Source organism: Bufo gargarizans, chromosome 4, assembly GCF_014858855.1.
Source record: "Bufo gargarizans isolate SCDJY-AF-19 chromosome 4, ASM1485885v1, whole genome shotgun sequence".
NCBI lineage: Eukaryota > Metazoa > Chordata > Amphibia > Anura > Bufonidae > Bufo > Bufo gargarizans.
In genome coordinates this window covers 66,776,783-66,920,961 of record NC_058083.1, presented here as the reverse complement: position 1 = coordinate 66,920,961, position 144,179 = coordinate 66,776,783, and the positions used below count along the sequence as shown (strand labels likewise).

Below are 144,179 nucleotides of genomic sequence, written 5' to 3'. Positions count from 1 at the left end.
ACCTGACCGATCCTGTGCTGCCATGACATTTCTTTCATTGCCGCCGATTCATTTCTCCTGGCTGGGTTCTACTTACCCAGCTGCAGTCGTAATAGCACATCGACAACACATGACTCCTGCAGCCAGTCACTGGCCTCAGCGGTGCACACAAAGAGGCCACTGATTGGCCGCATTTGTGAGATGGGGAAACAGCACTCATTGTCTAAACATTGTGTTTGTTTAAATGAAGTTAAATGTTCTGGACTGACGTTCTACTGTTTGGCCACAAGATGCTGCTGTTTCCTAGGCACAGCTGACTGACTGTATACATATTTCCATATTTATAAGAGGTGTGGCTTTGCAGAACATGGAGAAGGAGCAGCCATCTTAGGAGCTGTGTGTGAGCAGAAAAGCTAATGGATCCAGGACTTAGAGGACCTCCTCTGTGACCACAGCTGCAGGACCTCGTGTTTGCTGGAGAGACTGGTTGTTCGGTTCAGAGACATCAGTGGATAAAGAGCAGACCCGGGTCGGTAAGATCGTGGTAGGCCATAGACCAGGTCTGTAGTTAGATAGTTAGGGTCTCTGCTTTGTGTCAGGCCTAAAGTGTTGCTACTGTACTACAAGGACTCCATTACTAAAAGGGACATTGCACATTTGAGAGCTAATAAATACCCCCACAAACTCTATTCAGTTCAGCGTTTTGCTCAGGAAAAATAATCAGGCACATGCTACCGGACTAGTTATGGGAGGGGGAATAATAAAGAGCACGGTAAGATTGTGAACTGATGTGTTGCACTGCAGGCTAACCCATACTAAGCACCCAACCAATTGTTCGGGTTTGTTTCTGGGTAATAATACATACAGCGGGGCAGTTTTAGTTGTGCCCGCCAGTATGTAAATTACAGCGAGATTTCCACTGGCATCCATCAGGGGGCGCCGTGCTGTGCAACACAGGGGTCTCAGCCTTCGGGCTGGGTGTATGTAAACTTATTTTATGTTCTCAGCATTCGTGGTTGTGTTTATTATCACGTGTTAGTAAAATTCCGTTTTTGCAAAAGCTGGTGACAGAGTTGCTTTCCTCGTTCGTGACTTCAATGCATCCTGGGGAGCCCACCCCGGTACACGGCTTACACATTGGTCACATGTTTTTGACATGACGTCACCGTTGCAGTCCGGTGAATAAACTGAACCGATGACACCAGATCTGTCAGGCCAGGTAAGTACTTACCACTTCTTTATTGCAGGTGGATCCTGAGGGTCGTCTGGTTTCCTCCTGAAACTGGACAGCCCCTCTAAGGGACACTACAGTGCCTCCTGAGACTAGAATGGCTGATAAAAGGAAGACCAGAAGGTATTCAGTACGGCGAGAACAAGCTTTAGGTTTAGTGTCCTCTAAGGTGAAGTCCATGTGAATTGATGGGTTGCGATGCAGCGATTGCCACGGCCGAGCACTGGATAAGTCACAGGATCAAATGACTGACATAATACGATGGTCATTTGCCGACCGTCCAGGGATCGGTGCCAAGAATTGAAGATGTTTTCCTAGGACGGATTGTTTTGCAGAGGGCTATATTTTAGCTCTATGTGATCATCTTTGTTTTTTGTGCTCGTAGCTGAGGGATAATGAATGACAACGTTCTGTGCACTTGTTTTACTGCTGTCATTTCAGAGTAAGGCGACCTGCACAGGTTGCAGATTGCGCTGATTCTTGTGAGGAGAAATGCAGGGTAAGGCCTCATTCACATGTCCATGAATCAGCGACAGGATGGTTAGTGGGTCATCCATGAAGATGTTTGCGAAGGATCCGTGTTTTGTCTGTATGCTGTTTTTGGCCCTCCGTGTGTCGTTCCTATTCCACGGACAAGGGAATCTCCTAGCAACGATCCATGAAACATGGATGTGTCATTGTTTTTTCATGGACCCATGCACTATAATGGGCGTGAGGGGCAAAAGTAGGGCATGCTTCCAGGAAGTAACCACGGATCATAAAAATTCATGGATGTGTGTTGCCTGTGATTCACTGGCGTGAGAATAAGGCCTAAGGGCTCATGCACACGACCTTATGTATTTTGCGGTCTGCAAAATACGGATTATGCCCGTGTGCATTCCGTATTTTGCGGAACGGAACAGCTGGCCTCTAATAGAACAGTCCTGTCCTTGTCCGTAATGCGGGCAATAATAGGACATGTTCTATTTTTTTGCAGAAAGGACATACAGAAATTAAATGCACACGCATTAACTTCAGTTTTTTTTGCGGACCCATTGAAATGAATGGTTCCGCATGTGGTCTGCAAAAAAAATAGAACGGACACGGAAAGAAAATACGTTTGCGTGCATGAGCACTAAATAGTGCAAGCAAAGTAAATGAGAGTAGATAAATCTCATGTAAACTTTGCATTTTTTTTTCTCATGTGGAACTTAACCACCTCCCGACCGCTGTACGCACCGATGCGTCCGGGAGGTGGTTGATTAGTTCCTCCTGGACGCATCGGCGCGTCCTCTCGCGAGACGCGAGATTACGTCACAGCCGGCCCGCGCATGCGCATCGCGGGCCGGCATTTCACTGCAGAGTATTTCGTCAGCAGCCTGCCGGCCACGATCATTGGCTGGCAGGTTGCTGATTTTCAAAAAATCCAATCAGCAGCCATTTAACCCCACATATTAGTAAATATAATGGGGTTATATGGCTGCTGTGCTCCTCTGCTCCTTCTTTTGGTCGGTTGGTTCCAGCAGAGGAGCAGAGGAGCACATCATTACTGTGAGTACCCACTACACCACACTTAGCCCCCAGATCACCCCAATTAACCCTTTGATCACCCCTTTTATCCCCCCCTGTCAATCACTAGTGAAAGGAAAAAAGTGATCAGTGCAAACTGTCACTTTTTTTTTCCACTGGTATTGACCGTTAGGTTTCAGGTATAGTTTAGGCCCCTTGGTTAGGTAGTTTAGGGATCGGTTAGCGCCCAGCCCACCGCACCGCAGTCCTGTTATTCGCTGATTAGCGTATCGCTAATCAGCATTTGTACTTTTATAGTATCTGGAAGTGATCAAAACTGATCACGGTCAGATCTATAATTGTACTAGTGTCACTTTAGTTCGCCCTCCACCCAAAACGCAGTGTTTGCCCGATCAGGCCTGATCGGTCGCCCACACGTGCGTACACCCACGCCCGCCCCACCGCAGTGACAAAAATTTTTTATTTTTTTTGATCGCTGCACATTCACTTTACACGCACTGCGGCGATAAAAAAATCAGTTTTGATATTTTTTATCAACCGCAGCAGCCTCCGGTACTTCGCTAGCCTCCCATTTGTAAGACAGGCTTGCTTTTTTTTTCTTGGGTAGTCTCAGGGAATACCCCGAAATTTAGTTGCCCACATGTCTAACAGGGGGTATTCCTCTGAAGAGGCCTACAGGCTTCTGACCCAGTCGGATGAGGAGTGGGAACCCTCATCTGATGAATCCAGCGGGTCAGAATACGAACCTGTAGAAAGCAGTGGCTCTCTGACCCAAAGTTCGGACGAGGAGGCTGAGGTCCCTGATAGCACCAGGCGTACCCGGCCCCGTGTCGCTAGACCGCAGGTTGCGCAGGATCCGCTTCAAGAGCAGCAGAGTGGGGCTGGTGCTGTCGGATTACGTGGTGAGGCATACACCAGCAGCCCAGCCCTTCCTGGACCTAGTACCAGCACTGCCGTACAACCTGGTGAAGTAGCGAGCACCAGAAGGGCAGTTGAAGCTGGTACGGTGGCACGTGCAGTAGTGACCCCGTCGCAGCCACCGCAAAGACGTGCCCGTAGAGCCCCTAGAATCCCAGAGGTGCTGGCAAACCCTGATTGGCAGTCCCCAACTTCAGCCGCACCCGTAGTTTTCCCTTTCACCGCCCAGTCTGGAGTTCGGGTTGAGACAGCTCAGATCGATTCGGCCCTGGGATTTTTTGAGCTGTTCTTGACTGCGGAGCTTTTAGACTTAGTCGTGGCAGAGACAAACAGGTATGCCACACAATTTATCACCGCTAACCCGGAAAGCTTTTATGCCCAGCCTTTCCGGTGGAAACCAGTCCAAGTTTCCGAATTTAAAACTTTTCTGGGCCTCCTCCTCAACATGGGCCTGACAAAAAAGCATGAATTGCGGTCATATTGGTCCACGAACCCGATTCATCACATGCCCATGTTCTCTGCTGCTATGTCCAGGACACGATTTGAGGTCATCCTGCGTTTCCTGCACTTTAGCGACAACACCGCCTCCCGTCCCAGGGGCCACCCTGCTTTTGACCGGCTCCACAAAATTCGGCCCCTCATAGACCATTTCAACCAGAAATTTGCAGATTTGTATACCCCTGAGCAAAACATCTGCATAGACGAGTCCCTGATACATTTTACCGGGCGCCTTGGCTTCAAACAATACATCCCAAGCAAGCGCGCCCGGTATGGGGTCAAATTGTATAAGCTCTGTGAAAGGGCCACAGGCTATACCCACAAATTTCGGGTCTATGAGGGAAAAGATCAGACCCTGGAGCCGGTCGGTTGCCCTGACTACCTGGGGAGCAGTGGGAAGACAGTTTGGGACTTGGTGTCACCCTTATTCGGCAAGGGGTACCATCTTTATGTGGACAATTTCTACACAAGTGTGGCCCTCTTTAGGCATTTGTTTCTAGAACGGATTGGCGCCTGTGGTACCGCGCGAACTAGTCGCGCGGGCTTCCCCCAACGGCTCGTTAGCACCCGTCTTGCAAGGGGGCAGAGGGCCGCACTGTGTAACGAAGAACTGCTCGCGGTGAAATGGAGAGACAAGCGTGACGTTTACATGCTCTCCTCCATTCACGCAGACACGACAATACAAATTGAGCGAGCAACCCGTGTCATTGAAAAGCCCCTCTCAGTCCACGACTATAACCTCCACATGGGAGGGATCGACTTCAATGACCAGATGTTGGCTCCATATTTAGTTTCCCGACGCACCAGACGCTGGTATAAGAAGGTGTCTGTATATTTAATTCAATTGGCTCTGTACAATAGTTTTGTTCTCTACAGTAAGGCTGGGAGAACTGGATCCTTCCTCAAATTTCAGGATGAGATCATCGCGAACCTCCTGTATCCAGGAGGTTCCGTGGCCCCATCCACCAGTGTAGTTAGCCGTCTACACGAGCGACACTTCCCCAGTGTCGTTGCTGGTACCTCAAACCGACCGCCACCCCGAAAAAAATGTCGTGTCTGTAGCAGGAGTGGAATAAGGCGTGACACCCGCTATTTCTGTCCTGACTGTCCCGACCACCCTGCCCTATGCTTAGGGGAGTGTTTCCGAAAGTACCACACACAGGTACACCTAGCATAGGGATCACATCTCACCAGGATAGGCACACAGGGCTATTAGGGCCCATTCACTCACAGCTGCTGCAAACGTCTCCTTTCACATGGGACAAAGTGCATAACGCACTTCGCCACATCTTTGGGCGATTTGCGCTTTGCACATTGACCCATGGGGAAGGAGAGGTTTGTTCTATAAAGGTAAAAAAACAAAAAAAAAAAAACAGGTAAGCAAACAGGTTAATGTTTAGTTCCAAAAGTTAAAGTTACATGTTCTGTTCCAAAGTTAATAAAATTATTGCGTTGTGGCCTGGTTTTTTCTTTTTTTTTTTGTCTTTTTACCTTCCAGGTGGACCAACCGATCTACTAGCTGCAGCACCGATGTGCATTCTGACAGAAGCATTGCGCTGCTGTCAGATTACACGCAAGTCGGTGTATGCGGCGCTGCAAGACGGGATTTTCTCCTCTGCAGTGACAGATACGTTTGCCGAGGCATACGAGCTGAGGAGGAGGCGGCGTTCCTATGCTTTGGCAAGCACTTTGTATGTATATATATATATATATAAAAAAAAAATCCCGGCAATGATTTATTCATCCACATCGATTGATATGAATGGAGAAATCTGGTTTGCCAGGGCATACGAGCTAAGTGGGTATGGATGTAGGGCGGAGCTCCTATGTCCTGGCAGACGCCTTTCCCCTCCATTTTTTTTTTTGGCAGAGATTTTTTCATCCACATTGATCGATGCGAATGAAGAAATCTGTGCCGTTCATTTTTTTCTTTCAGCCCAGAGGCTGAACGGAAAAAAAAATCTCATTACCTGTATGCTCAATATAAGGAGAATAGCAGAAACTCCTAATGCTGGCCATACATGTAATGATTGCGGAGACCCTCAAATGCCAGGGCAGTACAAACACCCCACAACTGACCCCATTTTGGAAAGAAGACACCCCAAGGTATTTGCTGAGGGGCATATTGAGTCCATGAAAGATTGAAATTTTTGTCCTAAGTTAGCGGAAAGTGAGACTTTGTGAGAAAAAACAAAAAAAAAATCAATTTCCGCTAACTTATGCGAAAAAAAAAAAAATTCTATGAACTTGCCAGGCCCCTCATTGGATACCTTGGGGTGTCTTCTTTCCAAAGTGGGGTCACATGTGGGGTATTTATACTGCCCTGGCTTTTTAGGGGCCCTAAAGCGTGAGAAGAAGTCTGGGATCCAAATGTCTAAAAATGCCCTCCTAAAAGGAATTTGGGCACCTTTGCGCATCTAGGCTGCAAAAAAGTGTGACACATCTGGTATCGCCGTACTCAGAAGAAGTTGGGGAATGTGTTTTGGGGTGTTATTTTACATATACCCATGCTGGGTGAGATAAATATCTTGGTCAAATGCCAACTTTGTATAAAAAAATGGGAAAAGTTGTCTTTTGCCAACATATTTCTCTCACCCAGCATGGGTATATGTAAAATGGCACCCCAAAACACATTCCCCAACTTCTCCTGAGTACGGCGATACCAGATGTGTGACACTTTTTTGTTGCCAAGGTGGGCAAAGGGGCATATATTCCAAAGTGCACCTTTCGGATTTTGCAGGCCATTTTTTACACATTTTGATTGCAAAGTACTTCTCACACATATGGGCCCCTAAATTGCCAGGGCAGTATAACTACGCCACAAGTGACCCCATTTTGGAAAGAAGACACCCCAAGGTATTCCGTGAGGGGCATGGCGAGTTCCTAGAATTTATTATTTTTTGTCGCAAGTTAGTGGAATATGAACTTTGTAAGGAAAAAAGAGAAAAAAAAAAAATCATCATTTTCCGCTAACTTGTGACAAAAAATAAAAAATTCTAGGAACTCGCAGTGCCCCTCACGGAATACCTTGGGATGTCTTCTTTCCAAAATGGGGTCACTTGTGGCGTAGTTATACTGCCCTGGCAATTTAGGGGCCCATATGTGTGAGAAGTACTTTGCAATCAAAATCTGTAAAAAATGACCGGTGAAATCCGAAAGGTGCACTTTGGAATATGCGCCCCTTTGCCCACCTTGGCATCAAAAAAGTGTCACACATCTGGTATCGCCGTACTCAGGAGAAGTTGGGGAATGTGTTTTGGGGTGTCATTTTACATATACCCATGCTGGGTGAGAGAAATATCTTGGCAAACGACAACTTTTCCCATTTTTTTATACAAAGTTGGCATTTGACCAAGATATTTTTCTCACCCAGCATGGGTATATGTAAAATGACACCCCAAAACACATTCCCCAACTTCTCCTGAGTACGGCGATACCACATGTGTGACACTTTTTTTGCTGCCAAGGTGGGCAAAGGGGCGCATATTCCAAAGTGCACCTTTCGGATTTCACCGGTCATTTCTTACACATTTTGATTGCAAAGTTCTTCTCACACATTTGGGCCCCTAAATTGCCAGGGCAGTATAACTACCCCACAAGTGACCCCATTTTGGAAAGAAGACACCCCAAGGTATTCTGTGAGGGGCATGGTGAGTTCCTAGAATTTTTTATTTTTTGTCGCAAGTTAGTGCAATATGAGACTTTGTAAGAAAAAAAGAGAAAAAAAAAAATCATCATTTTCCGCTAACTTGTGACAAAAAATAAAAAGTTCTATGAACTCACTATGCCCATCAGCGAATACCTTAGGGTGTCTACTTTCCGAAATGGGGTCATTTGTGGGGTAGTTATACTGTTTGGGCATTGTAGAACCTCAGGAAACATGACAGGTGCTCAGAAAATCAGAGCCGTTTCAAAAAGCGGAAATTCACATTTTTGTACCATAGTTTGTAAATGCTATAACTTTTACCCAAACCATTTATTTTTTGCCCAAACATTTTTTTTTTATCAAAGACATGTAGAACTATAAATTTAGCGAAAAATGTATATATGGATGTCGTTTTTTTTGCAAAATTTCACAGCTGAAAGTGAAAAATGTCATTTTTTTGCAAAAAAATCGTTACATTTTGATTAATAACAAAAAAAGTAAAAATGTCAGCAGCAATAAAATACCACCAAATGAAAGCTCCATTAGTGAGAAGAAAAGGAGGTAAAATTCATTTGGGTGGTAAGTTGCATGACCGAGCGATAAACGGTGAAAGGAGTGTAGTGCCGAAGTGTAAAAAGTGGCCTGGTCATGAAGGGGGTTTCACCTAGCGGGGCTGAAGTGGTTAACCTGCGGTGCTGATTTGAAAACCGCAGCATGCCAATTCTCTGTGCGATTTTTTTTGTGTGCAGATATCACCTTTTTCAATACAAGGGTAAGAACTGCGGCAAAACTGCATCAAATCCGCAAGTAACACATGGTTTACGGTGCAGAAACGCACAAAATTCCACAATAAAAACCGCATGGATCTTCTGTTTTCAAACCCGCACCTATGTGCAGGTACTCTTAAGATTTACACACACAGGAGAACTTCATGCATAGAGGTTGTCCAGCTCCCTAGTATTGAGATGTATGAACTGATTTTCAGTCGCGGAATTTTCTGCAACAAAACCTGCCGCGTGTGAAGGCATCCTTAGACCTATTTGACGCAGCAACAAAACTAAAGCCACATTCAGACATGGCAGATTTGTGGTAGATTTTTGAAAATGAGTTTTTATTGATATTTTAAGTTAAATAATATTGACAAACATAAACCAAGAATGTGTTTCAGCTATAGCATCGCAATAAAGAAATACAGTAACATAATCAGCACTTGAAAGGTAAAACAACTTAAAGGGATTAACCCATGATTAATGTAAAATCTGACACCCTAGAGTACATGACAACCTCTTTCTAACAACACTAGAACCAGCCCTGTACCTCACATGGATCCAGAGATCTCCTCATTCATTGCTCTGCTACATTTATATCAAGCTGACAGCTCAAGGGGAGTGTATTTTCTGCTGCTTCTCAGGGGGCGTGTCTTTTCTGCTGCTTCTCAGGGGGCGTGTCCATGCTCTCCCTATCACAGCTCAGGGGGTGTGTCCTTTCTGCTGCATCTATCTCCCTGTCACAGCTCAGGAAGCAGTTGAAGGATGGAACTGAGCATGTGCGTAAACCTCAAGGAGGTGAACAGAAAAATAAGAAAAAGAACAAACAGCAGGTGGCGCTATACAGACACACTTTATTGAATAACTCAATAGTTATACTAAATGTTTAATTACATGTAATTACAAAAGTATTCAGATCCAGATGCTGGTTTGAAAACTGCTAAATATTTTTCATGGGACAACTCCTTTAATAATATGGCACGCTAGAAAAGACACCCCTTTCTGTCCAGTGAGATCCATGAGGCGCCCACAAATCCCGCACCCACGTAAGTATCACACCTAACAGAAGCCTAAGGTTTATTCACCATCTCAACCGCCCCCTAAATGGAATATCTCCGTCTTTTCCTCTTATTATAAACCATATACTATACATTTACTATGCATGGAATTCTCTGTATTTTTATGCATTTGGAGATTACGAGCCAGGCTTTCTGGTCCAACATCAGTGTCTGACGTGACAAGTGCTCTTCTGGATGAATGGCGAACAATTCTTAGAGACACACTCCAAAATCTTATAAAAAGCCTTCCTAGAAGAGTGCAAAGTAGGGACCTGTAGGTGTAATGTGTAGATGTCCCAGTACTGTTGTCCATCAGTGATGGTCAGTTCGCAGTGTTCGCCAGCGAACACATGCGGGCTGCCATCTTTAGTAAGGTAGACTCACCCGTCCGGCGATGCACAGGTAAGCCCTTACCTGTGCCGGGAGCCATTTTGAAATCAAATGCGGTCACCAGGAGCAGGCAGTTCCGAGAACAGCCCGATGAAGACCCCCGGCGGCTGTTCTCGAAACTGCCTGCTCCCAATGACCGCATTTGATTTTAGACCAGCTCCCGGCACAGGTAAGGGCTTACCTGTGCATCGCCGGATGGATCAGTCTACCTTAATAAAGATGGCAGCCCGCATGTGTTCGCTGGCGAACACTGCAAACGGACGATCACTGTTGTCCATATTGTGTATGTACTGCATCCTCTTCTTAGATGTAGCTGTTAGGATATGGCTATGCGGTGACATGTCACGTGACATTTAATTCGGAGGATACTATATCTCCTTATGGAGAGCACCTAAACCTTGTGAGGAGTCTTAAAGGGCAGGCAACGTTCCTCTGGGAAGAGGGTGTGCAAATGAGCTCTTAGCAAGTTCTGCCTCTAATGCCACCTGATGTAAGGCAGCTATCCTATAAGTTAGTGTTCAACCTTTTAAGCAGGCCTTGAAACATGACTTGTTTAATAATTAAGCCAGCACCTCATCTGCAGACAGCTATTTCGAGAGATATCCCTCGAATCCTGATCTAGGCCTCTCAACAGTTAGGCTAGTACTATCTGCTCTGCACGGATGAGGGGCAATCACCCCAAAACAGCGGTCTGCAGATGAGGTGCTGGCTTAATTAATATCTAAGTTATGTCTCAAGGTCTGTTTAAACAGTTGAACATTGACTTATAGGATAGCTACCTTACATCTGGTGGCATTAGAAGCAGAGCTTGTTAAGAGGTAATTTGCCTCCCTTTCTTCTCAAAATTCCAGAGGAGCATGTATGGCCTTTAAGTCTCCTCACGCCGATTAAGGCGCTCTCTCCCCAAGGAGAGATAGTACCCCCAAATCCTGACCTATGCCTCTCACCCAGTTAAGCCAGTACTCTCAGCTCTGCACTGATGAGGTGCTGTCTGCAGATGAGATGCTGGCTTAGTTAATATCCGAGTCATGTCTCAAGGCCTGTTTAAACGGTTCAACATTGACTTATATGATAGCTACCTTACACCTGGTGGCATCAGAGGCACAGCTTGCTAAGAGCCTCATTTGCATACCCTCTTCTGTGACATGTCATGTAATGTATTTCAATGGTGTTTTTTTGCAACTGTCGCATCGCAGTCGCATTTCGACACCATTGAAATACAGTCATGAGTAAGGACCTTCATTTTTGGGTCCGAAATGCGTGGATCGTGTAACATTGTGCTGTGTATGGAAATTTTACCGCTGGAATAAAGTATTAGTTTTAGAAGCTGAACCTTTCGCCTATCTTCATTTTGCATTGAAATAGATCATATGAAATATCACGTGACAAATGTCGCCATGTACCCTTATCTAAAGTGTTTTTCATATTCATTACAGGTCTTGCCAGTTATTTTTTCCCTTCTACCTTTAGACAGAAGAAGGGGTTAGCTTTGAATGTGCCAGAAGTGTCACGAGCAGAAACAATGACCAATAATGGAAGACATGAAGTTCCTGTCTCTGACTACTTTGTGGCTTTGAGGGGCCAGAGATATATTCTGCTTTTCATCAACTGTTTGAGATTATATTACCATGCGGAGATGTAGACATCGGATACCTAAACTATGAAATATAATTGGTCTTATTGCTACCAGAGTGTCAGATGAGGATATGAGCAATGTTTAAAGACAAAAAACAGTGTAAGCGTATTACCGGGACAGAACACACACAGATTTAATCTTCTAAACATACAGAATATATTCTATGACTTCAATTACAGGAAATTCCGCACTTTATATATTCTCCTTGCCAAATTTACCCGGTGTTTGGAGATCATTGTTTAGGAGCCATTTTAAGAAAATGGAATCCTATCAGCAGAGGTGCACCACCAATGAGGCGAGGTGAGGCCATTGCCTCAGGCAGCACCAGGTAGGGGCAAGACGGGGGCAGCCGAAGGGGGATTATCTGTTTCTACAGTATAGTATTGGGAAGCACAATGGGCCCAGTATGTGGCGGAGCATTACCCTGTATGTTTTATAGCTCTGGAGGGAAGGGATTAGGTTAAGAAATTGGCATTGGGGGGATGGGCCGCTGTTTTAGTTTTCGCCTCAGGCAGCATTAAAGGCTGGGTGCACCCCATGCCTATCACTATGAAAATGTAGCACAATGCAGGCAGCAGGTTATAGAGCAGGAGGAGCTGAGCAGATTGATACATAGTTTTATGGGTAAAGATTTGGTAAAACTTGTCATTTATTCATTTTAAACTCTGCTCTGCTTAGGAGTCATGTGGGAGGTCCTACTTTCAGTCACTGATAGGACCGCCCTCTTGACTCCTAAGCATAGAAAGAACAGAGGTATAAATGACAAGTCTTGCTGAATCTTTTCCCATAGAACTATATATTAATCTGCTCAGTTCCTCCTGCTCTATAATATGCTACTTGTAGAATGCACTGCCTTTTTATAGTTACAGGTCCCCTTTAAAGAGTACCTATAATCACCCACTCCCTCCCATCTGACTTCGGAGACAGAGAGATGCATTTAGCATGTGCAGTACTCCAGACCTGGGGGTATCTGTAATTGTTCTATAGTTATGTATTGTCATTTTATGTTATTTGGCCAAATCTACCAGTAAAGGAAATGGTTGGCAGTACCAGGGCTAATCAGCCTGTTCCTCCTCTCTTGGTAGGAGTGGAGATGTTCTGCTTCCCGCCAGGAGGGGTAGTTCTAGAGCAGCCTTGGATTGGAGAAGAAGGACACTGCAGTGCTCCTGCTCCTGTTACAACTAAAATCATCCTCAAGAAAATACTTGAGAGACCAGACATGAGTGAACAGCTGAAAACTGCATAATAGACACTGCTGTAAGGTGAGGGACTACAGCTCAGACACCCATCACCCAGACTACTACTAGGCCAGTTAAAGCTAAAGTCAAGACCTGACAGTGGACATCTACATCCACAAGTGCTAAGTGACAGCCATCCATTCTGCCTCCATACTTCTTTACTGGTGCCAGAAATTGCACCAGTAAGGAATCCCCTGCTATTGAATGTACCAGAAGTTATATTTTGCACTTAGTGAAGGGAGAGACTGTTATACATTTACTTCTGGCCTCATTCTTCAAACTACATTTTCACTGCACTGAACACCAGAGAGTGACAGCCTGAGGGAGTACACAGTACCTCATCTGGGTCACTACCACTCCCATCCTTTGCACCAGCTCCTTAGGGGCTAGCTGCACATTCTGGTCAGTCTCCAAAGAATCTTGTGGAAGAGTCCTATTAATTGATATAGGAACCATAGGGTGTTGTTATATGGTGGTCTCAGCTACTGTACCACAGGCTTCATGTATCTCTTCACATAGAATATTGGGCAGGAGAACAAAATTATAGTGACACTATCGGAGGGCAAAATAAAGAATCATGTTGTTCAAAGCAACTAATTAAATTTCCAGTTAGGCACTGGTCCTTTTAAGTGGTTGGTTCATTAAAGGGGTTGACTCATCGAAGGCAAAACTTTTAGTATCAGAATCACTGCAACGAACAACTGATTGATGTGGGTCCAGACCCCAAAATCCCAGCAAACAGCTTCTTATGCAGGAGGAAGTTCCTGCTTTACAGCAAGTATAGTATTACATCCAGCTACACCAATAAAAGGCGATCCATACCGAAAGATCGGGTCCACCAGACTGAGATATGGGCAAACCAGGTCCACCAGAATGAGAGCCACTGTTTCAGAATGGCTTTTTGTTCTGGCTCATAGAGCGAAGGTCCCGATGGAGGAGACCCCTCTATGATACTAATCATAGGTTATAGTTAGAAAGAGTCGGAAAAATCCCTTTAAGTACAAAGGATTCAGTAGTCAAGAAATACAACGTAGACTATATACAGATAGGGTAAGAACACACATCGTGGCAAGCATGCAGGCCCCGTCATGCAGGCAGGGTTTCGTCTGCATCCGGTTGCTGCAATGTGTGTTATTGCCCTAAGATCCAAAGAGCTGGGAAAGATCATGAAATGTAATGAGGTATCTACAAAGATCAGGACTGTGGGGGTTCCTTCTGCTGCACGTCATAGGTGTGAAAGCTGAATGGTTAAAAGGTAATAATAAATAAATAAAAAACATTATATAGGAACAATATATTCCTCAGCAATAAACATAAAATGTCTGGTAACGCAAACAAATGAAGAAACAATGAGACGTTGGCCGTATGAGCTTACAGTCTAAAGAAGGTGAGATGGGGGATACAATAGTTATAGCAAGGGGACCAGTCACTCGTATGTACAAGGGGTAGGAGTGGGGTAATATAAACTTGCATTAATCAAGTTCCAAGACAATATCTGTATACACACAGATATAAAATGTAGCGAGGACACCAGAGAAGAGTTAGGAAAGGTCACCACAACTTGTTGTATGTGGTTGAAGCTCTAGTAAAGTCCTCCCCGAAGCTCCAAGCCATGTGGAAATATTAGAAGCAAGGCTTATGGTGGGAGGCAAATATTAGTCACATAGGATGGGTGCAGCACCAGAGTGGGTGCAGAAGTCCTGGAGAAGATGATGAAATGAATGAGGTTCGGTCATTGGGCAATCAAAAAAGCACAAGTGGTTTTGTAAGATGGAAATGAGAACGGATGACGAATGATGGAGAGCTTTGTAGACTAGTACAAGGGTTTTGAAGAGACAGGTAACCAGTGTAAAGAGAGACGAATGGCAGAGAGTATTTGAGGAACCTGTTGGCAAGGATCCTAGAACAAATCAAGCCTAATGATGCACTTGAGGTATAAATGGCCAGGCACCATCACGTCATGAGAAGACAACACTCATCAGAAAAGACAGTTCTCTTTGGAAGAAGTGAAGGAAAAAAAGGAGAATGACAAGCAACAAGATGGCTGGAAATAAGGACTCAAATCACCTGAAGACATAAACACCTCAACACCACTGCAGCGCCACCCCAGGAGAAATTAAGCATTACACAGTGCTTCATGAAAGCAATGTATTGCATGACATGCTGTGTCCTCCAAGGTGAGATACACTCTTTGTGGCCACTCTTCATGATGTTCTCTAAACCAGGCAACCCCCTGGACTATGTCTCCTTATATCTAGTACCTTCTGTATGTCCATGACTCTTATTTTGCTTATGACGAGCCTCATCATATTGTCTGTGGCAGCAACACCGGCCTTTGTTTAATTAGTGGAGTAAACGAGTAAAAGCAATCCTAATGGATACATCCATGAAAATGAAAAATGAAATCAGAAGTGCACGGATATAAAGTACCGGTGACTGTGCTCTATTGTTAGCTGAGCCTAGCATATCTGCTGCCATTAGCTGTCAATGAATAGCACAACTGCAAGCAATCTATGATGAGCCTGATGGAAGCCTCTAATCCCAGGAGAGCCCCGTACATTAGCGCTACATACTGCAGAAGAGATAAAGGTGGCCAGATATAGAACTGATCCATGCTACAAGTATGACAGCACGGGGTATTTATGAGCTGACGGAGTCAGGTTTTGCATTTGGTCTACCGCACTCATGTTATACATGAGGGTAGTTTCTATACAGAGCCTAAACTTTCATCTGGTGACTTCAGGAACAAATGAGGCATCTACCAAGTGACTGAGTAGGAATTCTTGAGATCTTCAAACTTTCCATCCCAAAATGGCAGACTTTTCAAAAGTTTTTTTCCTCCAGATTGTTTATGTAACTATATGGCTAAGGGGTACATTAATTGTTAAAACTATTAGATCGGTGGGGACCTACCAATCATGAGGAACCCGTACCATTCAGAGCCCCCCCCCGAACTGATCTGAGGGGCAGGTCGAGCATGTGTACTGCCGCTCTATTCATCTTCAGGGGAGTTTAAGAGACAGCAAAGTACAGCGCTCACCTATTTCCAGAACTCCCATAGAGAAGCTCGACCTGCCCCTCTATTCATTTCTGGAGGATTTGAGAGTTACAGGGTACCTGTTCTTTTGGTTGGTGGGGGTGCCAGTGGTAGGGTTCCCACCAATCTAATAGTAATCCTCAATCTTGTAGATAAGGGATCATTTTTAACAAGTGGAATACCCCTTTAAAACGATTTAAACTCACCTTGGTGGGTTCTCAAGCTTCTTGCATGACGTGTGGCACGGTGATCGCAGGTGCCATGGTGGCGGCATCTTTATGTGCAGTGTCCCAAGCTCTCTGCAATGAAGGATTGCCAACTCCTCTCCTCCGAGTGATGGTTTTTGGCGTTGCATGCCATGATTTCAGACTATAGTGGTTTTTAAACTCTGGTTTTTGGAAGATACGCCATTAGCATCAGCTGACAATTATTTACTGTCTAAGGCTATCTTCTAGGGGCTCGTCCAAAGAGGAAACCCCCGTTTCCAAATCCATCAGTGATAACCTGATCAGCAGGTAGGGGCATCACCTTAGAGGGGTGCACAGATATAAGTAGTACTGGAGCTCTGGTGCCTGATGGAGTCTAATCCCCTTCTGCTACATAGGAAGACACCAGTTTAATAAATGGCATGCAGGTGCCCCGTTAGGCTACTGTCCCACCTCTGGTGTGAATCTTCGGCATGGCCGTTCCAGCAGGATTGGCCAGCCACAAACCACAGCATGCAACGGTTTGTGTCCAGCCGGTTCTCCGCTTGTCTGCCGGAATGCGTACGGATCTCTGGCGGACCCCATTATACCGGAGGACATTCTTTCGGCATGCGGAACAGCCTTCCTGAATTCAAACCGGAGGTGTGAAAGTAGCCTTACCGATTTTGCATGGGTACCGGCAGACTCTATAGTACACCTATGTGGTGAGAATGTGGGTCCCTGTAACCCCTGTAGCTGAAATCTATGAGCATTTATGTATGCCTGCACCTAGTTCTCCAAAGTGAGAGCCACTTTTGTGTTTCTTAACACGTTGGCTCATAACAGGGGCCAGAGCAAGAGCCCCCCTTTATGTTTTCCAGATTCCATGAACAATACCATAGAAGATTATGGTATCAGTTCTGGAATCGGTTTCGGGTAGGTGGTCCTGTACTATGCAGGAGGGAACCAGGCCTAAGATCTGGAAATGGAATAAAAAAATGTACATCAGTCACGTGACCACTGCAGCCAATCACTGGCCTCAGCGATCACGTGCCATACATGCAAGCTGAGTGAATGATGGACCTGATATCATCGCTGCAGGACTGTCAGAGATTATCGAAGCAGCAGTGCTGGATCGGCGGGGGATTTAATGGGCTGGTATGGGTTATTTCTTTATTTCATAACATATTTGCAATTTCTTCAGGTTAGTTAAATTCTTGGACAACCCCTTGAAGAATGTTGCTTATTCCTATACTGTTTGTCTGTATTTTACATACAAGCTATGAATCTTGACAAGATGATACAGATTATAGCAGTTTTACTTTACTTGTGACCCGCTATGAGGTAGATGGCGGTTTTATTGATCAATTCAGATGCTTAATAGAGAAGTAAACCTGATAATAAACTGCATGCACTTGACCTCTCCATAACCACACTGACTGTGCCCTGGATCAATACTATTAGAGATGATGAGTGCGTTGGGATTGCATCTCTAATGTATGTGAATGGCAGCACCTCCATTAACACAACCGCCGTTTATCCGCTCTGTGTGACGATCGGCTGGGGACACTGTGAATGGAGAGCACTTCATCTCTAAGAGTAAATGATCCTAATGTTACAGTCTCATGACTGCACGGGCGGAGGTGCATCATTCACTGACGTGATCAGCTTAGTATAAGCAATAATTATCATTGGAGGGGTTAGGCTAAGTTCACACCTGCGCTCGCGAGAGGATAAATTTGTCAATATAACTGAGCCTACGGACCCCATAGATTATAACGGGATCTGTTATGTTTCCGTTCAGGAATTTGATCCCCTGAACGGAAACCTAACGGGTCCCATTATAGTCTATGGGGTCCATAGGCTCCGTTTGGCTCAGTTATGTGACGAATCTGCTCCTATAACGGAGCTGAAGAACGGAAAGGCGAGCGCAGATGTGAACAAGCCCTTATTCTGCTATGAAGATTGGTATGTAATGTAAGTTGGAGGCCGCACAGTGGTCTCTTTATAGTAGATGGTATGAAATACGACTGCGGGTGAGTAAAATGGAACTAGGAGAGGACGAGCATGAACATTTCCCATAGGCAAATATCTATAGGATTCTGTCAGTGGACGGGGAGGGTCATAGATAAAAACCATGGTGCATAGGGCGTGTTACTCTATCACTCCAAAACTGCGATGGACTGGCCATAGACTCTGCAGGGAAATTTCCTGATGGGTCGATGATCGGGGGGTTGCCCAGGCCCTCCTTACACCACATACATAACGGTCTGATGCTCTCAGCATTATCCTCCTGAATTCAAGTCCTCAGGATTGTGATACACCTGATACAGTGGGGCGGCAGTATATTGTGCTGTACTGTGGTGTTTGGTTCTGCCAGGGCAGTATTTTATGTTGCACTAAAGTATTGCTGACGCAACCAACTTCTGTTGTCAGCCTAGAAGCATCCGTGGAATATGGATGACACATGTAGGGCAAAAAGCGGACACGCATCCTTCACGTACATAAAACACTGACCATCTTGTCACGGATGTGATTACGTGTGAATGAGGCCTAATTCCTATTTTATAGTTGAACAACTGCCAAAACCCTCTGGAGTTGCTAAATTCTGGGGGAATAATAGGATATGCCAAAAATACCGCTAAAAGGGCAGAACCTAAGGGCTCACAAATAGCGGTCAGCAATGCGCAAGCACCGGCAATGCGCACTCTGTGGTACAGATGCGAACCCATTGACTTGAATGGGTCCGCGATCCGCAAGATACAGCACAAGATAGGACATGGTCTTATCTTTTGCAGTGCGGAGGTACTGACCTATAAGCCCATGGAAGTGCTTTGTAGTGCTTCCGATCCGGGCCTCCGTTCCGCAAAAGATACGAAATAGCAAACCTGCCGTTTGCGTTCCGCAATACGGGCACGGAGCTCTTACGTTCATCTGTATGAGCCATAAGAGTCTGGCAACACCCATAAATATAAAAACACCCACAAATTGTGATGAAAATGTTTGAATCTGCTGGCATGGACACTTCCATCAGGAAAAGGTAGATTTTTTTTAACTCAATATTCATAGAAAACAGTTATTTTTTTGAATTTTTGGCCATTTTTATTTTTTTATTTTGGCAGTTTCATGCAATTGAAAATCAATTAGAAAATATTGTCCACGTGTCTCAGTCAACACAGAGAGATAAAACTCTTATATAGATAGATAATTGTCAGTTTACTGCTGCTGTGAGGAGAAGATGCTATCTACTAGTATAATAGTACGTGTAGAATTGGGATGACAGTATGACAGCTATATTGTTCTCTTGATAGGCCTAGATAAAAATGTCCAGAGAAGAGCATAGCACTTATCAGTGTAATGTGTGATGCTGTAATTGAGTCACTCACCCCTTCCCTCTATGGTGGAAGTGAATGGGCAGGCGAGGTTGTTTGCTGCGCTAAAAGTCCAAATAAAGGAGGAGGTTAAAGAGTCGGAACAGGAAGTAGAGTATATGGAGTGACTTCCAAAATTTATATCCACAAAACCAATCACCTTTCATATAAAAACACATACATTTTCCATATAGGCTATTAATATATGATACAAAATTGAATGGAAATGCTCCTTTAAGCTGGCACTATGCCCTGATGTCAGAGTGGGTTGGCAGACAAACTCCTGTGACCAAAGGGAATGGTACCAAATTGTGATTACAAGGGTTTATCTGACTCTTTGTAACTGATGACCTATCCTCTGAGCATCTTATCGGTGGGCACTGGAGACTGCTCAAACAGCTGACCGGCGGGTGATCCAGGTGTCAGTCCCCCACTGATCAAAAAATGATGACCTATTCAGTTACAAAGAGTCGGATAACCCCTTTAAGCACATTTTCTTAACACTGGGTCATCTGTCAATACTGTCAGGGTTCAAGTACTCAGCTGAGGTCTTGAGATGGTTTCATGAGAAGAAATCCATTCGGTGACACATATTCAGGCTCAGAGTTTTAGCGATCTGTTAAAGTGTAGGACTGCAGTAAGGGGGGCAGTGTGCTCCACATCATATCTAATGACGCACTACTAATGATAAGGCCGTGGTCACACTCCAGCAGATGTGATGCATCACATGTCAGATTTCCATTTTTCTTAATTGTTTTAGTACTAAATGGTGCTATTAATTGAACACTAAATGGGGTTATTTATTGAGCAGTTGATGGTGCCGTTGAGCGGAGACGTTCAAGATCGCAACAGACCGTAGCTATGGGGGTACTTGGGCCAAACTTCTTTGACTAGGAGGTACTTAGCTTAAAGGTAGAGACACAGTGCTTTAGTAGGACTGTAAGCCATACATAAGTCATATGTGGTCCGCTTCACTCTAGTTATTGGAACGATGCTGAGAGGAAACAGTAGACTTAGACAAGTGGAAATCAATTAAAGGGGTTTTCCAGGACTTAAAGGGGTTGTCCGGGTTCAGAGCTGAACCCGGACATATCCCCATTTTCACCCAGGCAGCCCCCCTGATAGGAGCATTTTGAGTTCTGATGCTCTCTTTTGGCCTGCGCTGAATTGGTAATGTATCAGGCTCTCCATGGGTAAAGCTAGGCGGAGGCTTCCGCCTAGCAGTGAGCCCGGTGATGTCACAGCCACTAATGGGCGGATTTTAGCACTGCCCTAGCCTCTAAAAGGCTGGGGCAGTGCTAAAGCCCGCCCATCAGTGCCGATGGGGTTACCGGCAACACTGCTAGGTGGAAGCCTCTCGCCTAGCAATGTAAAAAATATAAAAAAACAGCCCTTACCACAGCTAATTTAATCATGGCCACTTGCCCATCCACCTTAAAAAAAAGTGGTGAGAGAGCAAAAAATGGGCACCAAGGAAATTCCTCTTGAGTCCACAGAAACCTAGTCCGACCCTGGGCAAGGGAGAGCACAGGGCAAGGGAGAGCATCGGAGCATGAGATGCTCATATCAGGGAGGCTGCCTGGGTGAAAATGGGGATATGTCCAGGTTCAGCTCTGAACCCGGACAACCCCTTTAAATATTGATGACCTATCCTTAAGATAGGCCATCAATATGAGATTGGTGGGGGTCCAACCCAGGGTCGGACTAGGTTTCCGTGGACTCAAGAGGAATTTCCTTGGTGCCCATTTTTTGCTCTCTCACCACATTTTTTTAAGGTGGATGGGCAAGTGGCCATGATTAAATTAGCTATGTTAATTATATTGGCTCCAGGCCTATATTAGTTGCAAAAAAGTCACCATCTCAATCCATATTGGATAAACTTGGCGCAAATTATGCTAAGGCAGACTCAAGAAAAATTGGGGTCAGAAATTCCCCTCATGATAAATTACCTCCATAGAGTGAAAAAGACATTGATCTCGTATTTGTGGCCAACGCTCCAGGATGCACAGCAGGGGTCGGGACTCTAAATAAAATGTGAGGGCCTTGCATGGAGTCAAAGGCTACATATGAGGGCTCTCAAGTAGATCCTCTAAGACAAAGAGGTCAGCCACTGCGTCAGATCATCTTGGAGTGCTATAGAAGTTATGATAAGAAGGTCTGTGGTCAGATCACCCCCCATCAATCATCCAACGCTTCCACCACCGTAGCTGAGTACTCCTTCTCCCCCTGCAGAGCAGGAAATCTTCATACGCTCAATGTCTTTCTGTCAGCTCTAATTTTACCTCCAGCACTGAAAATCACCACTGCAGGCCTAATGTTAAAGGGATTCTCTACCGTGAGCAATTCCTTTTTTAAGGTTTGTTTTTAATGTGTTATAAGGTTTCCCCAGTGAGAAGCTGCCCCTAAAATCTTCTATTTTTTCACCTAGTTATCCAATTGAAGATATGACCTTAAAATTGTTTTGTACTTTTCCTAACATGTTGTTCCATAGGTTGAAACTGGGATGGGGTGCACCCGAAACCTTTACGATTAGCAAATAATTTGAGGGTGAATGTCAGGAGTTCATCCAGACAAATCATTGCGCATGACTGCAATGGGAAGGTTGCCCTGCTGGCTAGCAATGTCCCGGCTGGCCGACCTGTCAATGTGACTGGAAGCCGAGCCAATAAGGTTTCTGATTCAGTGCCTAATCCCAGATCTTGGTGAGGGATTTCAGACAGCAGATCCCTAGCTGAGTTGTCTTCATTGAATTCCTGGTTCTTCAGCAGTGTTCTTCTCTCTGACTTCATTTGAACTCCTAGTATCTGACTGAGGCCTGTTTTCTGGATTTACCTCTTGTCTGCTGTTCTTATTACTCCTGATATGGCTGTGGCCCGTTCTTTGGAATAACCACTCGACTGCTAATTTTACTCTATTCGCCTATCCTGGTTTTGATCCTGCTTGTCTACTACTTTTTGCATCCCTGAACATTGTGCTAGGGCTGTTTCTAGTTAGCTCGCATCAGTATCCCATACTACTGTACACACATAGCCCACGCGGAGGAGTCCAGGGGATGCTCTTCTACTCCGCCTCTGCCCTTTAACATGCTCCATGTAGGACCGTGGGAAAAGAACTATCGACATTCACAATGTGGCATCTATAGGGTGAATAAATACTCTATTCGCCTATCCTGGTTTTGATCCTGCTTGTCTACTACTTTTTGCATCCCTGAACATTGTGCTAGGGCTGTTTCTAGTTAGCTCGCATCAGTATCCCATACTACTGTACACACATAGCCCACGCGGAGGAGTCCAGGGGATGCTCTTCTACTCCGCCTCTGCCCTTTAACATGCTCCATGTGGGACCGTGGGAAAAGAACTATCGACATTCACAATGTGGCATCTATAGGGTGAATAACATGAAGGTGTGAGATAAGATAAAAGTAATACTAACCTCTCCTTAAAGGGGTTGTCTCATCTCAGACAATGGGATACGCCCTCATTGTCTGATAGGTGCAGGTTGGACTGCTGGGACCCGCACCTATATCGTGAATGGAGCCCCGAAAGTGGTGGAGGGCACACTGCGCAGGTGCAGCTGCTTTCCATTAATTTTCTATGGGGCAGCCAAAAATAGCCGATTGCTGGCTCGGCTATTTCCATCGGCTCCATACAAGTTGGCCGGTTATACGCAGTTCGCTCTCATTCACTTCTTTGATGAGCGCGCTTGGTAGTGACCGGACCGGAGTCTTCCATCCACCACTTTGTGGGACTCCGTTCCCGATGGTCCCAGTGAGACCCGCACCTATAAGACAATGGGGGCATATCCTAGCATATCCACTCCACTGACATCTATTACAGGCACATCAGCATCTCAGACTACTGCATCCCTCATATTACCGCTGGAGGGAAGTGGTAGAAAAGAAGGGTTCTCTCAGAAGCCAGTTTGACCCCAATGTTTCCAGTGACTTTTCCTTAATAATACAAGAAACATGTGGAGGAAAAGAAAATATAAGTATTACTTAGTATTAAGGGTTTTTCCAGCCAAGTGATATTGATGAGCTATCCTCATTATAGGTTATCGGTATCAGATTAGGGGTGTCGGACACTCAACACCCCCACCAATCAGCTGTTTTCAGCATCCATTGGCACTGCAAACAATACAGTGGATGGAGCCGGAAGCAGAAGGTTCTGTGGTGGTCGTGCTGGCGTACTGCAGCTCAACTACCATTCAAGTGGCCATGTCGGCGTACTGTAGCTCATCTCCTATTTAAGTGAAAACAGGTGTAAGAACGGCACGTCAGGTCCTGTGATCGCCGCAGTCAATCTCTGGCTTCAGCTGTCACATGTTCAAGAATGTGCCGTTCTTACACAGATGACCACAGGCCTTTGACTGCAGCTGTTGAAGTATCTCATCACTTCTGGTCCGGCAGGAACGTCAGCCAGGACACTGGAATGGAGAGACTTTCCACAGGTGAGTGGTGTTAGTTTTTTTGGGGATGAACACACTATTCTGCTGATCTTTAAAGGGTAACTGTCATGTTTTCATAAAAAAATAATCAATTTTAGCATATGTTACTGCTGCAGCAGCATTATGGATAAAGCAATCTTTAGTTTCTCTTGTAAATAAGTATAAGCAAGAAGGCGGCACTCACCGATGCTGCAATAAAAATCCTCTTTATTTCTTCTTCAGAATACAGATAAAAATGCGAGGCTGGGGCAGACCACTACACTCCACGGGACGTTAAGACGGTGACGGCTGTTTCACGCTGCCGCGCTTCCTCTTTAGTTTCTTCACATACCACTGTTTTCCTTGAGTTTTTCCCTTAGTTACGGCTGTTTAAACATTTACAATATGAGGGCCTTCTCAAGATGGCTCCTCTGCCAGTTCTCTGAGGCCACAACTGCTTTCCCTCACTTCCCATACACACATGCTGTAGCCAGCAGCTTCCTGCCAGCCAATCAGATTGGATTACTGAGAGACACGCCTCCTCACTCTGAAGCCTAATGCAGGCATGCAGTGTGAAGTACCGCCCCTCTGTCTACTGTTTATATTAAAAGGAAGACAGACAAGCCATAGCAACGGTCTTTTAAGGAAGCAGTGGAAAGGGACAGAGGACATTAATGAAAGCTGTTATTATAAAGTAATTACAGATCTTTTGACAATCATTGACAGACTAACTCAGGTATACATGCCTAATAAACTAGCAAATAAAATAAAAATAGCACAGTTACACTTTAATTTTACACATATTTTGGATAACCTTTTTTAAAAGCTGCAGCTTAGGTGGGGTACAGGCTCTTCTTAAGGAGACCAGCTTTGTATATAGAGTCTCTGGAAGTGCTCCATAGTGTGGAGACTTAGTGGCAATGCTCCATGAAAATTAAATATGCAAAAAGGTATCTACCAAAGGAAGAGAACCATCTCGCTAGTGCCTTCTTGTGAAAGTTTTCCCCTATGAGTCAAAATCCGACTTTTTAACAAGCCTTGGGACATGATATTGGAGATCCTCATTGCATATTGTTTTATCATGAAGCATTGCCACATCTCCATACCATGGAGCACTTCCAGTAAGGAGAGCCAGTACCCCACCTAAGCTGCACCAAGACATAGCACCCAGCCAAACAGAATTCCTTACTGATGAGGGGCAAGCAACCCAAAACAGCTGTCTATGGGCTAACAATACCCCTATGATAGGTAATTGCAAATGGACATAGAGTGGAGTAACCTCCCAGACAGGAGCGACCCCAGTGCCGAACTTAACCCTACATGCTCAAGCCACTACGCATTTCTTTAACCTAAACACACCTTGTCTGGTAGCTTTTCGGGGAATTTTGGATCAAAGATAGCCAAGGACGACTGCCCTGAGACCTATTGCAGTGTAATCTCATTCCTTTTAGAGTTCTTTAAGGCCTCTTTCACACTAACGATACGGATTAAGTCCAGATGCGTTCAGTGAAACTCGCACCATTTTGCAAGCAAGTTCTGTAAGTTTTGTCGGCGATTGCGTTAAGTGTTTCAATTTTTTCCACGTGGATGCAATCAGTTTTGATGTGTTTTTCATGCGCGTGAAAACCCCCCTGAAGATTTACAAACAACATCTCCTAGCAACCATGATGCAATGCGTTGTTCATTGAAGCTTTATTCACTTCTATGGGGCCAGGGCTGTGCAAAAAATGCAGAATACAGAGCATGCTGCGATTCTCGCGCTACGCAGAACTGATGCGTGAAAAACAACAAGTACACAGACCCATTGAAATAAATGGGTCAGACTGTCACCTCTATTATTCGTCCTAGCGATAGAACCCCTGTCAGCGTCGATCCGCAGGTCACAGCAAACCAAGGGATTCCAATATGGCTCTATACAAAATAAAGTCGCTCTATAGGTGGATGACACCCTGTTATTTTTGAGGGATACTAATTCCCCTCTGAACGCTGTTATGTCCCTTATTGATAAGTTTGGGGTGTTTTCTGGTCTTACCATTAATTGGCAGAAGTCAGCGCTGATGCCTATAGATGGTCAGGACTTATCGAGCATGCCGAGTACTGGTGTGGTACCATGGGTGACGAAAATTAAATATCTGGGAATATATGTTACCCCTAGAATTTTGAGGAGCTTAACCTGAATCCACTTTTGGCTAGGTTTAGGCTCAAGGTCAGGACATGGTGCCGATTATTTCTTTCTGTAGTGGGTAGAGTAAATCTACTGAAAATGGTGTTGATGCCACAATTACTGTATATATTAAACAATGCTCCAATCTGGATACCTTTGGACAGGTTCCGGAGGATCAACACTATTTTTAGGGAACTGATATGGAAGGGCGGTAAGGCACGGAGTAAGCTGGAGACGCTGCAATACCCTAAGACGGAGGGGGGACTGGCGGTGCCCAACTCATGGCTTTATTATCTTGCTGCACAGAGCCAACATTATCAGGGATGGATGGAGGGCAACCTTCAGGAGACTACGTGCCAAATATTACAACAATGGCTAGGTATAAGAGACCTTATGTGTATCCTGGAAGGAGCTTGCCATTGATAGATCTCATGAAGAAAACGTGGGCCAAAATTAAACAACTGAGAGGAATAGGAGGTGTAAGTGAACTCTCGCCAATTTGGAATAACAATATATTGCCGGAGTTCTTACACTTCTCTAATTCTAAGAACTGGGAGTCCAGAGGGGTGTGGAGAATAGGGAACCTACTTGAGGGAAATGTCTTTAAGTCATTCCAGGATATGCAGGAGGAATTTAATATCCCACGTAATTGCTTTTATCAGTATCTCCAACTTAGACACGCGTATGAGACCATCATAAGGAATGGCTGCTTAGTAGCTAAAGTGGAGGCAGTTCAAAAGCTGATTTTGATGGGAAGTAACAGGAGAGGTTTGATATCCCAAGTATATCCTCTGTTGTTGGAGACATTCCTCGCTGCTCATCCATTGTCGAGGATGAATAAATGGGAATGGGATGTAGGAGAGATTCCAGGTGGTCAATGGGCTGATATACTGGAAGCAGTGCCAAAGGTGTCTCTGAGTGAGCAGGGCAAGCTGTCACAACTCTTTATCCTACACAGAGTGTATAAAACACTGGTGTTTTTTGCGTAAGGTTGGATGTAGGGCTGATGCAAGATGTCCTAGATGTTTGGAAGAGCCTGCGGACTTACTGCATATGCTTTGGACTCGCCAAGTTATTGCACGCTACTGGGAAGAGATATTGGACTTGATACACCAGCATATGGAGTTAAGGGTACAAAGTGACCCGAAAATATGTATATTGGGATATGTCTCGGAGCTCGCAACTACTGAAAACGGGAGTTTTCTTACTTGCCTTTCTATACACATAGAATCATATATATACATGTAATAGATAAATTTCTTTGTCTTTACGTTACCATGTAATTTCACGCTGTAGTGTAAGATCTGGAAAAAGACAATGACACATGAATATTGTTTCAAAACTTTACTTTATTTATAACAATAAAAAAAGATTTGATAAAAAAAAAAATGAATGGGTCAGGATTCAGTGCGGGTGCTATGCGTTCACGTAACGCATTGCACTTGCGCAGGAAACTCAATTGTGTGCAAGGGGCCTATATGTATTTTGCGGTCCGCAAAAAATACGGATGATGTCCGTGTTGCAATGCCTATTCGTGTCTGCAAAATGGACAAGCTCTATCTTTTTTGCAGATGCACGGTGTGCTGTCCGCATTTTTTGCAGACCCATTGAAATGAAACGGACCAAAAATACAGTTGTGCGAATGGGCCCTTATAAATGTAACTTTTTTTTTTTTTTTTTATAAATATAAATTAAAAGCTATGTTTTAAATATATATCTGTATAAAATATGTATAAAAATACAGTGACCCTTCTCCTCGTGACTTCCAATGGGACTGTGACTTTGATAACCAGAACCCCTTTAATCCAGAAATGTCTGCCTTGCGGATTATGCCACCGACCATTGAGCGTAGATCGATGGTCCTGCTTGACCCTCGGTTATCCAGTAATTTACAATGCATACATGGTATAATCATTAGAGGGAACCTGTCATCAATTTTATGCTGAACTCACCGAGGACAGGCGCGCTGACTAGAACCAAAACCATGATTGACAGTTCTCTCCTATGGGGAAAAGTAAGGAGACTGCCAATCATCAGCAGATGGTCGGGGAGAGAACCATGACTCTTCTCAGGTAGATTTGACTCCTTTCAAGGCCTGGGCTGCAATGATTATGATGCTGGTTCTCGGCAACCACTTACTTTTAGCTCATGAGTGACACACCGCTTAAGTGCATGCCTCTCAATAACTTATGGGACAGGAGTATATATAGCTCGTGCTACAGAGGGTAGTGATGGTATATAAATATGCCTCCATTATCTCTTCTTGCTGTCAGCAATATGGACTAGGGAGTGGGGGGGGTGTCTTGTAATAGTTTCCTCTGCCTGCAAGCATTGCAGAGATTGTAAAGTGGCATTGCAGCCAGGGCGGACATAACTAACTATTATGCAATTCCTATTATAAGGATCAGAGCAAGCTCTGCTTTCGTGTACTATTAAAGGAACATGACACAAGTTTATTTTCTCCATTGGTTGTGCCACTGCACGCCGCCTATCTTACACTTGAGGCTGACGCAGTGTTCTTCAATGGGATTACTACATTAAAGGGGTTATCCCACGAAAAGTGATTATTACTCATCCACATAGTAGGTGATTAGTGTCAGATCACAGGGGGTTCGACCTCTGCCTAGGACTTCCAGCAATCCAATGGTCCCACAGTCCACTCTCTGAATGGAGCAGTAATGGGCATGTCAGTCCACTGATCCATTCACTTCTATGGGACTGGCATAGGCAGCATTATGTTCCCAGGATCACTGAGGGTCCCATTCTGTGGACAGGTAAATACTTTTCATGGAATAACCCCTTTAAAAAGGTTGTCCTACAAAAAAATATTTTACGTTTTTCAAACCAACACCTGGATCTGAATACTTTTGTAATTGCATGTAATTAAAATTTTTGGATAACCACTGATTTACTCAAATAAAATGTATCTCTATAGCGCCACCTGCTGTTTGTTGTTTTTCTTATTTCTCTGTCCACCTCACTGGGTTGGACACACACGCTCAGTTCCAGTCCTGTCTTCTGTTAGAAGCTGGGACAGTTACAGGGAGAGAGATGCAGTAGAAAGGACACACCCCATGAGCTGCCAGATTACATCTAGCAGAAGAATTGGAGCAATGAATGAGGAGTTCTCTGGATCCATGTGAGGCACAGGGCTGGTTCTAGCTTTGTTAGAGATCATCATGCACTATGTTATATCTGATTTTCATTTTTTATATCATAAACCCTATGATCCCTACCTTAGCACTCATCTCAAGTGCTGACATTTACTTACAGAAGGCTGAATGATATCAGAGGCTCCGTAATGACCTGCAGAGTCTACGAACCTAATGTTAAAAGAAAAATACTTTTGGTTAGAAAGGTCCCCTTATAATAAATTGAGGACAAGGACTTCAGCTGCTGGGACCCCAGTCGATCAGATTTACTAAGAGGGGTAAACTGTCGGCAAGCATTGTTTTCCTACAGCACCACCACAGGTGAAATAAAGCATTACACGGTGTCCATTGAAATCAATAAGCTGTCCGATTAACCACCTCAGCTCCCCTAGCTTAAACACCCTTAACAGGGCTCCAGATGGCGACCAAAATGGTCGCCAATGCGACTAAGAATTTACAAATGGCGACAAGACTTTTTAGTCCTGTCGCCATTTGCGACTAGACCCTCCGCGGCAGCTCTGCAGTAGAACAGCGGCGGGCACAGGAGCTGATAGTTCTCTGCCCCGCCGCCGCCGATGTTCTTCTCAGTCTCAGTCAGCTCGGTCACAGCACACAGAGCCGCTGGCAGCAGGGAGGGGGGGGGGGGCTGGGAGGAGCGTAATCTGATCCTAGAGTGGAAGCTGCTTCTGCCAGCCCCTCCCCTCCCCGCCCACCAACCAATCAGAGCTGAGGCAAGGCAAGCACTAGCAGCTCTGAGTCACTGACAAGTACAGGGAGAAAGAATCGAATGAGTCACAGGTGAAAAGAACTAAAGATCCGACTTAGTGACTCATTCGATTCTTTCTTAGACTCCCTGTACAGTGTGCCCCCCCCCAACACCCCAGTATAAGAAACATTGGTGGCACAGTGTGCCCCCCAACACCCCAGTATAAGAAACATTGGTGGCACAGTATGCCCCCCCAACACCCCAGTATAAGAAACATTGGTGGCACAGTGTGCCCCCCAACACCCCAGTATAAGAAACATTGGTGGCACAGTGTGCCCCCCCAACACCCCAGTATAAGAAACATTGGTGGCACAGTGTGCCCCCCAACACCCCAGTATAAGAAACATTGGTGGCACCAGTGTGCCCCCCCAACACCCCAGTATAAGAAACATTGGTGGCACAGTGTGCCCCCCCAACACCCCAGTATAAGAAACATTGGTGGCACAGTGTGCCCCCCAACACCCCAGTATAAGAAACATTGGTGGCACCAGTGTGCCCCCCCCCCCCCCACAGTATAAGAAACATTGGTGGCACAGTGGGAAGTGCCAATGAGTGTTAAAGAATAATTAAAAAAAATTAACTCCCCTCCTCCAGTTGATCGAGTAGCTGCAGGTCTCCTGTTCTTGCTTCAGGACCTGTGGTGATGTCACTGAGCTCATCACATGGTCCATTACCATGGTGATGAATCATGTGATGTATCATGTGATGAGCACAGTGATGTCACCACAGGTCCTTTGACAGGTCATGAAGAAAGAACAGGAGACGATCAATTGGAGGAGGTGAGTTAATTTTTATTTTATTTTTTTAACCCTCATTGGCACTGCCCACTGCGCCACCAATGTTCATTATATTGAGGGGGGGGGGGGGGCGCACTGCGCCACCAATGTTTATTATATTGAGGGGGGGCACACTGCACCACCAATGTTTATTATACTGGGGTGTTGGGGGGGTGCACACTGCGCCACCAATGTTTATTATATTGAGGTGGGCACACTGCGCCACCCAATGTTTATTATACTGGGGTGTTGGGGGGTGCGCACTGCGCCACCAATGTTTATTATATTGAAGGGGGCACACTGCGCTACCAATGTTTATTATACTGGGGTGTTGGGGGGAGGGGGGGGGTGCGCACTGCGCCACCAATGTTTATTATATTGAGGGGGGCACACTGCGCCACCAATGTTTATTATACTGGGGTGTTGGGGGTGCGCACTGCGCCACCAATGTTTCTTATATTGGGGGGGCGCACTGCGCCACCAATGTTTATCAAACTGGGGTGTGGGGGGGGCGCACTACGCCACCAATGTTTATTATATTGGGGGCGCACACTGCGCCACCAATGTTTATTATACTGGGGTGTTGGGGGAGCGGCACTGCGCCACCAATGTTTATTATATTGACCTTCTACTAAGCATTCTGTATTAAAGAATGCTATTATTTTCCCTTAGAACCATGTTGTAAGGGAAAATAATACAGTGAATAGACTTTCATCCTGGCAACCATGAGTGAAAATCGCACCGCATCCGCACTTGCTTGTGATTTTCACGCAGCCCCATTAGCTTCTATGGGGCCTGCGTTGCGTGAAAAACGCACAACATAGAACATGCTGCGATTTTCACGCAACGCACAAGTGATGTGTGAAAATCACCGCTCATGTGCACAGCCCCATAGGAGTGAATGGGTCCGGATTTAGTGCGGGTGCATTCCGGTATTTTGAATGCCAGATCCGGCACTAATACATTCCTATGGGAAAAAATGCTGGATCCGGCATTCAGGCAAATCTTCAGGTTTTTTTCGCTGGAGATAAAACCGTAGCATGCTGCAGTTTTCTCTTTTGCCTGATCAGTCAAAATGACTGAACTATAAACGTCCTGATGCATCCTGAACGGATTGCTCTCTATTCAGAATGCATGGGGATATGCCTGATCAGTTCTTTTCCGATATTGAGCCCCTAGGCCGGAAAAGAAAAACACTAGTGTGAAAGTACCCTAAAATATTAAGTTTAAATCCCCCCTTTCCCAATTTTACATATAAAATATATAAAGAATAAATAAACATATTACATAGCGCTGTCCAAACTATTAAATTATTAAAAAATATCTCCTATGCGGTGAGCATTCACCATTTTTTAGTCACCTTGTCACCCCAAAAAATAGGATAGGACTGTTCTATTATGGGCCGAACATTTCATAATATGCAAAATGCACGCTGCTTTTTTTTTTTTTTGCGCGGTATTGAGTATCGCAATACTTTATGGTGACGAAAGTGAATCATAATTTTGGTATCAAAACAACCCTATGCCGATCTGATCGGAGTAGCGTTGTCACGATACCAAAATTTTGATTCGGTTTCGATTTGGCGACTAAAAATTAGATTTGGCTCCTAAATTTTTCAGTTCAGGAGCCAATGGCTACCAGGTATTTTTTTTAGTCTGGAGCACTGCCTTAATGACCAGGCCACTTTCTACAATTCTGCACTACACTACTTTCATGGTTTATTGCTCGGTCATACAACTTACCACCCAAATGAATTTTACCTCCTTTTCTTGTCACTAATAGAGCTTTCATTTGGTGGTATTTCATTGCTGCTGACATTTTTACTTTCAGTTGTAAATTATTATTTTTTTTATTACTTTTTTATATAAATTTTTCTCTAAATTTATTATTTCACATGTCTTTGATAAAAAAAAAATGCAATAAGTGTATATTTATTGGTTTGCGCAAAAGTTATAGCGTTTACAAACTATGGTACAAAAATGTGAATTTCCGCATTTTGAAGCAGCTCTGACTTTCTGAGCATCTGCCCATGTTTCCTGAGGTTCTACAATGGCCAGACAGTAGAAAACCCCCACAAATGACCCCATTTCGGAAAGTAGACACCCTAAGGTATTCGTTGATGGGCATAGTGAGTTCATAGAACTTTTTATTTTTTGTCACAAGTTAGCGGAAAATGATGATTATTTTTTTTTCTTACAAAGTCTCAAATTCCACTAACTTGTGACAAAAAATAAAAACTTCCATGAACTCACTATGCCCATCACGAAATACCTTGGGGTGTCTTCTTTCCAAAATGGGGTCACTTGTGGGGTAGTTATACTGCCCTGGCATTTTAGGGGCCCAGATGTGTGAGAAGTAGTTTGAAATTCAAATGTGTAAAAAATGTCCTGTGAAATCCTAAAGGTGCTCTTTAGAATTTGCGCCCCTTTTTTGCACAAGTTAGCGGAAAATGATGATTTTTATTTTTTTATTACAAAGTCTCATATTCTACTAACTTGTGACAAAAAATAAAAACTTCCATGAACTAACTATGCCCATCACGAAATACCTTGGGGTGTCTTCTTTCCAAAATGGGGTCACTTGTGGGGTAGTTATACTGCCCTGGCATTTTAGGGGCCCTAATGCGTGAGCAGTAGTTTGAAATCCAAATGTGTTAAAAATGCCCTGTGAAATCCTAAAGGTGCTCTTTAGAATTTTGGCCCCTTTGCCCACCTAGGCTGCAAAAAAGTGTCACACATGTGGTATCGCCGTACTCAGGAGAAGTAGGGCTATGTGTTTTGGGGTGTCTTTTTACATATACCCATGCTGGGTGAGATAAATAGCTCTCTAAAAGTCAACTTTTCCATTTTTATTATACAAAGCTGTCATTTTAGAGAGATATTTCTCTTACCCAGCATGGGTATATGTAAAATGACACCCCAAAACACATAGCCCTACTTCTCCTGAGTACAGCGATACCACATGTGTGACACTTTTTTGCAGCCTAGGTGGGCAAAGGGCCCAAATTCCTTTTAGGAGGGCATTTTTAGACATTTGGATCCCAGACTTCTTCTCACGCTTTAGGGCCCCTAAAATGCCAGGGCAGTATAAATACCCCACATGTGACCCCATTTTCTAAAGAAGACACCCCAAGGTATTCCATGACGGGCATGGCGAGTTCATAGAAGATTTTTTTTTTTGGGCACAAGTTAGCGGAAATTGATTTTCCGCTAACTTGGGACAAAAATTTCAATCTTTCATGGACTCAATATGCCCCTCAGCAAATACCTTGGGGTGTCTTCTTTCCAAAATGGGGTCATTTGTGGGGTGTTTGTACTGCCCTGGCATTTGAGGGTCTCCACAATCATTACATGTATGGCCAGCATTAGGAGTTTCTGCTATTCTCCTTATATTGAGCATACGGGTAATGAGATTATTTTTTCCCGTTCAGCCTCTAGGCTGATAGAAAAAATGAACGGCACAGATTTCTTCATTCGCATCGAACAATGTGGATGAAAAAATCTCTGCCCAAAAAAAAAAAAGGAGGGGAAAGGCATCTGCCAGGACATAGGAGCTCCGCCCAACATCCAAACCCACTCAGCTCGTATGCCCTGGCAAACCCGATTTCTCCATTCACATCAATCGATGTGGATGAATAAATCATTGCCAGGATTTTTTTTTATATACAAAGTGTTTGCCAAAGCATATGAACACCGCCCCTCAGCTCACAAGCCTCGGCAAACGTATCTTTTTTACTGCAGAGGAGAAATCTCGTCTTGCAGCGACGCATACACCGACTTTTGTGTAATCTGACAGCAGCGCAATGCTTCTGTCAGAATGCACATCAGTGCTGCAGCTGGTTCATCAGTTGGTCCACCTAGAAGGTAAAAAAACAAAACAAACAAAAAAAAAACAGGCCACAACGCAATAAATTTATTAACATTAACTTTATATAACATTTGAACAGAACATTAACTTTTAAAAACTTTTTTGCACTTTTGAAACATTAACTTTTTTTCTTACCTGTGATATTTTTTTTTTTTATAGGACAAACCTCTCCTTCCCCATGGGACAATGTGCAAAGCGCAAATCGCCCAGAGATGTGACGAAGTACATTATGCACTTTGTCCCAGGTGAAAGGAGAGGTTTGCAGCAGCTGTGAGTGAAAGGGCCCTAAGAGCCCTGTGTGCCTGTCCTGGTGAGATGTGATCCCTATGCTAAGTGTACCTGTGTGGTACTTCCGGAAACACTCCCCTAAGCATAGGGCAGGGTGGTCAGGGCAGTCAGGACAGAAATAGCGGGTGTCACGCCTTATTCCACTCCTGCTACAGACACAACATTTTTTTCAGGGTGGCGGATGGTTTGAGGTACCAGCAACGACACTGGGGAAATGCCGCTCATGTAGACGGCTCACTACACTGGTGGTTGGGGCTACGGAACCTCCTGGATACAGGAGGTTCTCGATGATCTCTTCCTGAAATTTGAGGAAGGATCTTCTTCTCCCAGCCTTACTGTAGAGAACAAAACTATTATTTACAGCCAATTGAATTAAATATACAGACACCTTCTTATACCAGCGTCTGGTGCGGCGGGAAAGTAAATAAGGAGCCAACATCTGGTCATTGAAGTCCACCCCTCCCATGAGTGAATTATAGTCGTGGACACAGAGGGGCTTTTCAATGACACTGGTTGCTCGTTCAATTTGGATTGTCGTGTCTGCGTGAATGGAGGAGAGCATGTAAACGTCACGCTTGTCTCTCCATTTCACCGCGAGCAGTTCTTCGTTACACAAGGCAGTTGGTAACGAGCCGTTGGGGGAAGCCCCGGCGACTAAGTCAATCTGTTCTAAAAACAAATGCCTGAAGAGGGACACACTTGTGTAGAAATTGCCCACATAAAGATGGTACCCCTTGCCAAATAAGGGTGACACCAAGTCCCAGACTGTCTTTCCACTGCTCCCCAGGTAGTCAGGGCAACCGACCGGCTCCAGGGTCTGATCTTTACCCTCATAGACACGAAATATGTGCGTATAGCCTGTGGCCCTTTCACAGAGCTTATACAATTTGACCCCATACCGGGCGCGCTTGCTTGGGATGTATTGTTTGAAGCCAAGGCGCCCGGTAAAATGTATAAGGGTCTCGTCTACGCAGTTGTTTTGCTCAGGGGTATACAAATCTGCAAATTTGGTGTTAAAGTGGTCTATGAGGGGCCGAATTTTGTGGAGCCGGTCAAAAGCTGGGTGGCCTCTGGGACGAGAGGTGCTGTTGTCACTAAAGTGCAGGAAACGCAGGATGGCCTCAAATCATGTCCTGGACATAGCAGCAGAGAACATGGGCATGTGAAGAATTGGGTTCGTGGACCAATATGACCGCAATTCATGCTTTTTTGTTAGCCCCATGTTGAGGAGAAGGCCCAGAATTGTTTTTAATTCAGAAACTTGGACGGGTTTCCACCGGAAAGAATTGAACTGCAGACCAATCAATTTGAAGACCAAGTACAAAAAAAGAGACAAGGTCAAAAAAGCTAAGGAGGGCAGCAGGAGACAGGGGCTCACCAGAATGAACCGTGTGCACAGAGACCCAGGGTGGCGCCACCCTTGGTCTCTGTGCACACGGTTCATTCTGGTGAGCCCGTCTCCTGCTGCCCTCCTTAGCTTTTTTGACCTTGTCTCTTTTTTTGTACTTGGTCTTCAAATTGATTGGTCTGCAGTACAATTCTAGCGTTACTCATTTTTTGCATACCATTTATCATTTACAGGAGCGATGTGTTGACGGGTGTCTCACCTGGTATTTTATTGTCTCATTATTTGTACATGGGTTAGACTATCTATCCAGCATTTATTCCCATGTTTTATATACACATTGTACCATATTTATTTAATCCGTGTGATTCCTTCCCAGGGTGGCGTTTTTCTTTTTCTGTCCTTCGCTTATTTTATCATGTTTATGGCATCTTATTTATCAATTTGTTCTATTTATGTCATTTTAATCATGCTCTAATAAAATGTATTACTTTTTTGGTATCATGAACTCCTTTTCTTTTGCTTCTCCTTTCACAAGGTGATTGACAGGGGCGATCAAGGGGTGAATTGGAGTGATCTGGGGCTATGTGTGGTGTTGGTGTGCACTCACTGTGATGTGTGCTCTTCTGCTGGGACCAACCGATGAAAAGGACCAGCAGAGGAGCACAGAAGCCATTTAACACATTATATTTATAAATATAAGGTGTTAGATGGCTTCTGATTTGTTTTTTTGAAAATCACCAGCCTGCCAGCGATGATCATTGGCTGGCAGGCTGGTGACGAAACGCTCCTTTAACTTTTGCCGGCCAGCAATGCGCATGAGTGGGCCGGCTCTGCCCGACATCTTGCGTCTGGCGAGATGACGCCCCGGAGCGTCCAGGAGGAATAACAGGGCCGCCGCCAAGACGCAATCCTGCGTGCGGCGGTCCTGTAGTGGTTAAAGGGGTTGTCCCATCTCGGCCTTTCATGGCAGAATTAGGAATAACCACAGTCATCGCCAGCCAAGGGAGGCGGAGTTACAGAAACAGCTGAGCGGCGGGCACTGCTGTTTAAGTAACTCATAGCCGTAAATGAGCACAGCAAGCCATTCCTGCAACTTCTGAATTATGGAAACGGCGTGGCTTCCATTCACTGCTGTGGTCATTACAGACACAGCAAAGCGCTGGTCAGTCCACTGTTTATCCCACGAATTAAAAGAGAATCTGTTATCACATACCCCCTGATTAATCCAAGTGCAGTGTCAGATGTACGCAGGTCTCCTGATTCGAACGCTGCTTCCCATTTCAGTGCATTCGTTAAAAATCTGTGATTTTGTGATCTGTTAATTAGCTGCTTGGTGTATCGCTGCCCACCCCACCTCCCCAGCTTTGAGTGACAGGTCCAGGCAGGGGAGCCGTAATCTCGCTGAGCCCTGTAGTGTCACATGTAGGTTGCAACTTTGGGAATCGGCGCACATACACTACAGCCCTTATGCTTGCCAAGGCAAAAGTCGTATGTACTACACCACCCTGTCAAGCATTAGGGCTCTACTGCGCGGATTCCTGAAGTGGTGGCTCACGCACAAGAATGCAGGGCCTGGCCAGATTACATCTCTCTCGCCTGGCCATGTTGCTTAGGCTAGAGCTACACGGTGAAATTGGTTGCGTCCAGGATCGATGAGCAGCGGTGATCCCATAGTATTGGAGCAGCTAATTTATCTATCACAAAAAAACATGATTTCTCAAAAATTTGGGCACCAGTCAAGATAGGGAAAACAGCATTTGAATTAAGAGATCAGTGTACATCTGATGATGATGTATAGTCTTGTATACACGCAGTCTTACCCTTCGGGCCTCGATGCGCTTAGCTGGCTGATTCAAGAAGAAGGCATGACTTTTTGCCATGGGCCACAAAGGCCTAGAGAATAAGGCACCTATTCCAGAGACTAATTTCCTAGCACTTATCAAATGGAGAATCAAGAAAAAGGGAGGGAAGGTAGGGGGATCTCAAGGTTCAAAGGGTTCAAACGAGATATAGAGAATGTGAAGAGAACAAAATTGATAAACGTGACGAAAGGGTATCTTTAAAATAAAAAGACATTACCAACCGTGAATTTATAGACAGTAAACATTAAGATTTAAGAAACCCCCAAACTTATAAAAACCTTAGTTATATAGGAAGATCAAACGCCTGTTTGAAAAGTAAGGTTTTCAGTGCACGTCTGAATAATAGAAGACTGGGAATCATTTTCAGGGCCAGAGGTAGGTGGTTCCAAAATCTGGCCCCTTGAGCCGAAAAGGATCTACCTCCACGTTTGATCTTGTTAATCTTGTTAACTTGCGGGATGTTAAAATTCGCAGAGTTACTAGATCTCAATGTCCTCCTGGTGAATTTACGTCGCAGGTACAAGGCCCCACACCATGGAATACACTATGCATGAAACATCCAATCTTGAACATCACCCGTTGTTGGACGGGGAGCCTGTGCAAGGCATTAAAAGAGGGAGTGATATGCTCTCGACGGGCAACACCCGGTAGGAGCCTTGCTGCGGCATTCTGCACAAGTTGAAGTCTATGCAAGTTTTCTTAGGGAGTCCCATGTACAAGGCATTACAATAGTCCAACCGACTGCTGATCGCTGCTCCGACCAAGGCTTTCCTGAGCGGGGATTCGATGTATTTTAAGATCCTCCTCAGAAGTTTCAGCTGGTAGTGGCAGGTACTAACCACCTGATTTATCTGAGGAGCCAGGGTTAATCTGGAGTCCAAGACCACTCCCAAGTCCCTGACCTGGATGGCTGTCTCAGGGACAGGTCCAAAAGACCATGGCCATTGTGGCCTTGGATACCGTAGGTTTTTTTGTTTTTGCATTTTCGTTTTATTTCCCTGTTTTACCGGAGCCATAACTTTTTTATTTTTCATTTCACATAGCCGTAGGAGGGGTTGCTTTTTGTGGGACAAGTTGTACTTTTTAATGCCACTATTTATTACGGCATACAGTAATGTGAAAAGCAGGAAAAAAAAATCAAATGGGGGTGGAATTGGGAAAAAAAATGCAATTCCACAAGTTTTATGGAATTTGTCTCTACAATGTTCTCTATGTGGAAAAACTGACCTGTGCCCTTCATTCTCATATGTGTAGTTTTTTTGTTTTTGTTTGAATACTGAAAAAAATAAAAACTTAGAAAAAAATGTTTTTGCTTTTTTACATCACCATATCCCGATCCCTATAACTTTTTAGAATTATTTGTACTGAGCTGCGTGGGGGCTTATTTTTTGCAGGATGATCTGTAGTTTTTATTGATACCATTTTGGAGCGTCTGTGACATTTGATCACATTTCGTTCCATTTTTGTGGGTAAGAGAAGCAATAAAATAATGGTGAATCGGCCATTTTTATACTTTTTTCCGTTACACTATTTTGCTGTATGGGATAAATATTTTTATATTTTAATAGTACAGGCATTTTCGGATGCGGTGATGCCCATGATGCTTATATTTTTTATTGTTTAAGTATTACATTTTTTTAATCTACGGAAAAGGGGATGATTTAAATTTATATTTTAGATTTATTTCGTTTTTTTACTTTTTTTTATAGCCCCTCTAGGAGACTACAATATTGCAGTACTCAGATTTATTACAACTTATACTGTATTCTCATAGAATAACCGTACAAGCTTAATTTGCCGATATCCTATGTTGGCCTATTGGCGGGGGGAGCGATGTAAAAATTGTGAATCAGCTATTTTGATACTTTTTCCATTGCGCCCTTTGCCGCATTAGAAAAATATTTTTATATTTTAATAGTATGGGTATTTTCCAAAGTGACGTTTATGTTTATATTTATATTTTTTGGGATAATTTATATTTGTATGTTAACATTCTTACTTTTTTTTTAAAACTTTTTTGTAGCCACTCTAGTAGGGCTACATCCACTAGTTTTTTTGTTTTTTCTTAAGATTGTTACTATACTCCCATAGGAGTATAGTAAAATCTCTAATAGCTGATCTATGTTGGCCTGGCACCTGCTGGCCAACATAGCAACTGCAGCTGTAATATGCTGGGTCTCTTCAGAGAGACTGCGGAAGCCGGGCATTCATTCTAATATGCAGTCACCGCCGGGGTGGGGGGCAGTTATAAACCAGAAGCGCGTGCTTCCAGTTTTTTTTGTCATTTAGATGCTGTGGTCACACCTGACCAGGCATCTAAAGGCTTATATGACTACGGTTAGCATTATTGCTGGTCGCAGACAGTTGCGGGCCTCTGCTCTGCGGGCTATAGATCCTGCTGCACGCGCAAGCGGGCACTATGTTTAAGGAGCCTAAGGGTTATGAAAAAAAATATATCGGGATTAATTCACATTGTTATTTTAACTATATCAGTGCAGTGTACTCTTCACCCTTTTGCCTTCTTTACTCACCACTCTGTACCTCTGGTCTCTCCACTTTCTGTGGGTGGCAAAAGCTCATCCCATGTCACCATCAAGCTCGTCTGTCTCCCAGGAATTGCAGTCAGCTCTTGTTAACCCCTTCTTTATTCTTCCACCCCTGCATTAAAAAAAAATAGTCCCTCACACACAGTTCCACTAATAAATAGCTCTATAGTATGTGATGACCCCATCCACAATTTCCTTCCCCACAGCCTAGAGAAAGAGATATAACTATACTGTACTTCTATGAATTTAGAAGTAGGGATGAATGAAAGAAAGGTGTCTGGGATGTTTCTTAGACATCACTACCCAAGCACTGAGGGGAAGGGAACAGGGAAGCTACTGAACATGTTTGTCCTCCACTGAATGCAGGAGAAGGTGAACCAGAAGGAGAAACAGTAGGGGGCGCTACCAGATAGAAAAATGTAATGTACATTGGAAACCAAACAATATTTTTATTGCATGTTTATTGCAATAGCACTATATTTGACGTGTTCTATTCATTGCATAGTAATACTTTTTAGGTTATAACTAGAGATAAGTGAACTTGAAATTTGTTGTGTCAGAGTCACAGAATTTTTCAAAAATTTGCTTAGTCTCTGAACCCATTCTACACAAATCAAATATGCTCCAAATGGCCTGAAAATTGGTATATGACACTGAGGTCTCCTAGGACTCACAATTTTTTTAAATCTTCTCGTTATCTCTTTTTAAGATTTTTTATTTTTACAAATTTTTGCTCCCCCCTTAAGCTCGAGAGCAATGACACAGTGACACTGACATATATAGCTATGGGTAAACACATGGGCGACGGTGTTAACAAATAGCGTGTTTAAAAACACACTGCACCATTGTATCCGTTATGCTTTTTCATATTAGAAAGCTTCTAAATATTGTCCCTTATCGGGGCAGATGGTGTTTAAACACACAGTGATATGGGGAGAAAAAAACAAAACAGTGGCATGTTGGGACCAAGCGTCTGAAAAATGATGCCTTAAAAGGGGCCAGATCCTTGCCCTGTTTATACACACACACGTGTTATTGTCATAAGAAATAGTGGTTTGTTCTGCACAAGCTTTCAAAAATTATTCTTAAATGGGGGCAGAATGCCTACCTGTATTTAAACACACACAAGAGTTAATTGTCAGAAGAAAAAGTGTCTTGTTCTAAGTCTGGAAAATTCTCCCTTAATTGGGGGCAGCAGCATGTAGTGGAAAGGGTTCTATTATGTCCATATAATCAGAGACTCTAGTATATCACTGGTCTCGCCTTTTTCTCCCAGACTGAACACATCCCGGTCACGTAGGATACATGGGGGGACAGCAAAAACAGCCGCACCTTCTAAACCTCCAGACTCCACGTGGGATGCCGAGGCCTTGTCCGGGTAAGGCTCTAACGAGCCAAAATCGGAAGGACTGCGTAGGGGAAAACTCTGGGAGGTAAACGATTTTAGGTGCCGAAGAAAACGCGGGACGCGGCGTTAAGGTACAGCTACCCAGGACTACCTACCCCGCACGCAAGTTCTTTTACAGACTTCCTCTGATACGACTGCAACAGAAGGGTTCTCTGTGATATACCCATTACGGTTATCTATTTGTTTTTCATCTGCTTGTACCTGAAACCAACTGTATAAATTCCGACCAGCTATAATCCCAAAGATACAAGGTTGCAACCGAATATTACAATAATCGAATCTGTATCATTCGAAGGTCCATACGAAGATTATTGACTTATCTCTTTGCAGATTATTAGACACCTGATTTTGCTACCTTTTTAAATATTAGCATTGTGATCACTATTTATTATCTATCCCAACTATTGTATTATTTGCATTGATTTTTATCTATAGGTTATTACTTGTTTTACTTTGCGTGATAATAGAAATATATCTAGCTTTGATAATTTAGTTTCATCTGTCATTCACATTGTACATTATAGCTACCGTATTAATATGTGACTGAATCTAGAGAGTGCCTGCTACCATATTTCTTTCATATTTTTCTATTACTGACTGGGTGAGTCACAGCAGTTGCACCTCAAACCACTGTTATATAACGGTGGAGCCGTCCAACAACTAGACTTAACGAATACAATGATACCACATATGCATAGGTTTTATATCTTTAAATTCTAAGAAAATTTTAACTTTGAAAAAAAGTTGTTGTTTTTTACATCACGATATTCCAACCCCTATACCTTTTTTTTATAGTTATAGCTTCTGAGCTGTGTGGGGGCTAATTTTTTGCAGGATGATCTGTAGTTTTTATTGATACCATTTTGGATAGTGTGTGTCTTTTTGATCACATTTTATAATTTTTTTTATTTTTTTTGGGGGGGTGGGAGAAGCAATGAAAAAATTGTCAATCGGCCATTTGGATTCTTTTTTCCATTGCGCCTTTGGCCGCATTAGAAAAATAATTTAATATTTTGATAGTACGGGTATTTTCAGACATGGTACCATGACGCTTACCGTATTTTTCGCCCCATAAGACGCACTTTTCCCCCCCCAAAAATCGGGGGGAAATGCCCCTGCGTCTTATGGGGCGATGCGGACAATTTAACATCGCTGGATGCGATGTAGCGTACGCTGGGGCCGGGGGAGGGACTGGAGGAGGAGCTGGGGCCGGGAATAGCGGCGGGGCGTTGCAATCAATGTACTATAGCCCCGCCCCGCCGATATACTAATATTAAATGTCTTCTTCGATTAAAATGTATTAGATATGCCCCCTCACTCCTATATTGCTAATTGTACCATAAATCCTATTCCTAGCTTCTGTAATGCAGGATGGGCGGGCGGCAGCGTGACTCCCTGATGTCACGTGCCTGCGCCGCCTACTTTATGAATGAAGCAGGCGGCGCAGGCAAGTGACGTCAGCGAGTGACGCGCCGGCCGCCCGGCCTGCATTACAGAAGCTAGGAATAGGATGTAAGGTACAATTAGCAATATAGGAGTGAGGGGGCATATCTAATACATTTTAATCGAATAAGACATGTAATATTAGCACTGGGGGCGGCAGAGGCGGGGGCGGCGGCGGGTGGGTGAGCTGATCTGTGGATGGCACAGTTAAGGGGGGGGGGTGTCTGTGGATGCCACTGTTATGGGCTGGGGGGCTGTGGATGCCACTGTTTTGGGCTGGGGGGCTGTGGATGGCACATATATAACAGTGCCATCCACAGATCCCCCCCCTGTAACAGTGCCATCCACAGATCCCCCACCCCCTGTAACAGTGCCATCCACAGATCCCCCCCCCTGTAACAGTGCCATCCACAGATCCCCCCCCTGTAACAGTGCCATCCACAGATCCCCCCCCCTGTAACAGTGCCATCCACAGATCCCCCCCTATAACAGTGCCATCCACAGATCCCCCCCCTGTAACAGTGTGTCAGTCATCAACAGATCCCCCCCATAACAGTGTCCGTCATCCACAGATCCCCCCCATAACAGTGTCCGTCATCCACAGATGCCCCCATAACAGTGTCCGTCATCCACAGATCCCCCCATAACGGTGTCCTTCACAGATCCCCAGTAATAGTGCCACCTACAGACCACCATTAGTTCCAAACCCACCAAAAGCTAAAAATAATTTTTTTCTCATTTTCCTCCCCAAAAACCTAGGTGCGTCTTATGGGCCGGTGCGTCTTATAGGGCGAAAAATACGGTATATATTTTTAATATTTATGAATTTTTTTTTATTTTAGTATTTTAACTTTCTTAGTTTTTTGTACCCTCTAGTAGGGCTCCACAATTTTATTTTATTTTTTTAACTCCTTAAGGACACAGCCTTATTTCACCTTAAGGACCAGCCAATTTTTTGCAAATCTGACCAGTATAAGTGGTGATAACTTTAAAATGCTTATACTTATCCAGGCCATTCTGAAATTGTTTTTTCGTCACATATTGTACTTCATAACAATGGTAAAATGGAGTCCAAAAATTCTTTTTATTTATAAAAAAAATACCAAATTTGCCCAATTTTTTTTTACATTTGCAAATTTCCAAGTTTCAATTTCTCTACTTCTATAATACTGTCATGGTCTTACCTTCTTACTGTTCTCCTTCGTTTGACATGTGCTGGCGGCCATCTTGGTTTCTGGGTTTCTTGTAGCCTCCCACCCTGCGGCTTCTCCTTCCCACTGGGAGGAGCTGGATGCCTAGCTCATATATATAGGAGGTCTGTGGCTTCAGTTCCTTGCTTGGTCCTCCTGTGTTCACATGCTTCTAAGACTGCTGCTGCTTCTGGTTCCTGATCCTGGCCTCGTCTGACTACCCCGTTGGTTCCTGATCCTGGCTTCGTCTGACTACCCTGCTGGTTCCTGATCCAGGCTTCGTCTGACTACCCTTCTGGTTCCTGACCTCTGTCTACGCAAGACCCTGCTTCGGTTTAGCCATCTGTTTGGACTTTTGCTTACAGCTTGATTTTCAATAAAGCCTTCTTATTTCCACTTATCTCTTGTTGTACGTCTGGTTCATGGTTCCATGACATTAGGACCAAGCCATGAATTCTGACGGTACAGGGCCATCCTCGCTACCTACGCTGGTTGCCAGACTTGATCAGCAGGATCACCTATTGGGTCGGTTCGCTGTGGCGTTGCAAACCCTGCTTGAACGCACGGCTCATTTCGCTTCCGTTGCCGATGGGTCGGTTGTCGCTCCTGGGCACGCTCCTACTGCCGCTCCGGTTGTTGCGCCAGAGTCTACCCCGACACCTGTTGCTGCGCCTGCGGTGTCTCGGGGTATGACCGGTTCTGCCCCCCTTCCACAGCGCTTTGGGGGAGAGCCAACTCAGTGCCGAGGTTTCCTTAACCAGGTGGGCATTTATTTCGAGTTGCTGCCACATGCCTTTCCTACTGAGAGATCAAAGGTGGGCTTCTTGATCTCGCTGCTCTCGGACAAGGCCTTGGCCTGGGCCAGCCCTTTATGGGAGAACAACAATCCGGTGGTTGCCGAGTTTTCCGGTTTTGTTGCTTCTCTTCGGAAGGTATTCGATGTGCCGGCTCGTGCTGCCTCTGCTGCGAAGCTCCTTATGTCCATCAGACAGGGTTCACGATCCGTAGCTGAATACGCCATTGAGTTTCGTACCCTGGCAGCAGAGGTGGGCTGGAATAATGAGGCTCTGGTCGCTGCTTTCTCTCATGGTCTCTCGGATGCCTTGAAGGATGAGGTTGCAGCTAAGGACCTACCAGTGGAGCTCGAGTCTCTTATTTCTTTCCTGATTTTGATTGACACCAGACTCAGGGAGAGACCTTCCTTTAAGGAGAGCCTGCGGAGGTCTTCTAACAGATTGGCGCCTACGTTTGCTGTCCCACCCGTGCCTCCCTCTCCTCCCACGCCTCCTGGGGATGACTTGTCTGGGGGTGAACCCATGCAGCTGGGGTTTGCTCGCCTGTCCGAGGGGGAGAGGGTACTCCGGAGACGCGAGGGCCGATGCATGTACTGTGGTCTCGGTGGGCATTTTCGGTTGGCATGTCCAAACCGTCCGGGAAACGCTCGCACCTGAGATCCTGTCGGGGGCAGATCTTGGGTGGAGTCTCCTCGTCCCCGGTTTCCCGTGTTGACAAACCACTGATCACTGTTGTCCTCTCCTGGGTCGGGGGCTCGGTGACGACCCAGGCGTTGGTGGACTCTGGTGCTGGTGGTTTGTTCATTGATAGTGTGTTCGCTGCCGCCAATTCCATTCCTCTGCAGCCTCGAGGTTCCCCACTGGCTCTTGAGGCGATAGACGGCAGACCCCTTCTGCCGCCACACGTGACTCATGAGACCCTTCCAGTGGGGATAGCCATTGGTGCCGTTCACAGAGAGTCGGTCTGTCTCCAGGTGATTTCGTCTCCACACTACTCGGTGGTCTTGGGGTACCCCTGGCTCCAGAAGCATAATCCGACTTTCGATTGGAAATCGGCCGAGATCCTCTCGTGGTCACCGCAGTGTGGGGCTAGTTGCATCCATGGGCCTGTCAAGTTGCTGTGTACTTCCTCGGACTCTCTGTTGCCTCCTGAATACGAAGAGTACCGGGATGTATTCGATAAGGTGCGCGCGGTTGCCCTACCTCCGCACCGCCCATACGATTGTGCCATAGAGTTACAATCTGGTGCCGTTCCTCTTCGTGGCAAAGTCTATCCACTGTCGGTAGCGGAGAATGAGGCCATGGAGGAGTACGTGAGGGAGGCGCTTTCACGCGGACACATTCGCAAATCCTCGTCCCCGGCAGGGGCTGGATTTTTCTTTGTGAAAAAGAAGGGCGGTGAGTTGAGGCCTTGCATCGATTACAGGGGTCTCAATCGCATCACGATCAAGAACGCTTACCCGATACCCTTGATTTCCGAGCTGTTCGATCGCCTCAAAGGGGCCACGGTCTTTACCAAACTCGACCTGAGGGCGGCATATAACCTGGTAAGGATCAAGGCGGGCGATGAGTGGAAGACCGCGTTTAACACCAGGACCGGTCATTATGAATCCTTTGTTATGCCCTTTGGGTTGTGCAATGCGCCCGCAGTCTTCCAGGAATTCATCAACAATGTTTTCCGTGACCTGTTGCAGCAGTGTGTGGTGGTCTATTTGGATGACATCTTGGTATATTCTGAGTCCATGGAGGCCCACATTATGGATGTCAGACGAGTGTTGCAACGGTTACGAGAGAACAGGCTGTTCGGTAAGCTTGAGAAATGCGAATTTCACCGATCCCAGGTAACCTTCTTAGGTTACATCATTTCCGCTGAGGGGTTCTCCATGGATCCTGAGAAGGTTTCGGCTGTCTTACAGTGGCCCCAGCCCAGTGGTCTCCGTGCCCTGCAGCGCTTTTTGGGCTTCGCCAATTATTATCGGAAGTTCATCAGGGACTTTTCTATGCTAGCCAAGCCTCTCACGGATCTGACCAGGAAGGGCAGTAATTTCCAGGTCTGGCCGCTCGAGGCCATCCGAGCTTTTTAGGCTCTAAAGTCTGCCTTTGTGTCGGCTCCGATTCTGTCGCATCCCAACCCTGGGTTGCCCTTTGTCCTCGAGGTGGACGCGTCTGAGACGGGAGTAGGCGCCCTTCTGTCTCAGCGTAGAACACCAGAGGGTCCTCTGCTTCCTTGTGGGTTTTACTCCCGGAAACTGTCTTCCGCGGAGTGCAACTATCAGATTGGTGACAGGGAGTTATTGGCCATCGTGCAGGCCCTTAAAGAATGGAGGCACTTGCTCGAGGGTTCGGTGGTTCCGGTTCTCATCCTGACGGACCACAAGAATCTGACCTACCTTTCTGAGGCCAAGAGATTGACACCACGTCAGGCCAGATGGGCTCTGTTCTTGTCACGTTTTAATTACGTGGTCTCCTACCTACCCGGTTCCAAGAACATCAGAGCGGATGCCTCATCACGGCAGTACTCCGAGCTGTCCGGGGAGGAGTCGATTCCGACTTCGGTCATACCTCCGAATCAGATCCTGGCCGCCATTCGCACCAGCCTGACCTCTCCCCTGGGTGAGCAGATTTTGGCGGTTGTTGCGAACCTACCATAACTCCAAGGCCGCGGGGCATCCTGGAAAGAATCAGCTGTCCTGGGCTGTTTCACGTCTGTTCTGGTGGCCTTCTCTACGTTGCGACATCGCCGCATATGTAGCGGCATGCTCCGTTTGTGCCCAGAGTAAGTCCCCTCGGCACCTTCCGTTGGGCCTTTTGCAACCCATAGCCACCGGGGAGCGCCCATGGTCACACCTGGGGATGGATTTCATTGTGGACCTCCCTGCATCCCGAGGCCATACGGTCATTCTCATGATTGTGGATCGGTTTTCTAAAATGTGCCACTGTGTTCCTCTCAAGAAGTTACCCTCTGCACAAGAGTTGGCCACGATTTTCGCCAGGGAGGTCTTCCGGTTGCACGGTTTGCCCAAGGAGATTGTGTCGGATCGGGGGAGTCAGTTTGTGTCCAGGTTCTGGCGCGCCTTTTGCTCCCAGTTGGGGATTCATCTCTCTTTCTCCTCGGCCTACCACCCTCAGTCCAATGGGGCCGCAGAACGATCCAATCAGGCCTTGGAGCAATTCCTTCGTTGCTATGTCTCCGATCACCAAGACAATTGGGTTGACCTCCTGCCTTGGGCTGAGTTTGCCAGGAACACGGCGGTGAACTCTTCCTCTGGGACGTCTCCCTTCATGGCCAATTATGGGTTCCAACCTGCCGTGTTACCGGAGGTATTCTCTCCCCAGGATATTCCGGCTGTGGAGGATCACCTTTCCGTCCTACGTGCTTCTTGGGTACAGATCCAGAGGTCCCTTGAGGTCTCTGCGCAGCGCCAGAGACTCCAGGCTGATCGCAGACGAGCGCCCGCTCCTTCCTACCAGGTCGGAGACCGTGTATGGTTGTCCACCCGCAACCTCAACCTTCGAGTGCCCACTCTAAAGCTGGCGCCTCGCTTTGTTGGTCCCTTCCGAGTGCTTTGCAGGGTAAACCCGGTAGCCTATGCCCTTGCGCTTCCTCCTGGCATGCGGATCTCCAACGTGTTTCATGTCTCCCTGTTGAAGCCATTGGTGTGTAATCGTTTCACTTCCTCGGTTCCTCGGCCCCGTCCGGTCCAAGTGGGCAATCGTGAGGAATATGAGGTGAGCAATATCCTGGACTCACGCCTGGTCCGCGGTCGGTTGCAGTTTTTGGTCCATTGGCGTGGTTATGGTCCAGAGGAGCGTTCCTGGGTTCCCTCCGCAGATGTCCATGCTCCTGCTTTGCTCCGAGCCTTCCACGCACGCTTCCCTCAGAAACCGTTCCTTACTCCGCGGAGGAGGGGCCCTTGAGGGGGAGGTACTGTCATGGTCTTACCTTCTTACTGTTCTCCTTCGTTTGACATGTGCTGGCGGCCATCTTGGTTTCTGGGTTTCTTGTAGCCTCCCACCCTGCGGCTTCTCCTTCCCACTGGGAGGAGCTGGACGCCTAGCTCATATATAGGAGGTCTGTGGCTTCAGTTCCTTGCTTGGTCCTCCTGTGTTCACATGCTTCTAAGACTGCTGCTGCTTCTGGTTCCTGATCCTGGCCTCGTCTGACTACCCCGTTGGTTCCTGATACTGGCTTCGTCTGACTACCCTGCTGGTTCCTGATCCAGGCTTCGTCTGACTACCCTTCTGGTTCCTGACCTCTGTCTACGCAAGACCCTGCTTCGGTTTAGCCATCCGTTTGGACTTTTGCTTACAGCTTGATTTTCAATAAAGCCTTCTTATTTCCACTTATCTCTTGTTGTACGTCTGGTTCATGGTTCCATGACAAATACATAGTAATACCTACAAAAATAGTTATTACTTTACATTCCCCATATGTCTACTTCATGTTAGGATCATTTTGGGAATGACATTTTATTTTTGGGGATGTTACAAGGCTTAGAAGTTTAGAAGTAAATCTTGAAATTTCTCAGACATTTTCAAAAAACAACTTTTTGAGGACCAGTTCAGGTCTGAAGTCACTTTGTAAGGCTTACATAATAGAAACCACCCAAAAATTACCCCATTCTAGAAACTACACTCCTCAACTCCTCAACTGTTCAACAAGAGTTATTGGCAAATGGAGATGAAATTTCAGAATTTAAATTTTTGGACAAATTTTCCATTTTAATCTATTTTTTTCTAGTTACAAAGCAAGGGTTAACAGCCAAACAAAACTCAATATTTATGGCCCCGATTCTGTAGTTTACTGAAACACCCCATATGTGGTCGTAAACTGCTGTACGGGCACACGGCGGGATGCAGAAGGAAAGGAATGCCATACGGTGTTTGGAAGGCAGATTTTGCTGGACTGGTTTTTTGACACCTTGTACCATTTGAAGCCCCCCTGATGCACCCCTAGAGTAGAAACTCCCAAAAAAGTGACCTCATTTTAGAAACTACGGGATAGGGTGGAAGTTTTGTTGGTACTAGTGTAGGATACATATGATTTTTGGTTGCTCTATATTACACTTTTTGTCAGGCAAGGTAACAAGAAATAGCTGTTTTGGCACAGTTTTTTTTTGTTATTTACAACATTTATCTGACAGGTTAGATCATGTAGTATTTTTATAGAGCAGGTTGTCACGGACGCTACGATACCTAATATGTATACTTTTTTTATTTACTTAAGTTTTTTACACAATAACAACTTTTTTTAAACAAAAAAAATGATGTTTAAGTGTCTCCATATTCTGAGCCATATTATTATTTTTTGGGGGCGATTGTCTTAGGTAGGGGCTCATTTTTTGCGGGATGAGGCGACGGTTAGATTGGTACTATTTGGTGGGCATACGCCTTTTTGATCGCTTACTGTTGTACTTTTTGTGATGTAAGGTGACAAAAAAAAATGGTTTATTTAGCACAGTTTTTTTTTTTATGGTGTTCATCTGAGGAGTTAGGTCATGTGATATGTTTATAGAGCCAGCCGATACGGACGCTGCGATACCTAATATGTATACTTTTTCCCCCCTATTTTTTACCAATTGTTTTACTTTATTTTGGGAAAATGACTTTTTGAAAAAGACTTCCGGCCTATGAGGGCATTCAGTTTTGTATGCGACCGCGTTCAGTTTTTATCGCATGGGTGCAATGCGATTTAATGCGTGTGATAAAAAACTGAAGGTATACAAACATCTCTTAGCAACCATCCGTGAAAAACACATCGCATCCGCACTTGCTTGATGTGTGAAAACCAACTCTAATGTACACAGCCCCATTAAAATGAATAGGTCCGGACATGCTTAATCTCACAGCAGACGAGTCCAATGAGACTCACTGGCCCTGTCCTCCTGACCGTGACTGGCAGTTTTCTTTCCTATGTGTAAGGGCTCATTCACACGACCCTTGTTGTTTTGCAGTCTGTTTTTCACGGATCGTTATTCCGTATCTGAGTTTTTTTTCTCTCAGATTTAAGTCCTCTTCCGTTCCGTTATTCCACAAAACATATCCGTATGCGATCTGTTTTTTGGGGATCGGAAATGGAAACAGTAACTTATTATTCACTTAACACATGAGCAATATGGGCTGGTGGGCTGGCCATAGCATTTCTACAGTATGGATTTGCAAAATATGGATGTGTTCCGTATTTTTTGCGGACCCATTGACTTGAATGGGGCCTCGGACCGTGATTTGCGGACAATAATAGGACATGCACTACTTTTTTGGGGAACGGAAATGGAATGCACACAGAATACCTTGAAGTGAATGGTTCTGCAAAAAAAAAAACACACACACACACACTCTTCACACAATGATAGCAACACCGCAGGAGAAATGCTAGCACAGGCTTCCAGTATCCGTAGTTTCAGGTGCTGCACATCTCGTATCTTCACAGCATATGCAGCACCTGAAACTGCGGATACTGGAATCCTGTGCTAGCATTTCTCCTGCGGTGTTGCTACCAGTGTGTGAAGAGTGGGAGAAGAGGGTTGCATTGACAATCCAACACAATGGGCAGCACATTGAACACATTTTATAAGTGGTCAGAAACGTGTAAATAACTCATGAAATAATAAAGTTACGTTAAAACCAAGCACACCATTGTTTTTCTTGTGAAATTCACAATAAGTTTGATGTGTCACATGACCCTCTTCCTATTGGAAAAACAAAAGTTGGATTCAAAATGTCCGACTTCAAAATGGCCACCATGGTCACCACCCATCTTGAAAAGTTTCCCCCCCCTCACATATACTAATGTGCCACAAACAGGAAGTTAATCTCACCAACCATTCCCATTTTATTAAGGTGTATCCATATAAATGGCCCACCCTGTATATCCAGAACGTGAAGGTTTCTGGTCATGAAAGCAATTAGCAAGTAGAACCAGAGAGGACGGCGAGTGGCTCTTCTTATAGACAAACGTCGCTGTTTAAGGACAATGCTTTTAATAATAAATTGTTTTTTTTCACACTGCACTATGCTCCAAGTTTAAGAAGTCATTTTACTCCCTAAAAGAGCTCATCTGGGAGGGGGAGTGTGACAATTAGGCCTCCTGCACACGACCGTATGTCTTTTTCAGTGTTCTGCGGGCCGTTTCCAGGATCCATTTTTCTTTTTGTTTGTTTTTTCAGTATTGTTTCCGATTCCATTTCATTATTCCGTTCTTCCGTATGCCATATACAGTATACAGTAATTACATAGAAAAAAATTGGGCTGGGCATAACATTTTCAATAGATGGTTCCGAAAAACGAAACGTATATTGAAGACATATGGAATGCATTCTGTTTTTTTCCGGACCTATTGAGTTGAATTGGAGCCACGGAACGGGATTTGTGGGGCAATAATAGGACATGTTCTCTATTTCAAACGCAACAGAAAAACCGGAAACTCAATGCATACGGAACACATTCCTTTTTTTTTTTTTTTTTTTGTGGAACCATTGAAATGAATGGTTCCGTATACGGACCATATACAGAACGCAAAAAATGGCCCGTAAACTGAAAAAACTTTGTGTGCAAGAGGCCTTACACTTCCATCAAGCCGTATGCTGATCTCCGTGCATATGGGTCACTACACTTGCACTATACATGGACAACCCCTGTGGGTACCATAACCGTGACCATTACTGGTTGGCAAATGGTTCCCCAGAGGGGATGCTTTAGCCTTTTCTCTGGGCTGTGTCTGGACCCATGGACGACAGAGCAGCCATATTTTTTTCACACCTCCCATAGGTGCATGTATACTGAAAGGCGAGAGAGGACAGCCCCTTGGAGACTCCTCTGGTGGCAGTTTATCTTCCCTGAAAACAAAAGGATCAGGCATGTTGAAAATCAAACTGCCCAACCCTTCTCCTCCTGACAAGTGCTTTTGGGAGGGGGACAGCTAGGAGGCTCCATTGGCAGCAACAGCCACAAATAAAATAGACAGTAACCGGTTCAAAATCTCCCACAAACACAGCAGCCATGTGGAAAGACTTGGATGCTGGGAAATTAATACTAGATAAAGAGCTTACGATTCCAGTATTGTCATGATCCAACCATGAAAGATGACAGTTCTATATGACAGAGGGCGGCCAAGTGAGAACGTCAGCCAATATATGGGTTATCTCCTCTGCTAAAAGAACACATCATTCCAGAGAAGTCTACAAAATCTCTTTACATACAGTATGCACAATAGTGCAGCGTCATCTACTACACAACTTCTGTGTGCCGGGCGGAAACCTGAGGGGCTCCATATACAGGGACTACAACTGCCAGCATGCACTAGCAGCTTGGGAGTTCTAGCTTCACAAGAACTGAAGAGCCACAGGTACCGACCACTTTTGTGTGGTATAAGCAGGGGTTGGAGATAGGTGAGGCCACCACATCAATCAGTTATGGCATTGCCTGTGAATGTCTTAGATTGGGGGGAATTTTCTCATTATCATATTCATTTCTTGGTGTACCGTCACAGCCGTCAGCTTCTTCTGATAGAAGGCTTCCAATCCCTTGAATGGAATTCCATTTAAAAATACTTATTTCTGCCCAAGCCACCACTAAGGGGAGCTAATGAGCTTGCTACAATATAATTGAGTCCAATGTAAAGATGAGCGAATAATCTGTGGTTCAATGTATAACAGTAGTGGTGGCTTAAAGCCAAAATTTGTACTCTTTATGTAAATTAGGTTTTAGGTGAACGGAGGACGTGGCCGACAGAGTAAAGCTGAGCCGAGGAGGATCTAGGCCCGACCTCTTGGAGCACTGAAGCCATTATTTGCATAAAGAATAAAAGTTTTTCCCCCTCAGGAACAGCAAGTAAGTTTCAAAAAGACAGGCATACTTGTAATCAGCAGAATCAACCCTACCAGGGCTTACCTTGCTTACACGTGCTCTTCAGAAGAGGTCAGAGTGGCAAAAATGGCAAAAGTGCCAAACATGCTGAAAAAGAAAAATATATATTCTACTAAAACAATTGTAAGGCCTCTTTCACATGGGCATCATGGATTTGGTCCAGGTAAGATGCCGGTGCGTCGCGGGAAAATTTTAATGCGTTTTGTACGCGTGTGAGAAAAATTAGCATGTTTGGTACCCAAACCCGAACTTCTTCACAGAAGTTCGGGTTTGGGTTAGGCGTTGTGTAGATTATAAGGGAAAATAATAGCATTCTTAATACAGAATGCTTAGTAAAATAGGGCTGGAGGGGTTAAAAAAAAATAATAATAATTGACATCACTGCGCTCATCACATGGTCCTTCACAGCAAAGAAGAAGAAAGAAGAGATGCCAGCTGTGCGAACAAGTGGATTAAGGTGAGTTAAATTATATAATTTTTTAACCCCTCCAGCCCTATTGTACTATGCATTCTGTATTAAGAATGCTATTATTTTCCCTTATAACCATATTATAAGGGAAAATAATAATGATCAGATCCCGATCATCTCCCAGCAACCATGCATGAAAAATCGCACCGCATCCGTACTTGCTTGTGGATGCTTGCGATTTTCACGCAGCCCCATTCACTTCTATGGGGCCTGTGTTGCGTAAAAAACGCACAAAATAGAGCTTGCTGCGATTTTCACACAACGCACAAGTGATGCGTGAAAATCACTGCTCATGTGCACAGCCCCATAGAAATGAATGGGTCCGGATTCAGGGCGGGTGCAATGCGTTCACCTCACACTTTGCACCCGCGCGGAAATCTCGCCCGTGTGAAAGGGGCCTAAGTGTCCAAGCTGGACAAGAAGTGTAATGTGCGACAGACGTGTGTAATGTGGCCTCAGACGTGTGTCTGCTACACTCTGGCATGGTGTTTTTTCTTTAATTTTAAAAGAACATCAGTCTCTGCCACTTTCCTTTTCTTTCCTTCCTCTGACAACCCATTCAAATCTAAGATTAGACAGGCGATCTGGGGCTGATGTATCAGAAACTCCAGTCCAGATAAAGATATAGGTTAAATGAAACCACACAGAATTTTGAACTATATACAATAGTATTCAAGGATAGAAACCATGTTTAAAAAAAAAAAAAGTGGGAATGGCGTGAGCAGGGAAGAGTTGGCAGGCCCATCTCAATTTATCATTTTCCACGCCTGTTTTATGGTCTAAATGCAAGAGAGGAAGGAAGCCATCTTACATTTAGACTGGCGATGGATGTGCAGAAGGCCGGCACCTCTTCATAACTTTGGCGGATCCACTGCCAGATATCAGGATTATTAAAGAATAACTAAACTTTTATAATAATTTTTAATATGTTGTCCCTAATTCCCTAAATAAAGTTTTTTTTAACCCTTTCATGACCAAGGGTCATTTATGCCCCAGTGTCCAGGTCAAAATTTATAAATCTGACATGCGTCACTTTATGTGGTAATAGCTTTGGAACACTTTTATTTATCCAAGCCATTCTGAGATTGTTTTCTCGTGACACATTGTACTTCATGATGGTCATAAATTTGAGTCACTATATTTCACCCTTTTTTATGAAAAAATCCCAATTTTTTTTAAAAAAATTGAAAAATTCACAATTTTAAAAATTTCTATTTCTCTGCTTCTTAAACAGAAAGTCATAACTAATAAAATATTTATTATTTAACATTCCCCATATGTCTACTTTATGTTGGCATCATTTTGGAAATGTCATTTTATTTTTTTAGGATGTTAGAAGGCTTAGAAGTTTAGAAGCAATTCTTAAAAATTTTAAGAAACATATGTTTAGTTTACCGGTAAACTGCTTTCCAGGAGTCCGGAATGACAGCACCCATGGAGGATGTCCTTACTGGTTTCTGTTGGGACAGGAAGAGAGACAGTTTAAAGGGCCCCTCCCCACCCCCTTGCTCCAGTGTTTATAACTTACTACACCGGATAGGCTGCCACATCTTTATTTCAAGAACAAGTGTTACTTCACACTGTATACAGTAGCAGTACAAATATAGAAACCAAAAAAGTGTCCCGGAAGGAACAAAAAATGGGGGGGTAGTATTGGGTGCTGTCATTCCGGACTCCTGGAAAGCAGTTTACCGGTAAACTAAACATATGTTTCCAGGACGTCCTCCATGACAGCACCCATGGAGAACTAACAACTTAGAACGCCATATTAGGGGGGGACCACTGCTTGTAGGACCTTACGGCCAAAAGCCAAGTCCTGATTGGCCATAGAGTCCAGTCTGTAGTGTCTGACGAAGGTAGTGGAGGAGGACCAGGTTGCCGCTCTGCAGATCTGGTCGATGGAAGCTCCAGCCTTCTCCGCCCAGGTTGCGGACATGGCTCTGGTGGAATGAGCCCTCAACGTTATGGGGCAGGATGAACTCTGCAGTCTATAACATTCCCTGATGGTCTCCTTGATCCAGCGGGCTAAAGAGGTTTTAGAGGCTTTGCTTCCCTTGTTCCTACCACCGAATTGGATGAAGAGGTTCGCTGACTTTCTCCAGGATTTTGTCCGCTTGATGTAGGCGAGGACCGTTCTTCTTACATCAAGACAGTGGAACCGCTCCTCCTGTATGTTTTTGGGGGAGGTACAAAACGAAGGGAGAATTATCTCCTGTTCTCTGTGAAACGTTGAGACAACTTTGGGAAGAAAGGAATGATCCAGCCTAAGAACTATCCTATCGTCTAGGACTTTCAAAAAGGGGTCCCTAACTGACAGGGCCTGAATTTCGCCTATCCTACGAGCAGTAGTGATGGCTATTAAAAACACCGCCTTGAGGGATAGAAGTTTGATGGGAATGTCCTCGATAGGTTCGAAGGGAGCATCACATAGGCCATTTAGAACTATATTTAGATCCCACTCAGGGACTGTTTGTCTCAGGGTGGGCCGTATTCTGGAGACTGCTCTGACAAATCTCTTGACCCACCTATGTTCTGCTAATGGTACATCTAAGCAGCAACTTAAGGCTGAGATCTGTACCTTGAGGGTACCTGGTCTTAGACCTATATCGAACCCTTTCTGGAGAAAATCTAGTATAATGCCTATGGATGGATTACTGGACCCTGGATGATTCTGAACTAGCCAAGATGAGAATTTCTTCCATATTTTGAGATATATGGCTGAAGTCACCGGTTTACGGCATTGCTGCAGTGTTGATATTACCTGATTGGACCCTTCTTCCTCAGGGTTTGCCTCTCAGGATCCAAGCAGTCAGTCTCAGCTTGTTGAGATTGGGATGCTCCAGAGGTCCCTGCGTTAACAGATCTTTCCTGTCTGGAAGGGGTACGGGTCTTTGATCGACATTTCCCTCAAGATGGGATACCAAGCTCTCTTGGACCAGTCTGGTGCGACCAGGATCAGAGTGGTGGTACTGGTCCTCATCTTCTTTAGGACTGCCGGGATTAGGGGAAAAGGAGGAAAAGCGTAGGCCAGTTTCATGTCCCAATTCTGGGCTAAGGCGTCTACTGCCACTGGGTTTTCGCTGGGGTTTAGTGAGTAAAAACAGTCCAGTTGAGAATTCCCCCTGGATGCGAAGAGGTCTATTTCTGGATAACCCCATAGCTGGCAGACCTGTCTGAAGACCTGTTTGTTCAGATTCCATTCTCCCGCGTCTATCCTGTGACGGCTTAGGAAGTCGGCTCTCGAGTTCTGAGACCCCTTTAGATGGGTTGCTGAAATGGACCGAACCTCCCTTTCTGCCCATATGAAGATTTGATCTGCTAGATCCTGAAGGAGCGGGCATCTGGTACCGCCCTGTCTTTTTAGATAACATACCGTAGTAATGTTGTCGGATAGGATCCTGACGTGTTGATCCTTGAGGAGATGTTTGGCTGCTGTCAGAGTATTCAGCACTGCCTTCAGTTCCCGGTAGTTTGAGGATCTTATCCTGTCTTGAAGGACCCAGGAACCCTGGAAGAGATGCTGGTCCACGTGCCCCCCCCCCAGCCATTCAGACTCGCGTCCGTGGTGACGGTTATGGCTGGAGTCAAATTCCACGGGACTCCTTTCTCCAGATTCCCTGGTTCTGTCCACCAGGACAGGGATTTTATCATTTTCCCGATATTTTCATCCTGGAGTTCAGAGAACGGTGGTCTCTGTTCCAAGCTGTCAAAACTGCATTCTGGAGGGTCCTGGAGTGGAATTGGGCCCAGGGTACTATTGAGATGCAGGAGGTCATCAGACCCAGGATCTGCATGGCTTCCCTGATCGAGTGGGTTTTCCTCTTTTTGAACAACTCTATCTTTTATCTCAGATTGGTCTGTTTTCTCTCTGGAAGAATTGAGTGTTGTATTCTTGCATCCAGGAGAGTGCCTAGGAATTCCTTTCTTGTGTCCGGTATCAAGTCGGATTTCGGGTAGTTCACGATCCACCACAAGTCCTTGAATAGGGCTAAGGTTTGGTGGATGTCCCCCATCAATTTTTGAACCGAGTCTGCTATCAGCAAGAAGTCGTCCAGGTAGGGCACGATTGTAATTGTATTCTGGCGAAGGAAGGCCATCATTTCGGATACTACCTTTGTGAATAGGCGGGGGGCAGATGAGATACCGAACGGCAGGCACTGGAACTGGTAGTGAGAGGTCTCCTTTCCGTACCTGACCGCAAACCTTAAGTACTGATGGTGTTGGGGATGTATGGGGATGTGGTAATACGCATCCTTGAGGTCCAATGTGCAAAGGTAAGCACCTGGAGGGATCAGAGGAGTGGAGGATTTTATTGACTCCATCTTGAACCTGTAGTACGTCACCCACCTGTTCAGAAACTTTAAGTTGATGATTGTCCTCATCGACCCGTCTGGCTTCTTTACAAAGAAAAGTCTTGAGTAATGGCCTGTGAACTGCTGGGGAGGAGGAACTTGGGTGATAGCTCCCAGAGCCAGGAGGTCTTGAATATGTGACCTTAGTTGCTGTTGGAGGAGAGGAGATTCGAAATAGGTCACCTGGAACACTTGGGGAGGAGGAGTTCTGAAATCTATCCTGAAGCCGTCCCTGATGGAGTCCAGGATCCATTGATTGCAGGTAACTCTCTTCCATCTTTCCCAAAAGTGACGAAGTCTCCCTCCCACTGGTCTGGCGTCATGGTTTCCCTGTATTGGTGTTGGGGTTGAAGAGGAAACCCCTGCCTCTACCCTTGGGGTAGCTCCAGCGGCCCGATTTTCCTTTCCCTCTATAGGTCCTGGCCTGATTTTGGCCCGAGGGCCTCCGAAAGGGCTGGGTTTTTTTGGGCTTCTCCTCAGGGAACCCCTTCTTGTTATCTGCCGCATTCTGGAGAATAGAGTCCAGAACTGGGCCGAACATAAACGAGCCAGAGAACGGAATGGAGCAGAGTCTGTTCTTTGACGCTACGTCTCCAGACCAGGACTTAAGCCAGAGGGCCCGTCTAGCGGCGTTAGTCTGAGACTGGGACTTGGCTGCGAATCTAATGGTCTCCGCTGAGGCGTCCGCCAGGAAACTAGAGGCCATCTTTAGAAGCGGGAGAGACTCTAGGATTTCTTCCCTGGATGTTCTTGCCCTAAGGTGACTCTCCAGTTGATTAATCCACAAGATTAAGGCTCTGGAAACCGAAGTAGCTGCAATGTTGGTATTAATTGCGGTTGCCCCTGACTCCCAGGATTTTTTCAACAGGCCGTCTAGCTTCCTATCCATGGGGTCCCTTAGCTGTGACGAATCCTCAAAGGGTATTGAGGTTTTTTTCACGACCTTGGCCACCTGGATATCTACTTTGGGAACCTCGTCCCAGAGGTTAGTGTCCTTTGGGTCAAACCGCAGACGATTTTTAAAATCCCTGGGAATAAAGAGCTTCCTTTCGCCGTCAGCCCATTCCTCTGTGATGAGATCTTTAAGATTTTCATTTATTGGGAAGACTTTCTTTCTCCTGACTTTAAGACCCCCAAACATTTCGTCCTCTACCGAACTAGTCTGATCCTCCTCCTCAATAGCCATGGTCTGTCTAATGGCGGTGAGCAGGGAATCTAAGTCCTCAGACGAAAAGAAGTATCTCCTCTGCTCATTCTGATGGAGGGACTCCATGTCGTCATTGTCTGAGACACATAACCCTACTTCCTCCGAGTCAGAGCCTGACTGGATCCTGGCTTTTTTGGAGGAGGGGGGGGAAGGAGGAGGGGGTGTTTGGCTAGAGGTTGCCGCCTGCACCTCCTCTCTTACAATATCCCTTAGATCTGAAAGCAGGGATGTGCGTTCGTCCCTCATAATTTTGGAGATACATTCTGGGCATAGCTGCTTCTTATAGGACTCTAGCAGCTTTGTTTGGCAGGTCGGGCATTTCCTGCCCTTCTTTTTGGGATCCCATGAGGCCTGTGCCCTGGTTCCTTAGAAGTCTAAGAGAAAAGGGGGGGGGGGGATAAGGCCATTAGGGAACTGCTGAGCCAAAAGACCTATCCCTGTACAAGGTATGCATGACTACTTACAGGGGCCTGGACGGGGGAGTCTGAGCAAGTTTCAAGCTTGCTGGACGCCTGGACCTCCAGGATGCAACCTAGCAGGCTGCCATCTGGCGTCTTAAATAAGATTCAGGTGACTTACCGGTCCGCCCGTCGCCGCCTGACTCCGCCTCCACTTCTTTCCCAGGGGGACTCATTCCAGGGAAGAGTCAACCCCCAGGACATGCGAGACCACCGGATCGGCGTGTCTCCAGCATGCTGCTTGTACCGCCGCGTCGTCCCCAGACCAGCGTCATTACTTCCGGCTTCCGGTCACGTGAGTGCGGCAGGAACTGACGTCAGAGGAGGCAGGAGCCGAAGCCGAGCCCAGAGCTCCGATGGGGAGAAGCGGCAACAGCGTCCCCGATTCCGGCCGGCCAGAGAGCGAATCGGGGACTTAACCAGGGGACCGCTTCCCAGAGTGGTGCTGGTTCGGGGGCCTGCCGAGTCTGAAGAGGAGAGGTAGGAACCCCCCGACCAGACTCGCCCCCGTTCCCTACCTAACTTTCTAGGAGAGAGCTGTCTAACTCCTCCTATCCCTGTTGGGACAGGAAGAACACTGGAGCAAGGGGGTGGGGAGGGGCCCTTTAAACTGTCTCTCTTCCTGTCCCAACAGAAACCAGTAAGGACATCCTCCATGGGTGCTGTCATGGAGGACGTCCTGGAAAATTTCCCAAAACAATTTTTTAAGGACCAGTTCCGGTCTGAAGACACTTTGTGGGGCTTACATAGTGGAAACTCCCATAAATGACCCCATTGTAGAAACTACACCCCTCAAGTTACTCAAAACTGATTTTACAAACTTTGTTAACTCTTTAGGTGTTCCACAAGAATTAAAGAAAAATGGAGATGAAATTTCTAAATTTCACTTTATTGGCAGATTTTCCATTTTATTACATTTTTTTCTTTAACACATTAACCACCTCCGGACCGCCTAACGCAGATGTGCGGTCCGGAGGTGGCAGCCCTGCGCAGAGTCACGCATATATGCGTCATCTTGCGAGGGCCGGGATTTCCTGTGAACGCGCGCTCACAGGAACGGAAGGTAAGCGAGTGGATCTCCAGCCTGCCAGCGGCGATCGCTCGCTGGCAGGCTGGAGATCCGAATTTTTTAACCCCTAACAGGTATATTAGACGCTGTTTTGATAACAGCGTCTAATATACCTCCTACCTGGTCCTCTGGTGGTCCCTTTTGTTAGGATCGACCACCAGAGGACACAGGTAGGTCAGTAAAGTCGCACCAAACACTACACTACACCCCCCCCCCGTCACTTATTAACCCTTTATGAACCCATGATCACCCCATATAAACTCCCTGATCACCCCCCTGTCATTGATCACCCCCCTGTCAGGCTCCGTTCAGACGTCCGTATGATTTTTACGGATCCACGGATCGGATCCGCAAAACACATGCAGACGTCTGAATGGAGCCTTACAGGGGGGTGATCAATGACAGGCGGGTGATCACCCATATACACTCCCTGATCACCCCCTGTCATTGATCACCCCCCTGTAAGGCTCCATTCAGACGTCCGCATGATTTTTACGGATCCATGGATACATGGATTGGATCCGCAAAACACATGCGGACGTCTGAATGGAGCCTTACAGGGGGGTGATCAATGACAGGCGGGTGATCACCCATATACACTCCCTGATCACCCCCTGTCATTGATCACCCCCCTGTAAGGCTCCATTCAGACGTCCGCATGATTTTTACGGATCACCCTGATCTCATATTCCACTAACTTGCGACAAAAAATAAAAAATTCTAGGAACTCGCCGTGCCCCTCACGGAATACCTTGGGGTGTCTTCTTTCCAAAATGGGGTCACTTGTGGCGTAGTTATACTGCCCTGGCAATTTAGGGGCCCAAATGTGTAAGAAGTACCTTGCAATCAAAATGTGTAAAAAAAATGGCCTGCGAAATCCGAAAGGTGCACTTTGGAATATGTGCCCCTTTGCCCACCTTGGCTTGCAAAAAAGTGTCACACATGTGGTATCGCCGTACTCAGGAGAAGTTGGGGAATGTGTTTTGGGGTGTCATTTTACATATACCCATGCTGGGTGAGAAAAATATCTTGGTCAAATGCCAACTTTGTATAAAAAAATTGGAAAAGTTGTCTTTTGCCAAGATATTTCTCTCACCCAGCATGGGTATATGTAAAATGACACCCCAAAACACATTCCCCAACTTCTCCTGAGTACGGCAATACCAGATGTGTGACACTTTTTTGCAGCCAAGGTGGGCAAAGGGGCACATATTCCAAAGTGCACCTTTCGGATTTCACCGGTCATTTTTTACACATTTCGATTGCAAAGTTCTTCTCACACATTTGGGCCCCTAAACTGCCAGGGCAGTATAACTACCCCACAAGTGACCCTATTTTGGAAAGAAGACACCCCAAGGTATTCCGTGAGGGGCATGGTGAGTTCCTAGAATTTTTTATTTTTTGTCGCAAGTTAGTGGAATATGAGACTTTGTAAGAAAAAAATAAAAATAAAAAATCATCATCATTTTCCGCTAACTTGTGACAAAAAATAAAAAGTTCTATGAACTCACTATGCCAATCAGCGAATACCTTAGGGTGTCTACTTTCCGAAATGGGGTCATTTGTGGGGGTTTTCTACTGTCTGGGCATTGTAGAACCTCAGGAATCATGACAGGTGCTCAGAAAGTCAGAGCTGCTTCAAAAAGCGGAAATTCACATTTTTGTACCATAGTTTGTAAACGCTATAACTTTTACCCAAACCATTTTTTTTTTATCAAAGACATGTAGAACTATAAATTTAGCAAAAAATTTATATATGGATGTCGTTTTTTTTGCAAAATTTTACAGCTGAAAGTGAAAAATGTCTTTTTTTTTTGCAAAAAAATCGTTACATTTCGATTAATAACAAAAAAAGTAAAAATGTCAGCAGCAATAAAATACCACCAAATGAAAGCTCTATTAGTGAGAAGAAAAGGAGGTAAAATTCATTTGGGTGGTAAGTTGCATGACCGAGCGATAAACGGTGAAAGTAGTGTAGTGCCGAAGTGTAAAAAGTGCTCTGGTCATGAAGGGGGTTTCACCTAGCGGGGTTGAAGTGGTTAAGGGTTAACAGCCAAACAAAACTCAACATTTTTTACCCAGATTCTGCGGTTTACAGAAACACCCCACATGTGGTCGTAAACTGATGCAATGGCGCGCAGCAGGGCACAGAAGGAAAGGAACGCCGATTTTGCTAAACTGGTTTTAGATGTCATCTCCCATTTAAAGCCCCCCCCCCTGATGCACCCTTACAGTAGAAACTCCCAAAAAGTGACCCTATTTTGGAAACTAGGGGATAAGGTGCCAGTTTTATTGGTACTATTTTGGGGTACATATGATTTTTAATTGCTCTATATTACGTTTTTTGTGAGGCAAAGTAACTGAAAAATGGCTGTTTTGGCACAGTTTTTTTCTTTTTTTTTTACAAGATTCATCTGACAGGGTAGATCATGTGCTATTTTTATAGAGCAGGTTGTTATGAAAGCAATGATATCAAATATGTCTACTTTCTTTGTTTATTTCAGTTTTACATAATAAAGCAATTTTGAAAAAGAAATTATGTTTTTGTGTGTCAATTTTCTGAACGCCATATGTTTTTTATTTTTCAGCCGATCGTCTTGTGCAGGGGCTCGTTTTTTGCAGAAAGAGTTGAGGTTTTTATTGGTACCATTTTTGGGTACATAGGATTTTTTTTAACATTCATTATTACACTTTATGGGGCAAGGTGACCAAAGAATTGGCTGTTTTGAAACAGTTTTTATTTATTTATTTATTTTTACAGTTTAGGTCATGCGACCGTTTTACAGAGCAGATTGTTACGGACGTGGCAATACCCAATATGTATACTTTTTCTTATTTATTTAAGTTTTACACAATAATAGCATTTCTGAAACCCCAAAAATGATGTTTTAGTGTCTCCATAGTCTGAGAAACCATAGCTTTTTTTTATTTTTTGGGCGATTGTCTGAAATAGGGTATAATTTTTTGCGGGATGAGGTGACGGTTTGATTGGTACTATTTTGGGGGTCCTAAGCCTTTTTGATCACTTGCTGTTGCACTTTTTGTGATGTAAGGTGACAAAAATTGCTTTTTTTTTACAGTTTTTATTTAATTTTTTATGGTGTTTATTGGACGGGGTCTATCATCTGATATATTTATAGAGACGGTCGTTACGGACGCGGTGATACCCAATATGTGTATTTTTATAGGAAAAGGCAATGTATTTTATAAATTTTACATTTTTACTTTTTTTTTTTTATCAAGTCCCTCTTGGATCTTGAAGATCCAGTGGGGCTGATGGCTGTACTATACTTTGCAATGCTCTTGCATTGCAAAGTATAATACAATCAGATGCCCTGTAGGTGGCAACAGCAGACGCTTTTGCAAAGCGTCCAGTTGCCATGGCAACCATCGGGCGCTGCCATCGCAGCGCGGCAGCCCCGATGGTGGAGAGAGGGAGCCCCCTCCCCTCTATTAACCCCATGGATGCCGCGGCATCTATGGGGTTACAGCAGAGTGTTAGCATAGAGCTGACACTCTCTGCTGATGGCGGCGGCTCAGGAATGGAGCTGCCGCCATCACACACAGAAGGGGGACCAAACCGCATCGGGGGCAGCGCTGGAAGGGGGGGTTGTCACAGCCAACATTGAGGGAGGTGGGGCAGGAGGAATGTATGGGGCAGGGAGGGGGTGGACCGCATCAGGGCACTGGGCAGGCTGATTGAATGTGAAGAGAGCTTCAGGTGCAGGTGGCAGGCGGACACAAGGGGGGCTTGGAGGGGCACGAGGACACTACCCGATTTCAGGCTCTGATCTGCAGAGCGCAGATCAGAGCCTAATACCGGCATTTTAACACTGACGCGATCTGATTGGTTAGTCTGCACAGACTAACCAATCGGATCGATTGCCGGCAAGGGGCCACTCTGATTGGTCCCTTGCTGGCATTACTGAACTGTGTGCTGTCCGCGACAGCAGCAGGACAGGGGCAGAAGCTTTAATCCAAGCGATTAAAGAGCTGCCATGACGTCTATACACGTGGTAGCTGCACGGGGTATGTGCAGCTATCATGTATATATACGGATTGCGGACATGAAGGGGTTAAATATACTTAATTCATTTTCTATTTTTACTATACTTTTACATCCCTAAAGCGCACCATTCAGTGGTGTACGGAGTACTCATTTTATAAATGGGCAGCAGCACAGGGAGTACGGGCAGGAACGCACATTGCTGCTCCTGCCCGTGCTCTCTGGACAATTACTAACTTTTGGCATAGCACATCAGTACCCTGTACCCATGCACTATGCCAGGATTAGCTGAGCGGAGCGGGCATGACAGTTCTTAGCAGAGCAGGCAGAAGCCCGCTCAGCTAATCCAAGCATGGTACATGGGTACAGGGTACTGATGTGCTAATGCCAGGAGTTAGTAACTGTCCAGAGAGCACGGGCAGGAGCAGCAATGTGCGCTCATGCCCGTACTCCCTGCGCTGCTGTTGCTCATTCATAAAATGAGTACTGTCAGCAGTGTACAGAGATCTGAGTTTTAAACGCACACTGAATGGTGCGCTTTAGGGATGTAAAAGTATAGTAAAAAAAAAAAATTTATAAAGTATATAAAAAAAAAATATATATATATATATATATATATATATAAAAAAAAAAATTATAGGGAATTAGGAAGAACATATTAAAAATTATAAAAGTTTACGGACATGCAGCAGTTTATACAGATATATAAAGCAGTTTATTATAGATATAAAGAAAATGACAGATGGATAAATATATAAAAGCCCAAGTGATTAATCGCTGTGGTATATGTAACATATAATTAACCCCATCTGTCCAGTGCAATTATCCTGACATCTTAATATGTATAATTTCTTTGCAGAACGTCCATTTTTCATGGTTGTGGAGACAGGAGACCTCTTGTCATATGATCTTGCAGCAGGTATGTCTGACCCTTGTGTCAGCACAAGTGATTCCCGACTATGAAGCTCTTATCAGCCGCAATGTCTGGAGAGAGGAAAAAATAAATAAAAAAAATTCCACAAAACAGTTTTATGTCTGAGAGTAAAGAACGAGGACGTCCCGCAGCCAGTATAGCGCCCTGAAGATGTGGCGTTCCAGTCACATACCGCATAGGTCTTGATTTCCTGCAAGAAAAAGGGTTAGATCTTCTTTGATGAAACAGAAAATAAAAGTCATTTCCTGGCTCTTCCTGCAGCCATAAAAACCAAAACCCGGATGGTTTGGGCTGTGCAGATAACTGGCCAGCGAATCCAAGAATCTCTTCCAAAAAGTCTGTGTAACGTGCACTGGTAAACAGTCGCATCAGATGCCGTCATATATCAGTCTGAAAAATAAAACAAGACACTAAAATCAGTCATAATACATTAAAAAAAATAAAAACATATTACTAGATGCCTGGACATGTTATTTCTCCAGATTTATGGGCTATAAGCCTGGAATTAGTTAGCTGTGGCTTTCCCACATTTAATATTCCTGCTATCTGCTGCGAACAGATGTTCCCCAAGCCGAGGGATCATTACACAGGACATATTGCAGAGCAATGGCCATGGCTGACAATAAATCCTCATGTCTGCATCGCACTTCACTACCAGCGCGTGGGGCTCAGGAGGATAGCGCCCAGCACGGAGCCTCCTTTATACAGCGGGAGATATTAGGAACAGGTGGTGTATGTGCAGCTATTTCAGGGGCAAGGACAGTAAACTTCTGTTAGTCCAGCATCTGATAGTCTCATCAGCCACCACTTGTTTGCAGAACAGAACTGCAATGTATACTGGAATACGACAGGTCCAGAAGTGGAAAAGCGATCAGAGAGAACAGATTCCTCAGCTAGAGTAGTCGATTTAAAGTACATCAGGAATTACAGTACAGTATCTGCAGTTCCCAAATTTAGGACTTTAGATTCACCTTTACATCACCAAATGCCAGCCTACATGTTAAAAGGGACGTTTCCAACTTCTAAAGTAATGGCATATCATTAAAAATCTCTGGGGTGCCCACCAATACCGAAGATGTACTAGTCACCCAACCGTGCAGGAACATGCAGTGCAGCAGGAAGCGCTGCATATCCATCATCAGGATCGTTCAGACACCCACTGAGATCATAAAGTGATGGCACAACGTAGCAATATACCATCACTAGAAGATGGGAAAAAAACTTCAATCGTATACTGTATATTAACCCTGAATAATGAACAGACACGTTTTTGTGATTTAGTGCGCTTGGTGGTTTAACTTTCTTTTACCTGTTGGACTACCAAAATAATTGGGCTTTTTTTTTTTAGGGCAGCTCTGCGTCAAAAACCTCAAGCAGAGAATGCTGCTGCTTTGTATTAAGTGAACACCCATTGGTAAACAAAAAAAACAAAACACAACAGATTCCGCACTTCAAAATCAGTCGTGTGAACTGGCCCTAACTGGGGCATTCTATCCTGGCAGAGCTATTTAGGGTCTACTAAGACCCTGCAGCTCTCATATGCCTGAGCCGCTTCCTCTACTCACTGCATAGCACGCTGAGCACTATGCACCAGGCACAGGAGAAGGTACAATCGGTAATACATCTTACAAGCTTTTGCAATAAAGAGGGTTACCCTGGAGCACGGATGGTACTCTAGTAGTGTAGGCAAAACAGTCACCCAGCTCCACAGAGTATAACGCTTCATCCTCTTTATTGTATCATTAAAAGCAACCAAGGTATGTACATGATTGTATCCGGTGTTTGTTTTTAATATGATACAAAAAAGAGGATGAAGTTTTAATCCCTGTGGAGCCGGGTGAATGTTTTACCTGGAGAGGCGCTAATAAACCACTTCTGTCTTCTTCTCGGGGTCCGCAGGCTGTTAGCGAGATTGCAGGAATAGGAGCTTTAATCCTGCGCCATACATGTACGGCGTTCCAAATACGTGTACAGCGCTTGGCTGTAAGGGGGTTAAGAGGGTTCTCCAACAATAGAGAAACATCCCTGCTTCTTCCAAAACACGGCACTACACTTGTCCACAGGGAGAGTGCTATTGCAGTTCAGCTCCATTCACTTTAACCCCTTCAGAACCTGCCATTTTTTCACCTTAAATCCCAGGCCATTTTTTGCAAATCTGACCAGTGTCACTTGATGTGGTAATAACTTTAAAACGCTTTTACTTATCCAGACCATTCTGAGATTGTTTTCTCGTCACATATTGTACCTCATGACAGTGGTAAATTTGAGTCAAAATATTTCATTTTTATTTATAGAAAAAATATCAAATTTACCAAAAATTTTGAAAAATTCTAAATTTTCTAAATTTCAATTTCTCAGCTTTTTAAAGGGATTCTGTCACCTCGTTTTCGGTTATAGAGATGCGGACATGCACGGCTAGATCGCCGCTAGCATGTCCGCAATATACCGGTCCTATAGCGCTGTGTGCTTTTATTTTGTTAAAAAAAGGATTTTAGAGATATGTAAATGAGCCTTGTAAGGTGCCCAAGGGGCTGTACGAACCTTCCTGGAGCCCAGCCATGCCCACCTGTGAAGGAGCCCAGCACCGCCTGCGTCCTCTGAATCTCCTCCTTTTGTCACAGTTAGATTGCCGTAATCTCGCGATGCACGAGCTCGCGCATGCTCAGTGCCGGTATAGTGTTCCTTCCCTGTGCTGGCATCAACCTCAGGGAAGGAACTGCGCATGCATGAGCTCACGCATCGCGAGATTACAGCAATCTAACTGTGACAAAAGGAGGAGATTCGGAGGACATAGCGGTGCTGGGCTCCTTCACAGGACCGGTATATTGCAGACATGCTAGCGGCGTTCTGGCCGTGCATGTCCGCATCTCTATAACCGAAAACGAGGCGACAGAATCCCTTTAAGTAATACCGTATTTATCGGCGTATAACACGCACAGGCGTATAACACGCACCTTCATTTTAAGAGAGAAATTTCAGGATTTTTTTTTTTATTTCAAATAAAGAACTTTGAAGCAAAATAAGGGTAGCTCAGAACTTTTTTTTATTAATATTATTAACACTTATAAGGTAAATAATGTAAAAGGACAGTAAAACCAACTGTTTTAACAAAGAAACTTGGATATTCTGTTTTTACAAAAGTTTACTCGAAATCGCTATCTGGGAAACCAAGAAACTCTTCATCTTCACTGCTATCTTCAAAATCGCAATGAACACTGCTGCTTTCACTGCTACCATCTTCATAAATCAGCTCATCTTCTTCACCATCCAAAGCATTACTTATGCCACATTTCTTAAAAGATTTGATAACAATATCTTCTTTAACTGCGTCCCACGAAGTCTTTATCCACTGACAAACTTTTGAAATGCCAGGTCTTTTCATTCGCCCAGAATTCGTAACTTCATGTTGGTTTTCATCACACATGTATTTATTCCATTCTTCACGCATTAAGGCTTTGAAGGGCTTGTTAATGCAAACATCCAATGGCTGCAATTGTGATGTAAGTCCTCCTGGAATGACTGCTATTTCTGTTTTGCACATTTGAAATTCTCTCTTTGTTGGTTCTGTAAGATGAGATCTAAATGAGTCCAGTACTAACAAGGATGGCTTCTTTAACAAAGCACCTGGGCGCTTCTCCCACACATTTCTAATCCAAAGCTTCATGCCTTCTTCATCCATCCAACCTTTGGGATGAACATGCACCTGTATGCCACTTGGAATTTTCTCCTTAGGCATAGTTTTCCTTTTAAAAATGACCAATGGTGGCAGCTTGTTTCCATCTGCAGTGACAGCAAGGACCACAGTATAATGATTTTTTTCATGACCTGAAGTCTTAATTGTTACTGTCTTGGCACCTTTTGCTTCCACGGTTTTGTTTGAAGGAACATCGAAGGTGAGTGGTACTTCATCCATGTTGCCTATTTGACCAATTTCAAAATTTTGTCTTTTTCTTTGTTTGATAATAAAATTATGAAAATTTATTATCTTCTCTTCATAATCATCTGGCATACGCTGGGCAATCCTGGTTCTTGTTCTCATCCGAAGCTCATGCCTCTTCATAAATCTTTGGCACCATGATGCTGTTCCTTTGAAATCATGTATTTGCAACTCTTTGCTGATTTTCACTGCTTGAATAATGATCATTTTTGTTGATAAAGCAATACCAGCTTTTCTATGATTAAGTACAAATTCCTTCACCTGTTCTTCTAATTTTGGCCATTTAGCAATACCGCTACGAAAATTGCATTTTGTTTTTGATAATGTCTTCAGTTTTTCTTCCATTTTTCGCCACTCTCGTATTGTGCATTCTGTTGGTGGCTCTCCAAAATGCCTTGCTGCAGCCCTATTTCCATGTTGCTTGGCATATTCCACAACCTTCAACTTGAAAGCAGCTGTATATGCTGCACGCTTTTGTTTTAATGCCATTAGGGATACCAGTAGTAGGGAAATACGGTACGGTTATGAATGCAGTTTTTTTCAGCGTCAGAGTGTCAGGAGAGTCACACTGCAGTGGTATACTTTTTACCTAAGTTTAAAAAGAGTAAGGTAGTATCAGGGGTGTGTAAATTTACATTCTGCACAACGCCAATCATAAGTAGTGAGGCATTTCCCAAACGTCAGCTTCACATACACACGCTACCTATGATTGATGATGTGCAGCGCTGGATCCTGTGTGATCCTTTGCAGGGATGTCTCTTAGATCCCATCCCCCTGTCAAACAGTACCGTATTTCTTTGCCCGCCCCCTCCGCGAGCAGATTTATTTTGGCAATCTGGTCCCCTTAGGCTACTTTCACACTAGCGTTCGATCGGATCCGTTCTGAACGGATCCGATCGTAATAATGCAGACGGAGGCTCCAGAACGGATCCGTCTGCATTATATTAGCTAAAAAAAGCTACGGTAAGTGTGAAAATAGCCTCGTACGGATCCGTCCAGACTTTCAATGTAAAGTCAATGGGGGACGGATCCGCCTGAAGATTGAGCCATATTGTGGCATCTTCAAACGGATCCGTCCCCATTGACTTACATTGTAAGTCTGGACGGATCCGCACGCTTCCGCACGGCCAGGCGGACACCCGAACGCTGCAAGCAGCGTTAAGCGGTCCGCCTGTCCGTGCGGAGGCGAGCGGAGCGGAGGCTGAACGCCGCCAGACTGATGCAGTCTGAGCGGATCCGCTCCATTCAGACTGCATCAGGGCTGCGTTCGGGTCCGCTTGTGAGCTCCTTCAAACGGAGCTCACGAGCGGACCAGCGAACTACTGCACAGCATCTATGGTATGTGATGCACTAGCACTAGCACTTTTATATATTTTATAGAAATAACCCTCCAGTTTCCACTTCAACACTTATAGTTGTACCTGACGGGTACAAGTTCTCCTCAGACAGCAAACTCTCGCGAGTCTGCAAACTCTCGCAGTGCAGAGCGTTACCGTAGTTACGCTCCGACGGCCGCGAGAATTAGTCATGAGGAAGGCGCGGGTTTCCTGGGCTGAGCCGCTGCTACTGATCGCTGCTGTGCGGTATGTACGGTACATCGGCGGTGTATATGGTGTCCCGACGGCCGCGAGAATTAGACAGGAGGAAGGCGCGGGTTGCCTGCTACTGATCCACTCGCTGCTGTGTACATTATATCGGCGGTGTATACTGTAAAAACATGGCTTTTTAACTTTATATCGGCGTATAACACGCATACATCATTTGCCCCCTATTTTCAGGGAAAAAAAGTGCGTGTTATACGCCGATAAATACGGTAGCTCCTTAAAAAGTTATTACTTTACATTTCCCATAGGTCTACTTCATGTTTGGATCATTTTATAAATTACATTCTCTTTTTTGGCGACGTTAGAAGGCTAAGGCTACTTTCACACTTGCGGCAGAGGAAGCCGGCAAAACAAATGCCACCTGATTGCATTTTAAGACTGATCAGGAACCTGATCCGTCTTACAAATGCACTGCAAGAACGGATCAGTTTTGATTTTATTTTTTTACATTTTTACCGGTTTGCGCATGCGCAGACCGGAAGGACGGATCCGGCATTCAGGCAAGTCAGTTTTTTTGGCCGGAGATAAAACCGTAGCATGCTGCGGTTTTATCTTTTGCCTGATCAGTCAAAAAGACTGAACTGAAGACATCCTGATGCATCCTGAATGGATTGCTCTCCATTCAGAACACATAGGCATAAAACTGATCAGTTCTTTTCAGTACAGAGCCCGTGACGGAACTCAATACCGGAAAAGAAAAACGCTAGTGTGAAAGTACTCTTAGAAGTTTAGAAACAAATCTTTAAATTTTTCAGAAAGTTTCCAAAACCCACTTTTTAAGGACCAGTTTAGGTCTGAAGTCACTTTTAGGGATGGCTTTGCTCATTCGCGATTTGCCGAACATGCGAACTTATGGCGATATTCAGGCTGTTAGGGACACAAATCACTAGCTAATAGGTCCACAAAAGTCCTTTTAAGGACTGGGATAGGTGTACTATTTTTTGGTGTGCAGTACAAAGGGGTGTAATACACTTATAATATACTTTCTAACATAGAAAGCATATTATAGTGGATTTGTATTGTGCAGCATTGGGACTGGTGATCGGTTCTGCAGCGATACTACAAAGAGTGACAAACGCAATTAGAAAAAAATAATTATAGCTGGTGTGATAGACCAGTGGTCCCCAAAAACGACAGATTGAAGCGGGGTGTTATAAACCAATATACTTTCTTTATAGTGCATTTGGGTACTGCAGCATTTGTTTGCGGTTTTGCTGCGTTCCTTCTGCTACACACAATGACAAACGGTACTGGAAGAAATAATTATAACTGGTGTGATATACCAGTGGCCCCCCAAAACGACTGATTGAAGCGGGGTGTTATATAACAATATACTTTCTTTATAGTGTATTTAGGTACTGCAGAAATGTTGCCTGTTTTGCTGTGCTCCCTTTGCTACACACAATGACAAACTGTATTGGCAAAAAATTATTATAACGGGTGTGAAATACCAGTCGCCCCCCAAAACGACTGATTGAAGCAGGGTGTTATATACCCTCTTCCACAAACACTGAGCTTCTCTAGAGACAGACATTTAAAAAATGACAGGCAGAGGAAGAGGCAGGCCCTTCCGCAGGGGTGGTAGGGGTAGGGCAGGAGCACCAGGCCAGAGCCTAAGTGGGAAGTTGCGTGCGATTACGTCAAAGGACGCACCAGACTTGGTTGAGTGGCTGACTCAGCCTTCGGCACCTTCTGCTGTGTGCACCCCCAAAGACACCACCACCATATACCCTCCGCCTGAGTCAAAGGAATTATTTTCCGATCCATCACAAGACATTTCCGATGCGCAGCCATTCTTGACATCGGATGAGGAGGTAGCAAGTGCAACAGCCGCCACTCAGCAGTCTGACGACCGTACCCAGATCAGTCCAAAGAGGTTGGTCCCTGCTGTTGCTGCCTACTCAGAAATCTTTAAGGTTATTGGTGGAGAAGGTGACGTCGATGACGACGTGTCTATGGACATCACGTGGGTGCCCACAAGAGAGGAAGAGGAGGGGAGTTCAGAGGGAGAGATGGACAAGCAGATAGGGAGGAGAAGCAGGCAGAACCTACATTGCACAGGAGGCAAAAAGCAGACTGCTAATGTATCAGGAGCGAGCCATCAACCATGCACGGTCACATCTGGCGCTCCCAGGACGCAGTCAGATGGCTCCGCAGTGTGGGCTTAACGTGTCCGCTGCTGACGATAGTGTTGCCATCTGCAGCCTGTGCTGTCAACGCATAAGACACGGTAAGCCCAACACTCACCTAGGGACGACCGCCTTAAGGCACCTGGCCTCCCATCACCGAGCCCAATGGGAGCAATGCCGTCAGAACCCACAAAGCCACACTCTAGGCGCTCACAGTCCAGCCTCTTCTTCTCCTCCCAATTGTCCTCAACTCCACCTTCCATCGTGCCGTCATCACATTTATCTGGCAAAAGGCAGGCTTCCGTGGCCCAAATGTTCGAGCGTAAAAAGATGATGACGCCAGATAACCCTCTTGCCCAACGGTTGACCGCTGGCTTGTTGGAACTGCTAGCCCGCCAACTACTGCCATATAAACTGGTGGACTCGGAGGCCTTTAGAAAATTTGCGGCCATTAGAACCATCTGAGACAAGTCAACAAGAGGAGTCTGAAGAGGAGGATGGTGTTAGGGCGGATGGGGAGGAGCAAGAAGAGCATGCTTTAAACCTTTCTGGGACGAGGACGACATTATCCTGGATGGTTAGCAGGAGCCAGGGCACTCCACCACTTCCAGTTTAGTGCAAATGGGGGCCTTCATGCCCCAGTGTTTTAAGAGGGACCCCTGTAAAAGAAAAGCATAAAGGGCAAGGCCCAGTACTGGGTGGCAACGTACTTAGACCCCCGGTACAAACAAAAAATGGTGGAAATGTTACCACCATCACAGAGGGCTGTCAGAATGCAGCATTTCCAGGCCTTGCTTTGAGAAATGCTGCATTCTGCTTTTGAGAGCGCTGGCAGAGTAATTTTCACTCACAGAGAAACAGTTGTGGGTACCAATCCAACCGGGCCTGCAAGAAAAGGACGGTTTGAAGATGTGTTGGTCACTTCTGATATGAGATCATTCTTTCAGCCGACCCATCAACAGTCACCCTCCGGATCCAGCCTCAGGGAACGCCTAGACCGACAGGTGTCCGACTAAAATCGGGTTAACGGCCGATGTGGACGCTCTGAGAAGTGATGAACCCCTGGACTACTGGGTGGGCAGACTTGACCCCTGGCCAAAGCTGGCACATTTTGCCATGGAACTGTTGGCTTGCCCCTCGTTAAGTGTCCTGTCCGAAAGGACGTTCAGCGCAGCTGGGGGGGAAATCGTGACTGATAAGCACATTCGCCTAGCTCACGACCTCACATTTCTAAAAATGATTAATACTGGGGGGGCGCACTGCGCCACCAATGAAGAGAAATCTCTAATTCATTCATATACAGGAGGCGGGAGCTGTCTGCAGAATCACATAGCCGGCTCCCGACCTCTATGAGCGGTAGCTGCGATCCGCGGAACCTGAGGGGTTAACTACCGCAGATCGCAGCTACCTGTGATTCTGCGGCCAGCTCCCGCCTCCTGTATGTGAATGAATGAGAGATTTCTCATTGGTGGCGCAGTGGCCATAACCCCACTCCTTCTCTTGTCCTCCCTCCCCTCATTGGCGGCAGCACAGGGGGAGGGAGACACTGCTTCCTTCTCCCCTGTGCTGCTGAGGGAACACAGAGCGCTGTCAGCAGCGCGATCTGTGTTCCCAATAAGTTATCAGAATATCGACAAAATAGATGCCGATACCGATAACGGTCAAAATACTGAATATCAGCCGATATCGGTAAAACAGATAATCGGTCGATCCCTAGTCCCGGTCTTCGGTAAATACAGCGGCATAAAAGGCCTTTTATGTCCGTTGAATGCCTAATTTTTGGGGCCTGTATTAGTGGCCGACACTTACTTATTTATCCTGTGAACGGCTAATGTACCTCCAGCCACAGAATACAAAGTTCTTTGCCGTCAGGTGAACGCCTGTTGGCTAATTTTTGGGGCCTGTACTGGCCGACACTTACTTCTGTATCCTGTGAATACCTAATTTTGCTGACTGGAATTGAAAATCAATGGGTCTGTAAACGCTAAATTGTGGAACGGATGCGGACACATTTTTCAGACATGTGAATGGACCCCTATATGTATTTGACATGTATTTACCGGTAGCTGTCAGTTCTGGCTGATTTAGGCCGAGCTATTACACTCAAACAGAGCAATATTACAAAAACCAAAATACACGTTATAACGATTTATATAACTTAAAAAAAATAAAAAAATTTAAGTCAACTTTTCCAATAGCAGGATCATCTCCTGCACCCCCTTCAAGGCCTGGTGTTGCCTCTCCTCCATGGCCTTCATGCGCTCCTGAATAGCCCGCATATCCTGGCGGTGCTCCTTCTGCATTTTTGCCACTTTGGCCTTCAATGTCTTCAGTACTGTTGGAAAAAAAAAATATATATATATATATATATGAACATTTGCAATTCTTATTAAAACCTTTATTTTGTCGTGCATATGACTTTGATCGCTTGCCATTACACCTTTAAGGGATAAAAAAAAGTTGTAAAAAAATGCTTTTTTGGAGAGTTTTAAATTTTTGTTTTGAAAGGTGTTCACCTGAGGGGTTACTTGGTATGATATTTTTATACAGCTGGTTGATACAGATGCAGCAAAACCTAATATGTTTCCTTATTTTTAGTTATTTCTGTTTTACACAATAAAAGCATTGTTGAACCAAAAACAATTCATGTTTTACTGTCTCCATAGTTTGAGAGCCATATTATTTTCATTCAGCGATTGTCTAATGGTAGGGTCTCATTTTTGGCCGAATGAAATTACAGATTGGTACTATTTGGGGGGGCATATGCCTTTTTTGATAGCTTGGTGTTGCACTTTTAGTGATGTTAGGTATTTTTTTTTATTTTACAGTCTTTGGCCTCATGCACACGACCGTTCAACCGATGACTTTCAATGGGTCCGTGGAAAAATCGGAAAATGCACCGTTTTGCAGCCGAGGCCGTGATCCCTGTATCCTGTCCGTCAAAAAAAATATGACCTGTCCTATTTTTTTGACGGACAACGGTTCACGGACCCATTCAAGTCAATGGGTCCGTGAAAGAACACGGATGCACACAAGATTGGCATCTGTGTCCGTGATCCGTGGCCGTAGGTTGCTTTCATACAGACGGATCCGAAGATCCGTCTGCATAAAATAGATCTAAGTTTTCACTTTGGGAAAACTCATATCCGACAGTATATTCTAACACAGAGGCGTTCCCATGGTGATGGGGACGCTTCTAGTTAGAATACACTACAAACTGTGTACAAGACTGCCCCCTGCTGCCTGGCAGCACCCGATCTCTTACAGGGGGCCCGTGATCAGCACAATTAACTCCTTCAGGTGCGGCACCTGAAGGGGTTAATTGTACTATCATATCCCCCTGTAAGAGATCAGGGCTGCCAGGCAGCAGGGGGCAGACCCCCCCCCCTCCCCAGTTTGAATATATTTGGTGGCCAGTGCGGCCCCCCCCCCCTCCCTCCCTCTATTGTAATAATAGCTTGGTGGCACAGTGTGCACCCCCCATCGGGCCTCCTCCCTCTATTGTAATAAATCGTTGGTGGCACAGTGTGCACCCCCCATCGCCCCCCCCCCCCCTCTATTGTAATAAATCGTTGGTGGCACAGTGTGCGCGCCCCATCGGCCCCCCTCCCTCTATAGCAGTAACAACATTGGTGGCCAGTGTGCGGCCTCCCATCCCCCCCCCCGATCATTGGTGGCAGCGGAGTTCCGATCGGAGTCCCAGTTTAATCGCTGGGGCTCCGATCGGTAACCATGGCAACCAGGACGCTACTGCAGTCCTGGTTGCCATGGTTACTTAGCAATAGTACAATAGTAGAAGATTCATAGTTACCTGCTTGCTGCTGCGATGTTAGTGTCCGGCCGGGAGCTCCACCTACTGGTAAGTGACAGGTCTGTGCGGCGCATTGCTAAAGAACTGTCACTTACCAGTAGGAGGAGCTCCCGGCCGGTCACAGACATCGCAGCAGCAAGCAGGTAAGTATGAATCTTCTACTATTGTAATATTGCTAAATAACCATGGCAACCAGGGCTGCAGTAGCTTCCTGGTTGCCATGGTTACCGATCGGAGCCACAGCGATTAAACTGGGACTCCGATCGGAACTACGCTGCCACCAATGATCGGGGGGGGGGGGAGATGCGAGGCCGCACACTGCCACCAACGTTGTTACTGCTATAGAGGGAGGGGGGCCGATGGGGGGCGCACACTGTGCCACCAACGATTTATTACAATAGAGGGAGGGAGGGGGGGGGGGGGCGATGGGGGCGCACACTGTGCCACCAACGATTTATTACAATAGAGGGAGGGGGGGGGGGGGGGGGTCTGCCCCCTGCTGTGCTGCCTGGCAGCCCTGATCTCTTACAGGGGGATATGATAGTACAATTAACCCCTTCAGGTGCGGCACCTGAGGAGTTAATTGTGCTGATCACGGCCCCCTGTAAGAGATCGGGTGCTGCCAGGCAGCAGGGGGCAGTCTTGTACACAGTTTGTAGTATATTCTAACCTGAAGTGTCCCCATCACCATGGGAACGCCTGTGTTAGAATATACTGTCGGATCTGAGTTTCATGATCTAGCTCATATCCGACAGTATATTCTAACATAGAGGCGTTCCCATGGTGATGGGGACGCTTCAAGTTAAAATATATCATCGGATTGGAGAAAACTCCAATCCGATGGTATATAAGAACTCCAGACTTTACATTGAAAGTCAATGGAGACGGATCCGTTTTAAATGGCACCATATTGTGTCAACGTCAAACGGATCCGTCCCCATTGACTTGCATTGTAATTCAGGACGGATCCGTTTGGCTCCGCACGGCCAGGCGGACACCAAAACGACTTTTTTTTCCATGTCCGTGGATCCTCCAAAAATCAAGGAAGACCCACGGACGAAAAAACGGTCACGGATCACGGACTTACGGACCCCGTTTTTGCGGACCGTGAAAATAAACTGTCGTGTGCATGAGGCCTTTACCTGAGGGGTTAGGTCATAGGATATTTTTAAAGAGACGGTCGATATGTACACGGCAGTACAAAATATGTCTGTCTATTTTTTACCTTTTTTTTATTTAAAGTCTTTATACTGTGAGACAGTGACAGGTCTCACTCAGGTTAGAGGCAAGGAAGGGGTGGATAGTTCGGTCCACACCCCTGTTCCACCACAGGTGAGAGAAGCTGGAGGTAATCAGCCTAGCACAAAGCACCTCCCAGAGTGTCAGAAAGGGAGAAGTGTGTTACCTGTGGACAGAGGCCTGGAGGCTCTGTCTGTGTGGTCTCAGCTGGGCAATGCTGAGGGACCACAAGGCTGTGAGATAGCCTGGAGTTGGGGGACACAGCGACGCCTGGGAGGGTCGCAGGGCCATAGTCAGGCAGACTACTGAGCCCCAATCCCCCACAAGAAATACTGAACTGGAGACAGTGGGCGTACTGTGCTCTGTACAGCCAGGAGGCTGTGGGACTTTGGCTCAGAAAGCCGCACGTGTTCACAGGGTGTGAACAGGGACTTAGGTGAGTCAGGCATCTATTTGTTTAGTTAGAGCCTAGCCGGGCAAGTGTTTGTTATTTTGTATTATTGTTTATGTTTATGCGGATGTGCCGCAATAAAGCACAGTGTTTGGATCTTAAACTTGGTGTCCTGAAGATATCTGTGCGAATGACCCCCAAATAAGAGGCGATCCCTTACAATACACATTGATGATTTAAATCTCAATACATTAGTGATATTTATGATTATATAGTATTAGTTTGATATTTCAGTACAGTTTTATTTTGTTAGTGATAGTTCAAAAGAGTTTAAGTTTAATGGTTTTAATGTAGATTAAAGAGTTATTGTCCAGTGTTCTGTATTACTGTAATGTATGTTGTCCCCTCATTGTTGGCCCTTTTAACCTGTTACGGACACCCTGATGTCCTGAGGACACAGGGCGTACCTGTACGCCCTGTGTATTTCCGATCACCGCCGCGCGGCGGGCAGTGATCGGAACAAGGTGCCTGCTCAAATCATTGAGAGGTAGCAGTCACGCCAGCTCTCAGGATCGCTTCCGATTGGTCGGAGCGTCAGTTTTGAATTGCCGGAGCTCCTCTCCCTGCTCATACAGGTCCGTGGGGCAGGAGAGAGAGGAGCTCGGCTGGATTGTAAGTTTTTTTTTTGTGCCAACAGGCACACATCTGAGTAGTTTGGAGAGGTAGATTAGGCGGGGAAAGTGAGGGAGAGTTAGCATATAAAAAATTGCAGTTTAGCACCCGGATCACGTGTCTGGGGTCCACAGCACTCAGCACTGGTGTACCCCAGAGCATTTTGAGCCCGTGATTCCTGATTTTGTTGGCCAAGCAGGAATTCAGATTCCCACAGTGGGCTTTACTGAATGTGACCACTTTGTGAATCTGATGGTGGAGCAAATGAACCTGTACGCCCAACAGTTCATTGCTCAACACCTGGGCTCCTTTTTGGCTAGATGCCGGTCAGTGCAGCCGGGATGAGTACATTTTGGGGCCTCCTGCTGCACATGGGCCTAGTCAAAAAACAAACAAAAAAAGTGTCAGGCATTACTGGAGTGGGGACGTCCTCTACAAGAACCCACTTTACAACACGGCCATGACACCCTACCAGTTTGAGGCCATCTGGAAATGCCTGCATTATGCAGATAAATTCTACCTGTTAGGTGCCATGACGGCTACCATACACTTCAGGGAGTGCAGGTTACACAGCAGGCCCACTCCACAACACCACCAGCGAATTTAGCATAGGAACCCGTCTAACAGAGATCGCCTTGACGCTCGGCAGACGGGCTCAAATAATTTTGTACAAAACGATTTGCCAAGTATCTCGCACTTATAGTGTAGCACTTGTTATTATTATGCAATTTTGTACTCTATATTGCAGTTTATTGTCGCATTGCATGTTTCTGTCTTTTAATGTTGTTCCCTGCCATAGCAATGTGCTACTGCGGTTTGGTATGTGCTGACTGACCCCCTTTTTTGGCTTTTCAATTTAAAAGAAGGTCTAAGTTGTGGGCATGTTCTACAAATTACATGATGGAAATCCTAAAACAATCGATGTTAAACTCCAGGATGTGAGGCAACAAAAAAATAAATAAAAAATTAACGAAGTCAAGGGGTGAATACTATTGCTTAGCACTGTATACATTACAGAGTGGTTGGCAAAACATTCAAAAGTTATTTACGCATCTACCTGGGTATTTTTCGTCCGGGATCATTTTTATAAACCGGGGGGTGTCTCCTTTTCATGTGTGACAATTTTTTTAATGATGGCCAGACGGCATTGTTTGAGACCCATTTTGCGACAGATCTCAAAAGGCCAGCTCCCGCACAATCCGCTGCTTCTCGGCATGGGACCCGTTGCGGTCATATCCCAGCCCCAACATCCGCTGCAAGAGAAAAATGCAAGCATATAATCCCAATTTTTAACCATAATAGTATTGAAAATAATTTACTCAAGTAAACTGCAAAAAGTATTGAAGTCTTTGAAGTGGAAATATTAGTGTTTTTTCACAACTACGGACCATACAAACCCGACCTGCAGAGTGGACAATCGCACGGCGTCATTGGTTGCTATGATGACGTGCGCTTCCGGCCACCACCGCTGTACTGATACACTTGTATGATCTATACAAGTTTTTTAATGTACAGCGGTAGCGGCAAGAAGCGCACGGCGTCAAAGTGAGTTAGCAACCAAAGACGCCGTGCGCTCGTCCACTCTGCAGGACAGCAGCCCGGGTTTTTACGGTCTGTAGTTGCGAAGGGGGGGGCCGCATGCACACACGCGTGTGCATGCGGCCTTATTGTTACGGCTAGAAGATGGGATTGTTTTATGACTGTATGTGGGTGGGGTCTGAGCTATAGGATATTGTCCAGCTAAGCAGAGATGTACCCGTCTAGTGAAGTGACGTTCCGGTATGGGGTGTACAGCTGGTTCGTCTTCCTGGGATGCACCCTGGGTAACTCTAAATGAACCAGCAAATACTGGTGGTCTGACAAAGAAAGCTTCTCCCGAGTCCTGACCAACAGGATACAAACTATGATCTATAGACGGTGTATGTGCGGTATATAGTGTGTGTGTCATGACAATGGATGTGAAATATATTTCTCTGCTTTCCATACACATATGCTACTAACATACTGGGAGTGATGTCACAGGAATACTTACTGCAACAATCACTAATATCTAGCGAGACCTTATAAAATGTGAAGTTTTGTGCACTTAAGAAAAATTTGAATCGCAGAAGGTCGCACTGGTGATTTTTTTATAACTCTTAATGCATATAAAGCGATTGTTCAGACATGCAGGTGAAATGTAATCAAATACACAACTTTGATGTAAGATTACTTACAGTCACCGGGAGTTCTTCCTATTAGTCGCTGAACTTGGTTCCAACCATCACATCCATGTAATTTCTAGTCGGTGTAAACCAGTTGCTGTACGCCACGCCTTCCTAGTGCATGTGCTCTAGGGCTGCAACGATTAATCAATATAATCGATAATATTCGATAACTGGATTCGTTGCCGACGAATCCAGTTATCGAATAATCGTCCGATTCGTTGTCGGCGCCGTTTACCCGCCCCTTCATCAGACTTGCATAAATTACATACACATCATCGCCGTCCTCAGCCACCCAGGCTCAGCCTCTTCCTCCTCGCTCGCTGCAGACTCCGCCCACCGACGCTGAAGTCACGTGTCACAGAGCCTCTGAGCGCAGTGTGTGAGCGGCGCGAAAGTCTCTCTCCTCAGCTCAGGGCGCGAAACTAAGGCTCCTTAGCTCAGTCCCAGCTAAGGAGCCTTAGTTAGAATATTTCTTGTTCCCTATGGAAAGTAGAGACGACTTTAGGGAGGAACGCTGGGTCTAACTGAAGAATTATTCGATCCGGGCAGACTCTTAAGAAAGGTTCCTTCATGGATAAGGCCTGAAGTTCACCAATTCTGCGTGCTGAAGTGATGGCCACCAAGAAGGCCGTCTTCCAGGAGAGCAATTTTAACGGAATGGTGTCCAAGGGCTCAAAGGGCATCTTACAGAGGGTATCTAGAACTATAGATAAGTCCCAAGGAGGAACAGTTTGTCTCAGAGTGGGTCTTAGTCTGGATATAGCCTTTACGAACCTTTTTATCCAACGATGCTCTGCTAGAGGGTAGTCCAGGAAGGATGATAAGGCTGATATCTGCACCTTGATCGTGCTAGGGCGTAGCCCTAGGTCAAAGCCCCTCTGTAGGAAGTCAAGAATCTGCGCGATGGAAGGAGTTGATCTGGACGGATGTGTATCAGCCAACCAGGAATTAAATCTGCTCCAGATCTTCCTATATATAGCATTTGTCACTGGTTTCCTACTTTTTTGTAGTGTGGAGATCACAGCATGTGACAAGCCCTGCCTGCTCAGCATTCTCCTTTCAGGATCCAGGCTTTCAGATTCCACTTCTCCAGATCCGGGTGGAGAAGGGACCCCTGAGTGAGAAGGTCTGGCTTCAGAGGGAGTGATATTGGTTCTTCTACCTTTAGCCTGTCTAACAGGGGATACCAGCTCCTCTTCGGCCAGGCTGGGCCTATGAAAATGAACTTCCCCGAGCTCTCGCTGATCTTCCTCAAGGTGGCCGGGATAAGCGGGATTGGCGGGAAGGCATAAGCTAGATCCATGTCCCATGGTTTTGACATGGCATCTATCCCCAGAGCATCCCCGCTGGGATCTAGGGAAAAGAACTGAGACGCCTGGGCGTTTTCTTTGGAGGCTAGGAGATCCACCTGGGGGTACCCCCATTTCCTGCAGATCTGGTGAAAGACTTGCCTGTTCAGCATCCATTCTCCTGGATGGAATCTTCTTCTGCTCAGGTAGTCTGCTGTAACGTTGTCCTTCCCTCTGATATGGAGGGCTGAGATAGATAGGATATTTTCCTGTGCCCAAAGGAAGATTTTTTTCTGCAACCTCCTGAAGGCCTGGGTTCTGAGTTCCCCCTTGATGCCTTATATAGCAGACTGTAGTTATATTGTCTGACAGAACTTGAACGTGATTCCCTTTTAAGAGAAGTTCTGCTGCTTGGAGAGACCTTAGTACCGCCATTAATTCCCTTACGTTTGAGGAACGCTGACTCTCTGCCAGGGACCATGAACCCTGAAAGAGATGATCTTCTATGTGTGAACCCCAGCCGGTCATGCTGGCATCGGTCACCACCGTCAAACAAGGTCTTCTCAACCAGTGAACCCCTCTCTGTAAGTTGTCGGGAGTTATCCACCAGTTCAAGGACTCTTTTACGGACATTGGGATCCTGATCTTCCTGTCTAGAGACCTCTGGTCTTTGTCCCACTTGGTGAGAACTAGACCCTGTAGTGGCCTTGAGTGGATCTGGGCCCACTGGACCATCTGTATACAGGATGTCATCAAGCCTAGTATCCGCATAGCCTCTCTGATGGAGCAGAGGTTTCTTCTTTGGAAGGAGGATATTTCTTCTATGAAAGCGTCGCGTTTTGAATCTGGAAGGAAGGACATCTGTCTCTGGGAGTCCAGAAGGGTGCCTAGAAAGATCTTCCTTTCGCTCATGCAAAGATCTGATTTCTCTAGGTTGACTATCCAGCCTAAATCTTGTAGAACCCATAACGTCGTCTGCAGATGATTCCGCAGAAGGACCTCTGAGGATGCTGTCAGGAGGAAGTCGTCTAAGTACGGGACTATTGTTATTCCCTGTTGTCTCAGGAAGGCCATTATCTCCACTATTAGTTTCGTAAAGATGCGTGGAGCACTTGAAATCCCGAATGGAAGACATTGGAACTGGAAGTGATGAACTATCCCGTCTAACGTCACCGCGAACCTGAGGAACTGATGATGGCTTGGATGAATGGGGACACGATAGTAGGCATCTTTGAGATCGATGGTGCACATCAATGCCCCTGCTGGAATCAGTGGAACCGTTGAACGTATTGACCCCATCTTGAACCTGAAATATTGGATCCATCTGTTCAGGAACTTTAGGTTTATGATAGTTCTTAGTGAACCGTCTGTTTTTTTTTTTTACCCAGAACAGTTTGGAGTAGTGGCCTCTGCCCTGTTGGGGTCTTGGAACAGGAACTATTGCTTCCATTGCGCAAAGTTTCTCCAAGTCCTGAACCATCTGGTTCTTTAGAGACGGAGACTGGGGAGTGGTAACACAGAATCTCTGAGGGGGAGGACGACAGAACTCTATTTTGTACCCCTCTCGTACGGTCTGAAGTACCCAGGGGTTCTGAGTTACTAAAGACCATTGATGGCTGAAGAACCGAAGTCTCCCCCCCCACTGGTCTGGCGTCATTTATTCTGGTAAGAGGAGGTGTTGGGTTTGAGAAGGAACCCCCTCCCCTTCCCACCTTTGGGGTAGCTCCACCTGCCCGATTTGCCTTTCCCTCTACCTGAAAAATTCTGTGTCTGTCCCTGGCCTGAATCCCTCCGAAAAGGACTGAGTCTTCTTAGATCTCTCTTCCGGAAAGCCCTTTTTCCTGTCCGCGGCACTCTCAAGGGTTGTATCTAGGACTGGGCCAAACACATGTGAACCTGAGAAAGGGATCGAACAGAGTTTATTTTTTGACGCTACATCCCCTGACCAACTGCTTAGCCAAAGGGCCCTTCTAGCCGAATTCGCCAGGGTGCTGTTTCTAGCTGAAATCCTGATGGATTCGGCCGAAGAGTCCGCCAGATAGGCCGTAGCCATCTTAAGAAGGGGAATGGATTCAAGAATGTCCTCCCTTGGGGTTTTTAGTCTAAGGTGGTTCTCTAGCTGATTCAGCCATAACCCCATAGACCTGGCTACCGAGGTGGCAGTAATATTGGTATTAATAAGAGCAGATGAACACTCCCAGGCCTTCTTAACCACTTCCCATCTGGGCCATTTGCCCCCTTCCTGACCAGGCCTAATTTTGCAAAACTGACATATCTCCCTTTATGTGGTAATAACTTTGGAACGCCTTTATTTATCCAAGTCATTCAGAGATTGTTTTCTCGTGACACATTGTACTTCATGATCGTCATAAATTTGAGTTAAAATATTTCACCTTTATTTATGAAAACATCCCAAATTTACCCAAAAATGTGAAAAATTTGCAATTTTCTAAATTTCAATTTCTCTGCTTTTAAAACAGAAAGTGATACCTCATAAAATATTTATTATTTAACATTCCCCATATGTCTACTTTATGTTGGCATCATTTTGGAAATGTAATTTTATTTTTTTAGGACGTTAGAAGGCTTAGAAGAAATTCTTCAAATTTTTAAGAAAATTGCCAAAACCCACTTTATAAGGACCAGTTCAGGTCTGAAGTCACTTTGTGGGGCCTACATAGTGGATACTCCCATAAATGACCCCATTGTAGAAACTACACCCCTCAAGTTACTCAAAACTGATTTTACAAACTTTGTTAACCCTTTATGCGTTCCACAAGAATTAAAGGAAAATGGAGATCAAATTTTTACATTTCACTTTTTGGGCAGATTTTCCATTTTAATCCAATTTTTTCTTTAACACATCGATGGTTAACAGCCAAACAAAACTCAATATTTATTACCCAGATTCTGCGGTTTACAGAAACACCCCACATGTGGTCGTAAACTGCTGTATGGGCACACGGCAGGGCGCAGAAGAAAAGGAACTCCACATGGTTTTTAGATGCCATGTCCCATTTGAAGCCCCCTGATACAGTAGAAACTCCCAAGAAGTGACCCCATTTTGGAAATTAGGGGATAAGGTGCCAGTTTTATTAGTACTATTTTGGGTACATATGATTTTTTTGATCATTCATTATAACACTTTATGGGGCAAGGTGACCAAAAAATTGGTTGTTTTAGCACAGTTTCTATTTATTTATTTTTACAGCGTTCACCTGAGGGGTTCAGTCAAGTGACATTTTTATAGAGCAGATTGTTACGGACGTGGCGATACCTAATATGTATACTTTTTCTCATTTATTAAAGTTTTACACAATAATCGCATTTTTGAAACAAAAAAATTATGTTTTAATGTGTCCATGTTCTGATAGCTATAGTTTTTTTATTTTTTGAGAGATTTTCTTATGTAGGGGCTCATTTTTTGCGGGATGAGGTGACGGTTTTATTGGTACCATTTTATGGGACATACGCGTTTTTGATCACTTGGTGTTGCACCTTTTGTGATGCAAGGTGACAAAAATTGCTTGTTTTGACAGTTTTTATTTTTTACGGTGTTCATCTGAGGGGTTAACTCATGTGATATTTTTATAGAGCTGGTTTTTACGGACGCGGCAATACCTAATATGTATACTTTTTTTTATTTGTTTCACTTTAACACAATAATAGCATTTTTGAAACCAAAAAATGATGTTTTAGTGTCTCCATGTTCTAAGAGCTATAGTTTTTTTTTATTTTTTGAGAGATTTTCTTATGTAGGGGCTCATTTTTTGCGGGATGAGGTGACGGTTTTATTGGTACCATTTTGTGGGACATACGCGTTTTTGATCACTTGGTGTTGCACCTTTTGTGATGCAAGGTGACAAATTGCTTGTTTTGACACAGTCTTAGGGTTTCTTTTTTTACGGTGTTCACCCGAGGGGTTAGCTCATGTGATATTTTTATAGAGCTGGTTTTTACGGACGTGGCAATACCAAATATGTCTATTTTATTTTTTCTATTTTTAATTTTTTTTTTTTTATTCCTTACTTGGGGACCTTTTTTTTTCACATGTGAAACTTTTTTTTATTTTATTTTTTTCAACCCTTTATTTTTTTTTACACTTTTCGTCCCCCATAAGGTCATACAAGACCTCTGGGGGACATTTGCTTCACTTTTTCTTCTTTTTTTCACTGTTGATTTCTCCTGTAACTGGGGCTGACATAGTAGCCCCAGTTACAGAAGAAATGCACCCCTCAGAGAGGCTGTACAGCATGATTCTGCGCTGTACAGCCTCATAGCAGGGCTGATCGAGGTCTCTGAGAGACCTCACACAGCTCCTGCACGCTCCGGTCCCGGAACAGGAAGCGCATAGCGCTTCCTGCTCTGCAGACACAGCGCTCGGTGAGCGCTGTGTCTGCAGCGATCTAGAAGGCAGGGACACTTGGGCACTGTCCCTGCCTTATCTCCGGGTTGCCCTGCTGTCACTGACAGCGGGCAACCCGATCAGCAGCTGCACGATTAGCGTGCAGCTGCTATTTCTGAAAGGACGTTTTAAAACGTGCTTTCAGAAATAGAGGTCCACCCATAGGACGTTTATATCCTATGGGCGGACTTAAAGCGGTTAAGTATACCCTCCGCCTTCCTATCCATAGGGTCCTTTAAGTTTGAGGATTCCTCAAAGGGGATGGTGGTCTTCTTTGTGACCTTCGCCACCTGAATGTCTATCCTGGGAACTTCATCCCATAGTTTAGTATCCTCAGGATTAAATATCAGCCGATTTTTTTAATTCCCTAGGCATAACTAGCTTCTTTTCGGCCTCCCTCCATTCCTCCAGAATTATCTCCTTCAAATGGGAATTTACTGGGAATAGGCGAGTCTTTTTTGCCTCTAACCCCCCAAACATCTCGTCCTGAACGGATATGGGAGGGCTAGCTTCCTCTACTTGCATGGTATCTCTAACCGCATGGAGGAGGGCATCTAGGTCTTCAGTAGAAAATAAGAATCTTTTAGGGTGGACTGAAGAGCCGGAAGCAGAGATGGTGTCCTCCTCAATCTCTCCGTCCGAGACTTCCTGATTATCAGAGTCCTCCTGAGTCCTCCTTTTTGGGGGAGGGGAGTCAGGTTGAGAAGGAGGTGGCGGAGGGTTTAGAGAAGAAACTGTAGCCTGTACTTCTTCACGAACGATATTCCTAAGTTCTGTGAGAAAGGACGGCTCCTCCTCCTTCATTAACCTGGCAATGCAATCGGCACATAACTGCTTCTTGTAAGACATATGCATCTTTTCCCCGCAAGTCGCACACTTTCTCGGTTTCCTTCTGGGGTCCTGGGCCGACTGCCCAGAACTTTTTTTATCCTGGGAAAAAATCCGAGAAACCGTGCTCAATGACTGGGGAGAGTACACCAGGGTATAAGGATAAGGACACTTACATGGGCTGCAGCAGAGGGGTCAGACACAATCTCGGATTTAGCTGACGCTTGGGGCTCCATGGTGGCTAAGCAAACACACAGCAGCTCACAACTTCCCCACTGGGGCTTACCTCCACCTCTGCTGCCGCGCTGCTCCGTTCTTATAAGGGGAACTCAACCCCCCCCAGGGGGAGGGAGTCAACCCCTGAGCGCGAGGCCAGGCTTCCAGCGTTTGTGCTGGGCGCCGCCATCTTGTTTCCGGCTGACCCGGAAGTGACGTCATGCGATGCGACGACGATGCCGTCAGGAGCGCGCCGCTGAGCCCAGAGCTCCCGGAGGAGAAGCGGCATCAGCGTCCTGCCGTCCAAGGCAGGCCGGGACAAGCTAGAAAACCCCCGGAGGGGGAGCTAGCGGGGCCGTACGGGACGCCGCCCGACCTGGAATGAGAGGGGAGTACCGGACCCCCGACCTGGCCGCCAGTGCCTAGGTAAGCACCCCGATTCCTAAACGAACACCTGCTTCACTCCTATCCCTGTAGGGACAGGAAGACACTGGAGATTGGAGGGAAGGGCTTTTAATCTGTCTCACTTCCTGTCCCATCAGAGATTGGATTGGACATCCTCCCATGTGCTGTCATGGGGGACGTCCTGGAAAAATAAAAATAAATTTAACTCTCCTTAGTCCACTTGATCGCGCTGCCCGGCATCTCGTCTGTCTCCTTTGCTGAACAGGACCTGTGGTGACATCACTCCGGTCATCACATGATCTTTTACCATGGTGATGGATCATGTAATGACCAGAGTGACGTCACCACAGGTCCTGTTCCTGAAATGAATGCTCCCCACGGGTCCTGTTCAGCAAAGGAGACAGAAGAGATGCCGGGCTACGCGATCAAATGGACTAAGGAGAGTTAAATTATTTTTTTTTAACCGCGCTATTTTACTATGCATTCTGTATTCAGAATGCTATTATTTTCCCTTATAACCATAAAAGACAAAACATGCAATGTGACAACTCACTGCAATATAAAGTACAAAATTACATAATAATTACAAGTGCTAGACTATAAGTGAGAGATACTTGGCAAATCGTTTTGTACAAAATTATTTGAGCCCGTCTGCCGCACGTCAAGGCGATCTCTGTTAGATGGGTTCCCAACACTAAATTCTACGTGTTAAGTGCCATGACTGCTACCATACACTTCAGGGAGTGTAGGTTCCACATGCATGCTGGGTCTGCTTCAATAACTGTCATTTTGGGTGCCAAAATGGCCTCCACTGTATCCAATGAGTGCAGGTACCAACATCCATGCCGGCCCACTCCACAACACTCCCGGCGCCAAATGGCCACCAAAGACTGCAGTGAGAGTCCACAAACTATCTCACTCCTGGTGCCAAATCGCTTCAGTGAGTGAGGGGGAGCAGGACTGACTATATATTCACACTAATTAAAATCAGCCTATAGGGCAGACAAAGTGGTCAGGAGTGCATGACTGAGGAGGCAGCCACACCTCCAGTACAAACTGCAAAGAAAGACAAAAGGGGGTCAGTCAGCACATACCAAATCGCAGGAGTGCATTGCTAAAATTTTGTCTTTCACCCTGGGTTCACACCTAAGCGTTCCTCAAACGCGCGTTTTTGTCGCGTGTTTTTTGTAATAGTAAACGCGCGTTTGTGTCATTGACTGCAGTGTCCTATGGCCACAAACGCGCGTCAAAACGCCCCAAAGAAGCTCAAGTACTTGTTTGAGCGTCGGGCGTTTTACAGCGCGTTCGTACGCGCTGTAAAACGCCCAGGTGTGAACCCTTCCCATAGGGAAGCATTGGTTTTCATGTCTTAAGCGTTTTACAGCGCGTTTGAACGCGCTGTAAAACGCTCAGGTGTGAACCCAGGGTCAGTGTTATTCCCTGCCATAGCAATGTGCTGACTGACCCCCTTTTTTTCTTCCCTTATAACCATGTTATAAAGGGAAAATAATACAATCTACAGAACACCGATCCCAAGCCCGAACTTCTGTGAAGAAGTTCGGGTACCAAACATGCGTGATTTCTCTCACGCGAGTGCAAAACGCATTACAATGTTTTGCACTTGCGCAGAAAAATCGCGGGTGTTCCTGCAACGCACCCGCACATTTTCCTGCAACGCCCATCTGAAAGAGGCCTAAGGCCTCGTTCACACTTCAGTGTTCGGTCAGTGATTTCCATCAGTGATTTGTGAGCCAAAACCAGGTGCTGCTCTAAACACAGAACAGGAGCAGATCTTTCCCTTCTACCTCATGTCTGTGGAGGCTCCACTTCTGGTTTTGGCTCACAAATCACTGACCAAACACTGAAGTGTGAACAAGGCCTAAGAGTTACCTGCTGGCACTGGATGTAGAAGGAGAAGCTGACCCACTGGTGTGGTGGAGGCTGCAGGCCAATTTTCCCAGGGTGGCAAGCCTAGCCAAGAAATACCTTTGCATTCCTGCCACAAGTGCCCCCCCAGAAAGGGCATTCAGCACCAGTGGCAACATAGTAACATGCCACCGATCTGCACTGTGGCCAAACTTGTGTTCCTGGCTAAAAACTTTGTCTGATGTGCAAGAAGTTTAATCACTGCACGCAAGGAGCATAAACACTGGTGTTCAGTCAGGTTTGTATTTGCACTACATATTGATTTGCAAGTTTGCAATTTGTTGTATATTTAAAAGGGAACTTGTCATCAGCTTTATGCAGACCTCACTGAGGGCAGCATAAAATAGTGACAAATGCTGATGTCAGCGGTGTGTCACTCATCAGCTAAAAGTAAGTGGTTGCCGAGAACCAGCATCACAATCACTGCAGCCCAGGCCTTGAAAAGAGTCAGATCTACCTGAGAAGAGTCATGGTTATTAATCTCCTGCTCTCCACCCACCTGCTGATGATTGGCAGTTCTCTCCTAGAGAGAAAGGGAGAAAACGAGGTAGAAGACTGTCAGCCATCAGCAGGTGGGCAGGAGAGCAGGAATTCATGAATAACCAGGACTCTTCTCAGGTGGCCGGGACTCTTTTACAGGCCCAGTCTGCAATGATTGTGATGTTGGTTCTCAACAATCACTTACTTTTAACTTCTAAATGACAGACCGCTGAAATCAACTCGCCCGTCTCTACTTTATACTGCTGTTAGTATGAGCAGCATAAAGTTGATGACGGGTTCCCTTTAACAGAAAAGAAACCTGTTGAACTTGAAGGGTTTTTAGTTTAAATATGTGCAGCTTTTTATTTTTGTGCAATATAAATAAGTAATCAGGACAGGAGGAAGAAATGTAATGTTTATTTTTTTACATTTTGAACTTTGTCAACAAATGTGTGTTTTACTAACACTTAGTCTTCATCTTTACATTGTTTGGAAAAAGATCTGTTACACAATACACATTAAAAATTTCTTGAAAAGTTTTGTAATTTGTATTTTTTGGATACATACAGAAGAAAATAATATATCGCAATATGCATCGCACATGCTTCAAATTATATCGCAATATAGGGCACGGTAACAAAAAATAGCTCTTTTGGCACAGTTTTTATTTTTTCTTATTTACAATATTCAGACAGGTTAGATCAGGTGGTATTTTTATAGAGCAGGTTGTTACAGACGAGACAATACCAAATATGACTGGTTGCTTGTTTCAGTTTTACATAATAAAGCATTTTTTAAAAAGAAATTTTTTTAGCGTCTCCATATTTTGAAAGCCATAGGTTGTTTTTTTTTCCGGCGACTGTCTTATGTAGGGGCTCATTTTTTTCGGTATGAGATGACAGTTTGATTGGCACCATTTTAGGGTGCATATGACTTTGATCGCTTGGTATTACATGTGAGGGGTTAGATCATGTGATATTTTTATAGAGCAGGCCGGTATGGACGTGGCAATACCCAATATGTATACTTTTTATTTATTTAAATTTTACACAATATCATTTTTGAAAGAAAAAAATAAAATAAATATCATGTTTTAGGGTCTCCATAGTCTGAGAGCCATAGTTTATTTTTTTGGGAGATTGTCTTAGGTATTGTCATTTTTTGCATGATGAGGTGACGGTTAGAGTGGTACTATTCTGAGGGGCATATGTCTTTTTGATCTCTTGGTGTTGCACTTAGTGATGTAAGGTGACAAAAAAAAAAAATTTTAGCAGTTTTTATTTTGTACACTTATTTTCTACAATGTTTTTTTTTTTTTTTTTAACTTTATTTTGGGATATTGACACTTTTTAATATAAACTTTTTATATTTGTCCCACTGTGGGACTTCATGTTTCAATTCAATACATTATGTATTGCACCGAATTGAACTGTCAGCGTTTTACACAGTAAGACGCTGACAGTTGCCTAGAAGACCCAGCCCTCAGGCTGGATCTCCTGGATTTCCACAGGCATCGGAGCCTGCCAGGTACGGAAGGCATCAGGGCTGTCATGGCAACCATCGGCCCCTGTCAGCACAGTGCGGGGGGCTGATTAAGTCAGAGGGAGCCCCCTCCCTCTGTAAACCCTGCACGTGCCACGGTCAGCGCTGACCGCAGCATGTGAAAGGGTTAATCTAATGCCGGTGAATGCAGCAGGGGCCCGGCCCGTGCTGCGGATTGGGCTGGTACAGCTCCTGCACCCGTCCGATCCCATCACGTACATGCACGTTGGAATGCGGTAAGGCACCACATTCCCCCACGCACATGTAGGAGATAATGTGGGAAGGGGTTAATGCAGCAGAATTGCACTCCCAGGCACAATCCATAAACAGATGTGGCACTGCTTAAAAAAAAAAAGAAAAAGGCTGCTTTCTTTTATATCCCTAAAAACCTTTTTGTGACCCCCTCCATAAGGAAGTCATGCAGTCCCCTGTTGAGAAGTCGCCCTTTATGAGCCAGAGCTGCAGCACACTATGCCCAGACAAGCTACGGCTGCTGAGAAATCCTGGTGAATATATCACAGAAGATAAAATTATACAGAAAGGAATCGGTAATATCAGGAATGATGTTGCAGCGCTGTACCTCCATCTATAGGAACTGGTTCAGGCTCCATCTTAACGGCTTTTGTCAAATTCTCAAAAGAGTTCTTGTCCACATTTTCATGCTCTAATTCACATAGGAAGACATCAATCGGCCCTTTTGTACTCTTGATATGGATTTCAATGCAGTTCTACAAGAAGCGAATTTACAATTTACACACAGAAAATGTCAAATGAAATAAGCTTTAGCAACTGAAAGAGCATTGCTGAAGTGCACAGTACGTGGCCAAATCTATGTGTGTGCCACTGAGTGAGTTCGGTTGTTTTAGGCCCCTTTCAGATAAGAGAGTTGCAGCCCGAGTATGCGGCAGCTCCTGTCCCGACCTCCCAGCACTGATGGGGTCAATTAGCATTATATTGATTTATGATGCTATGTCACCCTTACAGTTCTGGAATGTATTGCATAACACTGACAACATTATATTAGTTATCAAGAACATTCCAGACCTTTAAAAGTTACATAGCATCATAAATTAATATAATGCTACATAACCCAGTCAGTGCTGGGAGGTCAGGACAGGAGCTGCCGCAGACTCAGGCTGCGAGTCCAATGCGTGCAACTCGCTTATCTGAAAGGGGCCTTAGGCTACTTTCACACTGACGTTTTGGTTTCCGTTTGAGAGATCCGTTCAGGGCTCTCACAAGCGGTCCAAAACTGATCAGTTTTGCCCATGCATTCTGAATGGAAAAGGATCCGCTCAGAATGCATGTTTGCCTCCATTCCGTCTTTATTCGGCTTTGGTGTCCGTCTGACAAAACTTATCCAAACGGATCCGTTCTGACACACAATGTAAGTCAATAGGCACGGATCTGTTTTCTATGACACAATAGAAAACGGATCCGTCCTCCATTGACTTTCAATGGTGTTCAAGAGGGATCCGTCTGGGCTATGTTAAAGATAATACAAACTGATCCGTTCTGAACGGATGCAGACAGTTGTATTATCTGAACGGATCCGTCTGTGCAGATACATGACGGATCCACAAACGCAAGTGTGAAAGTAGCCTTAGTTACACTAACAAATGCCTATAATTTAGCGTACAGCCGGGCTATCCCCATAAATAAACATCACCACCGCACCTGAGGGGTTAATAGCGGCGGATCGCAGTGCGCAGTCAGTATGGGATATGGCAGGCACCCGGAGCCTGCGTTTGTATTCAGGCATAAACTATATTCATTGGTGGCGCAGTGCACCCCAAACCCAGTATTATAACTATTATAATCGTTGGTGGCAGTCAAAATGTTGGTATCGTGACAACTCTAGGTAAGACATTTTTTTTTTATTATACTGTAATTATATGCATTTTAAATTTGGCTCCTAAATTTCTCAGGTTAGCAGCCAATGGCTCCTTGATATTTTTTTAGTCTGGAGCCCTGCCTGCACACTCTACTTACCTCATTTGGAGCCGGCACCTCCAGCCTGGTTTCTTCAGGAGCTTTCACAGCCATAACTATCTGCTCGTGGTAATCTTCCATACTGTGGAGATCTTGATACGTTACATATGCAAATGTTCTCCAGGTTAAGGAGATGGAAATGAGTAACTGTGTATACAGCACCTAATCATTGAATGAAATCAAGTAATGAAAGCATGTGATAAGATTTACAGAAATATTCAACCACAGGGTGACAGGACAGACTTCGGCGGAGATTCATGCATAATGATAGGTTACACTACTGGGGGGGGGGGGGGGGGGGGGGGGGGGAGGAACACACCTGGAAAGCAATTGACAAAGTATAAGCTGCTAGTGGTGCTCGGTCAATGATCACACATCCCTTTATTTTGAGTTCTGCAGCAGGGCATATGACGACACAAGTCCCAATAATACTGGGTGGCATCTCCCCAGGCTGCCTCTATGGCATGGTAATGGTCATGCAGATACTCGATATCCTCCTGTGATATGTCATTCCAAGCTCTTTTACCTTGAGCCTGTAGTTCAGCATGGTGGTTGCTGCTGTACATGGGAGATTGTCTGGGACAGAAGGTGGGTGACACTGTCAGCGAGTTGGTTAGGGGAGCTGCTGGATAAGCCCCTAGGTTCTGCAGTAGTCTGTGCAAGTGGAACACCGGAGAGAGAGCTACCAGAGTTTACCGTACTCAGCATAGCCGGTCACTGGCATGCACAGCCTTGAACTAGAATGACATCTGACAGGAATCCGGCCACTTTCCAGCATGAATGGCAACTGTCGTCCAGACAAAAAACGCAGCATTTCTTGCGTGGCCAAAAAGCCTGCATTTATGCCAGGAACTAGTGGGATCCAAGTCAGATCCCATTATAGTTAAAGGCGACAGCGTCTGGTTACACTAAATATGGTAAACTCCAGCAGTTTGTTCCTCTGCCTGAGCAGATTACTGGAGATCGTGCTGCATATGTGAACATATCCCAAAATGAAGAGCATGTTGTGTAATGTGGGCAGTTATGGACGGCATTATCTTGTTGGAACACATCTCCCAAGTTTAAAAAAAATAAAAAATAAATTTAAGAAGGGTTGTCAGTGCCTAGGCTAAAACAACCCCTTTAAAAAATTCATGTGGATACACAGCATAAAAGGCGACACGTTTCAGTGGAACACCTTTGTGAAAGCCTCCTGTGTGGTGCTGGGCTCCGGTGGTCTGGGATTGTCCTGCAGTGAAGCGGCCAGCCGACTTTATACAACCACCAACTATAGTTACGACTAGGCCTACACGATAATTGACGATTGCGATATGGCCGACCCAAAAATGCTGCAATTACCTAGAGTGATAAACTGAGGCTGCGATGCCGCACAGCGCAGTCGGTGGGTGTATCAGAGGGAGGAGGGGCTGGGGGCCAGCATCTGGATTAGGAATGACAGCAGGGACCGGTACAGTCCCTGTATTCTAATGCACCGGCCCCGCTCTGTTGTATAATCTTATCTAACCTGTAGGGATTGTTAAAATATAATAATCATGTGTAATCTGTAAGCTGTATTACTTACAGCTAAGTTCCATAGCAGAGAGGAGGCAGGCCGGGAGGGAGGGCAGCATGTCACTCACTAAGTCATGCACCTGCGCCGCCCACTTTATGAATGAAGCAGGCGGCGCGGGACGTAGTGAGTGACACGTTGCCCGCCCTCCCTCCTATGGAACATCGCAATCGCACAAAATTCCCATATCGTGCAGCCCTAGTTACGACCTACATATAATATAACTGGCCACTACTGGCCTAGAGATGCCCTTAAAATAAATGGAATAAAGTCGTTTTAAGATGAAGGGAATGCTAATAAACGGCCTATACCGCTACTGCTATATGCTTACATAAAAATAAAAAGGATATTTCTTGTTCACCCCATCATCTGCGAGTCGGAATAACTGGTGAGCACAATCCAGGATTAGTTCATCCAGTGCTTCCTCCATCGCTGACAGATCGCTGATATCACTGCGTATCCGCTGTTGTTGCGAGATCTCTGTGCCCGACAGATTCAGGTCTGTCCCCCTGAAACCAGAGCATGAAATGCGAGTAAAACCATTCTCCTAGCCGTTTAAACGTTTCATTATGTTTTTATGCCCATCATGCAATATGAACAGTATGTAGTTCAGGGCTCGACAAATCCCAAGCGCCAGGTCGCCATGGCGATCAGGAATTTTGTCCTGGTGCCTGGGTATTTGCCCCTGCTTGAAAATAGGCCCAGCACACCAGAAGCAGGGCGCAGCCACTGGAGCGTTAGAGGACCTTTCATCTGGCAAAACATTGTGAACTAAGTGTCATGATCTGTACAGCGTCGTCCAGGGATCTCACTGCACTTATTATCCCTAGGCGCCGCTCCGTTCTCCTGCTATGCCCTCGGGTATGTTCGGTCACTTGGTTATAGTAGGCGGAGACTGCCCTTGTTCTCCTGGGTGTCTTCTCCCAGGCTGTGAGCTCTGCGCTGCGATTGGCCAAGAGTAGACGCCCAGGAGAACAAGGGCAGACTCCGCCTACTATAACCAAGTGCCCTAAGTCTCCTCCTACTATAACCAAGTGACCGAACATACCGGAGGGCATAGCAGGCGAACGGAGCGGCGCCCAGGGATAATAGTAAGTGCAGTGAGATCCTTGGGCGCCGCTGTACAGATCATGACACTTAGTTCACAATGTTTTGCCAGAGGAAAGGTCCCAACAATGTGACAGGCGGTGCACATGATGGGTTAAGCCGAGTGACATCACTCCCTCTCCCCGATGGCTGTCAGTGTCAGCTGGCCGCGGAGTGACACACGACACGTATGTGGCAGCGCTCACCTGCCCTCTAGGCACTCAGGATTTCCGGTTTCCTGGATGAAGACTCTTCCAGCGTTTCCCAGAGAGGAGTAGTCTCATCACCGTAAAGCCTCATGCACATGTCCGAAGAACACGGACTGTGTGATACTGGCCTGGATTTCTGAGTGCAGGAGCACATGGCGTCATTGGTTTCTATGACGCCGTGCGCTTCCTGCTGCCGCAGTACAGTAAAACACAGGTATAGATCATACCAATGTATTACTGTACTGCAGTGGCAGCAAGAAGCGCACAGGGTCATAGAAACCAATGACGCCATGCGCTCCTGCACTGAGAAGAAATCCAGGCCGGTATCACACTGTCCGTGTTCCATGGACGTGTGCATGAGGCTTAACGCACTCACAGGACTCAGAGATCCCTCCGACAAAGAGGACCGCAGCTCCACCCCCTCCCCATCACAGCATGGGATGTAGATCCGGCAAGAGCTGGAACCAAATCCCGGCCGGCCTGGACTCAGTGCGCGTCCACAGCGGAGGGAGCACAAGGACGGCCCCGGAGACGCCGACAACAGCGACTCCATTATCCCCCGGACAGGACAAATAATCCGGGACAGCAGAAGGGCAGTGATGACGCAGTGACGGGGGATACAGGCGGCAACGAGGGACATTTCTCTTCGAAGCCAGCGCTGCTTCAGTTTTATCTAGTCACAAAATAAGTTTACAAGAGAAGAACTATGAGATGAACAATGAACCTGGACCAAAACATCCTGGGGAAGGGATCTCAGTTCTGTCAGCTGAAGCACAGGGATTACACACAGTGACGTCACAGCGCAGGGAATATACATACAGTGACGTCACAGTAAACTGCTAATAAACAATGCCCATGTTTGGTTCTAGACTTCTTTATAAGTTAATTTAGGAGGTGCTATTTTTGTCGGTGAAAATAAGGCTTTATAAAAGGTTAAAAAATAAAACTGCTCCTAACTTGGCTCCTAGATTCCAAGGAAATTTGACAAGCCCCGATGTAGTGAGCTCCCTCTAGTGGTGGCTGTAGGCAACTAGTGTTTTAATCATTTAAAGCAGATATCTGGTCAGCTAAAAAGCTAGTTCAAGGTTTTTGTTGACATCATAGGAAGAACTTTTGCATCAGGCCATTTTCAGTTTTAAAATGATTCCTGTGCTGCCCAATGGTCACGTGACCAGAATAGTTCACAGTTCAATGGAGTGGCAAAGAAGTTCCATCTGCCAATCATGATTCTACTCCCTGCCCGGAAAATAGGTGTGGATTCGAGAGGTGGGACCCCATCGCTTACCCCTGTGCTGCAGATTGTACTGCTCCGAGCAAGTGATCAGCATCTGCCAGGAAGGATGTCACATCGGTCAACCACATGACCGCTGCCATCATGAGTTCTATAGATGGGGGACCTAGCCGCGGACCACTTGTGTGAAGCAAGCCTTAAACATCTGATCCAGGGGAAAAAGGGGGGCTAGAACATGGCTGGTCCCTTTAAGCAAGTTCTCAAATGTAACAAGGCTTGATCTTTAGGGACACCATGCCAGACACAGAACAGCAATTGACATTGGGGACAATTTCAGATACAGTATGTGAGAAAACTACTACTGCTATATTGAGATCGGGCACAGTATCAGGTGTTGTATGCTTATAAGCATTTACATCTGGTTAAAGGAATACATCATTCATGAAATGTTATGCTACCCCCAAGTGGCGAGATGAGAAATTTACAATAGTCGGGTATCAACCCTGCAGTACAAAAAGCTGCACATCGGTCAGGATTATCGGGTAGGAGAACTGACATTCCTAGATCGACAATACTCCAGTCCCCCCGGACATCCCACCATGCAGCATCTTCTGCTTCTCACAGACTGTAATGCCTGCCAAATGCTTTATGGGCAAAAAACAAAACGGAATTAGACTTACCGGTAATTCAGTTTCCATGAAATCACCATGATGGCCACACAGGAGATTGACCCATGACCTCTGTGGGGGCAGGAAACAGAAGGTTAAATTGCCCCCTCCCACCACAACACCTCAGTGTTTCAAAGATATCCAGTGCCAGAACAAAATTATTAGTATTTCCCAGTATTACTTCATACCAGGAGAAATAAAAAGGTGAAACTTCCAACAAAAAAGGGAGGGAATATACAGGCTGTCATGGTGATTTCATGGAAACTGAATTACCGGTAAGTCCAATTCTGGTTTTCCCACATCATCACCATGACGGCCACACAGGAGAGTTATAAAATTAACTCCAAAGGAGAGGCCAGAAGTTCCAGATAAATCCAAGCGGTAATGTTTCACAAAAAGTGTGAATGCTAGACCAGGAGGCAGCCCTGCATATATCGTCCAGGGAAGCCCCTGCTCTTTCAGCAAATGTAGCGGAGACAGCTCTGGTAGAATGTGCCCAAATATTGGATGGAGGATACAGATTTTGATTCCTATAACATAGGGTAATGGTGTCTTTTATCCATCTTGCAATGGAGGATTTTGAGACCTTGGATCCCTTATTTTTCCCAGCAAACTGTCGGACTTCCTGAAATCTTTAGTGGCATCTAAGTATTTAAGGACTGTACGTCTAACATCAAGTGCATGAAATTTATTTTCCTCCTGATCCTTAGGATTGTTGAAGAAGGGTGGAAGAAAGATCTCTTGGCCCCTGTTGCGGTCTGAGGCTACCTTTGGCAGAAAACCTGAGTCTAATTTTAGCACAATTTTATCCTCAGTGATGGAAAGGTATGGTTAACGAATAGAGCTTGAATTTCTCCTAGTCTTTTAGCGGAGGTAATTGCTATAAGGAAAGCGGCTTTAAATGAAAGTAGCTTAATTGAACAGTTCTCCAACGGTTCAAACCAGGAACTCATAAGGTTATTGAGTACCAGGTTCAAGTCCCAGGTCGGGGTGTGAGATCTTAAGGTGGGTCTAAGTCCACGGGTGGCTCTTATAAACCGCTTAATCCATCTATGGTCTGCCAAGTTGGTATCAAAGAAGGCACTTAATGCGGAAATCGGAACTTTTAAAAAAGGTAGATGGAGAGAGACCTAGTTTGAGCACATTTTGTAGAAACTCTAGAATCTTTTGAATGTTAGGCCCTTCAAGGTTTGGATTCTTTTCACCCAACCATGAGCAGAACCTTTTCCAGATTTTCAAATATATCGCAGATGTCACCTTTTTTCTGGAGCATCTCAAAGTGGCTATGACTTTGTCAGATAGGCCCCAAGACTAAGATTGAGACCTCAGGATCCAGGCCGTGAGTTTCAGAAATTCCTGATGAGGATGTAGTAAAGGACCCCGGTATAAGATGTCCCCTGTGAGTGGGAGTCTCATCGGGTCGTCTATTGCCAGTCTCAGGAGCGGAGCAAACCAACATCTCTTAGGCCAGAACGGGGTGATCAATATCACTGTGGTTCTTCCTTCCAGTATCTTCTGAATGACCCTCGGGATGAGAGGCAATGGAGGGAATGCGTATGCCAGATCCCAACACCAATTCAGAGAGAAGGCATCTATTGTCCAAGGATGGTCTCCCGCATTCAGGGAGCAGATTGTTTGTAATTTCATATTCTTTTTTGTTGCAAAAAGGTCTATTGTAGGAAGACCCCATCTCTGGGTTAGCATGTTAAAGATCTCTTGATTCAGAGCCTATTCTGTGTGGCTTATCTTCTGCCTGCTTCTAGATTTAGGGACCCCTTCAGGTGCATTGACGAGATGGATCTTAGCTCTTTTTCTGCAAAGGAGAAAATTCCCTCTGTGATATTCTGGAGTCTCCTTGATAGAGTACCTCCCTGGTGTTTCAGGTAACCACGGTCGTGTTGTCCGATAGGACCTTCACATGCTGCCTTCTTGTCAGCTGTCTGTCTTGACGGTGATTTGATCCATGGAACCCCCTGCGAAAGATTCTTCTCCTTTGTCCACCAAGAGTGAGAGACCTTTACTGACCCTGGAATCCAGAGCTTGAAATCTAGAGAGCCCTGCTTCTTGTTCCATTGGGACAGTAGCCAATTCTGTATTACCCGACAGTGAGCCTGCGCCCACTCCACTGAAGGTATACAGGAGGTTAGAAGGCCGAGAAGGCTCATCGCTTCTCTCACCGAGCATTTTTTCCGGTGTTGAAAGTGTCTCACCTTTCTTACCAGAGACTGGATCTTGATCTGTGGCAGGAAAGTCGACTGTGTTAGGGAGTCTAGTAGAACACCTAGGAATTTCACCCTCGTGGATGGTACCAACATAGACTTGGGTTTGTTCACAATCCATCCTAGCTCTGACAGACGGGATAAAAATATTTCTAAGTCTGACAGCAGGAGTTCCCTTGAGTCTGCTATAATTAAGAAATCGTCCAGGTACGGCACTATATTTAACCCTTCTTGTCTGAGTGGAGCTATCATTTCTATCACAAGTTTGGGATTTCAGCTGCACCAAGGCTAATGCTATGAACTGGAAATGGAGAATCTGATTGAAAGGGTCTGAGATCGCAAACCTTAGGTAATCCTGGTGATCTGGGTGAATGGGAACGTGCAAGCAAGCGTCTTTCAGGTCGACCGAGCACAAATACTCCTAGCTTTATCAGAGGTACAATTGATTTCAGAGACTCCATTTTGAATTTTCTGTAAAGGATAAACTTGTTCACTTGTTTCAGGTTTATAATAGTAAAAAAAGAAGGAAGGAGACTTTCGAACTAAGAATAGAGTTGAATAGTACCCTGACCTCAGATGCGGGAACTGGGATTACTGCTGCCTTTCTCACCAGGTCCTGGACTCCCTGGAAAACATTCAGGTTGGAGGATCTGGAGGGCATCCTTGTTACTACAAATCTTGGAGGGGGAAGGGAGGTGAACTAGATCTTGTACCCTGACCGAATGATATCCAAGGCCCAAGGATTTTTTTTTATGCAAGTGTCCATGGACCTAGGAAATCCTTCAGTCTCCCCCCTACAATGGCGTCATTGTTTTTCTTCAGATTTTGATTGGGGCTTAAGAAGGAAACCTCTTCCTTTACCCCCCTTAGGATAAGCCCAACGGCCTGACTTGCCTTTCCCTCTACTAGCCTTATTTTGTCCCCCATATGACCGAAAGGATTGATTCCTTCTAGAAGATCTTTCTTCAGGGAATCCTCCCCCCCCCCCCATCAGCCTCTTTCTCTAGAATTTTGTCTAGAATTGGCCCAAATGCATATTCTCCTGAAAAAGGAATAGATACTAGCTTCTGTTTAGATATTCTATCACCCGAACAGGACTTCATCCATAAAGCCCGGCAGGCCGCATTGGAAAGTCCCGCCTCCTTAGCACCAAATCTAATATAGATTTGTCTGAGGCGTCCGCAAGGAATCCTGTAGCTGACTTAAGTAGAGGGATAGACTGTAGGATTTCTTCCCTAGAAGTCTTGTTTGTTTCTCAGGTGATTTTCTAGCTCTCCTAGCCATAAATACATAGACCTAGCTACCGAAGTGGCTGCAATGTTGGTCTTAATATTATACATTGAGGCTTCCCAAGACTTTCTCAGAAGGGCATCTGCTTTACGTTTCATAGCATCCCTTAATTGAGCGGCATCCTCAAACGGTAGGGCAGTTTTTTATTTTTATTTATTTACTTTTGCTACCTGCACATCGATCTTAGGGGTCTCATCGAATAGTTTGGACTGAGAAGGGTCGAACAATAACCAATTTTAAAATTCCTTGGATATTCCAAGTTTTTTCTCTGGTTCTGACCACTCTTCGAGAATCATCTTTTATATTTTCGTTTATGGTGAAGACCCTGGATTTCTTCACTCTAAGGCCACCAAACATTTCGTCCTGAATAGATAGAGAATTAGGGGCTTCTTCAATCCCCATTGTCACTCTGACCGCTTTTAATAAGTCACCCATTTCCTCCGAGGAAAAATAGAATTTTTTATTGCTTTCATAGATCTCTCCTTCAGAGAGAGAAATCATCTTCCCATTGCATGAAAGTAGAAGCCTTATCAGCGTCATCAGATTCCGGGGAGGAAATGATCTTAGAACGTGGACGTTTGCGAGAGGGTTGGCCTTGGGAATCAGATGGAGCGGCTCTAGCGGCCCCAAGTTCCTCCTGAACCACAGATCTAATACTATCCATAAGGGAGGGATGCTCCTGCCGTATCACATCAGAAATACACCCTTTACAAAGCTTCTTTCCATATTCATTAGGCAGTCTTTTAGCGCAAGAAATGCAGCAAGGAGGTTTTTTTTTAACCTTTTTCTGAGCCTCTTTAGCCTGAAAATAAATAGATATGGAATAGAGGCATCAGTAGACCCACCAAGCAGAGACTCCAGTTAAAATGGCAAGCAGACCCCCAGAGAGATACTTACAGGAGGCAGAGAGGGAGCATCAAGCTCCAAAGAAGTTTGCAGATAGGGACCTGACATGCTCTGGCAGTAGGGGACAGTATACACAGTACCGTTACTTACAGACCTCAGATCAGCGTTCTATGGCTGTCCCGCCTTTTATTCAAACGTCTCTGCCTTCTGCGCTTGTGCTTCCGGGTTGCGTCACGTGACCGGACCCGGAAGTGACGTCCCAGACATCGGCGTGTGCTCACGCCGGCCGCTGCACAGTCCATCCCACTGGGGAGGAGAAAGTTGCGGCCCGGGAGCAGGCTCCAGACCGGCCAGAGCGAGGCCTCTCGATACCCCTCAGTCTGGCATAAGCACGCGGCCGCCAGCGGACTTATGGAGCTCCGTTGAGCTTCAGGTAAACCAGGAGACCGTCCTCGAACCCTCCTGGAGAAGTATAAAAATAAAAAAAAACAGTCGTCCCAATCTTCATCTCCCTGCCTGCACGCAGGGAGACTCTTCTGACCCTGGCCACAGTGGGGACAGGAACACTGAGGTGTGGTGGTGGGGCAATTTAACCTCTTCTCTGTTTCCTGCTCCCACAGAGGTCATAGGTCAATCTCTTGTGTGGCCGTCATAGTGATGATAGGGGAAAACAAAATTGATTCTAAATTGAAAAGAAAAACTATCAGACGTGACTTACACCCACTGGACGAGGTTCTTGGATCTCTTCTGGATGAGTTGGATCCCATCTAAAACGTTGGTGATGTCGTACACTCTTCTCTTTCTCACCCCCAGCTGCTTGGCGACGTCATTTAGGTCCATGACGCCCTCTGGGGCAGATTTAATGATGTCCATAAATTTTCGTGTTAAGTGGAAGAGCGAGACGTCAAAGCGGGGACGCGGCACAGCACAAGACACTGAGACACGGTACAAGAAAATGATAAAAAGTATTAATAATACTGGGAGGACTCTCCCCTCCCCCCGGTGTAATACAGGCTAGACGCACAAGAAATATGGTCAGATAACGTGGCTGGGCACGTCCACATGGGATGTTAAAGCCATGGATTTTCCCTGGATAGTAACACTGGTAAACCCACAGCGACACAGGGATGCTGCTTTTCCAAATGTCAGTTTTCTGCACATTTTCACCTAGGATTTCACAATTTTCAATGTAGTTGAGGGTGATATACATCGAAAATCCACAGCAGAATCAGCATGTCACAGACAAAGATTCTGCTGTGGATTCTCCATGGATGGACCAGACATTGCAGTCTGCAGACAAGAAGAATCATCGAGATCCGTACACAGAGTAAAGAAAAAACATAAGCTGCTCAGCGGATCGGCCGGGCACCTTGTGGCATTACTCCTTACTCCTCACACCGTGCACTTACTTTTCTCAGACATCTTCATCTCATCACCGGAAACGTTTGCCATGCTCTAAAGGATGGGAAGAAACAAGACGTCTTCATTAAAGTCAAATGTCAGACAGAATATGGGGATATAACATAAAACCTATCACGTATACGGTGCCACAGATACCACATCAGAACGCCGGAGAAGGAGCTCGCCGTGTGCTGTGATTTATGGCACACATTAAATACAAGACGCTGCACATGACAGCCCAGGACTCCTGATAATCCCCCCGCACTTCACAGGAGTCACGACTATAGGACTAAAGATCAGAGACACTCAACACCCCGCTATAGCAAAGTAGCCACCTTACTGAGCCAGATAATAGAAACGGGGGTCTTCATCCAGACAGAGCTGTATTACACTGACCAAAGGTCGGTCAGAAGATAAATCACCAGCGAGCGTTCGTAGGAACAGTGATCTGGCAGTGTTAAAGGGGGGATTTAGATGCAGCCATCTCATTCACTGTAGGACAGCGGTTCTCAACCTTGAGGTCGCGACCCCTCTGGGGGGGGGGCGGGCGGCGTTCGATCGGCCCCTTACCGGGGGGGGGGGGGGGGGGGCCGGAGTCGTTCATGAGTTTTCACGATCTGCGCATGCGTAAACCGACAGTTTATAGAAAATCTCAGCGGAGTTCAGCTTCACACCGGGACACTGCGCATGCGCCGGCCGGAGTTAGCTGCGCTTGCGCACTGGCCCGTAATATTTCCCTACTAAGGCTCTCCTGTGCATGCGCAGTGTCCCGGTGTAAAGCTGAACTCCGCTGAGATTTTCCATAAACTGTCGGTTTGCGCATGCGCAGATCGTCAAAACTCAGGAACGCCTCGTCACGTCATTAGCAGTGCGACAGGAAGTCAGGAGGTAGGGAAATCTCACGAGGTAGGGTAGTATAACGCTACAAATAGGAGAGCGATCGTTTCACACAGGAGTAACATACTTTACACGCAAGGACAGTTATGTGCGCAGTTTAGGACACATGAGGGGACACATAGGGCCATGAGGGGGACAAGCATAAGATGCTATGCGCCCTCCCACAGATCCACCCCACCCCACCACACCGCGCCCTCCCACAGATCCACCCCACCCCACCGCGCCCTCCCACAGATCCACCCCACCGCGCCCTCCCACAGATCCACCCCACCCCGCCCTCCCACAGACCCGCCCCACCACACCGCGCCCTCCCACAGACCCGCCCCACCACACCGCGCCCTCCCACAGACCCGCCCCACCACACCGCGCCCTCCCACAGACCCGCCCCACCACACCGCGCCCTCCCACAGACCCGCCCCACCGCGCCCTCCCACAGACCCGCCCCACCACACCGCGCCCTCCCACAGACCCGCCCCACCGCGCCCTCCCACAGACCCGCCCCACCGCGCCCTCCCACAGACCCGCCCCACCGCGCCCTCCCACAGACCCGCCACACCGCGCCCTCCCACAGATCCGCCCCACCGCGCCCTCCCACAGATCCGCCCCACCCCACCGCGCCCTCCCACAGATCCGCCCCACCCCACCGCGCCCTCCCACAGATCCGCCCCACCCCACCGCGCCCTCCCACAGATCCGCCCCACCCCACCGCGCCCTCCCACAGATCCGCCCCACCCCACCGCGCCCTCCCACAGATCCGCCCCACCCCACCGCGCCCTCCCACAGATCCGCCCCACCCCACCGCGCCCTCCCACAGATCCGCCCCACCCCACCGCGCCCTCCCACAGATCCGCCCCACCCCACCGCGCCCTCCCACAGATCCGCCCCACCCCACCGCGCCCTCCCACAGATCCGCCCCACCCCACCGCGCCCTCCCACAGATCCGCCCCACCCCACCGCGCCCTCCCACAGATCCGCCCCACCCCACCGCGCCCTCCCACAGATCCGCCCCACCACACCGCGCCCTCCCACAGATCCACCCCACCACACCGCGCCCTCCCACAGATCCACCCCACCCCACCGCGCCCTCCCACAGATCCACCCCACCCCACCGCGCCCTCCCACAGATCCACCCCACCCCACCGCGCCCTCCCACAGATCCACCCCACCCCACCGCGCCCTCCCACAGATCCACCCCACCACACCGCGCCCTCCCACAGATCCACCCCACCACACCGCGCCCTCCCACAGATCCACCCCACCACACCGCGCCCTCCCACAGATCCACCCCACCACACCGCGCCCTCCCACAGATCCACCACACTGCGCCCTCCCACAGATCCACCCCACAACGCCAATTACAGAACTACCAACACCTTGTAATAGACTGGCATACATCCTGCATATCAGATATTTACAATTCATAACAGTAGCAAAATTAGTTATGACGTAGCAAGGAAGAAAATGTAGTGGTTGGGGGTCACCACAACATGAGGAACGGTATTAAGGGGTCACAGCTTTAGAAAGGTTAAGAACCACTGCTGTAGGAGGACAGGGGGGGGGGGGGGGGGGGGTCATTGCAGCGATCCCTCATCCCCATACAGAATCATGGTTTGTGGGCAGCAGATCACCCGATGACCAAGTGTCCAGCTCCTTCATCAGGTGATCGGCGCCACATTCAGACAGGTCATAGTAACAGGTCACTATCAGTTTTGATTATTAGGGGGTCTGGATACAGAGACACCTAGAGACTGCCAAAACAAAAAGGGAAGGGGGGAAAGAAAAAAAAAGCGCACCACCCGTTTGTGTTCGGCTCACAGAAAGTCTATGTAGAGCTGCTTGGGAGTTTTACCGCCTGCGCTCCCCTCCATTGATATAATATATCATTAAAGGGGTTGTGCCAGATTTAGAAGTTATCCCCTATCCTGTGGGAGTTTAAGCAATATTTAAGCAATAGAAACCATCTGAACAAGGACTGACAGCTGAGCCCGTCCTCTGCACAGAAACCAATCTAAACGCACTGACAACCACCAAATCTTTATGTACGGTTACTTGCCTAGATATTTTGGGAATGCCTAAATTAATAACCAGCACCAAACAAATCTTTTTTTTTTTAATTTCCTCACCGCGCTCTAAAACTGACACGTTACCTTTAGGGCCCATTCACACTACTGCTTTTTTACTTATGCGGATCAGATGCAGACCCGATCATTTCTATGGAAAAAAAATAAAAACCTTAAATATAAGAGACTGCTTCCTTCGTCCCTGTGCTGCTGAGAGTGTACTATTAAAATATAAAAATACTTTTCCAATACGGCGAATGGTGTAACAGAAAAAAGTTCAAAATAGCCAATTTGCCATTTTTTTTTAGTAATAAATAAGTAATAAAATTTGATCAAAATAAATAAATAAAAAGTTATGGGGATGTGAATTCCCCCCCCCCCCCTTAAAGTTTACATTCATTTTTACACTATTTAGATATAAAAAAAAAAAACAAAAAAAAAAAAAAACAACTATACATATGGGGTATTGTTGTAATCGTACTGACCCACAGAATGAAGGGCCACAAACTGAACGCCGTGGAAACAAAACCTGTAAAACTGTGGAGGAATTGCATTTTTTCCCCCCCAACTTCCCACTACATTGTGTGCCATACTAAATGGTGGCATTAGAAAGTACAACTTGTCCCGCAAAAAATCCCTCATATAGCTGTGCGGCTCAAGGAAGACAGGGGAAAAAAAATAAATAAAATTTAAACGCAAAAACGACAAAAAAACAAAACAAAAAAAACTCCGGTAGTCTAAGGGTTAATTGGGTCGAGGTGACCAATAAAAAAAAAAAAAAAAGCTGATCTGGGCATTTTGATTTTTCTCCATGATGGTATTGAACTTATTTTTCGCCCCATAAGACGCATTTTTCTCCCCCCAAAAGTGGGGGGAAATGCCCCTGCGTCTTATAGGGTGAATTCTAATGAGCGCTTCCATTATGGTAAGCGCTCATTAACCACTTCAGCCCCGCTAGGTGAAACCCCCTTCATGACCAGAGCACTTTTTACACTTCTGCACTACACTCCTTTCACCGTTTATCGCTCGGTCATGCAACTTACCATACAAATGAATTTTACCTCCTTTTCTTCTCACTAATAGAGCTTTCATTTGGTGGTATTTCATTGCTGCTGACATTTTTACTTTTTTTGTTATTAATCAAAATGTAACGATTTTTTTGCAAAAAAATGACATTTTTCACTTTCAGCTGTAAAATTTTGCAAAAAAAAACGACATCCATATATAAATTTTTCGCCAAATTTATTGTTCTACATGTCTTTGATAAAAAAAAAATGTTTGGGCAAAAAAAAAAAATGGTTTGGGTAAAAGTTATAGCATTTACAAACTATGGTACAAAAATGTGAATTTCCGCTTTTTGAAGCAGCTCTGACTTTCTGAGCACCTGTCATGATTCCTGAGGTTCTACAATGCCCAGACAGTACAAACACCCCACAAATGACCCCATTTCGGAAAGTAGACACCCTAAGGTATTCGCTGATGGGCATAGTGAGTTCATAGAACTTTTTATTTTTTGTCACAAGTTAGCGGAAAATGATGATGATTTTTATTTTTTTTATTTTTCTTACAAAAGTCTCATATTCCACTAACTTGCGACAAAAAATAAAAAATTCTAGGAACTCGCCATGCCCCTCACGGAATACCTTGGGGTGTCTTCTTTCCAAAATGGGGTCACTTGTGGGGTAGTTATACTGCCCTGGCAATTTAGGGGCCCAAATGTGTGAGAAGAACTTTGCAATCAAAATGTGTAAAAAATGACCGGTGAAATCCAAAAGGTGCACTTTGGAATATGTGCCCCTTTGCCCACCTTGGCAGCAAAAAAGTGTGACACATCTGGTATCGCCGTACTCAGGAGAAGTTAGGGAATGTGATTTGGGGTGTCATTTTACATATACCCATGCTGGATGAGAGAAATATCTTGGCAAAAGACAACTTTTCCCATTTTTTTATACAAAGTTGGCATTTGACCAAGATATTTTTCTCACCCAGCATGGGTATATGTAAAATGACACCCCAAAACACATTCCCCAACTTCTCCTGAGTACGGCGATACCAGATGTGTGACACTTTTTTGCTGCCAAGGTGGGCAAAGGGGCACATATTCCAAAGTGCAACTTTCGGATTTCACCGGTCATTTTTTACACATTTTGATTGCAAAGTTCTTCTCACACATTTGGGCCCCTAAATTGCCAGGGCAGTATAACTACGCCACAAGTGACCCCATTTTGGAAAGAAGACACCCCAAGGTATTCTGTGAGGGGCATGGCGAGTTCCTAGAATTTTTTTTTTTTTTTTGTCGCAAGTTAGTGGAATATGAGACTTTGTAAGGAAAAAAGAAAAAAAAAGAAAAATCATCATTTTCCGCTAACTTGTGACAAAAAATAAAAAATTCTAGGAACTCTCCATGCCCCTCACGGAATACCTTGGGGTGTCTTCTTTCCAAAATGGGGTCACTTGTGGCGTAGTTATACTGCCCTGGCAATTTAGGGGCCCAAATGTGTAAGAAGTACCTTGCAATCAAAATCTGTAAAAAATGGCCTGTGAAATCCGAAAGGTGCACTTTGGAATGTGGGCCCCTTTGCCCACCTTGGCATCAAAAAAGTGTCACACATCTGGTTCTGGTATCGCCGTACTCAGGAGAAGTTGGGGAATGTGTTTTGGGGTGCCATTTTACATATAACCATGCTGGGTGAGAGAAATATCTTGGCAAAAGACAACTTTTCCTATTTTTTTATACAAAGTTGGCATTTGACCAAGATATTTCTCTCACCCAGCATGGGTATATGTAAAATGACACCCCAAAACACATTCCCCAACTTCTCCTGAGTACGGCGATACCAGATGTGTGACACTTTTTTGCAGCCTAGATGCGCAAAGGGGCCCAAATTCCTTTTAGGAGGGCATTTTTAGACATTTGGATCCCAGACTTCTTCTCACACTTTCGGGCCCCTAAAAAGCCAGGGCAGTATAAATACCCCACATGTGACCCCACTTTGGAAAGAAGACACCCCAAGGTATTCAATGAGGGTCATGGCGAGTTCCTAGAAATTTTTTATTTTTTGCATAAGTTAGCGGAAATTGATTTTTTTGGTTTTTTTCTCACAAAGTCTCACTTTCCGCTAACTTAGGACAAAAATTTCAATCTTTCATGGACTCAATATGCCCCTCAGCGAATACCTTGGGGTGTCTTCTTTCCGAAATGGGGTCACATGTGGGGTATTTATACTGCCCTGGCTTTTTAGGGGCCCTAAAGCGTGAGAAGAAGTCTGGAATATAAATGTCTAAAAATGTTTACGCATTTGGATTCCGTGAGGGGTATGGTGCGTCCATGTAAGATTTTATTTTTTGACACAAGTTAGTGGAATATGAGACTTAGTAAGAAAAAACAAAAACAAAAAAAAAAATTTCCGCTAACTTGTGCCAAAAAAAAATGTCTGAATGGAGCCTTACAGGGGGGGGGGGGTGATCAATGACAGGGGGGGTGATCAATGACAGGGGGGTAATCACCCATATAGACTCCCGGATCACCCCCCTGTCATTGATCACCCCCCTGGTAAGGCTCCATTCAGACGTCCGTATAATTTTTACGGATCCATGGATCGGATCCGCAGAACACATGCGGACGTCTGAATGGAGCCTTACAGGGGGGTTATCAATGACAGGGGGTGATCAGGGTGATCACCCCCCTGTCACTGATCACCCCCCCTGTAAGGCTCCATTCAGACATCCGCATGATTTTTTACGGATCCATGGATACATGGATCGGATCCACAAAAAACATGCGGACGTCTGAATGGAGCCTTACAGGGGGGTGATCAATGACAGGGGGTGATCACCCCCCTGTCACTGATCACCCCCCCTGTAAGGCTCCATTCAGACATCCGCATGATTTTTTACGGATCCATGGATACATGGATCGGATCCACAAAAAACATGCGGACGTCTGAATGGAGCCTTACAGGGGGGTGATCAATGACAGGGGGGTGATCAGGGAGTGTATATGGGTGATCACCCGCCTGTCATTGATCACCCCCTGTAAGGTTCCATTCAGACGTCCGCATGTGTTTTGCGGATCCGATCCATGTATCCATGGATCCGTAAAAATCATGCGGACGTCTGAATGGAGCCTTACAGGGGGGTGATCAATGACAGGGGGTGATCAGGGAGTGTATATGGGTGATCACCCCCCTGTAAGGCTCCATTCAGACGTCCGCATGTGCTTTGCGGATCCGATCCATGGATCCGTAAAAATCATGCGGACGTCTGAATGGAGCCTTACAGGGGGGTGATCAATGACAGGGGGGTGATCAATGACAGGGGGTGATCAGGGAGTGTATATGGGTGATCACCCGCCTGTCATTGATCACCCCCCTGTAAGGCTCCATTTAGACGTCCGTATGCGTTTTGCGGATCCGATCCATGTATCCGTGGATCCGTAAAAATCATACGGACGTCTGAACGGAGCCTGACAGGGGGGTGATCAATGACAGGGGGGTGATCAATGACAGGGGGGTGATCAGGGAGTTTATATGGGGTGATCATGGGTGATCAGGGGTTTATAAGGGGTTAATAAGTGACGGGGGGGGGGGGTGTAGTGTAGTGTGGTGTTTGGTGCGACTGTACTGACCTACCTGAGTCCTCTGGTGGTCGATCCTAACAAAAGGGACCACCAGAGGACCAGGTAGGAGGTATATTAGACGCTGTTATGAAAACAGCGTCTAATATACCTGTTAGGGGTTAAAAAATTCGGATCTCCAGCCTGCCAGCGAACGATCGCCGCTGGCATGCTGGAGATCCACTCGCTTACCTTCCGTTCCTGTGAGCGCGCGCGCCTGTGTGCGCGCGTTCACAGGAAATCTCGCGTATCGCGAGATGACGCGTATATGCGTGACTGTGCGCCAGCCTGCCACCTCCGGAACGCACATGTGCGTTAGGCGGTCCGGAGGTGGTTAATACCAGAGGACCGGTAAGTGGTGAAGGCTCCTTACTCACCGCTTCCTGCTCCTCGGCTGTGCAGTGAGGGCGCTCTGATCTTACGCTGGGCGTGCCGGTTCACAGCGCAGCCGACAGCAGGAGAAAGAAGAGCGCGGGCGGTGAGGTAAGGGATTTATTTATATAAACATGAGCCAATAGGGGCTAATACGAGGTCTGACTGTGGGTCATTCACATTGGGGTCTGATCTGAGGTCTTGTGGGGGTCTTATTAACATTGGGGCTGTTAGCTGAGGTTTGATCTGAGGTCTAATGAAAAATATTTTTTTCTTATTGTCCTCCTCTAAAACTAAGGCTACTTTCACACTAGCGTTCGGCTGTCCGCTTGTGAGTTCCGTTTGAAGGGGCTCACAAGCGGCCCCGAACGGATCCGTCCAGCCCTAATGCATTCTGAGTGGACGCGGATCCGCTCAGAATGCATCAGTCTGGCGGCGTTTGGCCTCCGCTGTAATTTATAGCATGACATATTACACCGAGGTCAATGTCAGTCTGATATCTTTATCTAGGCCTAACAGAACTACACAGCTACCATACTGTCACCCCAATTCTACACCTACTATTATCAGGAGGATAATAGCCTAGCTTGTTCAGCTACACTGCTGCCTGCTCTGCTGTTTAGTCCCATCCCTTCATGGAAGTGCCGAGACAACCCCTTCCATAGGAAGATTACATCTGCAGACCTGGAAGCCTTCGACAACCAATTTTAGAGAGGGAATCAGGGGGTCGGAGAAAGCCACCCTCTCAGATGCTGCAGTGACTACTGATTGCGGCATCTGAGGAGATGAGTGTCTGATCAGAGCCGACACCATCGTTAACCTCCCGACATACAGCGGATGGGGTCACAAGGGTTTGCCTCATCTCAACATTTGTGCATAGTTGTCAGATGGGTGCGAGTCCCATCCTTCTTACCTATCTTCTGAATGGGGCCCCTAAAATGAAGAGCACACGGCACATGCGCAGTCACCCTACATTCACCACTATGGGACTGCCGGGAGGTACTGGCTAGGCCGGGGGATCAGCAACCTGCGGCAGTCCAGCTGTTGTGAAACTACGACTCCCAGCATGCTCCTTTCACTTCTGTAGGAGTTCAGAGAACAGCCAAGCAAGTGTGCATGATGGGAGATGTAGTTTCACAACAGCTGGAGTGCCGGAGGCTGCTGATCCCTGGACTAGGCCATTATCAAAACTGAATGGAAGGCGTCAGCGCATGCGCAGTGTGCTGTCTCCTCAGTTCAGAGGCACTGCATCAGACATTTGTGACAAATCCTAGCGCGGCGCCACGAAGGCTGAGATGGGAACACCCCTCAACAGTAAGGAAGAGGTTGCTGATGTTTGGGATGCATCTTTTGGGGAGTATAAACAGCGTTCCAAACTCATGGATAGGCCGGTAACGTCCACCTAGCTCGAGAATTGGGGTCCCCTGACCCCCCCCCCCCCCCCATTTTGCAGCTATTGTGAAAAGCGAGGTGGACACACACCCATCTCTCTCATGCGTGCACCCACATGACTGGGACGGACCCCTATGGAGATGGGGGATCACCAGCTCTGGATGGACGCGCCAAGTGTTACTGACTGGCACCATGTTTCCACACGCCGAAAATAGCCAAGCGCTGGCTCGGCCATATCCATTAGTCCCTGGGCTCTGCTGTAAGTATGGGTGCGGGCCCCAGAGGTAGGACAGGCACCTCCTAGTGATGTCTGAGATGGGAACACATCTTTAACCAAATTTTATTTTGCAAAGGGTCCTCCAAGATAGGCCACTTTACAGGGTAGCAGTTGCCAATAGCAACCAGATTTAACTACACCCTAACTAGTTGCTATGGGCAACTACACGACGTCTCTAAGCTTGTGTTACCATAGTAGCAACAGTCACGTGGTTTCGGGAAAAGGGGGAGGGCAATTAGCCAGAGAAATCCAAAGGCATCACAAGTAACCGATGAAACTCCCTGACAGAACCCCGCGCCCTTACCTCAGCCTCGTTGTCGGGAGCCCCGTCTCCCTGCAGCACCTCCATGCTATCCGTGGAGGGAGCCGGCGACGCCATCATTCCTCCCCCTCCTCACACAACGGCCCTGTCAGCGGGGAACCCGCGTGAAATCACACAGCGCCTCTGACCAATCACGTGACAGTATAAGTCACTGCGCGGGAACCAATCCACAGCCGCGATTTCCCACACTCGAAGCTCCGGCCGCTAATTGGTGAGTGGAGCTGCTATTTAGGTTCGGATTGGTGGAAAACAGCTGCTCTCCGGACACAAGATGTCTGCTAGCGTTTACAGTGATGTCTCCGGGCGGACATTTTGTAGAAGTCATTGCTTGCAGAGCACTTCTTCTAGTTATCACAAATTCCCTAGTTACTGGGGGAGATTAAGAAAAACTGGTGTAAAGGAAAACTGGCTTAGTTGCCCCCAACAACCAATCAGATTCCACCTTTCATTTTTTTTTTAGAGCTCCTTTGGAAAATGAAAGGTGGAATCTCATTGGTTGCTATAGGCAACTAAGCCAGTTTTCCTCTACACCACTTTGAAAGCAACCAATCGGATTCCACCATTCATTTTCCAAAGGAGCTCTAAAAAATGAAAGGTGGAATCTGGTTGTTGGGGGCAACTAAGCCAGTTCTACTTTCCACCAGTTTTGATAAACCTGCACCATTATGTTTACACTATTGCTGTCAGGGACACTGTTTGCTGGGTGCAGTCATTTCTGAGGGCATTTTTCCCATCTGCTTAACCACCTCCCGACCGCCTAACGCAGGTTTGCGTCCTGCGGGCGGCCGGGTTATTCCTCGTAGACGCATATACGCATCATCTCGCGAGACGCGAGATTTCCTGTGAACGCGCGCTCACAGGATCGTAAGGTAAACTAGTTGATCTACAGCCTGCCAGCGGCGATCATTCGCTGGCAGGCTGTAGATGCGATTTTTTTAACCCTTGAAAGGTATATCAGACGCTGTTTTGATAACAGCGTCTAATATACCTGCTACCTGGTCCTCTGGTGGTCCCTTTTGCTTGGATCGACCACCAGAGGACACAGGCAGCTCTGTAATAAGTAGCACCAAGCACCACACTATACTACACCCCCCCATCACTTATTAACCCCTGATCACCCCCCTGTCATTGATCACCCCCCTGTAAGGCTCCATTCAGACGTCCGTATGTGTTTTGCGGATCCGTGGATCCGCAAAACAAGGACACCGCGGAACTGCAAAACACGGACACCGGCAATGTGCTTTCCGCATTTTGCGGATCCGCACATTGCCAGAACTATATAGAAAATTACTTTTCTTGACCGCAATTGCGGACAAGAATAGGACATGTTCTATAGGCTCTACAAAAAACGCAGTGTTCGCCCGATCAGGCCTGATCTTGTGCGCACACTTGCGTTCAGTCCGCCCCACAGCAGTGACCGAATTTTTTTTTTGACTGATCACAGCAAAAACACTGTTAAATTGCTGCGCCGCTATAAAGATCACCTTTGAGGGGCATGGCGAGTTCATAGAAGATTTTTTTTTTTTGGCACAAGTAAGCGGAAATTATTATTATTATTTTTTTTTTTCTTACAAAGTCTCATATTTCACTAACTTGTGACAAAAAAGAAAATCTCACATGAACTCACCATACCCCTCACGGAATCCAAATGGGTAAAATTTTTTAGACATTTATATTCCAGACTTCTTCTCACGCTTTAGGGCCCCTAAAATGCCAGGGCAGTATAAATACCCCATAAGTGACCCCATTTTGGAAAGAAGACACTCCAAGGTATTCCGTGAGGGGCATGGCGAGCTCCTAGAATTATTATTTTTTTGGCACAAGTTAGCGGAAAATGTTTTAGTTTTTTTTTTTCTCTTACAAAATCATTTTCCGCTAACTTGTGCCAAAAAAAAAAATATTCTAGGAACTCGACTTGCCCCTCACGGAATACCTTGGGGGTGTCTTCTTTCCAAAATGGGGTCACATGTGGGGTATTTATACTGCCCTGGCATTTTAGGGGCCCTAAAGCGTGAGAAGAAGTCTGGAATCCAAATGCCTAAAAATGCCCTCTTAAAAGGTACTCATTGGAATTTGGGCCCCTTTGCGCACCTAGGCTGCAAAAAAGTGTCACACATGTGGTATCGCCGTACTCAGAAGAAGTAGGGCAATGTGTTTTGGGGTGTATTTTTACATATACCCATACTGTGTGTGAGAAATACCTCTGTAAATGACAACTTTTTATTTTTTTTTATACAAAGTTGTCAATTTACAGAGATATTTATTTCACCCAGCATGGGTATATGTAAAAATACACCCCAAAACACATTGCCCAACTTCTCCTGAGTACGGCGATACCACATGTGTGACATTTTTTTTGCAGCCTAGGTGCGTAAAGGGGCCGAAAGTCCAACAAGTACCTTTAGGCTTTACAGGGTTGCTCACAATTTACCCCCGCCCAAAATGCCAGAACAGTAAACACACCCCACAAATGACCCCATTTCGGAAAGTAGACACCCCAAGGTATTCGCTGAGGGGCATATTGAGTCTATGAAAGATTGAACTTTTTGTCACAAGTTAGCGGAAAGGGAGACTTTGTGAGAAAAAACCCCCAAAAAATTTTTTCCGCTAACTTGCGCCAAAAAAAAAAAACTTCTATGAATTTGACATGCCCCTCACGGAATACCTTGGGGTGTCTTCTTTCCAAAATGGGGTCACATGTGGGGTATTTATACTGCCCTGGCATTTTAGGGGCCCTAAAGTGTGAGAAGTCTGGAATTAAAATGCCCTCCTAAAAGATACTCATTAGAATTTGGGCCCCTTTGCGCACCTAGGCTGCAAAAAAGTGTCACACATGTGGTATCGCCGTACTCAGGAGAAGTTGGGCAATGTGTTTTGGGGTGTATTTTTACATATACCCATGCTGGGTGAGATAAATATCTCTGCAAAATGACAACTTTGTATAAAAAAAATGGGAAAAGTTATCTTTTACAGAGATATTTCTCTCACCTAGCATGGGTATATGTAAAAATACACCCCAAAACACATTGCCCTACTTCTTCTGAGTACGGCGATACCACATGTGTGACACTTTTTTGCAGCCTAAGTGCGCAAAGGGGCCCAAATTCTAAAGAGCACCTTTAGTATTTCACAGGACATTTTTTACGCATTTGGATTCCAAACTACTTCTCACGCTTTAGGTCCCCTAAAATGCCAGGGCAGTATAAATAACCCACAAGTGACCCCATTTTGGAAAGAAGACACCCCAAGGTATTCCGTGAGGGGTATGGTGAGTTCATGTAAAATTTTATTTTTTGTCACAAGTTAGTGGAATATAAGACTTTGTAAGAAAAAAAAAATATCATTTTCCGCTAACTTGTGACAAAAAATAAAAACTTCCATGAACTCACTATGCCCATCAGCGAATACCTTAGGGTGTCTACTTTCCGAAATGGGGTTATTTGTGGGGTGTTTGTACTGTCTGGGCATTGTAGAACCTCAGGAAACATGACAGGTGCTCAGAAAGTCAGAGCTGCTTCAAAAAGCGGAAATTCAAATTTTTGCACCATAGTTTGTAAACGCTATAACTTTTACCCAAACCAATAAATATACACTTATTGCATTTTTTTTTTTTATCAAAGACATGTAGAACAATAAATTTAGAGAAAAATGTATATAGAAATGTAGTTTTAATTGAAAAATTTTACAACCGAAAGTGAAAAATGACTTTTGTTTTGCAAAAATGTCAGTAAATTTCAATTAATTACAAAAAAAGTAAAAATGTCAGCAGCAATAAAATACCACCAAATGAAAGCTCTATTAGTGAGAAGAAAAGGAGGTAAAATTCATTTGGGTGGTAAGTTGCATGACCGAGCGATAAACAGTGAAAGTAGTGTAGTGCAGAAGTGTAAAAAGTGGTCTGGTCATTAAGGGTGTTTCAGCTAGGGGGGCTGAGGTGGTTAACGTATACAAAAAAAACATACATTAACGGATGCCTCAAACAGATTTTTTGCAGGATTCACTGGATGGAAAAGCGTAGCACACCCTTTCCCCTCCTGCAAACGTTTTCCCCTCCTGCAAACTCCAGCAAAAAAAAAAATTAAGTATACGTATACGGAACTCTACGGTGACAGATGCCACTGTATGGCCTCTTTCACACAAACGATACGGATTAGATCCGGATGCGTTCAGTGAAACTCGCACCGTTTTGCAAGCAAGTTCATTCAGTTTTCTCTGCGACTGCATTCAGTTGTTAATTGAGTGCAATGCGTTTTTTAGCGTTTTTCACAAGCGTGATAAAAAAAGGTTTACAAACAACATCTCTTAGCAACCATCTGAAAAACGCATCGCATCCGCACCTGCTTCCAGATGCAATGCGTTTTTCACTGAAGACCCATTCATTTCTATGGGGCCAGGGCTGCGTGAAAAACGTAGAATATGGAACATGCTGCGTTTTCCACGCAACGCAGAACTGATGCGTAAAAAACCGCTCATGTACACAGACCCATTGAAATGAATAGGTTAGGATTCAGTGTGGGTGCTATGGATTCACGTCACGCATTGCAACCGCGTGGAAAACTCGCTCGTGTGAAAGGTTCCTATGGCATCAGTCTGAGGCATCCGTTAACATATGTTTTTTGTATATACATTAAACGGATGCGAAAAACGTGACGTGAACCCAGCCTTATCCGTTTCTGCAGCATAGTATTGGCATAGTTGCCAACTGTCCCCAATGTGCAGGGACTGAACCTAGTTTTCAGAGACAGTCCCAGCAAGTTCCGACTGTCCAGGACAGAAAATGGTCGGGACTAATGATAACACCGCCCATAAATGGGCGTTTCCAGGCAGAGTTGGGCTTTCCAAGGGCAGTTTCTGCCAGACGTAGCTGTACGTCATGGGTCCGATCCCTAAACATGGCGCCTGCTCGCGTGTGCAGCGGGCGCCTTAGCTGCGGGTTCTCTGCTATTTTAAATAGCAGAGACCCGTGGTACATGTATGCGATCAGCCATAAGACTCATTGCATACATCGCGCGCTTCCGGTTCAGTAACAGCGTTTCCCGGCTGAGATCGGGGGACTTGTTACCTGAATCTAATTGACCGAGTCAATTAGATGAATATATCAATACAGGCCACTAGGTGGCAGCCTTGTATTGATATAGTGCAAATGAAGTCTTCAATGATATTTAGCCATCACTGAATATGAAGTTTTTACAAATATAATAAAAAAAAAACCTAAAAGTTCAAATCACGCCCCTTTTCTTAAAATAAAAATACTTAACCAATAAAAATAAAAAAAACATTATGGGCATCGCCACGTGTGAAAATCCCTATACTATTAAAATATAACAATATTAATGGAATACGGCAAATGGCGTAGCTGGTGAAAAAATAAAAACAGCCAATTTGCCATTTTTTTGTCACTTCAACTACCCAATAATTTTTTTATAAAAAGTTGCACACACTTAAAATTGAATAAAAACTGAATTAAAACTATAACACTGAAAAGAACAGATTGTCCCGTAAACATTGAGCCCTCACACAGCACTGTACACATAGCTACAAAAAAGTTATAGGGGTCAGAATATGGTTATGGTAAAAAAAAAAAAAAATTCGCAAAAGGTTTTAATTTTTTTTGAGTATTAAAACGCAAGAATGATTATACAAGTGTGGTATAGTTGGAACCGTACTGACCTGGAGAATAAAGATAACAGGTCAATTTTACCGCATAGTGTACAGTGTAAAAAAAATACGTTTTTTCCCAATTCTACCCCATTTGGAATTTTTTTCCCCGCTCCCTACTACATGGTATGCAACCGTAAATGGCGCCATTAGAAAGTACAACTTGTCCTGCAAAAAAGAAGCCCTCATAAGGCTATGTGAATGGAAAAATAAAAAAGTTAGGACTATGGGAAGGCGGTGAGTGAAAAACGAAAACGCAAAAATGGAAAATCCCAGGGTCCTTAAGGGGTTAATCACTGTTGGCTTTCTCAGGGGAACTCGGGTTACAACCTCTTGTCACTAGGGAATACTTGGAGTGAAAAGGTTGAGAACGACTGCCCTAGACCAAAGACGGCACACCATCCGTTTTTCACAGATTGTTGCTAGCAGACAGACGTAAAACTCGTCAAAAATAATACTGATAGTCCATTTTTAGAAGTGATGAGCGAAGCGAGCTTCTGATCGAAGTTTTAAAGTTGTTTTCCACTTTAAAAATCAAATACTGAAGTTATTCAGCGATGTCTTGTAAGTCTTGCGTGCTATCTAACAGCGATCTGCCGCCGGCAAACCGCTATACAGCGATGGCATAGTGACCGCTCCTCCCCATGCTGCGGAGGAGATGCATATAATGGCTAGCTAGTGAGGAGGCGATTGCCGGGAGGGAACGCTTCCTTCCTGATAATCGTCTGCCACATCGGGCTGTGTAATACAGGCTTAACTTTCACACTAGTGTTCGGGGCTCCGCTTGTGAGTTCCGTTTGAAGGCTCTCACAAGCGGCCCTGAACGGATCCGTACAGCCCCAATGCATTCTGAGTGGATGCGGATCCGCTCAGAATGCCTCAGTCTGGCACCGTTTGGCCTCCACTCAGCAGGTGGACACAGCGTTCGGGTGTCCGCCTGGCCGTGCGGAGGCAAACGGATCCGGACAATGTAAGTCAATGGGGACGGATCCGTTTGAAGTTGACACAATATGGCGCAATTTCAAACGGATCCGTCCCCCATTGACTTTCAATGTAAAGTCTGGACGGATCCGTCTGACTAACTTTCACACTTCAAATTGTTTCTGAAATATAATGCAGACGGATCCGTTCTGAATGGATCCCATCGTCTGCATTATAGGAGCGGATCCTTCTGTGCAGACACCAGACGGATCCGCTCCGAACGCAAGTGTGAAAGTAGCCTAAAGCGCTCACGGTTTTCTATAAATGGCCCGACTGTGTTTTTGCTATCTGGTCCATATGGTATGTATAGTAGGAACGACCTGAAGAATGACTATCTATATCCGCTCCAAAACCACGCAGACACTCAGAGAGTGAACGCATCTTTTTTCCCACTTCCCATTGATTTCAATGGGACATTCTGCGCAGATTATGGCTGCTTCTTTTGACCGCAAGTGCTTCCTCCCTTTGAAATTAATAGAAGGCTGTTTGGAATAGTTTTTTGGCACTAATTCTGATGTGGAAAACTCACCAAAATCAGCCCCTCAAAAACTCTGTGTGAACGGGCTCTTACAGATCAGGTATAGCTAACTATTCCTGATAGGGGTGCACCGAAATGAAAATTCTGGTCCGAAACCGAAAATTCAGGATGCCCTTGACCGAAACCGAAACTGCCTTTTTGCCCAAATACTTTTAAGGCTACTTTCACACTAGCGTTCGTCGGTCCGCTCGTGAGCTCCGTTTGAAGGAGCTCACGAGCGGACCCGAACGCTTCCGTCCAGCCCTGATGCAGTCTGAATGGATGCGGATCCGCTCAGACTGCATCCGGCGTGCGGATCCGTTCAGACTTACAATGTAAGTCAATGGGAACGGATCCGCTTGAAGATGTCACCATATGGCTCAATCTTCAGGCGGATCCGTCCCCCATTGACTTTACATTGAAAGTCTGAACGGATCCGCGCAGGCTACTTGCGCACTTGCGAAATTTTTTAAAGTTATTAATGCAGACGGATCCGTACTGAACGGAGCCTCCGTCTGCATTAATATGATCGGATCCGTTCAGAACGGATCCGATCAAGCGCAAGTGTGAAAGTAGCCTAAAATACTTTTTTTAAGTAAAAAAAAAGGAAAGTGAATTAAAATATAAAGTTAAACAGATACATAGATATTATACACACAATGCCACCCAAAGTGGTTATTTAAAAAAAAATGTCACTCTCCCCCCCCTCCCTCCCTTGTCACTCTCCCCCTCCCTCCCTTGTCACTCTCCCCCTCCCTCCTTTGTCACTCTTCCCCCCCCTCCCTCCCTTGTCACTCTCATTTCCCCCCCTCCCTTGTCACTCTTATTCTACCCCCCCTCCCTTGTCACTCTCATTCTACCCCCCCTCCCTTGTCACTCTCATTCTACCCCCTCCCTTGTCACTCTCATTCTACCCCCCCTTGTCACTCTCATTCTACCCCCCCTTGTCACTCTCATTCTACCTCCTCCCTTGTCACTCTCATTCTACCCCCCCTTGTCACTCTCATTCTACTCCCCCCCTCCCTTGTCACTCTCATTCTACCCCCCCCTCCCTTGTCACTCTCATTCTACCCCCCCTCCCTTGTCACTCTCATTCTACCCCCCCCCCTGTCACTCTCATTTTACACCCCCCCCTCCCCCTCCCTTTTCACCTCTAGTGTAGCCTGTGTAGCGTGGCCGAGATCTGTTTGGTCCGCGGTACAGGAGCATTTGTTTCCTGTACCCAGCCGGACTGAAAGGAAGTGCACACTAAGTGAGCACTTCCTGTCAGTCCGGCCGGGTACAGGAAACAAAAGCTCCTGTACCACGGAACGAACAGAGCTCGGCCACGCTACACTAACAACAGCAGTAGCACAGAGCAGACACAGCAGGCTGCGCAGCACTGAGCCGGAGATTCTTTAGAGCGGCAAGCGTTTAGGAGGCACAGCATGAGGGGCGCCGCCGGCCGGCCGGCCGGCCGCCCGAACATATATAACCAACCATATTTTCTGCCGATATGTACCAATATCGGCCGAAATGGATTAGGCCCATTTTTGGCCGATATTTTCGGCCGCCGGAATTTCGGTGCACCCCTAATTCCTGATGATTAACACATTCTGTGCCAGTTTAAAGGGAACCTGTCACCGTGAAAATGCAGTATGTTATAGAGCAGGAGGAGCTGAGCAGATTGATGTGTAGTTCTATGGGAGAAGATCCAGTATAACTTATCATTTATATCTCTGCTCCCTCCATGCTCAGGAGTCATGTGGGCGGTCCTATCAGTGATTGACAGCCTTCCCTGTATGCTTATTCATTGACATTTAGCTGTCAATCACTGATGGGCTCCTCCCATGTGATCCACCCTAGCATAAAAAGAGCAGAGATAGAAATGTATAAATTACAGTACAGACCAAAAGTTTGGACACACCTTCTCATTCAAAGAGTTTTCTTTATTTTCATGACTATGAAAATTGTAGATTCACACTGAAGGCATCAAAACTATGAATTAACACATGTGGCATTATATACATAACAAAAAAGTGTGAAACAACTGAAAATATGTCATATTCTAGGTTCTTCAAAGTAGCCACCTTTCGCTTTGATTACTGCTTTGCACACTCTTGGCATTCTCTTGATGAGCTTCAAGAGGTAGTCACCTGAAATGGTTTTCACTTCACAGGTGTGCCCTGACAGGTTTAATAAGTGGGATTTCTTGCCTTATAAATGGGGTTGGGACCATCAGTTGCATTGTGGAGAAGTCAGGTGGATACACAGCTGATAGTCCTACTGAATAGACTGTTAGAATTTGTATTATGGCAACAAAAAAGCAGCTAAGTAAAGAAAAACGAGTGGCCATCATTACTTTAAGAAATAAAGGTCAGTCAGTCCGAAAAATTGGGAAAACTTTGAAAGTGTCCCCAAGTGCAGTCACAAAAACCATCAAGCGCTACAAAGAAACTGGCTCACATGCGGACCGCCCCAGGAAAGGAAGACCAAGAGTCACCTCTGCTGCGGAGGATAAGTTCATCCGAGTCACCAGCCTCAGAAATGGCAGGTTAACAGCAGCTCAGATTAGAGACCAGGTCAATGCCACACAGAGTGCTAGCAGCAGACACATCTCTAGAACAACTGTTAAGAGGAGACTGTGTGAATCAGGCCTTCATGATAGAATATCTGCTAGGAAACCACTGCTAAGGACAGGCAACAAGCAGAAGAGACTTGTTTGGGCTAAAGAACACAAGGAATGGACATTAGACCAGTGGAAATCTGTGCTTTGGTCTGATGAGTCCAAATTTGAGATCTTTCCAACCAACGTGTCTTTGTGCGACGCAGAAAAGGTGAACGGATGGACTCTACATGCCTGGTTCCCACCGTGAAGCATGGAGGAGGAGGAGGTGTGATGGTGTGGGGGTGCTTTGCTGGTGACACTGTTGGGGATTCATTCAAAATTGAAGGCATACTGAACCAGCATGGCTACCACAGCATCTTGCAGCGGCATGCTATTCCATCCGGTTTGCGTTTAGTAGGACCATCATTTATTTTTCAACAGGACAATGACCCCAAACACGCCTCCAGGCTGTGTAAGGGCTATTTGACCATGAAGGAGAGTGATGGGGTGCTGCGCCAGATGACCTAGCCTCCACAGTCACCGGACCTGAACCCAATCGAGATGGTTTTGGGTGAGCTGCACCGCAGAGTGAAGGCAAAAGGGCCAACAAGTGCTAAGCATCTCTGGGAACTCCTTCAAGACTGTTGGACGATCATTTCAGGTGACTACCTCTTGAAGCTCATCAAGAGAATGCCAAGAGTATGCAAAGCAGTAATCAAAGCAAAAGGTGGCTACTTTGAAGAACCTAGAATATGACATATTTTCAGTTGTTTCACACTTTTTTGTTATGTATATAATTCCACATGTGTTAATTCATAGTTTTGATGCCTTCAGTGTGAATCTACAATTTTCATAGTCATGAAAATAAAGAAAACTCTTTGAATGAGAAGGTGTGTCCAAACTTTTGGACTGTACTGTACATGTTATGCTGAATCTTCTCCCATAGAACTACACATCAATCTGCTCAGCTCCTCCTGCTCTATAACATGCTGCCTGCAGATTGCACTGCATTTTCAAGGTGACAGGTTCCTTTTAAAACCAGCAAGTTTATCTTCCATGTGGAAAATGTGATACTTGAGCAGCCTGCTGTCTGCTTTCTTAACAGTAGAGGGCAGTAAAATGATAGAAATATTACATACATCATATACCTTGATCAGCCATAAAGTTAAACACCTTCCTTTCACGCTTGCTTTGTTGGATTCCAGCAGGCAGTTCCGTCGCCAGAACTGCCTGCCGGATCTGGAAATCTGTATGCAAATAGGTATCATTTGTAGATGGATCCGGATGCGGATCCATCTCATAAATGCATTGCAATACCGGATCCGTCTCTCTGGTGTCATGCAGAAAAACGGATCCGGTATTTTTTTTTCCCACATTTTTAAAGGTCTGCGCATGCGCAGATCGGGAAACCAAATCCGTTTTTCTGGAACACTTGGTGTTCCAGAATTTTGGATGGAGAAAATACTGCAGCATTCTGCAGTATTTTCTCCGGCCAAATACCGTAAGAGGGACTGAACTGAAGACATCCTGATGCATCCTGAACAGATTGCTCTCCATTCAAAATGCATTAGTATAAAACTGAATCGTTTTTTTTCCGGTATTGAGCCCCTAGAACGGAACTCAATACCGGAAAAGATTAACGCTAGTGTGAAAGTACCCTAAGGCATGAACTACACCAGACTTCTTAAGGTGTCTTGTGGTATCTGGCCCAAAGAAGTTAGCAGCAGAATCCTGTAAGTCCACTAAGATGTGAGGTGGCGCCTCCATAGATAAGACGTGCATCAGTAAGCCTTAGATGCCTACTCCCGTCACCGGTTCACCAATTGTCTTTTCTTGGAACACTTTTGGTAAGTACTAACTAGGGATGAGCTAATTTTTGGTTGCCATTTTAAAGCATTTGCAATAATTTTAGCTGAGTAGCCTATCATTTTCTGCACTTCTTTATATGTTTTCCCCTCTCCAATCAACGTTTTAATCAAGGCACGCTGTTCTTCTGAACAATGTCTGTAAGGACCCATTTTCCTCAGAATTTCAGAGAGAAATGCACGTGTCACGGCCACGGTTATGGTTGTGACTCCTTGGGAGCCGCATACAGTTGCCCGCGGTTGTGGTTGTTGTTTCAACCGCAGCTGAGGCATATTGTAGTTGGCCTCAGTGCGGTTGCCACGGACAACAGCTATGTATGCGGTTCCCGGGGAGTTGTGTGCGTGTGTGGATGCACTTTGTTTGTATGTCTGGTGTGCACTTGTTGTTGTTTGGTGCGCACGGACATCGTCCTTTCACTGTGGCTGCCCGTGGCAACGTTTGGTATTATGTACATGTGGTGGCAGTGTCTCGGCCTTCGGGCTGTCTCCCAGGACGGCTGCCACCCATGTTGTTGCCAGCAGCAACAGCCACAGGGTGATCAGGTTGGTCACTTCCCCTGTATGTGTGTTTTCCCTTCTGTGTGCTGGAAGGGTTAATTCCCTTCCCAGTGTGTCTGTGAGTCACTGGGTGTGTCTGACCGTGGGTGGGGCCACTTGGCCTATAAAGCCTCAGTTCCTGGCTTGGTTTAGTAGGTTGCTCTCAGCCATGCTGGCTGGAGCAGCCTCCTGTTTCCACCATCTACCAGTGGGGACCATCCTTCTGGTCATAAAACCTCTGTCGGGAATTTCTATGTTTCACGGTGTTATTTAGGTGTGTGTGGGGTTTTATGTTAGTGCAGCTTGTGGTCCTGGGTTCCTGTGGGATGTCTGGTGTGTGCTGTGTTCGTTGGTGTCTGAACTGCAGCACCTGCACATGGGATCCAGGGTTTGTTGTCTGTGGCAGGTGAGTGATGTGTTGGTCCCATTTGCCTGTCACTGCCATAAGTTCTGTTATTGTATTCCCCTGTGTTGCTTGGCCGTTGAGACTCCTGCTCCCCCGTGCCTAGGAGGAGCAGGTCGTCTCACTCTGTCCCCTAGTACAGGGCCGACTTGAGGGCTCGTAGGGACTTTAAGGTTCCGGCGTATGAGTCCTCCTACCACCAAGGTCGGCTCATACAGATAGGAGACAGGGTCAGCGTTAGGGACGCAATAGGAGGTGACCTGCTCCCTAACTCTGTGGTCCCGGCCAAGGGGTAACCCTACCATCTCCTGGCACCGCACGGCTGGGGGTTTCCCCCACCGCCAGCCGTGACAGCACTGTAACAAGCATGTACAACATTTGCTGCCTTCCTTCCTTAAATAAGAGCAATAATTGACACTTGTTTTTCAAAGAATGAATGACCTCACTCATTGAACTCCACACTGCTATTATTTTGAACATGCCCCTTTCAATTAGTGATTCAATTACAGAGAATCAGCAGCATGCATGTCATGACTGCAGAGCCTCTGGGAGTAATGGTAACGCCCCCGTTGCTCCTAGAGACTCATTTGCATATATTAAAACATAATTTTTCTCAGCACTGCGGGCACATATGAACATGGGACCAACACAGATGTCTTCAGCTGCCAAGTGCACATGTAACAGGTCAGCCAGCGTCATGGGTACAAATCTGCTGACAGATGCGCTTTACATACCTCCCAACGGTCCTGTATCCGGTGGGACGGTCCTGTATCCGGTGGGACAGTCCTGGATTTCAGTGGCTGTCCCGCAGTCCTGGTACAGGGGAAATATGTCCCGCTTTCTGCCAGCTGTCCCTGCTTCCATAAAAAGCAGAGACAGCTGCCTGTAATGATGAAACAAAAGCCGTCCGTCAGCTCCCTGCTCGATCATTCCTCCCCCCTGTCTGCAATCTACACTGCAGGTCTGGGGCACAACTGGGCATATTAATTTACTATGAGGGGGCACAACTGGGCATATTACTTTACTGTGAGGGGGCACAACTTGGCATATTACTTTACTGTAATGGGGCACAGCTGAGCATATTACTGTGAGGGGGGCACAACTGGGCATATTACTGTGAGGGGGAAACAACTGGACATATTACTGTGAGGGGGCACAGCTGAGTATATTACTTTACTGTGAGGGGGCACAGCTGGGCATATTACTGTGAGGGGGGCACAACTGGGCATATTACTGTGAGGGGGGCACAACTGGGCATATTACTGTGAGGGGGGCACAACTGGGCATATTACTGTGAGGGGGCACAACTGGGCATATTACTTTACTGTGAGGGGACACAACTGGGCATATTACTGTGAGGGGGCACCGCTGGGTATATTAATTTACTGTGAGGGGGCACAGCTGGCCATATTACTTTACTGTGAGGGGGCACAGCTGGCCATATTACTTTACTGTGAGGGGCACAGCTGGGCATATTACTTTACTGTGAGGGGGGTACAACTGGGCATATTACTGTGAGGGGGCACAGCTGGGCATATTACTGTTAGGGGACACAACTGGACACATTACTGTGATGGGGCACATAACTGGGCATCTTACTGTGATGGGGCACATAACTGGGCATATTACTGTGAGGGGGCGCAATCCTGGGCATATTACAGTTGGGAGAGGGGGCACAGCTGGGCATATTACTGTGAGGGGGTGCAATCCTGGGCATATTACAGTGAGGGAGGGGGCATAGTTGGGCATATTACTGTGAGGGGGCACAGCTGCACATAACTACTGTGAGGGGGCACATATCTGGGCATAAGTACGGAGAGGGGGCACATATCTGGGCGTAACTTCTGTATGAGGCACATATCTGGGCATTACTGTGAGGGAGGACACATATCTGGGCATAACTACTGTGAGGGGGACACATATCTGGGCATAACTACTGTGAGGGGGCACAAATCTGGGCATAACTACTGTGAGGGGGCACATATCTGGGCATAACTACTGTGGGGGGCACATATCTGGGCATAACCACTTTAAGGGGGCACATATTTGGGCATAACTACTGTGAGCGGGCACATATCTGGGCATCAGCTAATGTGAGGGGCACATATCTGGGCATAACTACTGTGAGGGGCACATATCTGGGCATAACTACTGTGAAGGAGCCACATATCTGGCATAACTACTGTGAAGGAGGCACATATCTGGCATAACTACTGTGTGGTGGCATAAAGTGGGAATAATTACTATGTGGGGAGTTGGGAGGTATGCCTCCAAGTTCTGCATCTCATGTCAATTTCCACGCAGATTTTTCAGCATTTATAAAATCCCGACCATTTTGCTGCTTTTATAGAGTTCTGTGCACACCGTGGATTTTTCCATCTAAAATGTCTGCCGTGAAATTTCAAAAAATCCAAACCCTTGGATTTCTGTTGCGGAGTTGAAGTTGTCCACGTCGCAGATCCACATTCAAATAGGCCTAATCCACATGTGCCCCTCAGTTCCCAAACTGCGCCAAGAAGTGACGTGCCTCCTTTATTCCCGATGGCACAGATTTGAAATCTGCATGTGGGAAAATATGTGCTGTATGAACAAGAGCGAACATTTCCCATTGACGATAATGGAAGGAAGATTTAAGGGTCCATTCACACGTCCGCAATTTCGTTCCGCATTTTGCGGAACTGAATTGCGGACCCATTCATTTCTATGCACTTCCGGGTCCGCAATTCCGTTCCCGAAAAAAATTGCGGACAAGAATAGGCATTTTCTAATAAGTGCCGGCGATGTCCGTGTTTTGCGTATCCGCGGATCCGCAAAACACACACGGACGTGTGAATAGACCCTAAAGCATCTTCAAAGTAGACTTTGACAAGAAATACGCATGGAACATCCAACGTGTGAACCTATTCTAAACACTGCCAATTTTCCACCTGCCCCCTCCATGTGGACATACCCTTAAACACTACCTCTGCTTGCTTGTAGGCAGCTTTTGATTCTAATTAGTTGACTTGTGGAGTGTATCCTGTGTGATGATGCATGGTACTTACTAGATAAATGAATAAAAATAGTTGCGTCTGCTGCATCTAGGGCAGAGGTGTGAGTCATAAAGGGCATCAATCTGCTGCCCATCTATGCCAGGCATGCCGTGCTTTGTCTACAGGGCTCTATACTCTGGAGAGTACATTATGTGCTAAGGACGTTGTTCTCCCCTTGGAGGGGATCAACTTTCTCAGCAGTCACATAAGAGTGCAACAATTCTTCGCTCAGCCGGGGGCCGCTCTTAGGCCCCTTTCACACGGGCGAGTATTCTACACGGGCCAATGCGTGAGGTGAACGCATTGCACCCGCACTGAATCCGGACCCATTCATTTCAATGGGGCTGTGCACATGAGCGATGTTTTTCACGCATCACTTGTGCGTTACGTGAAAATCGCAGCATGTTCTATATTCTGCGTTTTTCATGCAACGCAGGCCCCATAGAAATTAATGGGGCTGCAAGAAAATCTCAAGCAAGTGCGGATGTGATGCGATTTTCACGGATGGTTGCTAAGGAGACGAGGGATGAGTTACCCGGGACCCCATTTACATGGTTATAATGGAAAATAATAGCATCCTTTAATACAGAATGCTTAGTAGAAGGTCAATTGTGGGGTTAAAAAATAATAGAAACACTACTCACCCCATCCACTTGATCGTGCAACCGGAAGCGCGATGATGTCAGCGAAGGTCCTTTTGCAGGTCCTTCAAGAAGAACAAAGAAGAGTATACCGGCTGCGCTGATCAAGTGGATGAGGTGAGTGATGTTTTTATTATTTTTTAACCCTCAATTGACATTTTACTAAGCATTCTGTATTGAAGAATGCTAATATTTTCCCTTATAACAATGTTATTATGGAAAATAATAAAATCTACAGAACCCCAAACCCGAACTTCAGTGAAGAAGTCCGGGTTCGGGTCTGGGTACCAAACATTCCGTTTTGTATCACACGCGTGCAAAACGACAACCATTTTCCCTGAATGCACCTGCATCCTATCCGGCCCTCACCCGCGACGCAGGTGTGAGAGAGGCCTTAGAGCTTATTCACACAGGCATGTCCGATTTTCTATCTGAAAAAAAAAACAGAAAAGCCGGCTTCCATGTGCATTCCATTTTTTTTTTTAATCAATAGTTTTTTATTCAATTTTTTCAAGGGATCATTGACATACATTATCAGTATTAGAGTACCGGCATACAATTATACTGTATTTCGTTGAGCAAATTGACATAATCAAGTATGAGAATGAAGAGGGGTAGAGGGGAGGGATTGGGGAGGAATGAGGGGGGGGGGGGGGGAGAACAGAAACAACATATAGAAGAACATACATGAAAGCAAATAGATCAAGTTAGGTACATGCATATCAGCGTGTTAGGTACAATTTACACTTTGTTCAGCAACAACAAAAATCGTTATACTCGGGTGGGAGGTTGATACCCTGAGTCAGGTCAATTGAAGCTTTGCTCTATAGTCTCCCCAGCTTTGCCATGCTTTATTAAACTTCAAGGAGCATTCCATTTTTTTTATACTCCATTAAAAGGGGTTATCCAAACCTTATAATGTCCCCCCTAATACAGGTCATATTCACCCCGCTCTCCAGCACCCGCGTCGCTTCTGATACCGACACGGCCACCTCTGCTTCTCCCTGTCACTTGGATCAAAACATCAGACAACGGAGGGGGGGTGAGTGGCAACTACAGCCAATAGCAGGACGCGACGGGAACAAGCCTCCCTAGCAATGTGGGTAATGCTAGGGAGGCTTCTTCCTGTCACGGCCTGCTATTGTTTGCCCCCCCCACCGTCGCGCGGTGGCCGGGCTGGCATCAGAAGCAATGTGGGTGCCCGGAAGAGGGGTAAGTATGACCAGTATGAGGGACCAAGGCATTAGGGGGGGCATTATAGGGGCAGGGGCGTAGCTAAAGGCTCATGGGCCCTGGTGCAAGAGTTCAGCTTGGGCCCCCCTTCCTTCAGTACTTTGTGGCCAGGGGCAGGGAAGGACATAGCCTTCCTGCTGCCTGAGACAAAAATTTAAACAGCACCCCCCATGCCAAATTCCTAACCTAACCCCTTCCCTTAGTACTTTGTGGCCAGGGGCAGGGAAGCACATAGCCTTCATGCTGTCTGAGGCAGAAATTGAGACCCCCCCTCCCTAGCCAAATTCTTGACCTAACCCCTTCCCTCCAGCCAGAGGTGTAACTTGACCAGCATGCGCTTTCTATAATACTGGTGTCTTCTTGTGCAGCACAAGGGTCTTTGGGCCCCTCAGGCTCCTGGACCAAGTAGCGACTGCTACCTCTGCACCCCCTATAGCTATGCCTCTGTATAGGGGTTGGATAACCCCTTTAATAGAAATGTCTATTCTCACATGCAAAAATGGACAGTGATTTTCTTGGATTGGGCACACAAATCCTTAAAAAAAAAAAAAAAAAGGATGCCCAATTGACTTATATGGGTCAGTGTGCTGAAGAAAAAACTACTGTTCCTGTAGTTTCTTGAATGTCAAGAATATAACTGACATAACATAAGATTTGTCTGGTATCAGTTGAAGGACGAAACCGAGCATGTGCGACCTGCTCATATAGGTCAGTAGGAGGATGTCAATATTACTATGCAGACTGAACACCAGGGGCACCAATATAATGAACTGAAGGGATTATCTCACAAGTAAAGCATTTTTGTAACAGAAAGTATATTACGGAAGCAATTACTTTTTCATTCTGAATTATATTTAAATAACATTTAATTTTGGGACAACCCCTTTAAACGGACTTAGCATGACCATGATAAACTGTTGACGCCACTAGGTAGGGAATGGGGAAAGCAGGGCAAACATACCTTTTGTGGAGTTTTTATTATCAGGAGTAGTGAGAATATGAAGTCTTATTCTGCCAGATTTTGCTCCTTAAGTGCCCAGGAGGTGGAGCTTCACTGCAAAGTGCTCTCTGCTGCACGCTGCTTTACAGCCCCTCCTCTATGCTTTAAGTGACCTCTGTAGTGGTCTCCTGGTTGGATGATACAGCTGTCACTCAGAGCTGAAAGGGAGGGGCTGTGAAGCAGCTTAAAGGGCTTCTGTCACCCCACTAAACCTTTTTTTTTGGTTTACTTATAATCCCTATAGTGCGATTTTTGCATACATAAGCTAAATAATCATTTCGGTCCAGTAGAATTTGTTAAAAACTTAATTTTAAAATATGCAAATTACCTTGCTACCAGCAAGTAGGGCGGCTACTTGCTGGTAGCAGCCGCATCCTCCGATCCTAAAGATGCCCCCTCCGCATGTTGATTGACAGGGCCAGGGAACGGGATCGTCCTCTGCTGGCCCTGTTTGAATTCAAAATATCGCGCCTGCGCCGTACCTGTCTTCAATCGGCGCAGGCGCACTGAGAGGCGGCCGCTCGCTCGGCCGCTCCATCCTCAATGCACCTGCGCCAGGTGTAGATGTGACGTCATCGGCGCAGGCGCATTGAGGATGGAGCGGCCGCCTCAGTGCGCCTGCGCCGATTGAAGACAGGTATGGCGCAGGCGCGATATTTTGAATTCAAACAGGGCCAGCAGAAGACGATCCCTCCCTCTGAAAACCCTGCCAATAACCTCATTCTGGAAGCGCTTCCGAGCAACGAATCCCATCTGAATCCTCCGGATCGAAAAAGACCACCAACGAAAAACTTAAAACCAAGTCCGGCTAAGACACGTGAGACACCGAAGAAGTGACGTCATATCCACGTGGCACGCCGAGAAGACCGGGAAAAACAAACACTGCAGAGCGCAGCAAGGCTGCTCCAACAACCAGGACACCTCGCAAAGAAAGGTAAACAGTCAGGGTGCAGTTCCCTTAATGTGTGGGACGCCACACTAAGTACAGCACCCGACTGACCTACTACATATTTTTATATTTTTACATTTTTTATTTTATATATATTTTTATCCTTTTTATTTTTCTCACCGCTCTATCCATATACCTCCTATGTGACCAAGACCGTAGGTACAGACAGACAATTTTTATGGACTACATACAAATGGACACAACCACTCACTGTACCCACGGAAGGTGAAAACCGCTATTAGATAATTACTGCAGTGCCACACCTCCACTCTGCATATATTTGCTATTTTTGCTACTCCTGTTATTTTTTGGTATATTTTTTGACATATCTCTGGTATTGTGCATTTGCAAACGCTGTATATGGCAAAACATCATTCTTATTGTTATTTTTATTTATGAGAACCTCATCCTTTGGACCTCCACATTTTTAGAACCTCTACCTCTTTATTTCCCACTCCTAAAACGTACCCTTACAAAAATAAATACATATTTTACTATCCCACATACTGCCTCCTTAGCATTATTGATAGATGTAGAGTGCCGGTTTTTCCACTATATACTTTTATTGTTATAAACCGCCTCCTGATTGGGTGAATCAGTCCAGAACCAGAGCACCTACACATTGTACTGACCAGGTGAGCCACCAATAACCTACCTTCTCTCCTTAAGAGGACGATCCCGTTCCCTGGCCCTGTCAATCAACATGCGGAGGGGGCATCTTTAGGATCGGAGGATGCGGCTGCTACCAGCAAGTAGCCGCCCTACTTGCTGGTAGCAAGGTAATTTGCATATTTTTAAATTACGTTTTTAACAAATTCTACTGGACCGAGATGATTATTTAGCTTATGTATGCAGAAATCACACTATAGGGATTATAAGTAAACCAAAAAAAAAAAAAAAAGGTTTAGTGGGGTGATAGAAGCCCTTTAATGCAGAGAGAAGAGAGCATATCACAGTGAAGTTCTGCCTCCTTGCAGGAGCAGAACCTGGCAGAATAAAGCTTCATTTTCACACTACTCCTGATAATTGAAGCTCCACCAAGGGTATGCTTGCACTGCTTTTCCAAATCCCTACCTAGCACTGTCAACAGTTTAGCATGGTCAAAACTGCTGACAGAGTCCCTTTAAGTTTAAGCGATGTTACCATAGCCTGTAGTCTACCAGGACACTAACTGTGTTCATACTTTGCACCACATTTATTATGTGTTTTAGACCTTGCTCGACAAAGGGGTGTGGCTTAGCGGAAAAGGCGCACGATCCAGTGGGAAAGAGGGCGTGGCTTAAGACGTGTCAATGAAATTTTGGCATTAAAGTTTAGCTGGTGTAAGATAAGAGAAAGTGTCCAAAGATGCACCAAATGTACCATCCAGCATCGTGTTGATAAATCTGGCGCATCTTCAGACCGTCTAGTCTGGGTTTATACCATCTACTATTCGGCAGGATTAGTAAATCTGCCTCTATGAGTAACATCTTGTTTAATACATGACGGACAGGTTACACAAAGGGAGAGAATGAGCAGCTGCTGGAGCTCTGGAGCAAAATCTGCAAAGTGACCCTTGAAAATAACTTAAACCAGAAGAAGCACAGCGGCTCGCCCTCTTGTTACTCTGGATATGGTGCTCTTGTGAATTTGACTCATCCTGTCAAAATATTCAATTAACTAAATGTACCTAAGACCGGCACTCAACATCTGAAACCATTCAGAGGGAATATGTCCTAAATGAATAATACATTTTAAACACAATTAAAACATCAATGGTTGAAGTACATGTAAGATGCTTGAAGAAGTAGAAGAACAGTTCACCCTCTTGTCAGTTTGGCAATGGTGCTCTGTCAAGGTGACTCACCACTTGCAATATTGCAATGTATATATATAAAAATGGACGTATATATATGTGTATGTATATACAGTATGTTCTGCGAAAACTCAAAAACGCAACCATCCAGTTCAACTAAACTTGGTATACACATCCCTTGCTGCCTGGAAAGAAATCTTGCGGGGGTCTCAGCTCTCTAGGACGTACCGTTCCTGAGATATTCCCAAAAAATGACCTCCATTAGCCAATACAAGCCTGCCAGCCTTTCACTTAAATCCTAACTGCCATCCACACGGTCACATGTCCCTTATTAGCCAATAGAAGCTCCCATGTCCTAGTACAGGTTTCCATAACAACTGATCACAGGTTTTATCAGTCCGCAGGTCCTGAAATATTCAGTCATATGACGTATGACGGCACAACTACACTGCTACATACAGGGGCCACTATTCAATGGACGGGCGCTGTGGAATTCACTATTAAAGGGGCGGGCAGTGTGGAGGTCACTGTTAAAGGGTGGCCATTGTGAAAGTCACTGTTAAAGGGGCAGTCACCGTTAAAGAGGCGGCCACTGTGAAAGTCACTGTTAAAAGGGCAGCCATTGTGAAAGTCACTGTTATTTAATATAAAATTGCAATACAAAAATACCCCAGTAACGCCGGGTCATCAGCTAGTTAGCTATATATAGCTGGGGCAATGGCTCTGCATCTCAAACTATCCTATGAGGGTATCTCTTTATATAGACATTTATTATGACACAATTTCATTAACAATTTGCATAAAATCTCTTCAGAGAAAATATATTAAAAAAACATAAAAATAAAAATAGAAAATGGAGTAAAAAATGAAAAATACCACATTCAATGGCAATATCACAGTATAGGTTGTGTGTCCAATAGATCTACTCAGGCTCGGACTGGCCCACAGGGGAATCCCCCGGTGGGCCCCTGAAGCAAGGTGAGCCCCTAGTCTCCCACCCCCTGCACAAGTGGCACATAACACAGTAGACTTACTGCACTACATACATATATTCAATGTACAGCACCACAACCAGCCTATGGTCATATAAAAAACTTGTTAGAGTATTTATTATATTTGAATGTATCCGTACGGTGGGCCCCCAAAATACATTTTACTGGTGGCCCCTAGGTTCCCCAGTCCGACACTGGATCTACTGATCATTTATTGAGCAGCAGAAATTCCCATAGCAGCCGTCTAATACATATGAGATTAGTATCTATTGCGCACACAGCCACAGTTGCTCCCCAGGGCGAATATCACATTTGCATATTGCTACGGTAGGATAGAGAGAGTAGCTTTGCTTCTTTCTATTTGTTCATGTCGCAGGGAAATGATGAAAATAGAGATTTGATCAAATCACTAAGGGAGATGATCAATTCACGGAAGATGATGTTCCCTAAAGAAAGTAAGTGATTTGGTCATCAAATCCCTTAACTGTTTTAGTGAAAAGTTTAATATTTTTGATAATATAATAATAATATGAAATAATATTGTAAGAAATAGGTACTTAAGCTGATATTTTTAAAAACAAAAAGGATATTTTTAGTGAAATTTTGAACATTTTTAGTGAATGTAATTAATAAATAATAATGTTCATTCATTTTTATTAAAACACGTTGATTTGTGGCATCTCGAGTTACAAAGTGCGTTACTTTTTTTACAGGCACATCTTTTTGTTTTACATTGTATTTTGGATTGTTCACAAGAACACTTCTTAAATCCTTGACCTCCAAATAAGGATAGTTTTCCTGCAATCTCACGCAGACTTACGCTGGGTTCACACCTGAGCGTTCGCGATGGAGCGATCTGTATGCACGATTTTACGGGCGTTTGCAATCGCGCATACAGAGACAAGCGAACGCCCATTGTCGCGCGTTCCCGGAAGTCTATGTACGGGAACGCGCGACAAGACGCCCCAAAGAAGCTCATGTACTTCTTGGGGCGTCGGGCGTTTTACAGCGCGATCGTGGTTTGTTCAATGCGCCAAAAATAGTAAAACGATGCATTCAAATGTTCCTTATTTATATGGTTTCAACCTTACATTTATACAGTAGTTCCATTTGGCTTGTATTAGCGCTAATTATTTATATCGATATGTCTCCAACAGTGGTCGGTAATGGGTACTCACAGTTAGCGGCTGATGTATGCGCCCCTAGGTATGCCGGGTGCTGATGCCGGCCCTGTGAAAAAGTATATTCTTTACATATCCATAGATATTTATTAAGTGGGTCCTGGATCCTATGTGTATGACAATTCACGCCAAAGTATTTTATAGAAAGCTACTCTCTCTATCCTACCGTAGCAATATGCAAATGTGATATTTGCCCTGGGGAGCAACTGTGGCTGTTTGCGCAATAGATACTAATCTCATATGTACTAGACGGCTGCTATGGGAATTTCTGCTGCTCAATAAATAGATTGAGTAGATCTATTGCACATACAACCTATAATGTGATATTGCCATTGAATGTGGTATTTTTCATTTTTTACTCCATTTTCTATTTTTATGGGTTTTTATTTTTAGGACATATTATTCCCTCTGAATGGCTTCAGACGTTGAGTGCCGGTCTTAGGTACATTTAGTTAATTGACCTTTTAAAATGTCATTTTAAAATAGATGTACAGTCCTGAGTCAGCTGAGTGTAATGAGGCTTAAAGGGCCCTTCCCCTTACATAAATATAAGGCATTACTTGGAACATGCTAGATTATCTCATGTAGTCAACCTACATTGGCCATTACAGAGCCTTTAGGAGACGTCTGAATAGCATAGAAAATGACATTCCTAAATCCCTGTGTGACAAGGCTCTCTCAACATTAGTACCTGTGCGAAGGAGCTGTGCTGCGCTTTTGGTGTTCCACAAAAGCGCATACGGTTTTTGCAACACACCTGGGTTTACAGTACATTTTCTTCTAGTAAAGGGAAAAAAGCAAATCACACACAGGAAAAATGAGTTACCTTAAAGGGGTTCTGCAGTTTGTTTAAATTGATGATCTATCCTCTGATGACACCCGGGACCCTCCGATCAGCTGTTTGAGAAGGCAGCGGCGCTCCAGCAGTGTCGCGGCCTTCTCACTGTTTACCGCCGGCCCAGTGACGTCATGACTAGTATCAACTTGCCTGGGCTGGGGCTAAGCTCCATTCAAGTCAACAGAGCTTAGCCCAGGAAAGTTGATACTAGTCGTGACGTCACTGGGCCTGCGGTAAACAGTGGGAAGGCCACGGCGCTGCTGGAGCGCCGCTGCCTTCTCAAACAGCTGATCAGCGGGGGTCCCGGGTGTCGGACCCCCACCGAACAGATGCTGATGATCTATCCTGAGGATAGAGCATCAGTTTAAACAAAGTGCAGAACCCCTTTAATTACAAAATAGAGTTACATAAACCCCTTCAGGACCTTAAGATTTTTCACACCCTGCCTTTCCGTAGCCATAACTTTATTCTTTTTCCATTCACACTTGTTTTTTGCAGGATAAGTTGAACTTTCTAATGGCACCATTTAATATTGCATACTGTATAGTGGGAAGCTGTAAAAATTCCAAATGGGGTGGAATTGGAAAAAAATAAAACACAATTCTGCTACAGTTTTATGGGCTTTCATTTTGCAACGTTCCCTATGTGGTAAAACTGACCTATGCCCTTCATTCTTTGGGTCAGAACAATTACAGCGATACCACATTTATATAGTTTTGGAATATAGTTTCCAATAGTTTGGAAAAATAATAAGTTCTTTGTATTTCCATATTCTGACCCCATAACTTTTTTATTGTTACCATATTTTTCAGACTATAAGACGCACCTAGGATTTAGAGGAGGAAAATAAGAAAAGAAAAAAAACTTGTAATCTGACCCCAGATCAGGCCCCCAATCCTCATCAGACCCCCATTCTTCATCAGACCTCAGATCAGACCCCCAAGCTCCATCAGCCTTAGATCAGACCTTCAGAACCCTAAGCTCCATCAGCCACAGATCAGACCTCCAACCTTCATCAGCCTCAGATCAGACCACACATCAGCCTCAGATCAGACCCCCCATCAGACTCAGAATGGACCCCATCAGACTCAGAATGGATCCCATCAGACTCAGATCAGACCCCCATCAGACCTCAGATGTTAAAAAATAAACCTAGCTCACTTAATCCAGACAGTGCTGCCACTCACTCAGCGCTCCCTGGTCTTCTACGTGCACTACGTCCTGATGCTGGACATAGTCAGAGTGCAGAACGGGGCCCGGAAGAGGACCAGCAAGGTTGAGTAGAGCCAATGCAGTGCTTCCCTCACCACTCAATGCGCCTCCTGCATGCTGAAGATGCTCTGCCATTTTTCACTCACTTTTGGGGATGCATTTTATAGTCCAAAAAATAGAGAGCTGTGTGGAGGCTCTTTTTTTGAGGTCGATCTGTAGTTTTTATTGACACCATTTTGGAGTATGTATGATTTTTTGATCACTTAATTGTTTTGGGAGGTGAAATGATGCCGTTACACCATTTACCGTATGTTTTTTATAAGTATTTTTTTATTCTAGGGAAATCATTTGGATTTTTATGTTTTTTAAAACCCCTTTTTTTTTTTTTTTTTTACTTTTTTCACACTTTCATTAGATTGCCACTTGTATTCTGTAATGTATCCATTACAGAATACAGGATTTAATATATGTCAATGCAGTGGTGCCATCTGTAGGCCAGCACTGGAATATACTAGTAACAGTACAGTAACAGTACAATACTTGTGCAGGCTCAGGCCTATTACGACTATGGAACGCCTTCCCTAATGTCAGCCGTTCTGGGCCGGCAAGTGCACAGCTTCCAGTTTTAGTGCTCTCAGGTGCCAACTTTTTAACGCCAGTTTTCTGGCGTTAACAGCTATACTCTTGAAGGAGTGGCACCTTCAAGTGTGAATGCGCTTCTATTTTATCTAGGGAACAGCATTTTTGTGCACTTTTGCCCAGCCTATCCCACAGGCGACCTTGATTAGGTGGTACATATAGCTGCGCGGGTTCTTCCTCTCATCGGTTGCTGGACACACATAGAGGTAACTAGGAGCAGCACACTACAGGTCCTTCTAAATAAATTAGCATATTGTGATAAAGTTCATTATTTTCTGTAATGTACTGATAAACATTAGACTTTCATATATTTTAGATTCATTACACACCAACTGAAGTAGTTCAAGCCTTTTATTGTTTTAATATTGATGATTTTGGCATACAGCTCATGAAAACCCCAAATTCCTATCTAAAAAAATTAGCATATCATGAAAAGGTTCTCTAAACGAGCTATTAACCTAATCATCTGAATCAACTAATTAACTCTAAACACCTGCAAAAGATTCCTGAGGCTTTTAAAAACTCCCAGCCTGGTTCATTACCCAAAACCGCAATCATGGGTAAGACTGCCGACCTGACTGCTGTCCAGAAGGCCATCATTGACATCCTCAAGCAAGAGGGTAAGACACAGAAAGAAATTTCTGAACTAATAGGCTGTTCCCAGAGTGCTGTATCAAGGCACCTCAGTGGGAAGTCTGTGGGAAGGAAAAAGTGTGGCAGAAAACGCTGCACAACGAGAAGAGGTGACCAGACCCTGAGGAAGATTGTGGAGAAGGACCGATTCCAGACCTTGGGGGACCTGCGGAAGCAGTGGACTGAGTCTGGAGTAGAAACATCCAGAGCCACCGTGTACAGGCGTGTGCAGGAAATGGGCTACAGGTGCCGCATTCCCCAGGTCAAGCCACTTTTGAACCAGAAACAGCGGCAGAAGCGCCTGACCTGGGCTACAGAGAAGCAGCACTGGACTGTTGCTCAGTGGTCCAAAGAGCTTTTTTCGGATGAAAGCAAATTTTGCAAGTCATTCGGAAATCAAGGTGCCAGAGTCTGGAGGAAGACTGGGGAGAGGGAACTGCCAAAATGCCTGAAGTCCAGTGTCAAGTACCCACAGTCAGTGATGGTCTGGGGTGCCATGTCAGCTGCTGGTGTTGGTCCACTGTGTTTTATCAAGGGCAGGGTCAATGCAGCTAGCTATCAGGAGATTTTGGAGCACTTCATGCTTCCATCTGCTGAAAAGCTTTTTGGAGATGAAGATTTCATTTTTCAGCACGACCTGGCACCTGCTCACAGTGCCAAAACCACTGGTAAATGGTTTACTGACCATGGTATTACTGTGCTCAATTGGCCTGCCAACTCTCCTGACCTGAACCCCATAGAGAATCTGTGGGATATTGGGAAGAGAAAGTTGAGAGACGCAAGACCCAACACTCTGGATGAGCTTAAGGCCACTATCGAAGCATCCTGGGCCTCCATAACACCTCAGCAGTGCCACAGGCTGATTGCCTCCATGCCACGCCGCATTGAAGCAGTAATTTCTGCAAAAGGATTCCCGACCAAGTATTGAGTGCATAACTGAAACTAATTATTTGAAGGTTGACTTTTTTTGTATTAAAAACACTTTTCTTTTATTGGTCGGATGAAATATGCTAATTTTTTTAGATAGGAAATTTGGCTTTTCATGAGCTGTATGCCAAAATCATCAATATTAAAACAATAAAAGGCTTGAACTACTTCAGTTGGTGTATAATGAATCTAAAATATAT

The 144,179-nt window shown here is 45.5% G+C and overlaps 1 protein-coding gene across 4 annotated transcripts; it reads right to left on the bottom strand.

Annotated features, from left to right (window-relative positions):
• Window positions 1-66,614: 66,614 nt before the first annotated feature.
• E2F6 (E2F transcription factor 6) lies at window positions 66,615-116,481 on the bottom strand. 4 transcript variants are annotated; one of them, XM_044289627.1, is made up of 8 exons: window positions 116,342-116,481; window positions 106,433-106,478; window positions 105,742-105,958; window positions 97,806-97,983; window positions 95,926-96,087; window positions 94,514-94,661; window positions 76,710-76,857; window positions 66,615-67,242 (listed from the first exon to the last, which is right to left on the bottom strand). In XM_044289627.1, the coding sequence occupies exons 1-8, from the start codon at window positions 116,417-116,419 to the stop codon at window positions 67,221-67,223; spliced, it is 999 nt and encodes a 332-aa protein (XP_044145562.1). In that variant the 5' UTR covers window positions 116,420-116,481; the 3' UTR covers window positions 66,615-67,220. The 4 variants fall into 4 exon arrangements, 3 of the variants coding, with proteins under 3 accessions (XP_044145562.1, XP_044145563.1, XP_044145564.1); XM_044289628.1 differs by having other exon boundaries at window positions 95,926-96,040; window positions 97,825-97,983; XR_006388644.1 differs by lacking the exon at window positions 66,615-67,242 and adding an exon at window positions 81,693-81,888 and having other exon boundaries at window positions 76,728-76,857.
• Between the last annotated feature and the right edge of the window lie 27,698 nt (window positions 116,482-144,179).

What these genes read in the sequence shown, in the direction of transcription:
- E2F6 (XM_044289627.1), bottom strand. Translation starts at nt 116,419, where the DNA reads ATGATGGCGTCGCCGGCTCCCTCCACGGATAGCATGGAGGTGCTGCAG. An exon ending in AGGTGCCGGCTCCAAATGAG is followed by an intron (nt 94,662 to 95,925) that starts GTAAGTAGAGTG and finishes CGCTTCTTGTAG; the next exon opens with AACTGCATTGAAATCCATAT. An exon ending in ACCAGTTCCTATAGATGGAG is followed by an intron (nt 76,858 to 94,513) that starts GTACAGCGCTGC and finishes TTTTTCCAACAG; the next exon opens with TACTGAAGACATTGAAGGCC.